This window comes from Nipponia nippon, unplaced genomic scaffold, assembly GCF_047370975.1.
Source record: "Nipponia nippon isolate SJK-2023a ecotype South Korea unplaced genomic scaffold, ASM4737097v1 scaffold_1, whole genome shotgun sequence".
NCBI lineage: Eukaryota > Metazoa > Chordata > Aves > Pelecaniformes > Threskiornithidae > Nipponia > Nipponia nippon.
The window spans coordinates 164,080,888-164,221,464 of NW_028262290.1; the positions used below are offsets into that span (position 1 = coordinate 164,080,888).

At 46.6% G+C, this 140,577-nt stretch overlaps 5 protein-coding genes and 1 long non-coding RNA gene across 28 annotated transcripts in view; 3 read left to right on the top strand and 3 right to left on the bottom strand.

The window, feature by feature from the left end:
• Nucleotides 1–16,272: 16,272 nt before the first annotated feature.
• NKTR (natural killer cell triggering receptor) lies at nt 16,273–60,669 on the top strand. 9 transcript variants are annotated; one of them, XM_087731518.1, is made up of 17 exons: nt 16,273–16,347; nt 16,727–16,821; nt 25,872–25,946; nt 32,149–32,256; nt 33,311–33,355; nt 35,107–35,194; nt 44,340–44,369; nt 45,261–45,406; nt 46,696–46,918; nt 47,520–47,675; nt 48,888–48,975; nt 51,877–52,022; nt 53,058–55,994; nt 56,241–56,336; nt 56,669–56,728; nt 57,312–57,407; nt 59,072–60,669. In XM_087731518.1, exons 2-17 carry the CDS (start codon nt 16,764–16,766, stop codon nt 59,148–59,150), a joined length of 4,431 nt encoding a protein of 1,476 aa, XP_087587644.1. In that variant the 5' UTR covers nt 16,273–16,347; nt 16,727–16,763; the 3' UTR covers nt 59,151–60,669. The 9 variants fall into 9 exon arrangements, with proteins under 9 accessions (XP_087587644.1, XP_087587652.1, XP_087587620.1 ...); XM_087731526.1 differs by having other exon boundaries at nt 47,523–47,675; XM_087731494.1 differs by having other exon boundaries at nt 16,274–16,347; nt 57,309–57,407.
• A 2,112-nt stretch (nt 60,670–62,781) lies between these two features.
• On the top strand, nt 62,782–66,714 carry LOC148057694 (uncharacterized). The gene is made up of 3 exons (XR_015706502.1): nt 62,782–62,874; nt 63,808–64,091; nt 66,315–66,714. It is a non-coding gene; the product is annotated as an uncharacterized LOC148057694 (long non-coding RNA).
• An 8,581-nt stretch (nt 66,715–75,295) lies between these two features.
• Nucleotides 75,296–97,132, top strand: ZBTB47 (zinc finger and BTB domain containing 47). 4 transcript variants are annotated; one of them, XM_087731582.1, is made up of 7 exons: nt 75,296–75,408; nt 75,722–75,788; nt 85,911–87,281; nt 90,647–90,794; nt 91,397–91,512; nt 91,936–92,080; nt 92,233–97,132. In XM_087731582.1, exons 1-7 carry the CDS (start codon nt 75,296–75,298, stop codon nt 92,598–92,600), a joined length of 2,328 nt encoding a protein of 775 aa, XP_087587708.1. In that variant the 3' UTR covers nt 92,601–97,132. The 4 variants fall into 4 exon arrangements, with proteins under 4 accessions (XP_087587708.1, XP_087587683.1, XP_087587700.1 ...); XM_087731557.1 differs by lacking the exon at nt 75,722–75,788 and having other exon boundaries at nt 75,376–75,408; XM_087731574.1 differs by lacking the exon at nt 75,296–75,408 and having other exon boundaries at nt 75,653–75,788.
• Nucleotides 97,133–99,192: 2,060 nt separating this feature from the next.
• On the bottom strand, nt 99,193–111,755 carry KLHL40 (kelch like family member 40). The gene is made up of 7 exons (XM_087731595.1): nt 111,329–111,755; nt 109,059–110,947; nt 105,164–105,324; nt 103,097–103,204; nt 101,917–102,102; nt 101,209–101,355; nt 99,193–100,434 (listed from the first exon to the last, which is right to left on the bottom strand). The coding sequence occupies exons 2-7, from the start codon at nt 110,202–110,204 to the stop codon at nt 100,323–100,325; spliced, it is 1,860 nt and encodes a 619-aa protein (XP_087587721.1). The 5' UTR covers nt 110,205–110,947; nt 111,329–111,755; the 3' UTR covers nt 99,193–100,322.
• Nucleotides 111,756–115,243: 3,488 nt separating this feature from the next.
• HHATL (hedgehog acyltransferase like) lies at nt 115,244–131,308 on the bottom strand. Of its 3 annotated transcripts, none has more exons than XM_087765919.1 (12): nt 131,190–131,308; nt 129,368–129,514; nt 128,754–128,821; nt 128,268–128,381; nt 127,885–128,079; nt 126,820–127,029; nt 122,693–122,864; nt 120,873–121,017; nt 120,453–120,488; nt 119,492–119,693; nt 117,898–118,039; nt 115,244–116,626 (listed from the first exon to the last, which is right to left on the bottom strand). In XM_087765919.1, exons 2-12 carry the CDS (start codon nt 129,471–129,473, stop codon nt 116,505–116,507), a joined length of 1,512 nt encoding a protein of 503 aa, XP_087622045.1. In that variant the 5' UTR covers nt 129,474–129,514; nt 131,190–131,308; the 3' UTR covers nt 115,244–116,504. The 3 variants fall into 3 exon arrangements, with proteins under 3 accessions (XP_087622045.1, XP_087622125.1, XP_087622184.1); XM_087765999.1 differs by lacking the exon at nt 131,190–131,308 and adding an exon at nt 129,975–130,111; XM_087766058.1 differs by lacking the exon at nt 131,190–131,308 and having other exon boundaries at nt 128,754–128,817; nt 129,368–129,492.
• A 3,407-nt stretch (nt 131,309–134,715) lies between these two features.
• The window catches only part of CCDC13 (coiled-coil domain containing 13), a 36,518-nt gene continuing 30,656 nt past the window's right edge, over nt 134,716–140,577 (bottom strand). For 5 of the 10 annotated variants that reach the window (XM_087731653.1, XM_087731661.1, XM_087731608.1 and 2 more), the window contains 2 exons: nt 138,620–138,734; nt 134,716–138,089 (listed from right to left, as the gene is read on the bottom strand). In XM_087731653.1, the coding sequence (XP_087587779.1) occupies nt 137,930–138,089; nt 138,620–138,734 (275 nt within the window). In that variant the 3' untranslated portion in view covers nt 134,716–137,929. The remainder of the gene's footprint in view (nt 138,090–138,619; nt 138,735–140,577) is intronic. The other 5 variants (XR_015698767.1, XR_015698763.1, XR_015698762.1 and 2 more) reach the window with 5 other exon arrangements.

Sequence of the window (140,577 nt, forward strand, 5' to 3'; positions counted from 1 at the left end):
TGAGGTGGGGCTCCAGCCTTAGCCACAGCCATGTAGGTTGTGATACCCCCAAAAAATGACCCAGAGCAGTGACCAGTTTCAGGGTCCTTTAGTACAGGGTCATGGCATTCAGTATAGAGCATGACCCAATCCAGGGCCCTCTCTGAGATCTGGGACATTATTTTCATTGAACAACTAAAATCTGCTGAATAGGTGGCCAAGATTAGTTGCATCTGACCAGTAAACCCCATAGCCTTGCCCAGTCCCCATTGAGTGGTTCAGGGGTTGAGGGATAGCGGTCACTGTGTCTGCAGAGGTGTCAGAGAAGCCTGCGAGGCCAAGACCTACCTCTGTAGGCTGGCCAAAGTCCTCTGCAGGGTTTGGAGGTCAGCCAGGAGCTGTGGAGAGGCAGCTGGAGTGGGGCTGCCCCACAGCAGAAGGGAAGCCAAGGGCCGAGGGTCCCAACCTGAGCTTGGTCCCACAGCACCCAAGCAAAGAGAGCAGAGCAGGTCCAGTGAGAGTGACCAAGTCCAGCCAAGAGTCCAGCAGATGCCGGACAAGTCCATAGCACTGAGGGAGGTCTGGGAAGCCAAGTCGGCAGGTCAGGATCAGCAAGTAAAAGGCAGGGCATGGACAAACCTCAAGCATCACTCAGGCAAGGGCGCGAGCTTAAATGCAGCTCCTGAGATAGGGGAAGGAGAGCCCTCCCCGTGTTTCAGCAGCTCCTCACGTACACTCGTGTCACAGCAGGGTGACCCAAGGCTATGGCTGAACCATGATCAGAGCTTCTTCCAGCACAGGCAGCTTCTTGAGGGGAAGGGAGGAGGTTGTAGAGCTTAGTGGTGCATGCAAGACCCTGATGGAAGCCTCCTCTTGTTCTTTACATCCTCTCGTCATGCTATATTAACATTTAAGACCAGACATTTAGGCTAGGAGTCTCTCAAGCTGACCGGGAGTTAGTGGAGGCTGCGAGGGAGCTGGTTGCAGCTTTGTGTTCCTTAACGCAGAGCCTCCCTCTCTCTGTTCCCTCTCCCCCTTCATTGTAAGCGACAGCATCTTCAGACTTTAAAAGATGACATCTGCTTAATATTGGAGAGGTTTGCTGTTTCTTGGGAACTAACAGGACACTCAGCTCCGGATAAATGTTATGACAGTTCTTCCTCCAAAGAGCCCTCATTGCTCCTCCTCCTCAGGCAATGCTGTGGCATCTAAAGAGCATTGACAGGAGGTAGTTTAAAAGCTCAGGCATTTTTTTCAGTTCACAAATAAGCTAATTGACTATATCCATACCTGTAAATAAAGGTCAGGGCTCATCCTCTGACCTAAGATGAAATGCCATGTCAGGACTCCTGTTGATATAGCTGAACTCTGCTCCTCTTCTTCCTCAGGACAGGGTGGCTTCTTCCTTCTGCTGGCCAGGAAGAGCTGCTGGCCCATGACCTTCTCAGACCATGTCTGGGTCAGTCAGCAGAAGCCAACGCCATACCAAGAGCAGTGCCAACAACTGAACGGTATAGACACCCATGGACAAGTGTTCACCCCAGTGTCTGTCCCTCCTTACTTTACTGGTTTGTGTATGTCCGTCTAGTCCATTGGGTAAGTACGTGCATAATTCTTTGCAGGATTTGATCCAAAAAAATGGTTAATTTTCTCCTCTGATTCCCAACTCAAAAAGGGGGAGTTTTAATCTACCCACCATCCATAGGTTACTGACTTCTAGTTCCCCATTAAATGACAAGTTATCAGACTCTATGGAGAAATAATTGGGGAAACAATCCAATCACAATTGAGGTCAGACTGGATAATTTCCTCATCCCTTTTAGCTCTCGGTATCTGAGGAACTGGGTGCTGATACTTCTGCCTTTTTCCACGCTTTTTTGCCTGACATGTCACTCGATCGGTTTGGCTGTGCTGGAGGTCCAGCTTTTCCTTCTGCACCAGTATGTAGTAATGCATTACTTCAAAGAGGGAGGCAATGACCTTGGTTTGCAGGCGTCTCGCTGTCCCCTGTGGCACTGTCAGATAGCAGATAAAGAGACTCCTGCTTGATGAGCGCTTTTGCCTACGATCTCCGAGCCAGGAAGAATATTTCAATTTCACAGCCTGTGTTTCGTTTGTTAACCCTTTCCCACCTGCTTTCAGGGTATTTTTCTTCTTCCCAGTCTCCAAGAAGATTCAAACTGGAGGTTATATTTGCCTAATTAGCAGTAGGCAAATAGGCAGTTTTGTAATGTTCAAAGAACCCTTTTCGCCTGCGGATCTCTGGGATTAGCCCTTTAGAGAAACAACATCATCCACCACATAAACACACCCTGCTTGTAGCACAGTCATGCTGAACGCACAGGAATGGTGAACGGTAAATTAAAAAAAAAAAAAAAACAACATATCAAAAGTGGCCAGTTATAATTACAGGGGGAATTTAAGTCTGACAGCATCAGCTAGGAACATCAGAGCTAACATCCCTTCTTATATGCCACTGTTTAATGAATCCTAGGGACAGGTTTAACACGGGAGGAGGGACTGTGGCACCTACGCCGATACTACCTGGTGTAGCGCACCCTGCACAGCCAGCGAGAGCGCAGCAGTGGTGTTACTGCACGCCCCACCTCTGCTTCACGCCCGCGTGTCTGCATTCAGTCCCGAGGGACGCAAGCTTTGAGATGTCATCCTGACAAATAGCACATGTCACCAGACACGTAGCGGTGAGGGCACGCTGGGGCATTCGGTGCAGACCCGGAGCGTGGCTTCACGGCAGTTGAGGCTGGATTGCAACACGCCTAGGCGAAATCTGTATCTTCTAACACAGCTTTAGTTTACCCTGGGAACAGAGTAACGTTGCCTTCGGTACAGACCACAGAAACCCACCAGGGACTCTGGGTGTATTCTCTGGTATCGCACTGAAATGCTGTGCCACCAAACCACCTTTACTCTCGTACCCTGCTTAGCTAGATTAAACCTGTCCCAAGCACGCCTACAGCTTTCGGGCACACATCCATTTGCAGGCACCTACAGGCCTTCACTGATGAGACAGAGAAAACAGCAGCTTCTGAGTGTCCCTGGAGCACTTGCCTATAAGAAGCATCTGCGTACTTTACCATGAGGGATAATACAATGCATTTAGCGAGCTACACGGCATCCGTGTACATCCCCAGGCAGAGTTGATGGGGGCGGCAGGGATGAGAGGTGAAGAGACTGCCTTCCCTCCAGCAGCATCCCTTTCCAGCCCAGCCCTCATCCCAGCCTGCATCCACACAGTCCAATCCATTGCAGTCCATAAAACCTAAATCCCAGGAGGTCGTTATCAGAAAGATCCGTTCTGTCAAACAGTCATTTGATTTTTCCTCTCCTTTCCAGTTACATGAGAGGTGGTCTGAAAATCAGACAGTTCTTCATCTGGTATTTAGAGAGAGGAAAAGAGCTTATGTAGCTTATTTTGAGCACTCTGATCATCATCAATTTTACCATGACCTGTGAAATATGAGGTTTTAAGGTTCGAAATTCTGGAATAATGGGAAACCTGGGGAAATCCCAGCTTGCTTTCTAAAACAAAGGTAATTTCTAGATCTCACAATGGGAGAGCAGAGCAAAAATACGAATCTTTAAAAGCATAAACAAAAGGCACCCCAACCTTCTTTACTTTAAAAATCTTATAGACTTTAATTCGATTTCAGGATTATTTGGGGCTAGACTCAGGAGATGAGCATCTGGCACAGATGTACACTGGGAGTGGTGCATCAGGAGAAGGTGAGTGATCTGCTACCCAGTTAATGCCTCTGCACATGGGGAAAAGGAGCAGCTTTGCATCAAGCGTACGGAGTGACTCGTCAATAAAGACGTGCGAAAGAATGCATGAGAAATGTGCCCTGAAGAATGAGATGACATGGGTTCAACCACTCACAAATAGATTTTTGTGGAAAAAAATCACTTGAGTACAGAAACTATACTGGTCTCTTGATTTCCTGCAAAAATACCTTTATTCCACGTCGATATTTCACTGTATCTTTTCTGCCAAAACTTGCTTCTGCAACCCAACATCTGAATATGAACGGAGAGTGAAACGTTCACATCTCGCTTCCACATCAGTTAAGACCTCTGTGTGATCTGGCCAAGAGGGCTGCGTCCTGAGCGATACCCAGATACCCACACATCACTCGCACGCTGCAGAATAAATACTGGCCAAACAGGAGGATATTTTGTGGGTGTTAAGCAGGGAAGAATGTAGAAAACAACGATGCACTTGCATTTATACAAATGCCAGAAGTCAGGGAGCCAGGCTCAGAAGTGGTTTCAATTCTGTTTTCTCAGTCTTCCTCCAAAAAGCCCACATTTCACTGCCCTCAGCAAATGATGCCTGTGCTCATAAATATTCTTTGTCCTAGAAACCTGCCTTCTGGGGTAAAGCTGATCCAACCGTGGAACTACAGCACTCCTGCTATGACTAATCCAAAGCAACTAACTTGTCTCAGTTTTAGAATATCGGATATCAACGGTGCTTGTAACAGCCTATAAAACTGCAAATGAGAGGCCAAGGCAGTGGGAAAATTATTTGGAAAGTCCAGTCAAATAGGGAGAGAACAAAACAAAAGAAAATCAGCGGCCTAAGGAACAGAGAACGAGCTGTGTCGACTGAACACGTCGTTTGCTGTAAATAATGCGGTGCGTGCACACTGACTTTTGCAAACACTGCAATTTCTGTCTGGCTGCCCTAAATCTTTGCATTTATCTTGGGAGATTTTCGCTGCTGTGTATGATTTTTCACCGCTCTCCCTCTGAGCCGTTTGCTCCCCAGCAGTGTTGCTTATGTGCTCGTTATTTTTATGGGTTGCCCCTTCATTTCCCTGTAAGCGGGACAACAAAACCTGGTGTAGAGAGAAGGTGTGAGTGAGTCCACGCGATGGGTCGGTGACAGTTCAGTCAAGCCAAGCATCAGAAGGTGTCTTCTGGCAGCGATCCTACAGTTGTTTGAGACAAGTCAACAGCCGAGGTTGTCTTTAGCGAAGGAAAATGATGGATGTAGTGCTCTGGCAGAGGGGAAAATAGGAAGAAAATGAAGGCAGAGACACAGTTTTGTTTCAAGAAATGAATTGTTTTCACCTGAGAAATAGGGGACGCAGTTCATTCCCGTTTGTAGTGCCAGGAGAATTTGACTCAGCCGCATCTTGTCAACGCCAGAAGGGCACGCAGGAGAAAACGTGGCCGTGTCTGCGAGGTGTGATTAAATCCCCTCCGATGAAGTTTTCCGATGATTTTCCTTGGCTCATATGTTTTAACCAGACCCGAGTGTATTCAATGCTTGGGTCAGAAATTATATTCAAAAGCTTTTTCACTGTGTGGGCCTTGATTTGGCCAGCTCTGCGGATCTTGGCCGGTAGCACTCAAGCTCAACTTTACAGAATGTGGAAGAAACGTTTTCTAGTGCAGCCAAAATCTAAAAGCCCAGGAATATAGGTTTATAGCTGTTTCTAGATTAGCTTATAACATCTAGATTTATAGACTTTTTTGTGGCTTTCCATTACAAATTGAACATTAATTAGATAATTTCGAGTTAGAGGGGGTTTTTTTGCTTGTAAATTCTTCTGTTTTTTTTTCTTTTCTACTCCATCCTTGATGCAGTTAAATGTTTCTCCTCCTAGAATGTACATACTTTCAGGAATTCAGTGCAACCCCTGGCACAGGAATACATTGAACCATTTTTAGGATATACAAGTAAGATGCTAAAGGTACAGGTGATTAGGAAATTAAGCTTTGTAGTCTTAAAGCTGCTGAATCCACCTGCCGAATCTATGCAGCCAGTGTTTTTATTGATCTTGACTTATGTTTATAGACACTGTGTGATTATATCGCTCCTTCATTTACCCAGATACATTAATGCTTCCACATCTGACTATCTAGTCGGACGCTAACTGGCAGCAACGGCTGCACGGCTGGGTTTTCTCTCATTCTGGTCCCTAATTCACCATTAATACTTCATTATTATTGTGACAGTAAAAAGCTTAGTTATTCATTATTACTCTCGCAAAGGCCAGGCAGTTACCCCAGATAAATACTTGACAGATTTGAGCACCAGGACTAAAACTAATCGGGTGTAGCAGAATGTAGCACAACTGATTTCCCAGCTGACCTATAATCCTCCGTCAGAACAGCAACGTTTATTTTTGTTTGACTGACAGACGCGCACAAGCCGATCAGGATACCTTTGCCAAGCTGCAGGTACAGAATACCTCACCTAGATGACACCTCTGTGGTTTGGGTTCATCCTAACCTACCTGATGGCCCTATAGGTGAAATTTTGTAAAATTCCTGAGCCTCTAGCAACTTGCTGCTGCCAAAAGTGGTGCTCCTGCTCTCTCCTCCTTCACTCCCAGCTCGTTCGATCAGCAAAAAAATATCTGTTTGGAAGGGGTCTTATGTTTGTGGGTTGGTTTCTTCTTTTTCTTCTTTTTTTTTGGGTTAGGGCAGTTTTCTGCTGGTTTAAGTTGTTTATTCAGGATCAGATAAATACCATACGTAGAGCAGAAGTGGTGGGAGGTTGGGACTGTGAAAGGCAGAGAGTCAATAGATGGGCACACTTAGAGTCATAGAATCGTTCAGGTTGGAAAAGACCTCTAAGATCATCGAGTCCAACTGTTAACCCAGCGCTGCCAAGTCCACCACTAAACCATGTCCCTAAGCACCACGTCTACCCAGCTTTTAAATCCCTCCATGGGTGGGGACTCAGCCACCTCCCTGGGCAGCCTGGTCCAGTGCCTGAAACTTGTTTAAGGAAACCTTACTATGAGATGAGAGTTCAGGGCATAAAGTTAAAAGGATGGATACTTAAATGGACCAGAACAAAGGGTATAGGGCAAACGCTATTTACTCCCGTAAAACCTAGGCTGAGCGATGGAGAGGTTAGTGCTCGGGGAGATTTCTGCCTGTGCTTTCACTGCAGCTGGAGCCATGGAGTGGGATGGGGTTGGCAGCCTTGCCCGTACTCCCATCACGCAAACTTGGCATCAGGATTAATAGCCTTCTCCTCTTTTCCCCCCCTGCCAGCAAATCCACTCTGGTTATGCCAAGAGAAGTCTTGATTTACGTGTAGAAACTTGACGGCTCCGTTTTGGAAATCTCTGTGTGGTTTCATATGTGGCCAGTCCTAATTTCTCGCACTGGGAGGGAAGCGGTGTTGTGCACGGTGAGGGGAGCAGGACTGGAGGCTAAGCTGCTCCCTGACTTGAAGCATTCTCCTATTTCTCCTGGTCTTCATTGCAGAACTGCTCTTGCTCCTGTATTTTAAACTGATCGAACTGAAAGATGCCGCAGTTACCGTCTTTATATTGCAGAAGTTCAATGTTAAAAGTGCAATTACAGTATATTTTAAATCCCAAGCAATTACCATTTGTTTATAGCAACAATTGCAGTCCATTAAATGAATATGCCAGCACAATTGATGGTATATCTGCAATTATTAGCATGCCGCTAAGCTAGAACAACCCTATGGCATTCTAGCCTGCATTTCAAGTGGGAGTGAGAGTAAACAGCAAGCCATTTTATTTATATTTTGGGAGCTAGAATTTAGAGTCTAAAGTAAATGCCAAACCATTTTATTTATATGTTTACACTCAGGTTTTACTTTAAGCTCCTGCCTTATCATAAGACAAACTCTTCCTATGCGGAGGCATGAACACGATTCTCACTAGATCACGCTGGCAGTTTTAGGTATCTCTGTCCACCAAGACCTTTTAGTATCAAATTAAGTGAGGCCAAAGCTCTGAACTCCCAGCAGAAATATTTTGTGGTTGTTGCAGAAAAGAGAAATTGTCATTCCCAAACAGATCGATGTAGTGTCCTGTCTCTGACAGTGGTCAGTGTTGAGTCTTCAGAAGACAATATAAATCCTCCCCTTCCACCTTTCTCTGTCTGTAAGTGCACACAATGCACTTAATTGTTCAATCCAGAAAAATAATATCTTCCTGGCCTTAGCTGATCATAATCGCATATAGCTTTATTTATATCAACATTAACATTTATCTTGATGGTTATTACTAATGCTGTTACCAGGAGGCACTGCATATTTTATTAATATTCTTCTCTAAACTCGCTGTGTCGGTCGAGGACTTCTGGCAATCCTTCATTCCCCAGCAAGTTCCTCCTATAGAAACCTCCCACTTCTTTGCAGGAACTCCCTGCACGAATCCATCCTTCTCCCTCATCCCAACGCTTCTGCCCACATCCACAAGCCAGAATTTCCTTGTGTCCTCTTTTGTTACCAGATTTTCCCTTCTTCTCCCGGTTTCAGGGGCAGGGAACTGTTCCCTTTTGCCTGCTCTGATCTACTGACAGTTACCCGCCCCGCTGCAGCCATGGCTCTGCCAACCACTCAGCTTTTTTCCTTACTGGCACTGTCCTTGCTGTTGTCATCCCTCTGCTTTGGAGCCTCAGCTGCAGATTCACAGATTTAACGCCAGAACAAAGCGCTATATCAATTAGTCTGACCTCCTAGATTGCAGGGACCACTACATTTCTTTCACCCAGTTAACTTTGTGTCGTGACTTGAATTCTTTATTTTTAAAGCCCTGCCAGCTGTCTGGATTTAGATGTACCTGAGATGGCTTTGTGCGGAGTCAGCTTGGCTGCAATATGATTTACTGGTTCGGGAACGGCAGTGCATACAAATGGAGCTGTACTTGTTCTGGGGCCAATTTGGGTCTAGGAGCGATGCCGTTGCCTTGAAACGTGCTGAGCCTGGGCTAGTAAACCCCTGCCAGAGCTCAGCTGGTTTTGCCTGGAATCAGCTCAAGCATCTCTAAGCCACACGTCACGCTCCTGGGAACGGTAACATGGTGTCCCACCAGCGCTACGCGAAGTCCTCTCTGGCTCAGCACAGCAAATTGTCTCCGATGAATCTCTGCTGGTGGCAGACTGGTCCACAGAGCTGCTTTGATGGCTCTGCTCCGTGATCCCCAACACGGGCACTGCCCTCAGCCTCCTCCGGCTGCATACATTTAGATCGCAGCTGAACTAACAAACCCTGCTGCAATCCACAGTGCTGGCAGCCATGGTGCAGGAACGTCCAAACTGCCTGAGCTAAAACTAACAAGCTCTGAAGTACCTGAGCTGACTCAGTTTCAAGCATTTCAAGCATATTGTGCTGCATAACAGAGTGTTCTCAGATGGTGCTGGGTGAGAATGTTGAGCTGGGGTTTATACATCTTTAATGCAAAGGTAAAAAGGTAAACTAAACTTTAGAGAAAAAAAAAAGAAAAAAAAATGAGGGGAAAGGGATCATTGTGCCTTTTCCCCCTCAAAAAGCTATTAATTAAATATTAGTTTGAATCAGCGTGGTCCTGGGGATATTACATTTCATACCAAGCGTCTTACAGGGTTGGTTAGCTGCCTTCAGCAGTATGTATGATTTTTTTCCTTTTTTTCCCCACTTATTCAGTACTGTTTATTTCTAGTCCCTACCTCAGTGTCACTTCTGAATAAGGGCAGGCTTTTAGGCAAAATTGCCTTATTTCTTTTACTGACATAAGACCGATACAGGCTGTCAAAGTACCTACCAAAAGACCTTTGTTGTCATCCATTCCAAGAGCTCATAATTTAATACAAGACAAGAGACAACAGGCACAGAGAAACAGATGGGAGATTGCAAGAACACGGTAACACAAACAGTCTAATTTTATTGTGAGGGTAAAAACTCACTTGTGTTGCTGTTATGTAGCGTGGCCCAGGCATTCGTTTCCACGCAAGACACCACATGCAAAAACAGACATCATCTCATTGACCTCCGCATTTTCCTGGGGCACCAAGTTTCACCGGTTAATCATATGCTGTATAAAAGAATCTTTTATTTTGACCTAATTTAAGTATTATTGACTGGGTAAATCAAGTCTGAGATGAAGGAGGCTTCACCCTTTGGATAAAGAATAGTTTTGATTACTAGCAAGACTTCATTTTCTTTCAGTAGCCCTGAGTTATAACTCCCTGAAGTAAATGGAAAAAAAATTAATTGCATTGGGGTTTGGATCAGGCCAAATGTGATCTTGAGACCTACACAATACACCAACCCACACGTCAGGCATCTGGGATTTATTGGTTAAGGAAATATAAAATCATCCACCTCTTTCTCTACAAGCAGTGAAAGAAGAGTGCAATGGCGATATTTCTGTAAAATTATTTGGGGAGAACTCAGACACTAATGAAGGGGAGCAAATAAGAGTTAGGTAGATGGGAAGATTGCGGAGGTAGGAATCAGTCTGGAGCAGCTGGGAGGATTATACAGAAGCCTACGTTAAATGATGTTCCACCTTCTGAACTCACTCATATTCAGGTTTCTTGACGGCATTTGCTTTTGAGCGTTTTCTGGATGAGATGTTGGCGCTGTTGAGATCTGTGCCGTATCAGCCAGAGAGACTGAAGCTGGTTGTTTATCCAGGGGGAGCACAGGCAGCCAGAGGAGGAGACCTCAAGTCTCCCAAACCTGACCTGCCTCTCAGCAGCTGGCTGGCTTTATTTCTAGTCTCGGGGCAAGCTGCTGGTAAGAATCTGGATACATCGTGTTCATTTAAAGTCCCGTATACTAGTTCACATGAAATAGGGGTGTTGGGGCCTAAAGAAGCTATACGTACAGGAATATACCCTGCCCCATTAAGCAATTTCCTACATAATGGATTAATGGTTTGCTCATGTTTCTGTCACGCTGGGGCAGTCATTAACAGATTCCGTTTACTGCCTGGATAGCAGATGGCTCCACCTGCTCATGCCAGGGATGGAAACACCCCTAAAGCTTTAGGGCAGGACGGGGGAAAGCTCAGTAATCCTTTAGGAAGCGTGTTAACGGCTCAGGTATTAATTGGGTTATGGTTCACAGGAAATCCCTGGGAAAAGGGAAGCCTGAATGCCGAGAACCGCAGGGAGCGTGCGGATGTGTGAAGTTAAAATGCCCCCACAGCCGGTCCGAGGATACGTGTGTCCCCACGTCAATGCTCCCTTTCAGCAAAAGCAAGGCCTGTGACAAAAGTTTTGCCTGAGACATGAATTTCAGCTATGGGACTGCTGCGTAAGCGTCCGAAGAGCTTGTCAGGGAGCAAAAGAGAGGGAAATTTATTGGAGCTGGCTCAGCATATGAATGGCTATAATCTGGTTTTATTTTACTTCTGTGCCCCTATGCCTATGAAGTTATTAATGACACTGCTAGTATGTTAATAATAGTAAATATAATCTTTCTTTACTTTTACCTAATGTTCATGTCCGGTGAAAGAGTGATTTCAAAAGATCCGGCTTTCCATTTCTGGGGGCAGGCTTGCTGGGCCGCTCAGGCGCTGGGGCAGCCGCAGGGTAACAGGTTGCTTCTCCAGTTACCTTCACAGGCTCTTTGTGTAGCTGTTAAATGGGAAAGCTACTGTCGAAGGCAGGCACTCGTGACAATCTACCTGCCTGAGCCCCCAAATCTCCTGCTGCACTTGGGACACCTCCTCTCTGTGTCCTTTAGTGCCCGGTTTACTCAGTCCTGTCAAAACAGGGACCATGAACTGCTTCCAAGGCTCCACCAAAGCCCAGAGTTTTAACGTTTTTGGTAATGTGGACAGGAGCTGCTTGCCAGCCATGCACAGACCTTCAATATCTTGGCATTCAACGTCTGGAAAAATGTCAGATGTTACTGCCACGGTGTGGATTTTGATCAGCAGCGTAGAACTGATAGATTTTACTGTTTATGACTTATCCCCAGGCTATTTCCTTCCCCTTAACATGCTAAACTCCGCGTGCAAATGCTGACATGAGTATTTTTTAATTAAGCGCCTTCTCACTGCTTAAGTTTGCTTAACAGATAGCTGCCTGTCAGCTTTTCACTTTTAACTTCTTGTTTGCTCAGCAGTTAGGCTTTTCATAATTAAAGCCCTTTTTCAGTTATTCTGGTCTGCAATATTTATTCTTCAGAAAAAATACCGAAGAAACGGTTTTGCGTTGACTGAACGATTGAAGGAAACACTTCAGGTGCTCGTCTGTTCTTCAGTAACACGAGTTTTAAAATTTAACGAGAATTTTCTGGCTCTTTTATCCACCATCTCTCGATGTTCAAAACTTCAGTGACCCTGGCGAACAGCTCTGAGTCACTTCTCCTCCTGGTGTCAACGCTTCGCATCCGTTTGCAGCAGATGAGGATTTGCGCGGAGCAGCTCCAGAGCGAGATCTCGAATAAGCAGCCGTGAATTTGTCTCGCTGAAGTATTTTGAGCGCCGCCTCCCCTACCAAAACGCCCCAGATAATGAAAAGCTACGTTAAAAATTCCTTCTCCTCCTTGTCTAACTAATGGGCGTGCAAATCACAAATTAGGTAAGAAAATTTTCAGCACACGAGGGGCAGACCAGGGGTTTTCAGACGCTAGGCCCTGGGTAGTGTTGTCTTTGTTTAAATAAAATGTAACTGCAACAGCAACATCTAAAATAGCATGAGAGAGAACTGAGCAACAACTTGTTGCTCATAAAAAAGCTTGGTTTTGCTTTCAGACTTGGGTTCTATATATGGACTTTGCAAAAAGATCAGGAAAAGCCTCTACAAATACCTGAACTAAAAGCTGGTTAGTTCGAGCTTTCGTGGCCACACGTAGACTAGTAATTATTAGGGCAATCAAAGACAATTTTGGAAAATAAAGACTGTGTCCTAATGTAAGCAGCTTTACCCTGATGTGCACGCAGGATGCGTAACTGTGCAGCAGAGGCTTTTGCACCCTCCTGCTTTGCAAACGCCTGTAGCCAAGCAGGCTCTGTCTCAGGAGAGAAGGCAACTTTTAGCCAAGATTTGTCAACATGAATTCTTGGGCATAAAATGTAGCACTAAGAAACCTCTGAAGTTGGTTTTAGGTAGAATAAAGTTGGGTCCGCTGCTCTTCGTGCACACAGAAGTTGTGTATAGGATTGGAACATAGCTGGGAAAATTTTAGCCTATAAAAGGGGGCGTTTCACAGATTTATGGCTTATCAAAAACTAGTAGTATACAGCAGCAATTATTCATTACTATACTGCTTTGCCACGCAGACCTTAATCCCCCTCAAACAGCCTCCGTCCATAGTCCCTGAAATCAATGGGGACTGTGTCGCTGGTCTCAACGGGCGCAGGGTGTTACCAGAATAGCATCTGCAGCAGTTCCCAGACAGCAACACTAGGAAAAAAATCTTCATTTGCAACTCAGTGTTTCATGTTCGATATCTTCATTGATGATCTGGATGAGGGGATCAAGCGCACCCTCAGTAAGTTTGCAGGTGACACCCATCTGGGTGGGAGTGTCGATCTGCTGGAGGGTAGGAAGGCCCTGCAGAGGGACCTGGACAGGCTGGAGCGATGGGCTGGGGCCAACTGCGTGAGATTCAACAAGGCTCAGTGCCGGGTCCTGCACTTGGGGCACAACAACCCCAAGCAACGCTACAGGCGTGGGGAGGAGTAGCCGGAGAGCTGCCTGGCGGAAAAGGACCTGGGGGTGTTGGTTGACAGCCGCTGAACATGAGCCAGCAGTGTGCCCAGGTGGCCAAGAGGGCCAATGGCATCCTGGCTTGTATCAGGAATAGTGTGGCCAGCAGGACCAGGGAGGTGATGGTGCCCCTGTACTGGGCACTGGTGAGGCCGCCCCTCAAGTGCTGTGTTCAGTTTTGGGCCCCTCACTACCAGAAGGACATCGAGGTGCTGGAGCGTGGCCAGAGAAGGGCAACGAAGCTGGTGAAGGGTCTGGAGCACAAGGCTGGTGAGGAGCGGCTGAGGGAGCTGGGGTTGTTCAGTCTGGAGAAAAGGAGGCTGAGGGGAGACCTCATCGCTCTCTACAACTGCCTGAAAGGAGGCTGTAGCGAGGTGGGGGTCGGTCTCTTCTCCCAAGTAACAACAAAAGGATGAGAGGGAACGGCCTCAAGCTGCGCCAGGGAAGGTTTAGGTTGGATATTAGGAAAAACTTCTTCACCAAAAGGGCAGTCAGGCACTGGCACAGGCTGCCCAGGGCAGCGGTTGAGTCTCCATCCCTGGAGGTATTTAAAAGAAGGGTAGACGTGGTGCTTGAGGACATGGTTTAGTGGTGGCCTTGGCAGTGATAGGTTAACGGTTGGACTCGATGACCTTAAGGGTCTTTTCCAACCTTGACGACTCTATGATTCTATGTTTCAAAAGGCTGGCCTCAGATGTGCTTTGGAAACTTTTTTTTTTTGGGCCATGTCTTTCTTCCACCAAGCTGCATATTTATCAGTTCTAGGCCTAGAGATGATCTTAAGAGCTTATCTCCCAGGGGATCAGAACTTCTTTCTAATTTGCTTCTTTGTTAAAATAATCAGGGCTTGAAATTAATTTTTTTTTTTTCTATTGCTGACAGTCTTTGCTACTTGCATGAAGAGCAAGTAGCACATTTCCATGTCTTTTTTGAGTCTTTTGCTTATTTCTTTGCTCATCTGCCTTTAGCAAGTTCATGTTCTGAAAACAGAAAAGCAAGAGACTGCAGGTAAAAGGGGATTAATAGTTTATTGCAGCTCGGGAGGAAAAAAAAAACCCAAACATAAAAACCCAAACATATGATATTTATTGTTTGGGAAGATTAAGGAAATCAAGGAGACGTGTTTTCAAATTTTAATTTTGGAAAGGAATTCCTTCAGACTTACTGTAACTCACTTAATTTCTCATAGCTTTGTTGCTCGGTGAGGCAAATAATACCCTTCTACTTTATAAGAGCATTTCTCGGCTAAATAATTCAGGGCCAGACTGTGCTACATTTTTTTCATGTTGTGTGACAGCTCACCATGCAAATATCCCCAAAGGACCAGCAAACCTATGTGACAGCTCCAAAGACAGGCTTCCTTAGGGACAATCATGTTATTAGACATAATAAAGAATGACAGAATCTGGTTGTTAAAACTGCACGAGATGCTCAAATACTATAGTGACAGCAGCCATTAAAGCTGTAGATAAATTACACCTAAACCAATCCTACTTTGCTGCGTTCCTAACTTCTAAAATATCCTTTGATTTCAGTATTGCTACTCTGTATTCTCAGCACTTTTTTTTTTAATCTAAGACCTCTGAATTTCTCCTCAGACGAGGACATAACCACGGATACTGCTGCCAGGTAAAATTACCGCAGGGAGTTCTGGTTTGTACAACTTTTGGAAAGCATTCGGAAACGGTTTGCTTCTCGGGTGGTGAGGACTGAAGAAGAGTGTCCTCACTGCTTAGAAAGCGACAAAACTTCTTTCTGGAAGTAATAAAAGACTTTTTTTTTTTTTTTACACCAAGTGGTGAGGCTGTGGTTTAGCTGGAGACTGTGTGAGGGCTGTAGGGACAGCAGGGTGTACGCCATGCCGGAGGTGCTGCCTTCCCAGGAAACCCGTCTCTGTAAGGATGAGAACAAAGTTGCTGTTACAGGAGAAATTACATACATTAAATGCATATGAGGGGCTACACAAAAAGCTGCTTTAAGCTGCTGGGCATCCTCAGTGTGAAGGAACTTGGCCTGAAGGATGTAGCAGGCTGGGGATTTATAGACCGAATGCTCCTTTCTGAACAGTTTGACACTTCAGTGATTGCTAAAGTTACCATTTCCACACTCTGGGATGGTCCAACATCCCAAACTCAGAAAAAATTACCGATGGCCTGCTGCAATAATTAAAATGTCTTTGGTTTAAATTTTCTTGGGCTCCTGGATAAGTTTACGCAGGGCTGAGGCTCAGGAAGGGACAGGATCATCCCATGCCGACCGCTGGAGCGGCCTTGTTGAAGGGGAACCGGAGTCCTACCACAGCCCTGACGAATGCATCGCGGCGAACATTTTCCCATACAAAATCTTCCGAGTTGGGTTTTTTTGGGTTTTATTTTTTTGTGCTCGCAGAAATATTTTCCCTTCAGAGGGAGACATCTCTGCAAAACCGCTCAGGCTTCTCAAAATAAAGGGGCGAAGCGCTGGAGGAGTCGCTCAGCTCCACGGCCCGGCACCGGCGTGACGGCTCGGGGCCAGGGCGCGGAAGGGGGATGCCCCCCTGCGGGGGCTCACGATGGGATTTATTCTCTAAAGCAGCTTCTTCCTCCCCGTCCCCCTCCCCCGACCACGGCAAGGGGACGGGGGAAGCTTCGTCCCGCCGCGCTGAGGAGCCCTGAGGCGAGGGACGCGCTCCCGCCCTTCCTCGTCCCCTCAGGGCGCCGCGCCGGCGGCGGGAGAGCGTGGCGGGGGCGGGGGCGGGGAGGGGCGGGGCGCGGCGCGGCGGGGGAGGCGGGGCCACGCCGCGCCGTGCCGTGCCGGGGCGGGGCGGGCGGCGGGGCCATCGGGTCCGTCGGTTAATGGCGATCGGGGCCGGCGGCTCCGGCGTGGGCGGCGGGGGCTGAGGGAGGGGGGCGCGGCGAGGGAACAAAGCGCCGGAGCTGCCAGGTAAGGCCGCGGCCGCCCCCTTGCCCGGGGGAGGGCAGGGCGGGCAGCGCTGATGGGGCTCCCCCCCTTCCTCCCCCCCCCGCCTTCTCCTCCTCCCCACATTGAGAGGAACAAATTCTCCTCAGGGTGAACTCCCCGCGCCGGCCTCCTCCCGCCGCCCGCCCTCCCGCCGCCGCGGCCCCGCCGGGGCGGAGAGGGAAGGGGAGGGGAGGGGAGGGGAAGGGAAGGTGTCGCCTGGAGTTTCTGGCAGCGCCGGTGTCATTTTACCCCTCGGTGAGGAGGGAGGGAGGGGAGCCGGGGGTGAGGAGCCCGGCGAGGGGCGGGACCGGGACCGGGCGGTGCACGGCCGCTGCCCAGGGCGCCTCTTCTTTGTGTCCAGGTGGCGAGGACGGGGGGCGGCGGGGCTGTCCGCGGCCATGGGGGTGCAGGACCGGCCCCAGTGCTTCTTCGAGATAGAAATCAACCGGGAACCAGGTAAGGCTTGCGTCTCTGACACCGCCATCCGGCTCAAGTGTTGTGTTTGGGTCTTGTATTTTTATTTTTTTTTTTTACCGCATTTTTGCCTTAATAATTGACTCAAGCCTTTAGCGATGGGTTTGGCCATCGGTGTGTTATTTCTGAGTTAGTTTTTAGTAACTTCTGATGTTAACTGGGGCGCTGGATGCTTTTTATTCTCCTTTGAAATTGATTTTTTGTTTGCGTACACAGGTTCGGTAAGGCTAACGCTATTCTGAAGATAAAAAGCTTTGTGTATTAGAAGTGCTCTCTGGTTATGTATTATACATTTGCAGTTGTATAAACTATAGAAAATTGGGGCAAGTTGTGAGGAAACTGGAGAGGTACTCCTAGAAGTATCTTTAATCATACAGTAATTAAAATTGAAAGGGGACCTGAGGAGATCATCTGATCTAAACCTTTCTTCCTCCTGCTCAAACTGAGTCTTCTGAATGTAAATGAAGAATTGACCAGATGGCCTGTTTAAAAATAATAATAAAAATATCCCTCTCTTAACTCACACTTTCCCTATGGGAAGTGTAATCACCCGTAAGTGGTAGACTGTGAGTTTTAATCCTGGAATAGCTACTTGATTCCCTCTTCTGTTTCCCCCTCTCTGTAAAAATGGTCGTACAGATTTACTTACCCATCTTTTTGAACATGAATTAATCGATGCATGTTGGTTGTCTCGCATACGCCCAGTGCTTTATGGTGCTACTATTTGTCTCTCAGAAAAATGAATAAATGTGATGGCTTCATTATGCTTTCACTTTCATTTTCTGCTTCAATGTTTCCCTGAAAGCCTTTGAAATAAGAGTTTATATCTCTGCATCTTCAAATTTCAGTTGCATTCAAATGTAACTGTAACCCATTTCGCTTGCTTTTTATTTTCACCAGAACTTGAAAAGAAAGATTCAATTCTAACTTCAGTGACCTGATAGGGCATATCTACAAATCTGTTGCTTTTGTAACTCCTATTTGACTTATTAACAGTGCCTTTTCCAAATACTTTTTTCAAAGAGGAAAAATGTTAATGTAAATGGAGCTTTAATGTTTACTTTTGCTTTAAATTCAGATTTACTATGGAATGAGACTACTAAAAATCTTTTATGTTGGGTAGGTTTCCAGTTTAGGAATGGTAGTTTGACGAGATTGCTTTATAGCAGAGACAATTTATTCTTCATCTCACTTGCTTTTAATCTTTGTTAGGGTTTTTTGTTTTCACTCTTCATCTGAAAAATCTCTCCCTGCGCTGTTTTCTTCTCTTCTTTCTTCATGCGCACGCTCCTGCTCCCATTTCATAATACCTTTTGTTGCCTGCCTCGTCCCCTCCTCAGCCTTGTGCTGTGCATCACGAGTGAAAGTGGATTACCTTGTTTTCCCTCATATCTACTTGGGTTTCATGACTGATAGCGGTGTCGGAGAGGAATTGCAGCGTTAGTGTTCTTGGTGGTGCAGAGCTTTCGTTACCCGGAGTAGACGCAAGGGCTTTGGCTCTGTTCGTGGCTGTCTGTATTTATTTTCTCTTTAAAGTAACAGGAATCTCACAGCTGTATATAAAATTCAGAGCCCTGCTGTTTTTATTTCACCAGACTAATGACTTGTATTTTTGCAGGAAAGCGTGGCAATTTGTAAAATGTTGGTATCGGGACTTGCGTGTAATCTGGTTATACTACTTTATGCTGGTGTCTGTTTATTAATTCACTATGCAACTATGTCGTGGGATTTAAGGTTATATTTCAAAAGCTTAAACATTGCTCTTTTAGCTGTAAGATGACCTTCAAAAGCTGAATCGAGTGTGAGTGATAAAGCAGTGCTTCCAGATGACACGAAGCACTAACTCTGAGAGTTAGTACTCTCCTGCTGATACGAGTGAGGTATTAATTTTAACTTTTAAACTGCCAGCAGATTTCCAAATTAACATCTTGCTTATTTTGACTTTAATACAATAAGCCGATCTGCTTGTTCATTTTTATTAGATGCAGGGAGAAAGAACTGGGGAAAAGAACAATCCTGCATTTTGTTGCTAGCCAAGAAATAAGACATCGTCCTTGCCCTGTCTACGTTGAAAAGCTGAACTAACGTCTCCACAAAATGCAGGGAATAAGAGGACATGCCTCTCACAGTACTGCAGACATCTCTTTGCCTGCAGAATACAAAACTGTGTCGTTTTTAACAGCATAGGTTGCGTGGAGTCCAAAAACGTTCCCCTACGCAGCTGCCAAACTCTTAGCTTTCCCCTTACAGACTTTGTTTACACAATGTTTGTCGAGATACCTGTAGCAATTAAAAATAAGAGAGCAGTGCACAGGCGAGATGAGGAGGAGCAGCAGCAAAAGGTGGTGTGTGTGTGTGTGTATATGTGAGAGGGGAAGGCGCTGCAGAGTTTGAATTAGTTTTACTCTTTAACTAGATCCCTTAGAAAATACAGGAGTGAATACTGTAACTTTGGTTGTGCTTTCAGAAGCTTTATTACAGCTTTTGTGTCCATATTTTAATTTTAGCTACAGAATCTTGGGAAAAAAACTTGATGCCTGCTTGTATGTGCCTCTTGCAATGGAGCAAACTTTGTAGGCTTTGTGTCTGTTTTTTAAGTCTAAATTTAGGCTGCTTTTAATGAGTTGCCTGTTAAGCATTTTTTTATGAATGCACATTGTGGCTCATAATTTTTAAAGAGCAAACGGAGAATAAATCAGGAATAAGCATTTATTTTGGTACTAGCACAGACTGCACCTCTCCCTTCTTTTGGGTCCCCCCCTACCAATGGATTTGGACGTGTACAGCACACACATAGGAGTAAACTACTTGCAGTATTCCAAGAACTTTGGGGTGGCAGCAGATGCCTATTTAAATAATTCTGTCTTTAATCTCTGATGCAAAATCTGTGTGGAGCTTCAGTCTTTCAGGTGCTGTGATAATTAGAACAGATGTCCGACTAGGATGTCACATACTTGGTCTGCTGCTGTAGCAGTTCATGTGGCCATCCAAGACTTTTTTTCACACATCTCCTGTCCCCGCTCCCCAGACTGGCTTTATCCATCATAAAGTATGTTATATTTACTCATTTTTGCTTTATTTCATTCTTATTCACAGAAGAATTTTTCTTCTTCTCATCTTTTTTTTTTTTTTTAACTTTTTTTCTCCTGTCTTCTGTTATCGTTTAACCCCTTGCTCGCTTTTCCATTCTACTTCAGTTTCTTTCCTTCCTGGGGTATGTCCCTTCCCTTATCAGTCAGTCTGTTCTTTCATTACTTCTCTCCTTCTAGTCACTTTTGCCTAAAGTTTGGTATATTTGGGCATTTCGGCTGCTATGAATTTATGGAAATAAGCTCCACTGCAAAAGTCACTGTAGTACTGTGCCTGCATTAGTAGAACCAGGGATGCCTTATGGGGTTTTTGTTACCCTTCCTGAAGACAGAAACTGTTCCCAACTGGCTTTCCATTAACTTTTAGCCCTTTGAAGGCAAAAAGTTGTAGATAGAAAATAGGTCAGCACTTTGTCCACGAACCGACCGCAATCCAGTTGAGTGCGGTAGGACAGGAGCCAAGAGGGCGTGCTATATGGGGAACCCGTATCGGAGGGTGTGTAAGGGAGATAAGATATGGGTAGATTCAGGGGCAACTGGTTTAATAAAAATTGTAATCTGCTCATTATATAGAATTCTTCTTGTCTGTGCAGAATGAAATACCCTGGAGATTTACCTTGAGGTCTAGAACAAATTGGATTAGTAAATGGAAGGCCAAACTGATCAGCCTCTCCTGATAGGAGAAGACAAAGTGTAGTCTCTCACTTGCACTTCTGCGTGAAACTGAAGACAGTAAATTTTTGTTGGGTGCCGTAGTGAAATATGTTTGCTTTTGTGGAGACCGCAGAAGACTGGAACGGAGGGAGCTTCAGGGAGTGTTTGTGGAGGGCTGGGCTTAGCAGAGAGCTGGGAAAAGAAGTTTACGGAGGCTTTTCTTGCAAAGACTGTAAGGGCGGGTAAGGAAGCGTTAACAGAGTGTTGATGCGTCAAGACTATGGATCCCTGCTCAGGGGAACTGCGACATGCGTTGTTTTAACTGATGTTTTAAATAAAATCTGTTCTTTTTCCACAGTAAGCTTTTATTTTTCTGAAAACTGTAGCCACATTTCTACTTTAAAGCAGTCTTCTTAAATTTATATGACTTAGTGTTCAGAAATTTAGGGATAAATAAATTAATAAAATTAAAATACAGTCATTTTAGTGAACTGTTATTTAAACTGGTACACAAATCTGTCTAAGCCTTTGGGCCTCTGGCAGACTTCCTAGTCTCGGTCTGGAAGGGATGTGCATCACTGGCTTAATACCTGCTTTCTCCTTCAGCGGGATATTCCTGTTGATACACTGGGAAGAGTGCTGCAGTGGCTTCTTACTTGGTTTGCTCTAAGAAACTGGGAAAAGACCAAACCAATATATTTAAATTTAATTTTTAATAACTAGGTTTATTTTGGGAGTGTCTATCTGAAATTGACACCTTCCTGGCCTAAACGTAACATAATTTAGCAAAACAGTTTGTATTACGTGGAAAATAGATTCAAGCAATACGCGTTTGGCTCTCGAGGTTGTTTCTAAAAAGTTAAGCAGCTAAATTGGAGGAAATCAGTGGATAAACATTTGAAAACAATTATCATTTTAATAAATTTTCTTAGCAGGAGCCCTTGTTACAATATAGCATGGATATTCCTACGCTGAATTTTTAGCACTTAATTTGAATCAAGTAGTAGTTCTCTCTCAGCTGAAAAATTGATCAGGGGTTCAAAAACAAAAGAAAAAGTTTTCATCTTTCAATTTGAAAATAGAGTTCTGAAATAGAATTATTTCTGGTCATTGTGCCTTCTGGTTTCTGTAATTGGTGTAGCTCATTAGCTACAGATAGCACTTTATGTAATCAAACTTCAAAATATCTTAGACTTTATGTATGCATCACTTACTGTATGTAATTACCAGTAACTTAAATACTGCTTTCATCGCTTACTCTAATTTCTATCAAAAAAATCTTTAAAGAATAAGTTAAAAACCTGCTAACAAATAAGAATGCTTTATCAAAATATTGTTTCATGAATAATAGGCAAATGTTAAGTTATGGTTGGATAAATTACTGTGGTGTTGACTAGCATAAAAAGTACAGTAATGTACTGTAAAATCTACACTGTGGTGCAGACGAGCATGGCGTCAGAGCTATGACCTGGAAAGAGTCAGCCTTCTATTGAGAACACCACTAAAATTAAAATTATAGAAATGTCCTGCCTGCTGATTTTTAGTAGTTTGTATAACTTCCTTGTGGTACTAGAAGATTTGCGTCTCAAGTTAGGTGAGAGTTTCATCGTTAGAAATAAAATCCCAGCGTTTTTTCGCTTCTGTTTAGAAGCGAGGTATCCCTGCAGGCTCGTTTCTTGGCTGAAGCTGACTGAGCAGTCTGGGTAGGTTTGTGAGCAGGCTTCACCTACTTGAATAACTCTTCTTAGCAATTTTTGTTTTAATTTACTAGTCAAGTCTTATGGTTAGTCACAGGAAGCTCCTTCCCTAATCAGATAACTTAACCTTTGTATCAGGGAAATGAAGCTGAAGAAAGTATTGGAAATTTTCTCTGTACAGTGACAGCGGATCATTTCGGAGAAGAGGTGTCTGAGGAAAATAGTAGCATCTCAAATGCTTTTTTTTTTTTCTGTGTCATGTCAGTATATACCTCAGCTCCAAGTTTAAAATGAGACGTTTCCTTTTTTTTGAGGGAAGAAGTAAGATTCATATATTCTAAGCATACTTTTTATACAGATTTATTTTTTTTTTATGAACAGCTCTTATTTCGTACGTATTTGTCTGATCAAGGTGTGAAAATGTTTGATCTTTCTCTGGCACATTTAATTGACTGTTTATCAGTGGAAAATATAACCTTTGAGTGATAATGGTATTCATGCAGTTTAGGTAAAATACAGATAGTAACCCACCAGATGGATACACAGTATGTGGTTTGTGTTGTATAAGCACACGGCAACATTTTGTATAGCTGGATGTAATCGGGTAAGCAGTACTTTATGGAGAAGAGATGTCCTTATCTTTTAAGCTGGATCTACAGTCTTTTGGTGTTGGGTATGTGCATTACAAACAGTTTGTAGGAGTTGAAAGGCATGAGAAGCTAGCAGACATTATTAGTGACAAAGCACTAGTGAAAGATACTGCTGAAATCGTGCTACCTTAGTTATGAATGTCTTTTTCCGTGTTCTGCCTTGACATCTTCCAGAGCTTCAGGTGACGTTCTTCTACCAGAAAACAGAAGCGCTGGTGTCTGCTGCTTAAGGTGCTGAATACGGTGGGTTTTGTGTGTGGGACAGGCACTTGCGACCAGAAGGCTTCTGCAGTTTATGCCTGAGGGCAAAAGTCCCTTCTGGGGCCCATAGGCAGTAACACCTAGTAGTTATTTGGCAGCTGTGACCTTGGTAAATCAGCAACTGGTCTGTATTTCCCTACTCTTAGTACAACAGAGATAGTGACAATTTCTTTCTCTGAAAGGCATCGTGTGTTATTTCACATAGCAAAGGCGAGAGGAAATCTGTACCTGGCTTTCCAAAGCACTTAGTCACTTCCAGCGCTTTTGCAAGCAGAGGAATGGGACTTGGGCTCTCCTGAATTGCTGTGCTTATAGAAAATTGATCACTCTTTTACAATAGTGTCTTCTCTATTGTGTTCTCTGTATGAGTCTTCAATCCACATAGCTTATAATGGTTTCTTCGCTTCCAAATAGCTGTGTTTTCATAGTGGTAGTTACAGCTACTGCTGTTTAATGTGGGGTCTTCGAATATTTGCTCTTTCTTCATTCTTTGGAGACTGTCCCTGCCCCTTTTGTTCAGGTTTTCCTGCTGCAATGATGCATGCTCAGAGAACATTCTTACTGCAGTTAATGAAATGCAGACATTTCAACATCTGAAGGCATCTTGAATTTTTATCCAAGAGTACAAAATACAGGTGGTCTCTGTTGTTTGTTTTGTTCTGCTTTTTTTTTATTTCTCCCCTCTTTGAACCAGCTGTTCGCCTTGCTGGCAATTCTGTATGTTTGGACAAAGCTCTAAAATTGAACACGATTTCTTAGGAGCCTCTCAGACTTTTTCTTGGTGACAAAGTATTGAATAAAATACATTTGAACTTCAATTATTATTCTTTTTCTTTAAGGAAAGGGAATGAGAAGTAATTCCTGGAGTAGTTACTTTTTAAAATTATCTCTGAAGTCTTACCAGTGTGCACCACTAGAGGGTAGTGCTCATTGACAGATTACTACTGTTCTTGTAGTGCTGGCCAGCAGTGTGGCTTTTATGGCTTATTTCACAACCTATGGAGATAACTTTTTCTTTGCTAATTATGTTTTGTTTTCTTTAAAGTTTTCATATATTTGGGAGTTGGGTTTTTTGTTTCTTTTTGTTTTTTTTTTTTCCTTTAATAATATATGCCACAGTATCTTGGAAAAATAAAATAGATGATGTGAATCAATTCTAAAATAGTTTTTCATAGAATCGTTTAGGTTGGAAAAGACCTTTCAGATCATCGAGTCCAACCGTCAGTGCAGTGCTGCCAAGGCCACCACTAAACCATGTCCCTGAGCACCACATCTCCCCGGCTTTTAAATACCTCCAGGGATGGGGACTCAACCGCTTCCCTGGGCAGCCTGTGCCAGTGCCTGACTGCCCTTTTGGTGAAGAAATTCTTCCTAATATCCAACTGGCACAACTTCAGGCTGTTTCCTCTTGTCCTATTGCCCACCTGGCTACCCCCACCTGGCTACAACCTCCTTTAAGGTGTTGTAGAGAGCGATGAGGTCTCCCCTCAGCCTCCTTTTCTCCAGACTAAACACCCCCAGCTCCCTCAGCCGCTCCTCATAAGCCTTGTGCTCCAGACCCTTCACCAACTTCGTTGCCCTCCTCTGGCCATGCTCCAGCACCTCCATGTCCTTCTTGTAGTGAGGGGCCCAAAACTGAACACAGCACTTGAGGGGCGGCCTCACCAGTGCCCAGTACAGGGGCACCATCACCTCCCTGGTCCTGCTGGCCACTATTCCTGATACAAGCCAGGGTGCCATAGGCCTTCTTGGCCACCTGGGCACACTGCTGGCTCATGTTCAGCGGCTGTTGACCAACACCCCCAGGTCCTTTTCCGCTGGGCAGCTCTCCGGCTACTCCTCCCCACGCCTGTAGCGTTGCCTGGGGTTGTTGTGCCCCAAGTGCAGGACCCGGCACTGAGCCTTGTTGAATCTCACACAGTTGGCCCTGGCCCATCGCTCCAGCCTGTCCAGGTCCCTCTGCAGGGCCTTCCTACCCTCCAGCAGATCGACACTCCCACCCAGATGGGTGTCACCTGCAAACTTACTAAGGGTGCGCTTGATCCCCTCATCTGGATCATTGAGAACGATATTAAACAGAACTGGTTCATAGTATCTGGCAAGCGGAGTGTTAATCCTGAAATCGCTAGTGGTGTTTTGCCCACTTTTTTTTTTTTAAATAAAGAATTTTAGGCCAAGAGTGCCAATCCGTCTGTAATCCTTAACATGGTACGGGACTAAGTCAGTGGGACTTTTTAGGTAATGATCACAGGGAAAACTGTGGAAATGTAATTATTAACATATTTGTATAAACATAGTACTGGGCGGGGGGGGCAGGAAATTACTCCGGCTCTTTGAGGACTCATATTTATGGGAAATCTTTTCCAAACAGAAATGAATTGACAGGATTTTAGTAAATCAGTTTGGCTTTCCAAGTTCAAATCAAAATGGAATCATTAGGATTTTTAATAAATCAGATGTAATGATATTACTTAATCTTCAGGTTTTTTACGATTATGGTATTGTTCTTTCCTGCCACTTGTTTTAGTATGTGCATATTAGAGTTGTTTTATTCTGCTTGATAAATAACTTTTTCTCAGAAAATTATATTTTCAAAACGTGCTGATTTACTTTTGAGCAGAGTTTCTTATATCATCATAAAGAGTTATAAAACTCTTAATTTTTTTCTTTTTATCTCCTAGTTGGTCGAATTATGTTTCAGCTCTTCTCAGACATATGTCCGAAGACTTGCAAAAACTTCCTTTGCTTGTGCTCAGGTATGTAGCATGCCTATATTTAAGACTTTTAACGTTTCTTACAATTGTTATTTGTTTATGCATGCATAAACCGCAGCATAATAATAGCGCTGATCTTCATCTTCTGGTAAAACCAAAGCTGAGACTTGTTAGCGCTGAGGAGGATTTGAGTAATGCATAGCAGGAAATAGCGTGATATTGTGGAACTGTGACCAAGGTTAGAGTAGTGGAGATAATACATGATTACAGAACGCAAAACTGTGAATTTATGGAACAAAAACGTTTGGTTTTTTTTATTTTGTCCCTAAGATGGGGCTCCTGTAGGTAGAAGTGATTGACAAGGCTGAGACTATGGTGGAATTATTGATCACTCAAGTTACGCAAATGTGATAAAGGCAAGCAATTCTTTAGGATTTATGAGGGCTTTAGGATTTATCAGGAGAGACATTAAGTATTACTGTCACTGCACAGTATAATGGTGACATTTGACTTGGGACACTGCATAAAACTTGGAATATGTATAATTTTTTTCTTATATAAAATGTTGATTAGATATAATAAAATTTTGAGTGTATTTCAGGTTCACAGAAGTGCTACACGGGGATCAGAGGACAGGAGCGTCTTTTAAATCTGAGAAAACTCCTTTATTTTTAGCTAAATGAAGGACTGAAAGGGAATATGATGGTCCTTTAGAAATCCCAGGATTGTTTGGTGGGGGAGAGAAGAGGTCTGTGAAATCAAAGGGACAGCATTGGCAAAAGAATATCTGGGTGTAATGTAGTGCCCTCCAACCCATTTTTTTAAGCAGGACTTAACTTTTTTAAAATGGTTCCTAATGATAGGAAGAGTAAGGGTAGTAAAGGTTTGGTGGGTTTTTTGGTCTGCAGTGTTCCCCAGGGATTTTTCAGCTGCAAGTTGAACGTTAATCTTGCTTAGGTTATTATAGGAATTGGTGTGTGTTGTTTATGCGAGGAATGCATTCTGTGTCTTGGTGGTCTCCTGGTCTTGTATACCTGAATGCTCAGCAACTTGCAATATACCTTCAGTTAACTGCACCAGGGAAACCTCTGCCTTGTCTATGAAATAACTCTTTCCCAGATCATTAAAATGCTCCAGCAAAACTTTCCAGGCAGCATTTTAACATCTGGCCTTAGTGAACAGCTTTTAGCTAACTGGTTATGTGAAACCATTTGTTTATCCTTATGCGTTAACTTCTTAAAGTTCATCTTGTCAGAGCTCAAATCCCAGAATGTGGTGTGTTCTAGATAATCTCTGTGAAGATTAGGAAGAGCTTTATAATACTATGAACTTGTGGAAGTACAGTACACATCTTTTTTGAGGTCTGTGTCGTGATGTCCCCTCTTTTTATTCTACTTTCTGATATTTTTTTTTTATCACTTACGCTTATTAAGGAGATACCTAGGGATAGACTGAGAATGGGAAAGAATGGTATAACTATAATAGAAAAATGGGTACTCTTTTGAAGTTTATCTTAATCAGAATGGGTTACAAAAGATAAGAAATAAAATGGAGTAGCAGACTGAATAGCGTAATGTTGAAGCCTCATGTTCTGTAGCTCTGTAGGATTGTTTAAATCCTTACAGCAGCTTTGCTAGAAATAAGTGGAGATAAAGGAAGGAAAAGGTGTTGGAGATGATGAGGAATGAAACAAACAAGCAGAAGAAAGAACAACTTTAAAAAAAAAAAAAAGTCTGACTTCTTTGTATTGCATCCCTGTTTGAATTCAGTTCTACAGCTGGCTGTACAGGTTTCATTGATGTCTTCAGCTGGAACCTGTCTTTAATTGGAAGAACATTTGAAAGTAATCACAAAGTTAGGTCTACTCTTGATCAGACTCGCAGACTTAAATGCTACCTGAAACATTTGTTTCATTCTTGCAAATAGTGTTTGCTACTGCGTATTCGTAGGCTAGAATGATGATTTGACAGATATCTTTAAAAATTTGCTAATAAACACATGATAATTAAATTCTGCGTGGGAGAGAGAAGCATATAGAAGAACCTGAAGTAATTTAATTTCTTGTGGTGAATGTAATGTTTAAGAGAATTAAGTTATATTCATTTCCTTTCCTGGTAGAAGCCATCTCTTTTTCTGCCGTGGTAGTTCTCAAACTTGAACTCAGGATGGCTGAGTTTGGAGGCTAGGGTTTCATGGCTAACATTAATTCTTTTCCTGTTTGTGCTAATTACATCTGTCTTACTGTTCAGTTTGCCTGAGGTTTTTCCTGTCAACTCTTCCGTCTGCCTTTCTGCTTCTCCTTGACAAGTTCTTCCAGTGCAGTTGTTACTGCTAGTTTATCCGCACTACGCGTGCCGTTTTCCCTGCCCTCCTGCCTTGTGCTGTCAAAACCTCGATTGCCCCAGCATCTAAACCGAGTACTCCACACAAGGATCCAGTCTGCTGCATGGTACCACAGATGAGAACCGTGGCCAGGAGAGGCAGGCCGGACTGAGGGTCATCCATACTCTTCACAGTAGGATCCAGCAGTTCTCTGGTACATACTTTCCACCTGTCCCCGTGGACTGATGTAGCATTCCAGTTGGGCTACTGCTTCTGTGTTTGCCTAGATTGTGTTAGAGAACTTAAAGAGCCTGTCTTCAGAAGAGCAGTGGTTCTGTGATGGAGATGAAGGTGTACTGGTAAGATTGCATTGACCTCTGGCAACCAGAACTGAGATGTGAAGGGTTGCTTTAAATTTTGGGGGTTGAGAGCTGCTATACCATCTTCAGAGACCAAATAAGTCATTTGCTTCCAGAAGTTGGGCTCCCCTGACTCCTGCCACTTTTTGCAGCAAGATGCATTGTTAGAACTTCAGTCATCATAGAAGCGTGAGTTCCTACCAGGTATATCTTTTGTCCTTATCTTTTGGTCTTTGCAAGAAATCTGATCACTGGAGGTTTACTCAATACAGCATCACTTTCTGGCACTGACAACATCTCGTAGCCATATGCGAGGCCTATGCTCATCTAAAGAGGTCTATAGCTGTGTAATAGAGGATGCTACCCCATTCTGCACCGTATAGTCTATATAATGGAATAGCTTAGCAGCAGACTGTGAGTATTGTACACTTCTGTAGTACATAAATTCAGGATTCTGCATGCCAGGCCAATCCAGCATGTTCTTTTTCCTTAGACGTGTATGGGCACCCACCTGCATTGTAGCTGATAAAGGCATTGCAGCTGCGGGGTGCCATGTGTCTTCACTTAGGCTGCTACGGACCTCATGGCAACTTGGTTTGGGCTGTGCACTTCCATTGTGTCAGTGTGGAGTGGTTTCACTTGTCTCAAGGCAAGGTGATACGCCCTGAGAGAAAGACTGGAGACCAGTGTTTGAAATGCTGTGCCCATCATCGTGCCTGCTGCTCCCTCTGTAATCTCTGCGAGGCAAGCCAGGATGTTTTTGTCAGAGACAGATGGAGGAGGACAGGGTGATGCTGGCTGCCTTCCTGCAGCCTGACATTGTTGTCAAAAATAGACCTGGCTAATGTGAAAGAATGTTGTCTGCCTTGACAGCAAGAGGCTCCTTGCATTTAGATTAAAACATCTGGACTTGCAAACTGGCACTTGCAGGTCCTTCAGTCAGTCCACCTATTGAATAAACACAAGCCCATCTGCTCTTCAGCACCTTGTCAGGAGCTTCCCTTCTCATCATCTGAAACAGAGACCGCTACTGGGCACCTAATTCAAAATATCTCAGACTGGGTTGGCAGTGCAGGGGGTTAACAGGGCATGAGAGCAAAGTTTACCTGCCAAAGGGAGAAGGGCGCTTTGATAAAGGCCCTCGTGTTGTGCCCTTCTCAGCTAATGGGTTGTCCCTTGCAGTCACTATGTAAGTTCACCACCATCCCGTTTCCAAGGGATTTGCAGTACATGGAAAGAACTGCTTAGGCAGGAAGGGTGCAGGTAGATGGGGCTCCAAGACAACTTTTTTCTTTTTCGGACAAAATTCAGGCATATTTAGGGCAAAAAGAATACAGCTAGTATTTGGCCATAAACAAAAAAGAAGCCCGGCCCATGGGCTTTGTATTGGTTGTTGCAGAAAAGTGTCTGAGCTTAGGGAGGTGCTGCAGCTCTGACCAGTGGAGCAACTGGTCTCTGTCTTTTGCCTGTCTGGGAGTCCAAGGATTGGTTTTGAAAATCAGAGTGACACAGTACAGTTTTTGCAGGAATTTCGCTCTCCACCATTTGGCCAGCAGCTTAAGTGCATTGTCTAAAATGTCTGCAGCTTATGGGGAAGTAGTTGAGTTATATGATTTTTGCCCACAGTTGTGATATTCCCTTCCTTTCACGCACGATACAAGTATTGCTATTTATTACAAATAGGGACTACGCTGTCTGGGCAGTACCATAAAGCAGAGTAGAAAAAGGGACTACAACTTCTGGCCGTGGTCTAACGCTCCCCTCTCACCTTAATGTACCAGCTCAATCACGCAGTCAAGTGCAATGCAGGATCCCATTCTCGAAGGGGATTATCCATAGCCTGAGGGACGTGCTGAAACGTGACCGAAAACGTAGGCAGATACTCCTTGGTATTGATTGATCTGGGGTTTCCAATGCTGTAGCAGAGAGGGGTATGTTTGGAGGGAAAAAGGGTTTGTCCGTCCCTGTAATAAATAGCTTTGCTTGGATAACTTCTGTGGAAAATAAAAATGGGGTAGGAGGCAGCATGGGTTATGAGTATGAAGAGTCAGGGTAATGGAAAATAAGTTGTATTCTTGTGAGTGAAGGCATCTACAAGTATGACAAACAGCAATGCCATGAGTGGGTTTTGTGCCACAAACCGCTCTTTGCCCTCATCCCGGCAGCGATGGGCTGTTTGGAATGGCAAATTTGGGTTGATTGGGCCATCAGTTAATTTTGGGTGGAGGACCAACAGATTGCACAAGGGGAGCGTTGGCTCTGGGTAACAAGTACGCGTCTGAGGGCACTACACGGTGCAGAACATACCGGTTAAATATCCTCTGACCAAGTGTCAAATGCCTGTTCCATACCCAGGGGTGGGATGAAACTGAATGTTGGGTTATTTGTCCTGACTCATTACAGAATGTCTCCCGCACGTGCGGTTTACATGGGATTTTAGCTGTTGCACAGGGTATAATACACCTGTTACTCTTAATTGCCGTGTTCTGCCAGCTCCCCTCTTCTTGGAAGCTAAAGTCAGTGTGTCTTGTATGTTCCCTGACTGGACCAGTATAAATCCCTCGTGAACCCCCTACGCAGGACCTCTGCCCTGCCAGTCATAGTACCCTCATCCACATGCCCAGTACAGTTTTTCTTCTGAATTTTGGAAGAAATATTAATGAAGCTTGAGGTTCTGCGATGTCTTTCTCCAAAATCACCAGTAAGCTTGAACTACAGCTGCACTGGGAGTCCACTGGGTGCCACTTCTTAGGAAATCTCAGGCTCAGAAAGGATTAACAAGTACCGTGGCCTGGTTTGGCTTCTGCTGCTGTTTAAGAATGGCTCTGGTACCAGTTCAAGGTTTGGGGGATTTTCCCGCCCCCGTTATGATTCTCATTCAGTTCGTCCTGGAATGGTTCTTTTATACACAGTTTTGTTCCCCTCTTCTGTCAGTCTTTTCAGAAATGGGAATCTGTTTTGTGCAGGTTTCATACTGAGATGGTGAGGGTTGGTGCCGGGCAGATTGGCCTTAAGGGTTGGCCTGACACTGTGCATGGAGTGGTGAAGATGTGACACACGCTTGGAGTAGCTCAATCCCACTTTTCCAAGAGTAGATTGCATTGAAACTGAGTTGAAGCCTGTTCTGAGCTCGGATTTCTGTCCTGGGACTCAGCTGGCACATCCAGATGTATAAGTGGTTTGAGAAGGACTCCAGTGTAAGCTTAGCAGCTTACACAGCTAAGATAGCAGTGTAGCTATAACCACAGAAAATAGTTAACCCATCGTTATTATGAACTTTTCTTTTCTTATAAATTGTTCCGAGTGCATTGCTAATAAGTACACTCCTTCTGGGGAGGGGAGGAAATTTTTTTAAGAAGAAACCTAATTTTCACTTGGGAGTCCCCGTGTAAATGGGTCCCTTCCGCTATTAATGGGCGGTCAAAAGGCAACAGGTAGGACTGTGTTATCCTTTATAGTTGTGCTATTCTGATGGCTGTCTTATGTCCATTAGCACTGGGGAGGTAAAACCCTTGGAATTTGTTCAGTGACAATCTGTAGATTCTTTTTGTTGAACCTTGCAGGTGAAAAAGGAATTGGCAAAACAACTGGAAAGAAGCTGTGTTACAAAGGCACTACGTTCCATCGTGTGGTTAAAAACTTCATGATTCAGGGTGGGGACTTCAGCGAAGGTAAAATACACTTCTAAAACTGAAATGTTTTCAGTGGAACAGAAATGTTATAACTTATATGGTGATAATATAACTTCAGAAAATGCCATAGAAGCATTACAATGCCATAAAAATATTTCATTTGCTGTGAAGTATAGCATAGATCACCCATTTCTCTGTTAATCTTTGAAATTCTAAAATGTTTGAAGCGAAGTAATATTTATTTAGAAAATGTGTAAAGTTAAAGAAGTAAAAAAAACCCACCCTTGCTGGGGTTAACACCTATCTCATTAAAACAGAATTCAAACCCAAAATGTAGTCGCACTGCTTTTCGCTTTTGTGTCTGCGGTAGAGGCAGCACTAGTGATGCGCTATTGATACAGGGACCTAATTATTTGAATAAGTTTACTTTTTTTAATTATGTTTAGTAAATGAGCTTGTGTTTAACGGATAAGTCTCCAAAAGGAGACTTTCCAGGAGTTTCTTTGTTTCCTTCCCTGCAGTATGTGTACAACATAATGTTTTAGCCTGTTGTCCTTCCCTGAAATACCTGTCCTTACCAAAATGTATATCTTCTTTGCTGTGTCCTGAAATCTTGTGCCTGATAAAACGGGTGCAGCAAGGGAATGTCTTGTTTTGAGAGTCAAGTAGGAGTGCCTTTAAAACTGCTGGCTATTTTACCTCGCCCATTCTAGTGGTTTCTCAGCTGCTTTGAGCTGGGCAAGATTGTTGGGTGTACCTACTATTGTCTTTTTTGTTGGTTTTTTTTTTTTTCCCTCCTCACTTGCTGTTGTTTTGCTGCCTGCTGTTGCTTTAAGCAAATACCAGTGAGGATTGGCCTTTGGAGCCCTGCTTCGTACTTTCCAGTGTTCAGAGGCACTAAGGCAATCTTCATTCTCAAGGTTTTGAGCGTCAACAGGATAATGCACGGTTGTGACCTTTTAATTAAGGAGCTTGTGCTCAGATACGAGTAACTGGGCAGAGTATCCTGGTTCGTTACAAACCGGTGGAATGTAACATACAGCTTTTTTCGTAAATGAAACAGAAGGTTTAATTCATGTTTTTTAATGCATAGGTAATGGAAAAGGAGGTGAATCTATTTATGGTGGCTATTTTAAAGGTAAGAGGAAATATGTCTTTGCAGATTCTGTATTCAGTTCTGAGAGAAACAAGTCTTGATTCCCAAGCTACTTAATGAAAACAGGTCTACTTATAGATCACCTTTTGCATGAAACTAATGTTGCATGAGAATTATTTTTATATGCATGACTTTCAGATAATTTTTTTGGTAATATTTAACTTTAACTGACAATTAATTAAGGCTAACATTATTGGTTAAACATGACTTTCAGCATGGAGGTTAGGCAACTTTATTCATGAATAAACTCCTATCTTCCTGCCTAAAACTGTCAACATATTCTTTTGTTTATAGAGAATGTGGTCTTTTGCAAAATGAAAAGGTAAGAGACAAAAGCTCAGTAACACAAATTCAAACTCTGTTCCCTTGTACCCTCCCTAGTAAATATATAGACAACTGATACATCCGTTTGTAGATGGATATCTGTGTTGCTTGGAGAAATGAAGAGTTCTGTGTCTAACCTTTCTGAGGGTTAATGACTTATTCTGGGAAAGAATACTGGCATAATTTCCAGCTCTAAACAGTTATTTCTTCTTTTGTTAATGTCCCTTTCCTCCCCTTCCCTATTCAAGGTTTGTATGTTTAGTGTTCGTTTCGAAAAGTGTTTGTTTATATGCTACACAAGTTATTGTACTTGCAAAGAATTTGTAAATAAATGTACACTTACCTTTTTTTAAAATCTGTTGTTGGAAGGAAAATGGTGAGTTTATAAAGTATTCGTTTAAAGACATGAAATTCTTCCTTGCAAAAAAAACAGGTAGTTACTGTGGTATTCAAGTGTTAATAAAAGCACTATATATGTATTTATGTAGCAGCCCCTGGTTCTGTATGTTTTGCAAGTAGCTCTGAGTGGTGAAGCGCATGCCATTAAGTTTGCCTTGAACAGAGACATAGTTTGGTGTTGGAGTATTACAGCCTTTAGTCAAAAGAAAGTCTTGAATAGATCCATTTGCTAAAAAGTTACTAGGGTTTGTTTCTAAAGGTGGTGAGTGCTAAACATGCAGCGTTGTGTTTTGATAAGTCATCTTAAAAATAACGGCTTTATACGCTCAAATTACTATTTTTAGCTTTGAAAATGAACTTCAGAAGATCTGGTTTTATATTATGCTGTACAACCAGAAGTCCTCTTTAATTCACTGGAATATAAAATGCATATTTAGTTTAGTCATCTTTGATTTCATACTTAGGTTGCAGGAAGAATATGTTCTTTACTTTCTCATTGAGGTAACTAGGGTTTTTTTTCCTGTGTACATTTTGAGACTTCCAGTTTTGAATTGATAGGTGGCTATCTTTTAATGTGCTTTTTCTCTAGATCTTTCTACCTGAGGTGCACGCTGTGTAAATAACAGTATCATGTGTGTTAAGTCTTGTTTTAGGCTGTCAGTAAGTCTGCCAATCTTTTTCTTATTCAGAAAATGCTGGATTTAAATCCAAGTCTATGAGAATCTCATGTTTATTGAAGACAATAATAATGATTTTAATTTTTTTTCATTAGAAATGTTTGCACTATATCTGAAATGTTTTCTTTAAGAAAGAATGCTTTCTGTCTCATAACTGCTTCTATTGTAACTTTTGAGAGGCTTGTTTAAACTTGATTTTTGTTTTTCCCAACCTGTTCATGTTTCTTCAGCAGCAGCAGAATTTCTCCTTATAGCATCCATAAGTTACTAAGAAAATAAGACTTGTATTCCTTGTCAGGGAAAATCTGACAAACATATTTTTTCTTCAAACAGATGAAAACTTTATTCTCAAACATGACAGAGCGTTCCTTTTGTCAATGGCAAACCGAGGGAAACATACCAATGGTTCCCAATTTTTCATGTGAGTAGATGTAATACGACAGTTGAGCTTTTCTTAAACAGAGAAGCGCTGTTCATGAGAAAGATGGTATTGCTAAATTATCTATAACAATGTTATCCGCCTTATTTTAAATAGGGTTGAGTGGGTACCTGCAGTGTAAGCTATAATAGGGAACATCAGTTATCGCAGTTTGCTTGTGGCATTCATTTAGATTAGAAGCTGGTACTACATGGATGTTCCTTGTTCATTGCTTTTTACCCTAAAAATACGGCTTATGCAATAAGTTATTAGTGCCCAGAAAATAGATTCTTTGGCTTTGTGTGTGCACCAACCAAATCTTAACAGACTTATCTGCAAATTACAGTGTTGAGCATTGTATGCAAAAGGGAGTGAGATCTACAGGTGATTCGTATGATTTTGCATGTGCTCTTTAAATACAATGATTTATGATTTAGGTTGGGAGGGGTGTTTTGGGGTTGTTTTTTGGGGTTTTTTTTGGGGGGGGGGAGTGGGAGGGGGTTTGTTTTTTTTTTTTTTTTAAATTTTTTTATTTTATTTTGGAGTATTCGTTCCTGACATGCTTTTCTCCTATCTTGCTGCCTAGTTCTGTTTACTTATGCATATACCGACTACTTTGGTACCAACGCTGTGTAAAATTATGTGCTGATAATCAGATTTTTCCTTCATTACCTTAAAAAAAAAAATCCATTCTAGTATGTAGCCATGTTCTGTTAAATTGTAGAAAATGCATGACTCTCTACCATCAATAAATACTCAGGTCTGATATGTCAGAGTCTTCTGGTTAAAGTAGTTGTGTTCTAGGTTCAGTATTAGTATTTTTAAGCTTACTAATTTTTATGTGATTATTCCTTCTGTTAACTCCCTTTTAAAAATTACCTTCTGTTAATGTTTAACAGTTTGTATTTGGAAAGATCTGGATTATAACTTTGGGCTTGTGCTGAGAAGAACTTTTGAAAACACTAGTGTTGTTTCACAAAGTAAATTCTAGTGTAGTTACTTAACTAGAAGAACTTTTTTCTTTGCCATCTTTCTTGGGTGATAAGAATGAATGGCGCTTCACTGTCTTCAGTAAAGGAGGAATTGTCCTCAAGAATCTTTTTTTTTTTTTTTTTTTCCCTTCCTTTGCCTGAAAAAAGATCTTCAGTATGATATGGTGAAGTTCAGATAAGAGACATTTTTAGGTCTCTTCCTAAAGAATGCCCTAAAAATGGAAAATGAATAGGAACCTAAGAGGAAGTCTTTCACAGTTACCACTGTTCTGACTTTCCATAGAGATAAAAATCGTAAGTGTCAAAAGCTTGTTTTCTGTTACCTTCAAACCAAATTTAGATGTTGTGCTTCCTTACAGTAAATCTGAATGGGTATGTATACACATTAATATGGAAAACAATCTCTATATAAAAAGCCCCCATGGTTTATTAAGGTCTCTGCAAAACATTGGTTCACTATTTACTATTTGGTGACTTATCTTTTGGTTCTCTTGTCGTAATTTTCCATTTTTAAGCTTATCTGAACAATATACATGAAACTTAATGATGTCACATCAGTCAAGAAGCTATCATTTGAGGGCTCTAAAGTTTCTTTTCTCTCCTGCATTTGATTCAGAAGTCATCTTCTTTCCCTTATGCTTAGTAGACTCAGCTTACTTGTTCAATTAGATTTAACAGACATAAACACCTTGTCTCTCCCCACACACCAAAACAACCTGCGGTTGTGTTAGGTGCTAAAATATAATTTACATGGGACAATAAAATGAACAGTATTTCAGAGCACTTTCATCAAATACAGAAACATTTTGAAAGATGCAGATTTCTTCAAAAAAATCTGTTTTTTCCTAGAATCGCTGTAAAGAGAAAGCATTAATTTGGTGGGAATTCAGGCAGGGTAAGATACTTAAACATAATCGTCTCCATGTAAGCTAGAGTCACCTCAGCTGCCTGTAGGAATCTAAGGCCATTTGTAGTGTCCTAGGGTATCCTACCTGGCCTTCAGCTGCTGGGAGAGAAGGGCATGGATGTTCTGAAGGTCTGGTGTCTTACCCGCCTGCCCCATGCAGATTTCTTGGATATCCTGTACTGTCTTAAATGGCACCAGCTTGCCCTACATTCAGGCAAGTGAATCAAGCCCAGGAGTAAGCTCCCAGTATAGCCAATGAGGTTTAGGTGGGCTACTAAGTTTTTCAAGCATGGTCTAATGCTCTAGGCTTCTGTGACCCTCTTGACCAGGGCTTTTTTCATTTTATCACATGCAGACATGTAATGCTGGTTGAGAGACCCCTGGGAACTCCAAGACAGCGTGCAAATATGACGTAGCACCTGCAAGCCACCCTGCGCTCCTGGAGTAGCAGCTGGAAGCCAGGCAGGATACAGTAGGGCAGCTCAGGGTGCCTGTATGTTGGCAACTGAGCGTTCTCCGGAGGGCTGACCCGCAGCTGAGATGCCTAGCTCACCTGCGGATGCCTTTACTGTGTTCAAATTTATGCATTTAAGCTGAATCCCACCTCTGGCCTCTAGTGCTGCAGCTCATCCTGGGAATGAATATGTACAATTACAGAATCCGTACAGAAGCCCCTGAGGCCGCTGGTAAAGGCAGGCGTGTATGTACACAGTCAGTTCCAAAGTCAGGTTCATGTTTGATAACGCCATTTACGAATAGGCAAGGATGGATGGTGAAACACATAGTTCAACAACCTGCCTTTTTGTATAGGTTTTTTTTTTTTAATGGTGGAACTTGGTTTTTGCTTCATGGAGAGTTTGAATTTCAAGATTCAAAGTAGGAAACAACTACTAAAGACTTTAGGCAGTTTCTGACTTAACTTTAAAATGCAATATATTAAAGCAGTTAGTCTTGCTTGGTGACATTTGTCTGATTACTTCAGGGAATGTATTGTGTATCTATACAGCTTTTCTTTAATGAAATATATTTGTTTCCTTCAGTGATATACTTTAAGCTGAAATTCAAGCATGTTTCTTATACTGAAAAGAATGCTCAGTTATTCAGTAGTTTTTCATTAGGAAAAACGTTCTTCAAATGTGTAACCTGAAAATTGTGTGGAAGGGCAGTCTTCAGTGGCAGTCTTTAGATTTTTAATGGTTTGAACATGTTTAATTTTATTGATTAGATTTATAGAAAGGGAAATAGTTCATCTCCATCTGAACTTCTTTAGATCTGTTGTTTGCATTTTTTATGGTTCAGTGAGAACTCTGTATTTCTGTATCGTATACATGTGTAATGTAGCAAATAAGGAGTGCAAGTAAGCTATTTTCTTTCATATAAGTATCTGTTCAATTAGGGCTCAAATAATAGCAAGATTTCTGACTATAACATTTTTGCTTGCTCATCAGAAGTGCTTTCCCTGCTTACCACAGATAAGTGCCATTTGGAATAACTAGTCTTTGGAGAAAGTAATCAGGCAGCAAATATCTCTTTGACAGACTGCACTAACAAACTGGTCCCAACAAGACTCTATGCAATGCCTAAAAATTGTTACAAGTTGAGCTACAGTGGTCAGTTTTACTTGAAATAGATGCTCCAGACTAATCTTAATGTAAGCAAGTATCTGACCGATCCTAAAGTATCACAGCTTGCTTTGATTCATCAGGAATTTCTCTGGCATGAATGAGTTTGAAGCATTTATAAGGAACAATAGAGAACTGGGCTTGGAAAAGACAGTGTAAGTATTGTTAGGAAACGCCAGTGAGGCCAGTGTAAAAAGAATGAACGTAAATCAAAGCACTGGTAGAAACTGGCAAGATGCAAAAGTAGAACAAAGAGTCAGATGCGTGTGTGTGTGTAGGGGTGTGTGTGTGTATATCTATATACAAAAAATGTTAGAAGTGCTGTATTTAATGCTCGTTGACTAATTTTCCCCACTTATCTTTTTTTCTTAATTGAATAGGAGTAACAGTTGGGTTGGAAGGAGAATGTTTAGCTAAAAAGCAGGATTGTTTTTCACGCATATGTACTTTAAATAGGCCAAGTCTATTCAGACATGTCTAAGAAACATCTCCTAATCTGAAGAAATGCATCTTGTTGAAATCCAGCAGAAAGGATCCAGAGACTATCCCTTTATAATGTTTGGATTTGTGAAACATTGGAATTTGAATTTTCTATAACCAAAAGGATCTGTTGTAGCATTTTATTGCAGACTTGTGTTGAAGACAGTTGTAATGTACCCGTTTATAAATTAGCTGTTTGTATTTTCAGATAGGACCACTATTTAATTTGCTTCTTGTCCGTGATTAACTTCTTTTAGAACCATCAGTTACTTAGCAAGTGTTCTGAACACCCCGTGAGTCTGTTAATCTTTTAATCGTCCTGTTTCCATGTTGATACTCAGACATGGAATCCCTAGGGTGGGGCAGAGGTTGACAGGAATCACTCTAGAATCATCATCCTTTTTCTATATACGCCAATATCTGTTTTAAACTGCTGCTGAAAAGATGATGATTATTTTTATCAGTTATTGGGGGAGTGCATCTAGAACATTGCACAAATATAGTTCATATCTTTAGGTCCCTGATTTAGAGTCGGGGGGGGATAGTTGGCCTGTTGGTGGACGTTCCAGCCCAGCGGCTGCGTTACCTGTTGGGTGACGTTCTTCTTGAGCGATGCATTCTGCTTCTCAGTCGAGCTGATCTGATGAAGGTACCTGGGCTCTTCAGAGCCACTCCATCGTGCCTGTGGCCATACCCAACCTGCTAGTAAGGGAAGTTGCAATAAAAAATAAGTGCAACTCTTGTGAAAACGAGTATATAAAGTACTATAAAATTAATGAGATTCCTGATCCTATACATGCTTGCTTGGGCTTAACTTTGCTTCCGTTGTCATATAAAATCTGTCAAGCTACGCTTCCTAGAAAAATAGAAGTGACTGTGCAGAACGAAGCATAAAGAAAACAATAGGAGGCAAAAAAAAAGTAACCAACCTCTTTGTTGTCATGGGCAAGTTTTGTGTAATAATTCATTTATTGCCTTGTTATTTGGCCATGTAGTCTACTGAGGAATACATCCTTATTACAATTGAAAGAGGAGTCCTCGGTTGTATTCCTTATCAGTTCAAATGCTTGGAGTTCTTGCCTCTGTGTTCAAAAGCTATTTAAAACTTGAGGCTGTTTTGCTATTACTGCTAGATTTATATTATTTTTTTTTTCCATATTGAGGGTATCGTTGGTTTAATGTGTTTCTCAAGCTCTGCTTTCTTGCTCAAAACTAAATAGCTTTTTAAAAATGTTTTTAATGCGTGGTGCCATGCCTAGTTACTAAATTCAAAAAAACTAACCGCTTTGATCTGCTAAATGAAGGATAAAATAAATTGTGAGGACTTTTTTGTTTTGATTTTACAAATGATTTCTGAATGTTACCACCTTATTAAAAGTGCTTCCTTTCTAAGTCTTTTTGGTGTCCCAAAACAGGTATTCTTCTAACCAACAGTTTTTGGTGTGTGTTCTTTTTTTTTTTTTTTTTTTTTACTGTGAATGAAATACCTTTGAGCTAATTATAGAACAGTTGTCAGGAATGTAAAAATCTAAAACTTTCAAATGAAAGGGGCTGATGTTGCATTATCTTTGAGCGAAAGTGGTATGTGTGCACCTATCACGCAAGCAGGTCCCGTTGGCTTGATCAAAAGTTTATGTAAAAGCACAGCCTGTGTGAAAGCATTCACAGGATGCTTTTGTGTGTAGCAAGTAACAACTGGATCATTTCAATGCTCAGATATGCAGAGGCATAATTAAGAATTCATGGTTTATTTGGGGGGAAAAAATATGGACAAGCTCGACTGATAATGCAGTTTTAAAACATTGCTGCTGTTCAGAATTATGCCAGAGCAAACGTATGGTGTTAGTTGGTCCACGTTTTGTCTTTTTTGCATCTGCAATGTGTTTGTTTTTCTATAATTCTGAACATAAGCAATCTCATCGCAATGCACATATTTTACAGAAAGCACCTGTTTTTCTTAGGTTTAGAAAAGCTTCATAATACAATGAATATTATGAACAGCTAATTATGAAACGTATGACGTTGTAGACTTACTGACTTAACACATTTCATTTGTAAAGCAAAACATTTAAGCTATGGTGGGAAGTATATACTTAGGAGTGGATTCAGTAGAGCATTTGAACACCGATGTAACTGCAAGCATGTGAATAAAGCCCTTGAAATCAGTTATTCATCTGCTTAAAGTTGTGCATGTGTTCTAACACTTTTGCTGGATTGAGACTTAGAGGGGAGCGGGAGGATGCTCTTTTCTACCTGTTTATCTTTGTAACGGTGTATGCGAGCAGGTTATGTCTGTAGGTTTCTTTTTGTTTTTAAGGAGAACTTACTGTAGTTTTCAAAGTACCTTGTATTCTAAAGAAAATTTAGAGCCCTCTTTTAGGCATCCTTGTTCTGCATACAACTTGATTAATATTAATTTTAAACTTGTATTTGATAAAACATAGACTCAGTTTTGTCTGAAAATGTATTACAATTTATTTCTGCCATTTTTGTGTAAAATTTACAGAAACAGTGTTACATCGTGCGCTCCAAAGGTAATGTCTCATTCCTCTAAGGCTGTGTCCTTTCCTTTTCTTCTTTCTGTTTTTCTTTCTTGTTTTTCTGATCATATTGTTATGTGCATTGAATCCTTTGTTAGGACTGAGGTTCTTGCGGGGGTGGGCGATAAAAACATGTTTTTATCAAAAAGATGCTTTTCTCTTCAGCAGTATCTTAAACCAATTTAAAGTTGAGTGAAGAAAGGTATTTGTCCTTCTGTAAATAACTTGGATAATAGTATAATTATAAGGCAGATTATGAATGTTTTAAATTGTGAAAGTTCTGTGTAGAAATGTTTTAATAAAATATTATTTTGGGGGAGGAACTCATCATGACTCTGGGTTTCAATAGTGCAAAGGCAGTAAGTAGGTTTTCTCCTGATTAAGTTTCGAAACCAAAGCAAACGTTCAAGGATTGAAACGCAGAACATATGCAGAAAACTTTGAAGTGGTCTTTTAAAGTGCTCATTTACAGAATAAATGTCATGTTACAACCCTAACGTTGAGAGGAGAAACCTTTCAAAAGCACAGTGAGGGGTTGGGTTTCTGCTTCCCGTAGGAAGTCTGTTAAGTCGCCAAACTCCTTGGCATGCATCTGAAAAGTTTTCTTTTTGGATGATGCTTCTCCTTGTGTTTTCACTTCATGAACAAGTAAATGAGAGAAATCTTTTCCATTTTATCTATCAAATTGCCAGCGTAACGGAAGAAACCTCTACATGGGTTTTAGTGTACCCACTATCCCTTTCTTTGCTTATTGAGGACTAGGCTAAAGAAAGTACACGTTAGGTAATTTGCTCAATTGGTCTTCGAGTGCCGCTGCTGCATGGCAGGAGCACGTTACTACAGCATTCATATCAAGTGTGTTTGAACCTCTTGCTGTTTCTAGCTAATTCTAAGCACTAAGTCTTGTTTATTATTGATTTCGTTGAAGTAACCCACCTCTATTTTTTCACTCCTTTAAATCAGATTTATAATTAAGCCTGCTTAAAATGTTTACTTAACAGCAGGTTGTTAATGCAGTTAACTTTTGCATAAAGAACTTCAAAAGCTGTCAGAATTTTTCTGTTTGTAGCAATATGCTGTATTAGCAAGGGAAAAAACCAAAAAACACCCCCTACTATTGAGAAATTAAATGTCGTCTTGATAGCATTTCTTTCCCTGTGTTAAACCAAAGAAGTTTTCTGTATTACTTAGCATTACAGAAGTGAAAGGTCTGGTTGGCATTTGGAGCTTAAAAAAAAAAAATCAAGAGTGTAAACACTCCTCATTCACAGTTCCATCTTTTGGCATGCATGCCAGCACTGCAGTGTTTTGTCACCTAATAGCTCAAAACTCGAGTGAAGATATGTGCTTAAAAAGTAGTATTTTATTATAGCAGTGAAAAACTGACTTCATTGTACCATGTCCGTGTTATTGTAAATTTAGAAAAAGCATCTGTGAGTATTTATTTTGAGAGAGGGGAGTTCATTGGAAGAAGGCTAGAAAGGCAGAACAGTGCCTGGGGAGGAGAGAGGAAGAATGTTTTCAAATATTAAAATAACATTAAATGCAAATTATCTTGACTTCTATTTTTCTTTTTTTTTCTCCCCCAATATGTAAGCACATTCTGATGTTCTTTACTGAATTTGTCTGCATATCAAGGTTCCCTGTGCGACATTAAGCAGACTTACTTGTAGAAGTAATTGTCTTTCCTTTTTGGAAAAGGATGTAGAGAGATACTAGGTCATAGCATTATCATCAAAAAGGTGAATCTTAACATATAATTACATGTGCACAGCCTTGAATATGCCAATTTGAAGTCAACTCAGAAATTTGGCGTAACTCCAAATGCATTTTAGGATAGTGTACAAAATGTAATGCAATTGCATTGCTCCTTCAGGCTAGAAACAGCTCAACGTGGGAAGCTGAAAAACAGGGAGGCAATCTGCGTTTATCACCGAAGTAAACTGTAGGGTAGCATATAATGTCTGCTTGCATTGTGCTGCTGTGGCTTTTGGGAAGCCTGCGAGTTTAGGAGCTGAAGTGCTATAGTCTGGATGGTTAAAGATAGACATATTGCTTTGTATTCTGAGTCATGAGGCCAATCGAGTAAACGGAGAGTAAGAAAGTAGCAGAGGGTGGGGAAAAAGGCAAAGAATCTATCACATATGATAACTCATTCTTTTTTTTAACCAAACTGACTTTAAAGAGACCTTGTAATGTAAGAACCTAACAATTTCAGAAACATTTAAATTCCATTAGTTACCCGGTATTTATTGCCAAATTGTATCTTATCTGTGATTAAAAATGTTAGTGAGTTATATTTGAATGTGTATTTAAAGACACTTATTTGAAGATTGTTTATTGCATGCATAAAACGATACTTGGTACAACTTTCAAGTATGCACAGTTAGTGAAACTTCAAACACATTTCGTGTAAAAGTTTAAAAAGGCCTGTGTGTGTGATCTGTAAAGTTTTTTTAATTCCATGTATGTAACTGGATTTTTTCACTATTTTTTTTGTCTTACCCTCACCTCTTTTCTTTTTCTGTGCCATTCTCCTCTTTTACTTCATCTGAATCCCTGATTATTTTTTTTTACCATCTTACCATCTTGCTGTTTGTCAAACAGAACAACAAAACCTGCTCCTCATCTGGATGGGTAAGAATCCTTTATAGCTTCTCCAATGATGGCTAAAATTTGAAGGTTGCAAGTCTTCACATGTTATATTGAACGTAGACAACAATGGGGAAACAAATGCTTAATTCTGTGAAAGATTATACAGTAGAACAAGAAAGAAAACAAAAATTTCAGTTCTATAAAAATTTCAAGTCGCAACTTGTTTCCTAAAGCTGGTCAAAAACTTGAAAGTTCTTAAATCCTAGCATTCATTTCTTTAAAACTAGTTGCTGCCCTCAGTCCATAAATCAGTGAGTTGAAATGTCAAGTTTAATATATTTGGGTAGTACTCCTTTTTTTTTTTTTTTTGGTGGCATGTTTTTATCCCCAAAATATATTAGTTCCTGGAAGTATAGGTTATGGGGCAAATGGAAGACGGACAGAGAAATGTGCTAAGGTAGAACAAAACTGGGAATTCCTTAATTCTAATTGTCCCTGCAATGCCAGTGGGAACTTGTATGCTGAGTTTGTGTAGACCTATAAATGCTTCTTCTCTGGGTAAAACTGTGTTTTGTCATCTTCTTTTATGGACTCTTGATCTCTCTATTGCACGAAATTTCAAAAATAGAAGTATGGATTAGAAATCATGATCTGTTTACTCTGCCCATGTAGAAGAGAGTAGAATGACATCAAGTAATTCTCTCAAATAGAACTTGAGTGGACCTCTGTTTCATGTTGCATGAAATCTTAGCGTTGTTGTAAATGTAGAAGTAGTAAAAATCCTATTTTTAAGTTTAATACACTTTAAGAGCCAGATGATGCCAGTGAAGCTGAATGTTTCTATTTCAGAATGACTTTTTAAATCTGAAATTCATTGGAAAATAATTACAGCAATATATAAATGTTTGTACTTCCCAAATATTTTTTCTGCAGTGTACATGTTGTATTTGGACTGGTTATTTCTGGTTTTGAAGTAATAGAACAAATCGAAAATCTGAAAACTGATACTGCAAGTAGGCCCTATGCAGATGTACGAGTTATTGACTGTGGGGTGCTTGTTACAAAATCAGCAAAAGATGGTAAGCATATATATATATATATATATATATATATATGAAGTTAATTTAATGCTGACGTTGTTTTCAGAGAGTACAAAAATTATGCCAACATCTAGAAATCAATATGGTGAATCTCTAGAATCTTAATTCTTACAAGCCTTTAAGACTTAAAGCTTGGTGTAGGTGAGGAAGGCACAGCAAGGGAAAAGGTTTTCTGACCTAAACCTTTGTGCCTTGGAAAACATCTGCCTGCTTCCTATGCTCCTTAATTAATGTTTGAGGTTAATGTGACATACTCAAAAAGTAATTAGAGCTTATTTTTCTGAGTTGGAAAGATGGAGACTCAACCATATGCTTTCCTTGAAGTTGAATTTTGTGCAGTTTCCAAAGGTTCATTTTAAGATCGTGTAATGCTAATATATGCAGTGTATGCAGTCAACGTAATTTTCCTTTTCATGAGAATTCATAAGGAATGAATGATCTTAAATATACGTTTAGACAGTTGCTGTAAAGTAGTGGAGTGTTATAAGTTTGAGTTTCTGCTCCACTTTTGACTTTCCTTACAGATAATGTGGTTATTTATGTCCTTTAGAGAAAGTCAAGAGGATAGATAATGTGAAAGTATGAGGATGCAGAAAAAAGAAAATGACAAAGTTCTAGAAATAAGAAATATATAACTGAGCCTGAGACTAACAATTTCTTAAACTTTGTTTTGTAACCTGTGCATTGCTTTCTAAAGAAACTGATTTTTTTTTTTTCCTCTAGGTGTTCTTTGCTTATCTCTGTATTCTGTTCTAACCCAAAGGTGTGAATTCAGTGTTATAACCTAAAATACCTTTTCAGAGGGGAAAAGGGGGGGAACCCTCCTTCTTCCAATTATACTTATTTCTCAGCCTTTCTTTGTATTAGCTTGGCACAAGTTAATGTTCAACTTCAGTTACAAAGTTACTGTGTATGACTTAAGACTGTTTTGGTTTTGCATTGATAAGTCATCTTATATGGTGGAAGTTGTGCATGGAAGTTCTTACATAAGCAACTGAAGAAATTTTTTTACAACTGGCTTTGCTGGAAAAATATCTGTATCATTTTATTGATGTGGGTTTAGACTGGACACAATTATGACTTTTTATTATTGTACTTTAATGTAACTCACTGTGAAAAAAGTTCATAGTTTACACACACAGTTCCTTTGAAGCAGTATGTGTGTGTATTTATACATATATGAAATTGTATATCTTGTGCTGTATATATACACAATAAATCTACACGCACATAGACACAGTGTAAATTTAAAATATATCTGTTTTAAGCTTTGGAGAAGAAGAAGAAAGTATGTTCTGACTCAGAAGCTTCAGACTCCTCCTCCAGTGCATCAAGCTCTTCAGAAACCTCGTCTGAAAGTGAAGCTGAAAACGAAAGAAGCAGAAGAAGAAAGCGTAAAAGAAGAGCTAAAACCAAACAATCAAGAAAGCGAAGAAAGGAAGAGAGGAAGAAAGAGGATCCAAGGGGCAAGCGAATCTCAAACCAAAGACGGTGACTAATCTCTTAAATTTAAGAATTTCAGAGAAATCTGAAAAATTCTACTTTTTTTTTTTTCCTGAAGTACTTGAGCAATGAATATGAAGGTGCTTTTATTCTATAAGTTTGGATTTTGATAGTTGATTTTTATAAGCGAACAAAACCATACAAACAAACAAACAAAAAAAAGCTGAGCTTGTCGGGTAGCTTGTTCTATGAAACAGTTTAAGATCTTTGTAGATAGAAGCTAGAGCAACTTTGAAGTAAGCCTCAGCACGTTAAAGTATTTAGGACTCACTATGCCGTGTTATAGTGAGACATCAGACAAATAAGAGATCTTTGATTTATATTTTATTATATTTCAAAAATATTTAATGACAAACGGCAAATTAAAAGGAAGATTAGTCATTGTAATGTGAGAACTGAACCTTCTTTCCAGTAACAGTGCACCATCCTTCCTTTAGCATAAAAGGTGTTGTTCATGAAATATGTTTTGGTTGTTAAGCCATCTTAAGGCTCAGTGCATCATATGGGCTTGTCTTGGAATTTGCTGTGAGAAGTGGTGTTTATCAGTTGACAGTTAATTTTAATTTATCAACTTTATTTTTCCCCATAGCAGCCTTTCTGACAAGAGTGATATAACAGAAAAAGCAGTCGATGTTAGCACAAAGAGGGACAAACCTGTGGTACGTCCTGAAGAAATTCCCCCAGTGCCTGAAAACAGATTTTTGCTAAGAAGAGATGTGCCTGTTGTCAATGTAGAACCTGAACCGTAAGAATCATTGAGCTGTCTTATGTTGACTTGGTGGAAACTATGCATAAAATTTTCCTGCTAATGTTGTATTACTGGTACTGATAGATGATTGCTGTAGCGTCAGAATTTCTAAATGAGGTAATGTAATTGTCCTTTTTACAATTTTCTTTGTAATATTCGTGACAACCTCTGTCGTGGTTTGAATTAGTTTCATTGGTCCTTAAGGATCATGCATGTTACGGCCTTAAACTCAATTACAGCGATGCAGAAAAATGAGTGAATAGTTCCAAAAAAAATTTTGCAATATAAACCACAGCAAATATTTGATTGCAAGGGAAACTTGGGATTGGGAGAGGTGATTTTTCATCTTTCTTAGACTGAAGAAGAAACTTTGGTTCAAAATCAGTCAGTCAGAATGTCGTGACCTGTCTTATGACCCATTCTTTGGGAACAAGAGAAAATACTCTTTTTTTTTTTTTTTTTTTTTTGATACAAAGGAAGTCACGAGTTCACAAGTTGTTTTCCATTTGTGTTTTGCACCTCTACTAAATTGCAGTTAGGTTCTTTTTCTATCAAATTTCTTTGCTTTTGGACGCAGTGGAGCTAAAACGTTAAATTGCCAGATATCTCAAAAATCAGTTTGGGTATTTTTTTAATTTCAGTTAATGGTATAGTCTTCTGTAAGCCTTTTCTTGAAACATTATTCATGTTTCCAAAGCCTTAGTAACTGCTTCTTTTGGGAATATTACACAAACTGCAAAAAGCAGTGCTGAATTACCCCTTGTTGCTTAAGAAAGAAGCCAGGCTTTAGAACCTGTGCACGATTGTGAATTGCCATTCCCTATGCCAAGACGTTGTGTAACTGCTGAGATCCTGAAACTACTCTGTCCGTGTTGTCTTCGTGATTTGTTCACGAAACACAAGTTAATCTCTTTAGAAAAGCCACCTACCACTTTAACAGAGTACTTTTCAAGTTCATTGTTAGCATTTATTTACCCCTAGAGAGGTCAGATAGGCTACGTATGTGGTTGAAAACAAGTATATGTTGATTTGCGTTTCATTGCAGAACTGTGTGTGGTTTGCTTTGTTGCTTGGAGAATTCACTGAATCCTCAGTTATGCCATCTCTCAAAATAAATAGAACGAATATTTTGCATGATGAACTTAAAAATAGTTTAAGGTAATTTTGGGGGTTTTGCCATGTAAGCTCATATTTTATTAATTTATGTAGGAAGCTTCTTGATGCTACGCCAGTTCAGACTGACCAGAAACCATCAGTCTCTAAATCCGGACGAAAAATTAAAGGAAGAGGCACTATAGTATGTGACAATTTATTCTTCTTTTTTCTTTCCTCTCACCCAGAGTATCATCTCTGACCTTGAGCTTTGAATTTCCTTGAAGGCTTTGTGTGATACTTAACTATTGTTGACATGTTGTAGATTCTAGTTTAGAAGGTTGAAATATTGCTGTCAGGTAGTTCATTTTATAACGCTTTTTTTCCCATCCTGCTTGTAAATGTCTTTTTACGTAGAGATTGTTTGGGAAAACAAATGCTTACTCCTCAACTACAAGAAATTTTCAAACATAAGAATAAAATTATTTCTTTTTAAAGACTGGAATGAATTCAGCCAGATTCATCCCACGCGAGCCACAAAATGTAAAGTAATGAGAAGCGACAAGAGCTTTCGCACTTCTCGACTCATTGGATTTCCTTGCTGTTTCTGCTAAGCCTTAGGACTGTAACACGTAACAGTAGACAGAGCTGTTCTACTGTGTCCTAAGTGTGTACAGGCCTTTCCGATGTCTATTGCTTGTCTTCCCGAGTTCTGGTATTTGCATCAGCTTCTGATGATCGTGCATACATAGCTGAGAAACAACACTTTTGTTGGCCGCTTTGGCAGAATCACTTACATTGTTCTGCTGTTTGACATTTTAAGTCAACCTTTTGTTTCCTTTTTTTTCCAGCTACTTAATGTAGTTTGTCAAATTTCATCATATGTCCTGGCTGAGATCAAGTCCGTGTAATTTCACAGACGACACTGCATGGATGTGAAGTTAGTTTTTGCAGTGCTGGTAGTGAAGCATTTTTACAGTTGTACAGACTCGGTCCATTTTGGTTTTCTTTTCCCCAACTATTTACGCAGATTTCACTTCTGCTGCAAGTCTCTGGTATCCTGAAGGCTTTTGCATTAGTGCTACTGTACTCAAGAAAAATTTTTCTTGTTTTGTCTTTAATAACCCACAATGCAGGGTCCAAAAACCTGCACAGCTACACTGTTGTTTTTCAGTCAGAAGAGCGAGAAAGTAAGAAAAACTTCTGTAATTGTGCATTTGATTCTGGTGTATTTCAGATTGTAGCATACCATGACTGAGCATATTCTTCTCCTATAGAATGTTTTCCTGGATCGATTTAGCAGGCAGCGTTTGGGTAACCATAACCCAAACAAAGGCTTGGTCCTGCCAAATTTTTGTGCAAGTGGAAGTCCTCAAAAAAAAAGTTTCTATAGAAAGATCAGTAGCCGTATAGCTGAAGACACTTTTTGTTAGAATGGTCTTAATCAAGACTCCTCTAAGCACAATTTTCTTATGTGATAGCCGCTGAATTTGAGAAGTACTTTTCTACTGATGCAATTTTCCCCATGATGCAATTATTTTAAGCCACAAAATTAGCCACAAATCTAGCACAGAACAAGGTATTGTAGTGTTTGGGCCTCACCTGAGAACCAAAGCTTATTTGCCAGCCTTGACATTAAATGCGATAGCTGTCCTTGCTGCATCTGACAGCTTTCATTTGTATTTGACACTTGTGATATGCACTAAAGGAAGCCTTTTAAACAGAACGTTTTGACATATTTATGTAAATAAAGATGTCTGGAAAAATAGCTTAAAGCCGAGTGGAATTGGCTTTTGCCAGGGATTTGGGTGTCTGTGTCTCAGTTTTGTAATTTTGGCACCCTCTTGGCAAAATTAAGAATGAAAACCCATAATATCAGAAAATTTAGGGCTAGGAATTAGTTGGAGAAACACATTTTTCTGCCATCTCTATTAGTCTGATTAGCAGCAGTTGCTATCCAAGGTGAACTTGTTTGATGTTTTCAAGATACTTGTTTGTACTTTTGAATCCTCTTGGGTTCTGAGAGACTCCCGCGTATAATATGAGAGAATTAGGGAGGTCCGTGAAAACTTAGTAACCTATTACATGCCATTCATCTGTAAAAAGTTTTTTTTGTTTTGTTTTTTTAACTAATCATTGCTTCAGCTCAAAGGCTAGAAACCTCCAAATCTTCATGGCAGGTTATCTTCATTTTTTTTGTATAAACAGAATGTCTTAAAGACTTCTGCCTGTAATTAACTGAATAAACTAATACATGCATCTTTCTGGTTTTATTCTGGGGGGCAATATTTTTTTTTTTCACATATTGCTTGCTTTTATAAGTGGCTCAAAATAATTGAGTAAAATCCAGATGTTTTTCTTTATTGAGTTAAGGAGCGTCTAGTTTCCTCACAGAATTTACCTAAGTGTGTATCCAACTGGGTAATGGAAAATCATGAGTTAGTAATATTAGAGCTTTTTCTCTGCTGCACGAGTAGCTCTTACTGCCTTCTTAAATGCTGTGCCTAAGCATAATTTTATAAATATGAAGCTTCACTACACTTTTGTGAAAGATTATTTATTTAATTTTTTGCTTGGAAGGTGTCTTAAACTGGATTCCCATTTCTGAAGGGTTTGAACAGCAGTAACTTTTGAAATAGGGCTTGTCTCTACCCATACAAGCAGTTAAGTGTCTGCTAACTGAAGTGAAACATCTGTGCTTTAGTATCCTGAAAAAAAAGTTAGTTATCTGCAGTAACTGTGTTATTTTAAAAGGTATTACGTAAAGGGGATCCATGACCTCTTCCTCAGTTCTTCCTTTTATGTTTTGGAAAAATGGCTTTTCTGGCCCCTCTCAAGCTTTGAAAAATGCTCTCAGACTATGAAAAGATAGTTAGCTATGTAATCCTGTCTTACATGTGGCATGAATGCATACCAAAAGTGGGTATTTTTGTCAGGAAATCTAGAATTTGTGTTTTCCTCATGGACTTTGTATGGATGATGTTGTCTGGCTTGTCTTGTGAAGATGCATGCAAAATCTCTATGGGTGTCACGGTGTATTTTCTATGTTATCCGGTCTCTTTTAAGGAAAAATACATTATGCAGATATCTATCTTTGTTTTCGTAGCGATATCACACCCCACCTCGATCACGATCGTGTTCTGAATCCGATGATGACGAGAGCAGTGAGACACCTCCTCACTGGAAAGAGGAAATGCAGAGATTACGAACATACAGACCACCCAGTGGAGAAAAGTGGAGTAAAGGCGATAAGTAAGATCTTTTACTACAAATTTAAAATGTCTTGGTTTTTTACACAAGCTTTAATAAATTGTGCAGATGTACCATGTCATTCATGTTTGAATAAAAAATGTAGATACCTTTGTGGTTAACACATTCCATTTAAATTCCAAAAATTAGAAGTGGAAAACTTTCTTAAAGCCTTTCTACTTCTCTGATGTGACACCAGATGAACACATGCTGAAAAGTGTCAGAAGGTCAGAAGAGTGATTTCTGATGGTGCCATCTTGGATAGTTATTTAAGAAGTAACTAATGGACCTGTCCAGTTTCCTGTTGCTTTCCATAGAGCTAATCGTGTCAGATTTCCTTTAGCCTCAAACTTGGTTATATGGTTTCTTCAGATACCAAATAAGACAATCGAATCCGCCAAGCCTGTGTTGTTTTGGTTATATGTTATTTCTGCAGTTACAAACTCTGTGATGGAAGCCAGCTCTCCAGAATTTTTGATTGCTTGATACTGAATATGAGCCTGTGTCAAATTACAACAGCTAAACCCCAAAAGCAAAACTGAAGAATATTATGTATAATCATTCTTGAATACTTGCAAATGTTTATAAGTCTTTTTATACACTGAGTGCATTCAGTTTATTGATATATTGCAGTGTGCCAGCTAAAAGAATACTAAATAAGGTGAAGTTTTTAAATTGGTATTTAAAAGTCGTTTATGAATCCCGTAGTTGTAGTGGTGGCTGTAACTACGCAAAATCCTGTGTACTTAACATTAAACGTTAAATCGCTTTACAGATGTTCTACAATATGCAAAATTTGCTGATGTTGGCTAATTCATTTCTTAGAGAGAAGCAGCTCTCTTGATAGTGGTGTAATTCCATATCTTCAAATGAGTGTAACAAGCTCAGTCAAAACATAGTTGTCTGGTAGTAAAGGGAGGGTGATGTTAATTGTTTTTAAGCTTAATTAATTGCCTTGGAGGAGGGGAAAATACTTAGTTTATCAGAATTTTTTAAAGAATTTCTACTTAGTGTGGGGCTTATTTGTTTGTTTTTAAGGTTGAGTGATCCATGTACAAGCAGATGGGATGAAAGAAGTGCATCCCGGAGATCAAGATCTTGGTCACATAACGGTTATTCTGATCTAAGCACTGTGAGATATTCCAGCCATCACAAAAAGCACAGAAAAGAGAAAAAGAAGGTGAAACATAAAAAGAAATCTAAAAAGCAGAAGCATTTCAAGAAGCACAAGCAAACAAAAAAAAAGAAAACGTCAGCCTCATCAGATGTAGAATCCTCTCATTCCTTCCTCAGGAGGACAAAATCATCTTGTGATCGTGAGAGAAAATCTCGTTCTTCTTCATTGTCTTCTAGACATTCATCCAGAAGAGACTGGTCTAAATCTGATAAGGAAGACCAGAGTTCATCGACTTTATCAAGCAGAGGGACTCGATCATACTACAGGTCCAGATCTAGATCTAGGTCTAAATCAAGATCTTATTCCCGAAGAAGTTCTAGATCAAGATCAGCCTCTAAATCATCGCGTTCTCGAAGTAGGTCAAGGTCAAGTTCTAAACCTAGGCATCAAAAGACAGTTTCCAATTCTCCACAAAATATTTCAACACGATTAAATGAAAGTAAGTTGAACAAGACTGCTGAGCCTGTAAGAGCAGTTATTCTCCCGAGTGACAAAGTTGTCGTGCCACCAGTTGTCCCAGAAAACCTCCCTGTTATACCCTTAAGTGACAGCCCACCGCCTTCAAGGTGGAAACCTGGGCAGAAACCATGGAAGCCATCTTACGAGCGAATTCAGGAAATGAAAGCTAAAACAACCCATTTAATACCCACACAAACTAATTACAACTTAGTAGTTGTTAAAGAGGCTAACACTTCTTCCTCCTACCGTAAGCGCCAAAGGAGTTCCGACAGCGATCGAAGCGCGTATTCCAAATATCATAGTGACAGAAGCTCAGATAGTTGGCTAAGATCAAGAAGCAGGTCCTCTCGAAGTAGGTCGTACTCAAGATCTTATACGAGATCTAGAAGTCCATCTAGCTCTAGGACAAAGTCTCGTTCTTCTGGCAGATCACCGTCACTGAGTAAATACCGCAGTGACAGGTCAGGTTATAGTGAGTCGACATCTTATTATTCCCTTAGTGATGATGATAGACACAGAAACAAAAGAAAATCTGCATCAAATGATCAAAATGCTCGGTCTCTTAAACTGAGGCAAGAAACAAGCTCTGAAAGTACTCTCCCTTATAAGTGTACGAAAGACTACGATGAGTCTTCTCAAGGATTGAAAGAGAGTGACAGTTTGTCATCTTCAGACTTCTCTACTGACAGTGAGCGTTCTGCCAAAATGAAAGGAGTCCAAGAAAAAGAAGGCCGTTTTCAATTAGGAGATACTCAGACACAGGATAAAAATAGCTTAAGTTCTGAGAGAGGGGAGGAGAAATCCAAGTGTGAGCGGGATTCTGATCATGCTAAAAAGAAAGCAGCTAAGGAGAAATCTTCTGAGCAACCTAGAGGTGGTGCAAAAACTAAACGAAAATCCTATTCAGGTAGTAAATGGGACTCTGAATCAAATTCCGAAAGAGGGGAGTCAAGGCATAATAGGGGAGATTCGAGACCCTCCTCTGGTAAAGAAGAAGGAGAGGCCACATCAGGATCCGATACAGAGCTTAGCGTTACCAAAAGGATAAAAAAACAATCGAATTCTTCAGAAGGCTTTCTGGATTCTGATTGTGCGTGGAAGACAAGCAAACAGTTGTCGTCTTCTGAATCTGACAGTTCTTGTTCTAGCTCAACAAACGTTAGAGGAAAGTCAAAAAAACACAAGCGTGGTTTGAAAAAAACTCTTAAAAAATCACATTCCAAAAAAGCTAAAGAAAAATCAAAAGGGAAAAAGGAGAAGAAACACAAAGTTCAGAAAAGAAAAGAAATGTTTCATTGGCAGCCCCCCCTGGAGTTTGGTGAAGAAGATGATGATGAGATAAGTGAAAAGCCAGCTACGAAGGATGATAAAGAAAAGCAGCTTACCAGGGATATAAAGGATAAAAAACAAGTTTATGAAAAGGATGAAATAGTCAAAGATAAAATGGGAAATGATGAAAAGTCTTGTGCAGATGAAATCCTTTTAGGTAAAAACGCTACATGTGATGCCTCACCAGATCGCAGTAACCTTAATAAAGATAGCATTGACACAAACGCTTCAACCAGTATTTTAAACTCAGGAATAAATGTGACCTCTTGCAAGAATGAGATTAAACAGGCTGAAGAAAGTAACCAGAATGGATTGGAAGATGTTATTCAGACAGATGACAACATGGAGATTTGTACTCCAGATCGTAACTCGCCAGGGAAGGTTGATGTGGACGTTTTGTCTCCTGTCATTCTCACTGCTAAAGCTCAGGCTTTAAGTGCTAGTATAAACAAAGATTTACAGGTTGAGACCCCTGAACGAGATGCTGTCAAACTAGGAAACAATGTTATAGACTTTATTAATATTAAAGAAGAAAAAGAAACGGGAAGGCAAGAAAATAATGCTGTCCCTGTGTCTAGTGCTAAGGACTGTAGCTTAAAAAGTGAAATTACTGAAAATACACAAAGCAATATGATAGATAATAAATGGAAGCCTTTGCAAGGTGTTGGTAATTTACAACCAGCAACAATTAGTACTGCCACAGAAGTTAAGAACGTAGCTTCAGCACCAGAGCCTAAACCAGCAGGTTTAAGAATCGAAATAAAAGCTAAAAATAAAGTAAGGCCTGGATCTCTGTTTGATGAAGTTAGAAAAACAGCACGGCTAAATCGAAGGCCAAGGAACCAAGAAAGTTCCAGTGAGGAAGAATCTCCAAGTAGAGATGACAACAGCCCGTCCAGGAGTCTCAGTAGGTCACGAAGTAAATCTGACTCTAAATCCAGGCACAGAACAAGGTCCATATCTTACAGTCACTCAAGAAGTCGATCCCGAAGTTCTACGTATTCATATAGGTAAGAAGTTTGTGCTATTCCCACAGCCTACTGTGTTAACTTGACAGTTCTGATATTTTTAAGGTATGTTTTTCTTTTTCAACTCACGTTTTTCTTTTAAACAGCACTGTATCATTTAGCAAGTATGGAATAAATATTTAGCTTAAAAAGGTAAAGCTTTATAATGCTTCTGCCTCCTGTTTTCTGCTGCTCTTCTCTTCAGTTATATTCTATTTTGTGCTTTTCAAAGCTGTTCATTGATTGTAGGTCAAGAAGCTATACAAGAAGCCGAAGCAGAGGATGGTATAGTAGAGATCGGTCAAGAAGTCGAAGTAGTTCTTACCACAGTTACAAGAGTCGTAGGTAAGGTTCTCTAATTGGAGATAGTGGTGGGGTGTATTACAGAACCAGTAAATGAGGCACGGCAGCCTGATGCTTCAGTCTCTGAGCGAGTTGGAAATGTGCTTAGCTGTGTGTACTGCAGTCTGAAGTAGCTACTTGAAATGTGCGGGTTAGAATAGTCAGATTTCAAAATTTCCTGTTACTGAACAATAATTTTGCTTAAAGTTTTGTAGCATGGATAACGAATTCTGAGCAAAACATGTTCCTCTCCTCCCGCTCCCCATCTCCCCCAATTCTCTTCAGCACTTCCTTCTGATTAACTTAAAATGCCTCTGTGGTTTTGTTTTTGTCAGTCGAACCTATAGTAGAAGTAGATCCAGAAGTAGTTCTTATGGTCATCACAGTCGATCCAGGTATGGATTATAGTTTTATACAAACTCTGCAATAAATGTACTCATTATAAAAATATCTTAGTATAAGAATACCCCTCTGTCTGTTGTACTTAAAAATAGAATATCATGATGGCAACTTGAATTAAAGCAAAATCAACATCAGACACTTTTAAAAGCTGAAAATAAGCTAACCATCTTGGCATTAGTTATAGGTCATGATGAGATAAGTAATGGTGAACACGTTTCCTTTTACTGTTGAAATAAAATTGAGTTACAAACAGAATCAATTTGTTACTTATTTTCAGAACTATTAGCAGATGAAATTTTTACTGCATCTACAATTTGTAGAGAAAACACACAACTTTTTAAATGCTGTGTAAGTCTTTGCTGGATTAAGAAATTTGAGATTTTTACTGTTGTTTTGAAGATTCTTGTATTTAAACTTCTACAAAATGTAGAATTATTCTGTTTGGGACATCCTTCAAAAGTAATTTCTACGTAGCCGCTCATGTCTGTATAAAAATGTCTTTATGCATTTAAAATAGATAGCGTTTTAGACAAGAAATTGTAAATTTACAATTACTTTCTTTTCCCTTTAAAGTAGGTCATACACGTATGATAGTTACTATAGCAGGAGTCGAAGTAGAAGTAAAAGGAGCGACAGCTATCGAAGATCTAGAAGTTATGATAGGCGATCCAGGTATGTTTTTGCTGGCATGACTTTGACACCATATTTACGCAAAAGAGTTTGCTAAACACATACTTAAGGTGTTCAGAAAGTCTAATGTTTGGGTTTTTTTACCCCCCAAGCATAAAAAAATACACTGCTACGAAAAGTAATAATTAAAAACAATTAAAATTAGAGCACATGTGTGAGTGAGGAAATCGGAATTTCTGACATACTAAATTTGAGGATGGGGAAGAAACTAGGATGAGAAAGACTTGAGAAGGCTCCAGTTCGTTGTATGTATGCGTTCAAAATAAACACGTTTGGGGTTTTTTAATAATTTTAAATGTTTCTTAAAAACAACAATGAGCTGACTCTCAAGATTTCAATCAAGTGCCCTGTTATGGATTAAAAGCTACCTGGTATGCAAAGAATTCCACTGGATGGTAAATACTTTTTGATTAGACTGCAAAATTGGATTTGAAAAAAAAATGTGGAAGGGAAATTAAAAATTGCAGTGCTATCCAGAGTTAATTTTTTTAACTTCCTAGAACATATTTTGAAAGAACGTTTTACCTACATATCCAGTGTGCGGATGAGTTTAGGATAAATTTTATTCTACTCAGTCCAGGGGCATTGTATAGGTGTAAGTACATTTCACAAAGATCAGAAGTGGCACAGGAGAGAGAGAGAGAGAGAGATATCAGTGAATATCAGTGGTGATTTGTTTTGTACCTTTTAATATGTCTCTCATTAGTCAGCGGTAAATCAGGCAGATCTCTAAGACTACTGTAAATTTTCATCCTCTGCTGTCCTTCAAGCTCATTTTTTTCACAACTTTTGTACACACTCTTAATGGACTTTGCTCTCACCCATTTCCCCATCTAGTTCTGATAGTAAGACAGCTTTCATCTTGTGTTTGAGGGGAAATTAATGAGGTTAACGAAGAGTGTGGAAATAGACTTACAAAATCATTCTTTTAGGATATTGGGAAGCTTCAGAGAAACGATGTTGGATTAGGATATGCTCACCTTTCATTTAGAAAGCTTTCCTTACAGGCACAAGGCTAGAAAATCTCTAATGACAGTTTATTCTGTGTAATTTGAAGATGTCCTGTGGCTTGTCTGAAACCATCTGGGCTTTATCTTGATGCTTAGCCAGGTGCTGAGCTTGGAATTCTTCTGGATAAGCCAAAACATTTTAATCTACAACTTCCACTCTGCAGACCCTCACATACTCCTGTTATTGTTATGGGGCCTAATTCTTACGATCCTTCTTCAAACGCAAAACTGCAATATGTAAAGCGAGGATTTGTGAAATTAGCTTAGTTGAGAAACACTTGCAATATAAAATTATATTTGTTAGAATACACTTCTCGGTCAGCTATTAGCATTTACAAAAGCAGTTATTTTGGATGATTTCTTAGCTGTATCAGAGAAAGCAAGAAATTTTGTAGCTACAAACACAGTTTGACTTGAGTTACACGGGGTTTTCATCATGTCAAGTTAATGATTATTTTAATTCTGAGCGTCCCTTAATGAATACTTCAGTTATATGAAATACGATCCTGTAGAAGACTACTTGTATGTTTTCTTCTTGTCTCGTGCGTGTCTGTCTTGACAATTTTTTTACATGATGTATTTTGAGCTTCAAATTCAAAATTACAATTTTGAGGCATTTTAATCTTTTCTTTGTAGATCTTACGGCTCCGACAGTGAAAGCGATCGCAGTTACTCTAACAATCGAAGCCCCAGTGAAAGCAGCAGATATAGCTGAAAACGTTTCTTTGACGATGGAAACTGTCTTTAATAATCTTTTCAGTGTTATGTTAAAAAAAAAAAAAACTGTTTTGACAGTGTCACAAGTGAAGTTGAAGGGCGTTTACTGAGTTAGCTGAAACGTTACCATTTAACAGTGAACTCGCTTGACTGACCGTCTGCTTACGGAGAGAAGTGCGGAGCTCAACTCAACTGATTTTTTTTTTTTTTTTAATTTTTTCTTTTTTATGTCAAATGCTACTTTTACAAAATAAAAGAAGAAACCGGTTTTATTTCCTTGAATTGGATTTTCCAAGCCATGAATGACACTTTAGGGTGAATTTGCTGCCACCGCTTTTCTGGGTGCAGCAATCAGTACTGTCTTCGAGTATGTTTATAAACACCTTAGGGCTTTCTGCCCGTTACTATTAAGTATATGCTAGCAACTATAAAACTGTGAAGAAAACTTCTTACAAAGGCTGCCGTTTCTAGTTTATTAAAATGCTTTTTTTAATGCTGGAAGATGGGTTCCATGCTGTCTTGTGTGTTGATTATTGCGTTATATACAGAATATACACAACAGCTAGGTGATGAAAACAAAGACTGCCGCTCTGTCTTAATCCTTACTGTACTGTGATATTACAGAAGTCTGCCGAAAAGGGTGAGGTTGTACACAATGGGAATTGTCCAACTGACAAGCAGTGAGCAAGAGTGTGCTGAATGAATTTTGATCTTAATATCCCACTTGTCTAAACTTTTATGTTTAAAAGTGAATTTTGTGATAAACAGCAATGTTCTTAAGAGTCTAAGAAAAGTGTTTCTAAACGCTTTTTGAATTTCAGTTCATATTACAGCGCTTGGCATACTTCAACACGTTTTGAAGTTGAATGTTGTAAACTGTTGACTATATCATGAGTTTGTTAAAACCACTTTTTAAAAAACTTACGTGAGGACAATTTTTTGAGAAAACAAACCGTAATGGTTCCTTTATAAAACGTCTGTAGATGTATCGCATTTGCCGTAGGGAATATCGAATGTTGATATTGCAGATATTGAACTATATATTGTTAAAATGATATGACTACCAACATACCGCTATGCCTGATAAAAAGCATGGACAATACTTTCAAAGTAAAGTTTAATACCAAAAATGACATAATGTTACAGGTAAATGGTTTGCAAAAAAAACATAGATTGAAGCTGAAGAGCATTGAGTAATTTTTTGCAATATTCTGGTTGAGTTGATTTAAAATAATTTGTAAAGTTTTTCAGTGTTTAGAAAGTTGTGTACTAAGAAACAGTTTTTTAATGGCATAATGTAACCTGAAAAGCAGGGTCTGTAGTGAAAAAACAGACTAACGTAGCTTTGTTAGAGCTAATGAGTACCGTTGTATTATAATAGTTTTCATAACCGACTTTCTGTAATATCTTGAGATGCTTTCATTTTCTCAAATGTTTTCAAATATTGAAAATGATTTTTTTTAAATCTCATCAGGACCCAACAGCTTTGAAAATTAAAAGTGGTAATTTCTTGCTTAGACGTCGATTCGTACTGTCTCTTTGATTGAATTAAGCTATCAAAAATTAGCTTTTGGTACCCTTCTGAAACATGAAAAGAAAGTTCAAAGTGAAGTTGAAAGACTCTAATGATGGCCTCCGTTTCTGTCCATGAAGCTGAATAAGACAGTAGTACGCAAGTTCCTAAAACTGAACTTGTCCTACAGGTTTTTCACTTTCTAAAAGAACCCAAAATTCTGGACTTGAACCCTTCCGACTCTTGTAGTCGACGAGAAAGTGTGTGCACGTAATCCTTTCGAATCGATATTTTGTAAGCTTCTGATGCTTTTTAACATTAAGTACGTTTATTACTCAAGCCAACATACGTTTGCAGACACGTTTCTGACAGTAGCAGCCATTTCGGAGTCCTGAACAAACTCTCCTTGCTAACTCAAGATGATGTTTGTTGTGGTTTCTTAGTTTTAAGTACAAATGTAACTTGTTCTTTCCCTTACTAAGAAAATAGAACTAGTGGGCTAGCGGCGTAACAAAATATACAAATAGAAACATTGCCATCCAATACTTATTAGAGAAAAAAATTGCTTCGGAATCAGATTTTGTCATATTTCAGATCTGATTTGATTTTTTTTTTTTATTTTTAAGGCCAGGAAAAAGTTACAGAAATACATTCAATCAATTAATTGTAGCTGTCCAAAATTACTGCAGTGTCACTAATGACTGTTTCGTATCTCGAATTAAAGCTTTATACAGAAATTCCATCTGGTGGATGGTTGGGGAGGGGTGCGAGGGAAGCGGGGGGGTATTTTTACTTGGTGAAGTCTGTTAAATTGTGCTTCAGAGAGAAAATGTACCCCTGAGCTGCTTTTCTAATGTTGGTCTATGTTTTTGCAATTTTGTTATTCAAAAGTAGTTGCTGTTTGTAAAATAAACTTTTGTACATATCTGCAAATGCGGTTTTCTCTACATCTGGAAAAATCCGTTGCTGCTTGAGGAAAACAGGCAGGAAAATTAAAAATATACTTCAATTTCTGTATCCGCTTTTGTCCCTTGCAAGAGTACACGCAAGTTGCCTTTCCTTTTCCTGACCTACTTAGAGAATGATTCCTCAGCAAGACTCCGTACTGGGTTTACATAATAGTCATTGGAGGAACAAATATTTTGAAATGTCCAAGTGATTTGAGGTCTCGCCATTTCCTCAAGATACCGAAAAGGTTCCTCTCTTTTGTGCAGAGATACACGTAACGGATCTACGCGGCAAGCCCTAAATGTGCCGAGTTTAACTGCTTTGCTGAATGTTCTTTCCCAAATATACATTCCCACATCGTTTCCGTAGCATATTGGAAATGTGGTATTAGTTCAAGTCAGCAGATGTAATGGCTCAGCGGACTAATCCATTAGTCTTTTAGACCACCTGTTCCAGAAAAACTGGATTTCATTGGAAAATGCCGGCTTTGTCCTAATGGAAAGGCTAATTGCCTTGGGCCGAGGTAAAAAGGACAAGTGGAAGCGTTCCCTTCTTCGATTGAGTCGTCAGCGTGATCCGGTTAACCTGGCATTTCCCAAACTTCGGAGCGCTGCCCCTGAGGAGGAGGCGCAAGGAATCCCAGGCAGGAAAAGTAGGAGCTCCAGGTGGTACGAGCTATAGTGATGGAAGGTGTAAAAAATAGTAATTTAGGGTAGGGAAAGGGTGAATGGCTACACCAGAGACAAACAACAGCGTAAGAAATGTTAGACAACCCCCGAGTTGCTCTCTGGTGTAAAACAGTCTCGATCTTTCTTGCCAACCTTTCTTTTAAATGCATAACGTAGCTTTTTTGTGCTTAAAAAGCTCTGTTCCGGGCAGAAGTGAAACATCGGGACGCCGGGGCCGCTCTCGGGTGCTGCGGACCTGCTGCCGGCGAGGTCAAGCCCTCACCTTGGGCCGGCTCCGGCGGGAGCGCGGGGAGGAGGCTGGCGGCAGGGCGCTGCGCTGGAGCCCGCAGCGGTAAAAATAGACAGCTGGCTATGTATTACTCATTAGTGACATCTTTCTATTAAAATAAGTCTTAAATCCTGCCGCGTAGGAAAATTATTACTCAAGTATAAGCGGTTTCATAAGAAAAAGAGGGAGTTCTAAATAAGGTTCGGTCTGTACGTCTCTTTTGGCAATAGCTTCCCCGCTACGTAGCGCACAGAATATTGTTGGGGCGTAGCTCCGAGAGCGAGCGTTCTGTCTCCGGTTGCAGGTGAGCGACTTAACTTGTCTAGAATAAGACGATATGAAATGAACCATCTGGCTATCAAACAACCGGTTCTTACAACGCAACGGCATAAACGCACTTTTCCTACGGTGCCGACGCGCAGGGAGGTTTCCTTCCTACCGTATCGCTTTTAAACAAGGGCTATTTGCGTCCTTGCACTCGAGGGTAAGGAGCGTTTAAAGTGCTCTTTCAGAAGATCACCAAGTATCTGACAGCGTATTAAATTTCTGTTGATGGCTTTGTGTGGGTCGTGATGATCATGCTTACGGTTTGGAGCAGAACGCAGTATTTAGATGACCTTGAGCTGCACTCTGCAATCCATCTGGCGTAATTTCCAAACCGAACGCTGCCTGGGATTTAAATCATGAGAAGATAAAGCTTTGCATGCTCCACCCCTATAAATTATCCATATAAATTATTTTTTTTTAATGTGGTTGTGAAACAGTAATGATTTTCCACCTGGTTTTAAAATGCTTTAGCTGCTTAACTGTTGTAAGTTAAAACTGTTTAAAAATCATACGAACGATTAAAGTCTTGAGTTTAATAATGTCCGTGGAATCCCTCTGAAGTAGGATGGCATGCGTGAAATCAGGCAGTCTGTGGCAGTTTTGGTTTCTTTTTTAATGAAGGTAATGTTTCACAGCCACAGTGGATGCACAGAGAGGGGCTGGGCGTTAATTTGGTATGAATTGATATTGTATCTGTCCCTGAGAGGGCACGCTGCAGCCCAAGAAAACCCAAATCTCCTTACCCAAAGGATGGGCGAACGTGGAGAGCGCTGAGCTCAACGCAGCTCTGGTAGCTCCCAGCCTGGCGCTGTGTCCCAGTCCTGGCCTTAGGCTGCAGAATTCCTGAATTAATTCCTTAATTCAGGCACGAGGGAGCCGCCGTTCCTCTTGGGCTTTCTTTTTCTTCCAGCTCATCGTGCGCCCTGGCAGGGAGGAGAAGGAAGAGCTCTTCCCCTCTCCTGGTGCCTCACCCCCGTCCCATCGCTCGGGCAGCGTCTGCCGGGCTTCTCCCTGGTGCATCCTGGAAAATGAGCCGTGAAAACACGAGGAGGATTGGGAAGGTCCTCAGGAACGGGAGAGGGTAAGGGGCTGAGCGCTGCACTTCCAGGAGAAACGCCCGGCTCTTTCGGGAACGTACCAGTGCGATGAATCCATCGACAGAGGCTTTTGGGACTTCAAGTGCTGCTTGGAGAAGTATGTTTAAGGAATTCTCATTTCAGATTAAAGCGATGGACTGCCTGATGTGCCTTGCTGGCAGCAAACATGCTCAAGTTGAGGGGCAGCCTCAAATAGGGAGGGCTGTTGTCGCAGGTACTGCCCAGGCTGGGGCAGAGCCCGCTGCAGAGCCTTCCGAGCGTAAAAGACGTGAGGTCCTGCGATAAAAAGAGCCTCGCAGTGGTTATAACCAAGTGGCAGGTGCACAAAGAAAAGAAAAAGCAAGAGGGCAAATACGTGATCCTTTCTGGGTAAACTTAGCAGGCTTTTGCGACGGCTGGCTGTTCAATCGCGGCTGTATAAAGCAGTCGTGGATTTTTTTTTTCATCCCTTTATGCTTCGGAGGTCTGCGGCGTGACGGCTGCCACCTTTTAAAGAAATAACACGGGGGATGGGGAGTTCGTTTTTTCTACCGTGATGTGCGGTTCAGTAATTTCTTTCAGTGTCCTTAGCTCCTATTTTCAGAGAAATAGCGATTCCCTGATCACTTCATTGCACTCATTTTCAATGTCTTCCCCGTCGGGGCCAATCACCCCTTACTGTGTCCCATGGCCGGCGCTGCCCCGGGTCCTCGGCGTTGGCCGCTAACGTCACCCGTAGTCACTGGCACAAGGGAAAGAGCGGCGGCCGCTCTGCAAGCAGCATTGCTGTTTGGCACCAAGGGTTAGACGGGATTTTGAGGAACGTGCTGGGTATCTCCTGTTCCACTGCCTTTGCTAGGAGCTGCAACTCTGGCTGAATAGCAACAGCCTTCAGCCCATGCTCTGAAGCTCTCTTAACCTTGGACCTTACCTCTCCCTTCTTCAAAGGCTAAATCTCTTCCTTGTGGCATTTAAAGAAGTCAAAAAAACCAAGGGGGAGGAAGGATATCAAGTACTTGATGTTCTCAGCTGTGGAAAGATGGGGCTGGAGAGTAGAGCGTTGCCGAAGGCTTTGAGATGGACGCTGGTTTCTCCGTACCACCAAAGCCTTCTTGCGTCAGCTGGGGCAATTCCGCGCTCTCGCCGCGAAGACGCGATTCCCTACTGAGCTCGGCAGGATCGGTTATGAGAGAAATAAGAGCTGTCTAAGGGTAATTTGGTCAACAGTAGCAAATCCGGGAATATGAGCTAATAACGTATAAAACACAGGCTGCCCGGTTGTGCCTTTGCTAAGTGGTGTGATTTTTAGATTTCCTGAGTGTAGCAATGCGCAGTGTGATATACACCTTTTTTTCTTTTTCCATTAAACTGGGGGGGGGAAACAAATTAAAAAAAATAATTTTTTTATCGAAACAGCTCTATCTGCAAAAAAAAAAAAATCCATACTGATGGTGAAATCCAGCTTTAGTGATGGAGTTCCTCTAGGCATCCTCCGGGAAACACAATTGTCTTTCATTTCTATCAATAGCTTTGAAACAACACCTCTCACAAAAAGTTTGTGCCAGCAAATATAGCAAAAAGGGGCCTTTTCAGCACCGTTTCCTCCTCCCCAGAGGCAGGATCAACTCTATCTGTACAAAACGCAGTAGTTCTTATCCAGCCTATCTGTAAAAAATGGCCAGCGCTGAGGTTCAGCAGCTGAAGTGCCAAAATCAAAATTGCCTGAACTATCCACTCTATAAAATACATATATATATATATTTTTTCTGATGGCTAAACTAAAGCTCCTTTGCTGCCACTTAAGCCCATCACTACTTCTTGCAGTTAGAGGGGAAGAGAATGACCTTTTTCCTTCTGCTTCAACATTTAAGTAGAAAGAAAAAGGCCACCTTAAATATCGTCGTACTAGCTCTTGCCCAAATCTGGTCTTCTCTGGACTAAACAGGTCCAGGTCCTTTCGTTTTTTGGGGCGGTTTTGGGGGGTGTTGGGTTTTTTTGTGGGTTTTTTTTGCAACTTCTTAGATCTGACCATCTCCTGGACTCTGCCACCAGCCCATAACCTCCCCAAATCACCATACCCAAGCGGACGACGTACTCCAGCCGAGGCTTCACGGTGCCGTGCGGATCTAAAGCATCGCTCCACGTGTCCTGCAGGCAACCTTCGCGTGGCCCTGCCTGTGGTTTGCTGCTTTTGCAAAGGCACGAGGAGGGCTGCTCGGTCCCGGCCTCCCTGCTCACCCGCTCCCTGCCCGGGCTGGGCTCTGCAGATCAACTCTTCTTACACAAGCCGCAAGTTTTCCCTTTGTTTCTACTAAATTGCATCCTATTTTTTTTTTTCCAGGCTATTTCTCTAATGTGTCAAGATTGTTTTGAAGTTCCAGCCCATCCTCCAAAGTACTTGAAGTCCCTCCCGGCTTGGTATCATTTGCAGCTGTAAGAAGCAAATTTTCTATTCATGCAAGTAATTATTAAAAAAATATTTTGAGCAGTACCAGGCCTGGGACAGATCCCCAGGGACTCCCAGGCTGTGTATCTCTTTGGTTTCACGGCGGATGATAAATAACTCCTCCGAGCAACGTTCCCTCCTTCCAGCACTGCTTTCCTCCGGCTTCGTGTCATCTGTCCCTGCCACCTCCCCTCTTCCAGCCACGCCAGCGCAGCCACGCTGGGGCCGCGGGGATGTGAGCAGGGGCTGATGTCTTAATTTAATTTGAACTTCAGCTTGTCTGATTTGAGCTTCTGGATGTTGGGTCTTACAAAACGCTGGCTGAAGGTGCCCATTGCTTGTTTTCCATAGTTGCCCTCCGAGACGGTGTTTCTAACCCCTCTGTAACGTTAGCTTTGAAAAACGGAGTGAGTGTGCACGCTCTCTGAGCTTTTCATAGAACCACAGAATGGTTTGGGATGGAAGGGACCTTTAAAGGCCATGCAGTCCAACCCCCCTGCAATGGGCAGGGACATCTCCAACCAGATCAGGTTGCTCAGAGCCCCATCCAGCCTGGCCTTGAATGTTTCCAGGGATGGGGCATCTACCACCTCTCTGGGCAACCTGTGCCAGTGTTTCACCACCCTCATGGTAAAACATTTCTTCCTTGTATCTAGTCTGAATCTCCCCTCTTTTAGTTTAAAACCATTCCCCCTTGTCCTATCGCTATTGGCCCTGCTAAAAAGTCTGTCCCCATCTTTCTTGTAGGCCCCCTTTAAGTACTGAAAGGCCGCACTAAGGTCTCCCCACAGCCTTCTCTTCTCCGGGCTGAACAACCCCAGCTCTCTCAGCCTTTCCTCATGGCAGAGGTGTTCCACCCTCTGGTCATTTTTGTGGCCTCCTCTGGACCCTCTCCAACAGGGCCATGTCCTTCCCGTGCTGAGGACCCTACCTTTTCACCCTAAGACATCTTTTCCAGGCTTCCACTTCACCGCTGTGACCTCTGCTGAATATCTTTCTGCATCCTCCTTGAATCAAGGATACCAGCCTTTAATAGTTTCCTTCAGCACTGATATAACTCAGATTATTTCTATGTGATCCTCACCCTGGAAATGGTTTTGTTTGGGGGATTATTTCCCATGGCTTAGGCAGGGGAGGAAAATTCACTGTTTTTTCTGTGTATATGAGTATTTACTGAATAAGATGGTTTCTTGTCTTTCACGTTACCAATTTACACCCCTGTCGTGTTGGAAAGGTTCCCCGTGGATTCCAGGGACCTAAAAGCCAGAGGTGCTTTGAAATTAATGCAGTTCATATGTCTCTGCTTTGCCACTCCACCGAGTACCAGTCTTAAAAACTACTCCCGACTCAAGATTATCTAAGGAAAAAAGTAAGAATATGGGTTTTTCGAAGAAAAAAGGTAAAAATTAGAGTGAACGTGGAGACTGATGCAGAAGGAGCAGTTAATATCTAGCACCTACTTGGTCTCGACTCCCCCGTGTCCCACTGAGCTCTCAGAACCGAGGACCGAAGCCATCAGGCAGGACCGATGTGGTGGGTCTGGGAGGTGGGACTTCATTTTGACGTGCTGCATCCCACTCCTGAGCTGAAACTCCTCTTTGGGGCAAATTTCCCCTCCTCCCAGGAGAGTCTCTTGAATATAAATGCATCCCTGGGTATTTCCTGTAATTCTTGATAATTATTTCAATCAAGATACCAATTTATAACTTCCTGACTAATGAAATGCTGTTTCTTATCGCGTTATCCTTTGATATGTAAAGATGCCTTTGAACTGCAAGCCCCGTGCTGGGAAGACCCATGCAGCTTTCACACCTGGCTCGTCAACAAGCAAACCCATCGCTGGGCTGTGGATGTGACTTGTAGGTGACACCAAAGCATTTCTGAGCTGTCGCAGAAATTCCGTCTTTAAGTTTGCAGGATGCAATGCAGGGACCGCTTAATGTACGTTTTAGCTATGGATTGGATCAGGACTGAAGCTTATTGCTTGTTCTTGGTGAAGTCTAGAGGTGATAAACAGTAATCTTAGCACATCTCGCTGGAGTTGGGAGTATCTGGTCCGGTAAGCTGCCCCATTTTCCTGTAAGTTTATCTAGCCTACTAGTCTTTTCCAGCAGCAACAGGAGATAATATTTCAGGAGAACGTGCAAGGCAAAATATCTTCAGTTCATTCCCCTCTGCTCTCCCAGCATCAGCAATTATCCCATCATGGGTGCTGGTGGGTACCAGCCTGCCTGTTCCCTCTAGTATCTGTTGGCAGACCTATTGCCCGGGAATTTCTTCAACCCTTCTTTGAATCTATTCATGTATTTGGCTCTTGTGGCAACTGGCTGACTGAAGGAGGACTTTGTTATTTGTTTCAAATTGATTTCCTCCTCCTTTGAGTATTAGTTTCGATTTGCTGCACTTTGCTTGTAAGCTCCCAACAGCCTTCCCTTCTCCAGGTTGAAAGGTCCTGACCTTCTCGTCTTGCCTTGCAAAGCAGCTGCCCCATCCCACTAAGCATTTTAGATGTTCTTTTTGCTTCTCCAGCTCCATCGTACTCCTCTTGGAGATCAGGGCTACACAGTACTCAAAATCAGAGAATCATAGAATCTCAGAATCGTTAAGGTTGCAAAAGACCCTTAAGATCATCGAGTCCAACCATTAGCCCAGCACTGCCAAGGCCACCACTAAACCATGTCCCCAAGCACCACATCTCCCCGGCTTTTAAATACCCCCAGGAATGGGGACTCAGCCCCTGCCCTGGGCAGCCTGTGCCAGTGCCTGACAGCCCTTTCAGTGAAGAAGTTTTTCCTAATATCCAACCTAAACCTCCCCTGGTGCAGCTTGAGATGCACCAGGGTTTTCTGCAGCAGCAAAGTGATGCCCTGAGCGTTGGATGTGTTCAGGGAAGGCAGAGAAATAACAATTTCTCAGCTTTTTTTGGCTGCCACCTTGAACACGCCTTGGCCGCACGTTGAGCCAGCGATTCCAGAGAGCTGCTGGTGGCAATCCAAAATCTCAGCTCCAGCTGCCGGTTCCAACCTCAGCATCACACAAGCGTGGTTTAGACACCTTTACTCCAGACTTTATGTATTCCTATATCAAAGCCCATTTGAAACTTTCTTCGCTGCTTTTTCTCTTTTTGAGAGCCTTCTGGCTCTTGCTGGCCATCAGTGTGGCACTTGATGACCTTGGAAGAGCTCACCTGCAAACGCTGAGACGTGGGGCTGCTCTTACTCCTCCAGATGCTGATGACGATGTTGAAAAACCCCGGATTCAGTCTCTGGTGAACCACACTGTGAACTCTTTTCCATCCTGAAAAGTGACCATCAGAGCCCTCCTTTTGGCTTCTTTTAACTAGCTTTTGAGCAATAAAAGGACCTTCTCTCCAGGGGCAACTTAGTTTCTTTAATGGTCTTGTCAAGGGCTTTTTAAAAAAATAAATATAAAATCCTGTGGTTTTCCCACCCAGAACATAGAATCCACGTGCTTTTTCATTAAAAAGCTTAAATTCTATTGAATTTACTTTTGTCCAGTGCCTTGAACATAACAGGAGTTAAACTGTTCACGCAAGAAAGCAGTAGCCAATAATGGCTGGAGAAAGGCCTGGTGGGAGAATAAAAATATTTCTTTCCCCAAAATGCTAACACTGACAAGTCAAGTCGTTAATAGAGATTTTTTCTCCAATGCAACAGCAGCAAGGACAACTTGGCTTGGCTTGCTCGACACATCCAGTGCAGAGGCCTCGATCTTAAAACCTCTGGTTATGTAACGCTCAAAATAAGCCCTTTTCCCCCCAAATGAAGACCTGGCAATGCTCTGTTCCTCTGCTGTAACTCATCCCAGGGACAAGCAGGACCAGCTCAAAAAGCAGGGTCATGTCAACTGCACCACACTCCTCCCTTACAACACATTTAGGTGACCCACCTGGAAAAGATACCCCGAGGCACCGGTTCTGGTGCTGTGGTTTTGCAGCACCGATTCTACCGAGTCCCGCTGTTAATGAGCTGATGTCTGTCAACGCCGACACCGCGCAAGGGATGCGAAGATGCTAAAGCCACGCCGAGCCCGGCTGCGCAAAGAGACCCATCACAGCCTCGCCTCGCTCTGGGTTTTGGTACCCAATAAGTATTTTTTGATGTTCAGCAGCAGGGCAGATGTTTGGGCTGTGAATGATATGGGTTAAGGCTCCTCTTTGGTTCACATCCTTGGATTGAGGGCTGAGAATGCAGTGAGGAAAGAAAAAGATGAGAAACCCCCTGCTTTGAGCAAGACATTGAATGATGTGAGTTCTGGAGACCCCTTCCAGCATAAATACATGATCCTATGATTTCTTTTTTAGGGGTAAAATATGCTAAATATTTTGCAGGGAATCTGGAAGCGTGTGGGGGGGATCTCCACCTTCCTCCTCCAAGCAATTTTTCTTTAATACTTGGATCTTCTCATCACTATGCTAGAATTCAAGGGTTGTAAGTAAACTTCCTAATATTGGCATTACCGCGTACAAAATTAAACCTGATTATTACAAAATTGGTAGAAAACAGGACCTGGAATCCAATACAAACTCCTCTGGGAATTAAAACCTGGCTGCTGCTGGACCCAGCAGATACCTGTGGGTGGGCAAGTTACTAGGTGCATGAAAAATACAGAAAATACAAATACAGGAGCTTCACTGGACTTCCCGATGGGTCAGGGTCTTATTTCCAACGTGGATTCCCCTCCCTGCCCCCACCAACCAAAGAGAAAAAGCTATTCCCAGTGGAGTTGTGATCCTTCAAAAGGAAAACACCATCTGACTCGGGATAAGGTGTATTTTGCAGCTTTGGGAGGTGGTGGCTCCCTCTTGGGCAGCGAGATGCCGGGTCAGCCCAGGCTGTGATTTGCAGCGGCGGATGGATGAACTTGGCACACTCCGTCGTGTTTAAGAGTAGAGTAACGACGTCTTCCCCAACTTGGATCACAGCCCTTCCACCATGCAGGGGAGGATAAACACCGGCGCAGCCGCGCTCGCCTGCCGGCAGCTGCCTGCGGGACGGAGACCGTCCTTGGCGCGAAGGTCTGCCTGCACGGGGGCTTCACCCGTGTCCTCAGCTGACCTTTGTGAACCTGATCCCCACGCCGTGATGTGAGGGTGTCACCTGAAACCAGCCAGCCCTGCTTGAATCATCGCTTTTCTTTTTTAATTTATTGTATTTTCCCAGTTTGGAGGTAAAAGTGAGAAATCAAAGGCGGGGGGGGGAGGGGAATTAAAAAAAAAAAAAAAGACTTGGGGTCGACACGAAGCAGCAGTATTTCAGTCATCCTTTGAGAGCTTGTCTATACTCACGCTGTGGGTGTTCTCGTTGCAAACACTAAACGGGAGACGTTTTCCCTTAGTAGGGCAGGCTCCCGCGCCACGGCCCTCCTCGCCTGGCCATAAAAGGGCAGCGTTTTCTGCAGGACCCCCGGGCCCTCCGAAAGCCGACGGGCTTTTGGGAAGGGACCTGCCCTGTTGCATCACGACGCTGCTTGCTTTGGACCTTGCAACCCTCCTGTTAATGTTGCTTTGGCTCATTTTTTTCTTGTGCCTTTTGTTTTGTCTCTCCCCTCCTCCTCTCAGGAGGTTGGAGGGAGAGAGGCCAGAGAGCCTCCAGGAATGTTCTTGCTTTCCCTATTTTTTTTTTTCTTTCTCTCTCTCTTGGCCTGATTTGATCCTTTCTTTTCCATGATCTGTATGCCTGCTCAGAAAACCAGCTGCTGAGTAGAAACCAGTTGCCAAGCCCATGATACATCCCCAAAGGGCTCTCCATGTTCCTCGCCTCCATCCTATGTCCCATGGGTGAGGCCATGGCCACCTGGAGGGCTCTTCCACCTCCTGCTCCACCCAAGCACGCACATGCCCTGACGTGCTGGGGGCTCAGCGCCGGCTCACGAAGGGTGGACGCCAAGGAAGCTCATCTCGCCATCTCCTGGAGCTTCTGAAGCTCATCTCACCGTCCATGGGACTTCCAGCCTACAGAAGATGCTCAGCAGAGCACGTTTGTTGCACTTAAAGCGGTGAAGCCAGCCCAGGCAGGCAGAGCCAGCGAGAGGACATGGTACCACTTTGGAGACACCCTTCCAAGTCTGCTTGGTTCTTCATAGAATCATAGAATCATTTAGGTTGGAAAAGATCCTGAAGATCACCGTTAACCTAACACTGCCAAGTCCACCGTTAAACCATGTCCCTAAGCGCCACATCTATGTGTCTTAAATACCTCCAGGCTCTTGCGTGGGTCCTCACAAACTCAAATCTGTCTGAGCTATTACAGGGTATCAGCTTTCTTCTTGTCCCTTGTCCTTGCTGATGCTTCTCTCGGGGAAGACTGAAGCTGTGGAAATGCAAATTGCAATATCAGGGATCAGTTATACCAAGGGAATATGAAACTCTCCTGCTTTCCCTAGATGTTTTCCAGTCCCTGTATTGTTGTGGCTGGTCCTTCATTTTAAGACCCCTTATGACCTTGTGGAGTTACTGGCTTGCTATCTCATGACCCAGCAAGAGAAAGGATGAGGGAAAGCTACAGGAGATGGCCCTTTCGTGGGCACCACACTGCTGGAAGGAGGCGGGGAGGAGACCTAACACTTCTCCTGTGTCACCAGGGCCTCCCTCCATGTGCTCTTCATTTACCAGTTTCTCCAGAGCTTCCCTTTTGCTGGAGAACCCGTTCCCTAACAGCAACTGAACCAAACCCTGGACCCCCAGATCCTTCTATGGTGAGCTGGACCCCCATTACTCTATCATTGGTCATTCTCCCCAGTGATATGTCTATGGAAGATATGGCAGAGCCATCTCCCAGGAAGACTTCAGACCTTCCAAATCTTTGCATGAAGGCACCGAGAGCCTGGAGTTACCCCCTTTCAGAAATGCTGGCAGTTGAAGAAAAAAAGCTCCCACGAGAGATCAGATGTCCATGTGCCCCATTAACCTTAACCTGCGCGGAAGCACCCTACGTCTCACCCTGCTTGGCCCTCGTGCGGTGGGATGAGGAGCAGAAGAAGAGGTGGGCTACGTGGGTTAGGACAGCACACAAGACCAACTTGCCTTTCCTACACAGCACAGTCACCAAACCGGGTTGGGTGGGATTTGCTGGGAGCTTCGGGAAGTTGTTTCGGCAAATTCCACGTGAGCCCCTGGGCGGTTATGGCCAACGAAACCACACGTGTTTCATCTCTTCAGAACATCGCTGTATGCACCATCGTCAAATAAAGTGTTTCACCGAAATGTGTCATTAGTTGTGCCCCTTCCAGGACATTTCTCCTTGCGTTGGTGGCAATGGCCAGCAGCTTCTGCCACACCAGGAAGGAAAAAGTGTGGATGGCAAAGGCCAGGTCTCCATGGGAGGGGTGGGCTCGGCATCCCTCAAAAGGCAAGGACCTCATGGTGAGCCCACCAGAGTGGCATCAGGGCTTTGACCATCTCTGCCTGTCCCTGCGGACCTGCGTGCTTCAGAGCTGCGAGGGCTCCAAGCTCTGGAGCTCCCTGGTCCCCTCTGCCACATCCATGATGGTGCCGCAGGGATTTGGGCTCCGGAGCAGAGCTTAAATCCCCGGCTCCCACCTCCAGCCTCATCTCACCCTCACCCCGGCACTGGCTGTGTGTCAGCCGGGTGTTTTCCAGGAGCTTATGTAGCTTTTGGAAAAGTATCCAGGGTAGAAGACTTGCTGACGGGCCAAACACTCATCTCACGAAAAGCTTCCTGATAGGGGAGAGGTGCTGGTGGCATCAGCCAGGATTTTTCCTATAGAGCGGAGCAGGGTTGAGAGCAAGAAAGGGAATTAAAAAAAAAATAAAATATTAAATAAACCCAGCGCAGGCAGGACGTGGCTACGGCGACATTATGCAAAAAGCCGTACACATCTGGAAGAAGTTACTGCGCACGGCAACCAAAGCAGAGTCTAAACAAGTGCAAGACGTTACCACATTTATGTCTGCAAAAGGGAGTGGTTAGGAAAAGGAGAAGAGCCTGGAAGGTGGGATGAAGACGGAGCAGCCCGGGGGCTCCGGGGACGCCCCCAGCCCCGCTGTCGCGTGGCCGATGCCCTTCGGAGCCTTTGTGTTTCTCTGCTTTTAGGGTGGTAGAAGGGAATTCATTTGCCCTTGACATTTTGGATGGCGTCTGCACAAATGGTGGGAGCAGAAGTGGGTCCCGGAGGTGGTCACCATCCCGATGAGCCTCGGTTGGGTGCCTCGTGAGTCTTCTCCTGCCCTGGTGGAGCCCAGTGCCGATGGGCAGAGCTTGTCCTGGTGTGGGAGGCGTGGGAGCGTTGTGGGACCCTGCCTGGTGCCTCCCTGGACATGCTGGGGCTGCTCCAGCTTTCCCCCCTCGGTCCCCAGCATGAGGGTTGTGGGGTGACCCGGCTCCCAGCCGAGGCGGGGGGCGTTGGGATGCTAAAACCCACCCCCCTGCTCAGCCTCGGGGAGACCCAAGCAGCGCTGGGGGCAATATAACGAAGCCCTGCTTTATTTTTTGGGGGGCTGGCTCTGCTCTGCACATCAGGTCCCAGGGCCTGAGGGGTTTTGCAGACCCCCACTCCTAAAACCAAATGTGCCTCTGCCTGTAGAGGTAGAGGGATTCCCCTTTCCTCCCCACAAAAAAAAATCCCTTTTAAAATAAAACATTGGGGGTTTATGCCCCAAAAAAGCCTAACTTTTTTGGGGGGGGACGATGACGACACGCTCTGTGTGCCTCAGTTTCCCCCAGTGGGGTACCGAGGGTGCTCCCGGGGGGATGCCGTACCGCAAACGCGGCTGCAACCCGGCGATGGGGTGGTGATGGGGGGGAGGGGCAAGGGGGGGTGGGGGGGCCCACGCGTGGGCGGTGTGGCGGCTGCGGGAGCCTGTCCCTTTAAAGGGGCAGCCGCGGCCCCATCTGATGCGGCGGCTCCAATCAGCGGCCCTCGGGCTCTTGGCAGCCGGAGCCGCCGCCGCCGCTCCGCATTCCTCCGTCTTCCTAAAAGGGGCTAACATGGCGATGGGCAGGATGAGGTGAAGAAGAGAAGGAGGAGAGAGAGGAAAAGGAAAAAAAAAAAGAAAAGGGGGGAAAAAAAAAGGGGGGAGAAATAGGGGGGAAAAAAAAGGGGGAGGAAAAAAGGAAAAAAGGAAAAGAGGGACGGGGGATGCAAACAGGGCTGGCAGCGGCGGCGCGGTAATTTCCTGCCTCCCCCCCCCCCCCCCCAAAAAGCAAAAAAAAAAAAAAAGCAAAAAAGCCAGCCAAAAAAAAAAAAAAAAAGGAAAAAAAAAAAAAAAGCAACCAACCCAGCAAACCACCCAACCCAACATTTCTTTTTTTTTCATGGAGAGCAAAAACCCCAGGCAAGCGGAGGAGGACCGGGACTCCTTTGCGCGGAGACCTTTGCATCAAAATGGTAGAGCTTTGCAACCCCCCCTTTTCCCTTTTCTCTTCTTTTTTTTTTTTTTTTTTTTTTTTTTTTTTGTTATTTTCCCCTTCCCTCCCCCTTCCCTCCCCCGCTTCCTCGCCCTCCCGGGGCTTTGCTGACTTTGCAACGGCCTCCGAAACTTGCCCAAATCCTTGCAAGGGCGGTGGAGGTGGAGGTGGAAGGAGGTGGCGGGGGGGGGGGGTTTGCATGGGCGAGCCGGCGGCGGGCTGCATCCTGGCGGGGGGGGGGGCACGCGTGGAGGGGCCGCCGTGGGGAGCTGGGGGGGACAGACACCGCCCCCCCCCCCCCCCCCCCCGTGCAATGGCTGTTTGCATTGCCAGCCGCTTTGGGGGGGGGGGGGGTGCGTGGTTCCCCCCCGTGTTGTGGAAGAGGGGGGGAAAGGTTTCGCGTTTGGTCAAAATTGCCCTGAAAATGCTCCCCCCCCCCCCGCACAGGCCCTTTTTTTGCGTGGGGTGTGGGGGGGCGGGGGGGGGGTGGGCTCGCCCTCGCCCCTGCGGTGGCCTGGGGGGGTGGTGCGGGGGGGGTTAGGGGTGCCCGGGGGGGGTTGCAGAGGGGTCTGACCCCCCTGAGGGGGAGCCGTGCGGCCCAGCACCCCCAGGGTCGCGGGGGGCCGCTCCCCCAGCCCCCCCCGCCCCCCTCAGGGCTCCTGCTTGGGGGTGGTGGAGAAAATTTGGGGAGGGGGGGAAACTTTTCGAGCCGCCGGGGTGCCCAGGCCGGAGGATTTGCTGGCGTTGCGGGAGCGCAGGAGCAGCCTGCCGCTTCCTCGGCCCTTTTTTGTTCCCCGGATGACTCCTTCATTTTGCTAATTCCTCATCTTTTCCCCCCTCCCAGGCTCGCTCCTGCCCTACCACAGGGCCCCCCCCTTTTCCCAGGGGGATCTGGGGGATGCTGGGCTCACCCCGATACCCCAAGGAGCGAGGCCGCGAGCGTGGCACAGGGAGGGTGCAGCACCTCACCCCGCTTCGGGTTTGCAGAGGGATTTTCCATGCGCGCTCTTAAAAAATAATAGTAATAACAGCCGTTGCACCGGGAGCCTTGCAGCCGGGGCTCTCGCCTGCGGTAGTGACCTATTTTAGCGGTCGGTGGACTTTTGGAGGGGTTAGTTTGACTTGCAGAGGGCAGGCCTGAGCCGGGAAGATGCACGGGCAATCCCTTGGGATGCGCCGTGCCCGAGGACTGTGGTTCCCGGTACCCTGGTGCCTTCCTCATCCCTAAAAGTCTGGGGTTGTGATTGCCCCAGCGATGGTTCCGTGCCCGGAGTAACACCCTGGGAGGCGTTCGAGCGGCTTTTCGGAAAGGGGAAGAAAGTACAAGCTTTGGAAAAAATCAAAAAGCAACGCTGCCCCTGCACGCGGGATGATGGCCGGGATGCTGGGCTGGGGCTCAGCACCCCCCGGCCCCGATATCGGGGGTAACCGGAGCCGGGTTTGGGTTCGTGCCGGCCGGCCACGCTCGGCCTGCGAAATTCCTCCTGGCGTTAAATTGGCAGCTGAAACCGCCCCTGCATCCCCTCCGGAGGGAGATGCTGGTGGAGACCTCCCCGAGTGGGACCGGGAGAGGCACCGGGGTGGTTTTCGCGAGCGTTTCGTGCCCCGAGGTGAGGATGGAGATGCCCGGAGCCCACCCGAGTGGGCAGCGCAGCGAGGAAGAAGGGGAAAAGTTGGGAATTAAACCTTTCCTCCACACCCAGCCTCAGCAAGAACCAGAGGAAAATTTGCTTTACGGAGCAAAAATCCTCCTTGGAAAGATATTAAGGGATTTATTTTTTTTTTTTTTTATTTTTTTTTATGGATCTGGGGTGAAACCTTGCTGGGTGCAAACGTTTCAGCTCTGACCACGGAGTTTCCCCGAGGATGCCGGCTGGGCTAAACACCGCACCAGGGGCTTTGCTGGAGCGGCCAGAGGGTCCCCTTCGCTGCCCGGCTTGGTGTCACGGCGGAGCTTTGTTCTCCCCGTGAGGAATTAACGGCGCGTTAGGTTATTACCAGGCAAACGCCGGAGTCGGGTGAGATAAACGGCCTTGTATTTCTGTCTCACGTCTGGAGGAGAGGCATGTCAGCCCCTTCATAAAAATAACCCGCTGCTGCCTTTGGAGATGTCTTCTTTGTAAAAGGGAGGGAGAAGCGGGAGGTTGCCTGCGAGTCGATTAAATGTTGGTTGTTTTTAAGATGCAGATTTTTCTGTTTAAGGAAAAATAGGGAGAAACCTTTTGCGGATGAACTGAATGTGTCAACACATCAGAGGGTCTTTGAAGGTCTCGGAGGAATGGCTGATTTCCCCATCTTCCCTCCTTGCTCCGGCTGGAGGAGAAAACTAAGGGTTCTCCCGCGCTGCTGCGTTTAAGCCTTTTTAGATGGGGACGTGGCAACAGCCGTGACAAAGTGCTCTCCGGGAAGAGCAAGAGCTGAAGTTTTTATTTTGCTGCCACATTTGCGTGGCCCTGAAAAAGGGGATCCCCAGGTCCCCTGCGTGGTTTGTATCCTAGATGTCCCCTGAGATCCCGTGGCATCTGTGGTCCCTGAAAGGCTGGAGGAGCTGATGGCGGTGGGGAGGACGAGCTCAGGGCCAGGCTCTGCGCCACCTGCCCCTAATTTTTCCTCTCTTATTTCTAAACGAAATGCATTGCGTTGCTGGAGCGGTATTTGCAGGGCAGGGCTGGCCCCGTTGCGTTTCCCACGTGGGGACACCTGAGGGCTTGTCCCCGTGTCCTTCAGGGCTGCTGTCCCCTCTTCTGCCCACCTCAGTGCTTCGGCTGCCTCTCCTGACGGTGAAACCTGGGATGACTTTGGATATGGGGAAAGACTGGCCGTGGCGGTGCAGATATGGTGGGTAGAGGACTTAATTACAATAAATTGTCTTTTTTAATTATTATTTTTATGATTATATCTTTTGCACGGAGCCAGGACGCCCTGTCTGAGTTAAAGCCCTGCTCCCCGAGCTGCTGAATTTGCTGGACAGCCGTGACAAAAATAAGCCATTTTAATGCATGTTCATAAAAGTGTTAGAAGTGTTGGGCAGGAAGGCTGGCTGGACCAGAGGAGCACGGCTGGTGCTTCCCAAAAAGCCCCGGTCAAGGTTGGGTTTAGGATGGAGCTGGAGCTGGGGACCATCCCTGGGGTCAGTGCCAGGGTTTGGAGAGGATGCTCTGGGATGGAAAGCCCTGCCCAGGATGCTGGGAGAGGCTCAGCCTTGGACCTCTCTGGCAATTTTGTGGTCTGGAGTTGGGTTAGAAAGTGCCGTGGTTTTAGGGCCTGATGGGAGCTGGGTTTGGGGCAAACCTTGAAGGTTTCATATCCCATCTTGCTGTTGACCTACCTGGAAGGTCACGGTGGCTTCCCTGGGGATGGACATGGCGGTGCCAGGCAGGAGGATGCTGTCACCTGGTGCCAGCCTAATTCAGCAGCCCGTGGGAGGAGGCTTCGTGCATCCATCCGCCTCGCTTTCCAGGGAGCTCAGCCCCTTCCCGGCCATTGCGTGGCAGCACGTGGGTGTGGGGCCAGCTCGGGGACACGATGGCGTCAGGCTGTGCACAAGCTGTGCGGTGCCTGCCCCGTTGCACCCATCCACGCTCCCTGCACTGAATTTGGGGTCCCTGGGAGTCCTATGAGCCACGGGGGGCTTGGTGCACCGTCTGCCCCGCTGCATCCATCCTTTCCCTTGGTGGCACTGGGGACATCCATAGAGTCTTGAGGAGGGCACGATGCTCGCCGCCTCCCTGGCCTCGCGCGGCTCGCGCCGGGCTGGGCAGCGGTCCGGAGCTGGCCCCTGGTGCAGCCGCTTGGCCGACGGCCCGGCTGGGGAGGTCAGCGTTGGGTTTTGTCCTTGTTTCCTCCCTCAATCTTTCCTCCGCTTGTTTTTCTCGGGCAGGGGAGGGAGGGGGACAGTGGCTTTGCATGTGTGTGTGTGTCCCAGGCTCTTCCACCCCGGCAGTGACTCCGTGGGGGGTCCCGCATCCCCTGGACAGGAGAGCAGCATCCCATCTCGCTGCCTGCGCCCATGCCAGGGCGGCAGCTGGGGACATCTCCATCAGCCGGGTGTCACTAGCTGTGCCAGGCGCTGGCGGGGACCCCACGGCTCCGGCTGCGTTTGGCGTTTGCCAGGAGGATGCCAGCTCTGCCAAAATCCAGCTGCAGTCCCTCGGGGTTTAACCCCAGACCTTGCTACGGGCTTAGCGCAGATCTTGAATTACCCGCAGAGCTTTTGCACCACGTGTTGGGTCTGGCTGCACCCAAAGAAACCCCTTTTGGCCCTGACCGAGGGGACGAGGACAGACGGACGGGTGCATCCAGCCTGGCTTCAGTGCCTCTGCTCTCCCACTGGAGCAGAGGGACTGGGGCTTGTCCTGGGCTGAAAATAATGCGGCGTTGGGCTGAAGCCTCGGTATTTTTGCAGCAGGGATGCTGTGTTGCGCAGGGGATGGTGCTCACCTTGGCGCGTGTTGGGATGGACACTGAGGTTACTGAGCCGATCTCAGGGCTTGGCGAAGCCCTCCGCCATCGCCCTTGGTGGAACAGAGGGATGGTGTCCCCAGTGCCATCACGGTGGTGGTGGCATCCCCTGGGAGCAGCTTTGCAGCATTGCCTCACTGGACCGGTTTGGGGATGGGGGGGTGATGGCGGGGTTGGCCTGTCCGTCCATCCGTGGAAAGCATCATTGTAGCTTTGCAGCTGTGCGTGTGAAAGAAAAGGAGAAACACCCAGAGCGGCTGGCAGGGTTTAAAAAATTTAAAAAATAGAAATTAGAAAGCAACCGGCCATTAACCCTCTGTGGGCTGTGCTGCTGGGAAGCCAGCACCTGCTCCCAATGGGGCGAAGCCTTGTGTTGCTCATCCCACCTCGTCCCCCCTCTCTTCCCGAGCCATGGGTGGCTGTGGCGCTTGCAAGAAAAGCCCGAATGAACCTTTTTGCCGTTTGCAGAGGCGGCTCCCCAGCTGCCAGGGGACAGGGGTGGGGGAAGGATTTGTCCCCATTCCATTGCGCTGAGGATGGTCCCACTGGGCCTGGCGCTGCTGCCGGCTTCCCAGGCTGCTCCCTGGAAAAGCATCTTTGAGCTGAAGCCTGTAAATGCTGGATGCTATTAAAAAATAAAATAAAAAAAAAAACAACCAAAGGGGAGGAAAAAAAAAAGCCTGCGAAGCATCTGACTGTCCTCCAGCTGGGCTGCCGCTCTTCTTCACTTGTTTTTCAGGGTGCCTGACACCCCAGGGTGGGATGGGTTCTGGGAGCATCGCTGAGCCCCTTCCCCTTGCTTTCCTCTCCCTGGAGCCTGTATATGGCTCTATTTTTGGCAGCCTCAAGCCTTTTAGAGGGCACATAGGGGAAATGACCATTTTAGATGGTGTCACCACCATCCTAAAGGATGTGGCCATCCCCGGCCTCCGCAGCTGGGATGGGACCATCCCTGGCGAGCGCCTGGTCCAGCCCTGGCAGCATCCCGGCGGTGGGCGCTTGCGGCCGTGCCGGCCGGCGCCTTGCCAGGCGGGGCTGCGGCCGAGCTATTGTTTTCCCTTCCTGCTTGTTTTTCCGGACAACCCTCCCCTAATTAAATAAAAACACCCGTCGGAGAAGCGAACGAACCCCGTGTCCCGTGCCGTGGGAGGGCGAAGCACTCGCGGGAGAGGTCCCTGGGGAGGGGGGTGATGAGCAAGCAAAGCGGTGAAGGTAGGCGATAGGCGAGGGAAGGGTGTGTTGGGATGTGTTTTACCCCACTGCCAGGTTTCCATGCATGGCCATGGTCCAAAACTGGGTAGTTTTGGCGATGTATGGGATGTGTACGGTCCAGGCAGCTCTGCTGGTTCTGGGGTGGTTTCATCCCGGTGCATCCCAGTTTCAGGAGTCATGGGAAGATGTGGGCATCACATCATCCTTAAAAAAAACGCCCATGTGTCCTCAAAACTATGGAGAAAAGGCTGAAGGTCTCATCCAAGGGTCTTGAAAGCAGAGGGCAAATTATAGGGGATTAAGGATTAAAACCCAAAGCGTGGATCTTTTTGGAATTTCTAACGATACGCCTGTGTATCATTTCAATTAATCTGTAAAAATAGGGTTTTAATGCTGTTTCTTTCTTTAGCAAAAGTCAAGCTGTGGCATGAAATAGTTTCAACCAAGTTCTTTCTCCCTGAAATGCAGCGGTGTTCAAACTGAGAATAGGATGCGGGCTTTTTTCTAGAGGAGCAAGTGCAAACGTTGTATTCAGCTGCTTATTAAAGCACTTTTCCTTAATGCAATTTAATACTGAAGGTCAACGGTAGATGTTTCAGTGGTTGCGAATGATACTGAAAAGCAGATTGCTGTTTTTCATGGGAGTTTTGGGGTTGAAAAATTTTAAGGAAATCCCCAAATTTTGTGCTGAATGAAAACTGGTTTGCAGGCAGCTGATCTAACCGCTCTGCCTGGCGAGAAGTGGGGACTTAAATTTGCTTTTTATGCAGCAAAACCCTGTCTGTGTGCTATTAGGGGAGAGAGGTACTCGTGGTCCTCGGTGCTCTGGTGATGAGGGCGATAGATGTGGCTATAAATAAAGAGAGGCCGGTGAATGTCAGAGATGGTCTTCTGGGGGGGCTGCAAATATGAGTATTTAAATATATCCGGGGTGACCTGAACTACCGGTCCCTCAGGGGGGTTTGTTGCTGCAGGAGCATTTAGGGATCCGGCTCTTAATACCTGCTAAGATAAATAGCATTTTATCTTAGCACAGGGATTTAAATCCAGCAGCAGCCACCTTTGCAGGGAGGTGATCGGGTGTTGGTGTGGCTGTTTAGGGAAACTGAGGCACGCGGGGGGATGCGGGTGGAAGGGGAGAGGGGCCATTCTCAGACTCCATCTCCTGTAGTGGGGTTTTTGGTGGCTGCCTCGGTCCAGTGAGCATCCGCATCTGCTCCAGCCGCCGTTCCTATGTCACTTGTATGTCTTCCTCACATCCCCCGCCGTCAGGGCTCGGCTGACCCGCATCCCTCCGTCCTCCTCACCCCGAGCATCCTCCCGGTCCTCCGGCCACCCTCCTGCCCCGCCGGCCGTTTCGGGACAGGGCTTTGGCAGCGCCGCTTGAAAATGTTCTTAAAATAGAGCCGGAGGGCAGCGTCAGGGCGGGGAGGGCTGTCTGGAGGCGCTGCCGTCCCCTCGGGGTGGGGACTTTGTGGCCATGCTGCTTTCGAATAATTTTTACGGGTTTTTTCTTGGTGCTGACCATGCCAGGGCCCTGCTTGGAGGTTAGGAGTGCATGGAGGGGGTTGGCGGTTTTGGGGTTCGCTCCGGTTTGATGCACCCAGCAAGCACCCCAAATCCAGGCTGGGGATGGGGATGGGATGGGTGACCTGCTCCTGTGGTGCCACGTTGGGCTGCTCGTGGGACCAAACTGACCCAGAGGGCCAAGGTGGTGATGGTGGAAAAGAGCAAAACTGTGATTTTTTTTTTTTAAAGAAGTATTTTTAAAAATATTTAAAAAAAAATGTATTTTTCAAATTTTTTTTAATATATATATATTTAAAATTTTTGTGGTTTTCTGGGGGGGAAGGGTAATGGATTTAACCCTCCCATTAATCCGGATTAATTGGGCTTCTCTGCTCCGATGGGGTTGCAGGGACGCGAGCTGCCGGAGGGGTATTTTGGGGCAAGTTGGGGTCTTTCTTGGGATCTCACCCTGGTGGGCGCCTCTCGGCTTGGCTGGGGCTCCGGCTCCGGGCGAGCTTACGAAAAGCATCTGATAGCAATAAAGAGCAAAAACCTCCCGCTGACAAGCCTGGGCTGAAGTCACCGACGGGACGCGGCCAAGACACGCATTGTCCTCGCTGCTGCTGGGACTGATTAGAGCCGCCTGGCAAGCCCCGGCGCTGGGTGAGGGGTCAGCCCCTTTTGCCAAAAAACCTCGATCCGGAGAAAAAAAAAAACCAGCTTTTGTTTTCCAGGCTGGGCTGTGCAGAGGCGATGCCACCCAGCAGACCCAATTCCCCCTGTTTTGCACCCATTTCTCCACGGCTGTGGCAGTGCCAAGCTTGGAGCATCCTATACGGGGAGCGAGGTGAGGTGGATCCCAGGAGGAAAAACCTGAATTTAATTTTTTTTTCATAGCGAAAGCAAAGCAGGAGAGTCCCTGGCAAAGAGCAAACCGCTCCGCTGAAAGCTTGCTGTCTCCTCGGCGTTCGATATTTATAATATCATTATTTATTTTCTATGCGCTCGGGGGGGCTGAGCCATCCGAGTTCGTCTCATCGAAATGTCCTTGGCAGTCGTGAGGCTTAGAAAACGGGGGGGTGAGTGGATGTTCCAGCTGGGATGCAGCGTTTTATAACCTACAGATATAAAGAGAGTTTATGTACTTATGTATTTATATATTTTTTTATATATAAAGAGTTTAAATATATATAAATGAATATATAAAATATTAAAAAAATATTTTAAAAAAGTAAATATATATCAAACCCCCTCTTTTACTACCTCTTTGCCCAGTCCAGGCTGCAGAGCCAAGAGTTTGGAGAAGAGCTGTTTTTCCCCTGTTTTCCCCGGGTGCGAGCGTTTGCTGGGGCTCTCTGGGGCCATCGGGATGAAGCTGGTGACCCCATTGGTTGGGTGGATTGGTTGCGGAGCAGAAATTCAGTGAAAATGAAAAATTTTGGCAGGGAGGGGGAAGGGGTTTTTTTGTCTGTTGAGAAAACAGGGAAGAAAGCGCCCTTTTTTATTATTTAAACATTTTTGTCTGTGTGTGCTTTTGCCTTTGGCTCACTAAAAAAAAAAAAGACAAACAAAACATGTCTTGCTGGAATTCATGTGTTGATCAAGAGCTGCCATTTGTCCCAGAAAAGATGGGAGCTGAGAAACTCTTTCTGGAGCGGGAGGTGCAGGAGAAACCCAGCAGGTTGAAGCCTCCATCTCCGCTGCTGTTCTGCACCACGTCCTTGGTCACATCCCGCAACGGGGGGGAAAGAGGGCGTTACCGTGGCCGGATCCGTCTCCATCCATGAATTGGATGTTCAGCACAGAAAGCCAAAGGGAGGCAGGGGGAAAGCGGATATCCCACCTGCTTTTAATGCAGGGCATGGGATTTAGGGTGTGGGATATCCCTTGCATTTGGGATGCAGCTGGCAAACCCATCCTGGGGCTCATGAGAGGTGACGAACGTCCAAGGATGGTCTGCACCACGCAAAATACATGTGAGCTAAATTAAATATCCAGCAAATGCAGCCTGGGGAGTGCTGGCAGTTGCAGTATTTCTTAGCCTGGGGATGCTGCTCCCTGATTTGAATTTTTCCAGGTAGTGCCTTTCCCCAGGCGATTTAAAATGGGCATTAAAAAAGCGCATAAATCATCCTGGTGAATCCAGCTAGTGAGTTAGCTGCTAACGTGAGTCAGAGCACGCGGCGTAATTCGGCAAATATTAGGGGATATTGCGTTTTATGTAATTATCTTGTAGAAGCAGGGAGGTTTAAAATCCTAATTTCCTTCTATTTAGGGGGTTAAATCTCAGCTGGTGCCTAAAATTGGCTTCCTGTGTGGGGCAAATGTCCCCCAGGGTCTCCATCTGGTTCAGGAGGTCAAGGCATCCCCTCTCCTGCACGACATCTTCTCCACACGAGCATGGACAGCTGAGCCAGGCTTTGGACCTCCTTGGTGGTGGGATGGCCATGGTACCTCCTGCCCAGGCTGAAGGGATGTGACTGGGTGCTCGTGTGGCCTTGGCCTGTCCTTTCATTGGGCTTTCTCCTCCTTGGTTGAATCTCCTGGACTCACGGTGGTGGCGGAGCTTCTTGGTTGGTGTTTCCAAGCTGGGCCTGGTGGTGAAGCTTTTTGGTGTTTTGAAGCTGAGTCTAGTGGTGGAGCTTTTCGGTTGGCATCTCCAAGCTGGGGCTGGTGGTGGAGCTTCTTGGTTGGCATCTCCACGCTGGGTTGGGTGGTGGAGCTTCTTGGTTGGCATCTCCAAGCTGGGGCTGGTGGTGGAGCTTCTTGGTTGGCATCTCCAAGCTGGGGCTGGCAGTGGAGCTTCTCAGTTGGCTTCTCTGACTTGGAATGCATGGACAGGGACGGGTGGCATGGCCGGGCGGGTGTTTTCCTGTGGAAAGAGCCCTCCTGAGTGGTTTTATTTCCTTCCTCCCCACAGCTGATAGTCGAAAAAACGACTGACTACCCTTCGGCTGAGTACTCCCTGGTGGAGGATGTAGCCCTCCACTTCACGTGTTTGATGGACAGACTGAACGAGCAGCGCCTCTTTCAGCCGGACCTGTGCGACGTGGACATCGTGCTGGTGCAGCACAAGAGCATCTTCCCGGCGCACAAGGGGGTCCTGGCGGCCTATAGCCAATTCTTCCACTCCCTCTTCACCCAAAACAAGCAGCTGCAGCGCGTCGAGCTCTCGCTGGAGGCCCTCACCTCTCAGGGCCTCCAGCAGATCCTCAACTTCATCTACACCTCCAAGCTCCTCGTCAACTCCTGTAATGTGCAGGACGTGCTGAACGCGGCCGCCGTGCTGCAGATGAACAACATCGCCTCCTCCTGCCAGGACCTTCTTGACACCCGTTCGCTCAGCCTGGCTGCCGACATGGCCCTGCCTGCTGAGGGCTGCGCCGGACCCCCACCCTACTACTGCGAGATCAAGCAGGAGGTGGATGCCCCTCATCCCAAGATCTATGCCCGGGAGGGCAATGACCCCTACTCAGTGCGGGTGGAGGATGGAGCAGGTGGTGGGACGCTTCCCCCTGGTCCAGCCAAGCAGTACTACAAGGAGGAGAAGGATGGTGGTCCAGGCGCCGTCTGTAAGATGGAAGGTGAAGAGTCCGAGGAGGACCTGGACAGCCAGGGCTCGTACAACCGGGAGCAGATCATCGTGGAGGTGAACCTCAACAACCAGACCCTCAATGTCTCCAAGGGCATGGAGGGGAAGGCGGCTGCCAGCGAGGCGGCTGTGATGGGGCGGCCTGACGGTGATGGGCACGAAACGGAGGAGGATGGGGAGGAGGAGAATGAGGAAGGGGAGGAGGAGGAAGAAGAGGAGGAGGACGCAGAGGTGGGCGAGGAGGAGGAGGAAGAACACAGCGAGGAGGAAGACCTGGAGGAGACAACGGAAGAAGAGGACGATGACGATGATGATGAAGATGCATCAGAGGTGAAAAGGGAAAAAGGTGGGCAGCCTCGCAGAGGCAGCCGGGCATCCAAAGCCACCAAACCTGCCATGGCAACCAGGTCCCAAGAGATGGCCAAGGTGGAAGAGGAGGAGGAGGAGGAAGAGGAAGGCCAACGCGGAAGGAAGAGGAAAAAGGAGCAGGATGGTTTGGGCCAAAAGGTGAAGCTGGAGGAGAAGCAGCACTACCCGTGCAAGAAGTGCCCCCGGGTCTTCAACAACCGCTGGTACCTGGAGAAGCACATGAACGTCACGCACAGCCGCATGCAGATCTGCGACAAGTGCGGCAAACGCTTCCTGCTCGAGAGCGAGCTGCTCCTGCACCACCAGACCGACTGCGAGAAGAACATCCAGGTGAGCCAGCCCCAGGGACATCCCACCAGGGGATGGACATCCCACCAGGGATGGACATTCCACCATGAGGGGAACAGCCCACCAAGGGGTGGGGCATCCCACTGGGGATGGACATCCCACCAAGGTGGGGATGTCCCACCAAAGGAGGAGCATCCCACCATGATGAGACATCCCAATGGGGGAGGACATCCCACCCACCAGGGAGGACATCCCACCCAGCTACACTATGGGATGGGCTTAGGCTCAAATGATATTTTTGACGTTGTGGGTGGCACATGGCAGGCGGGAGGGAACCTTGCTTCACCCGTGACTCGTATTCAGGCTCAGGAGGGTCCCACAGAGGCATGGGACTGGAGGATTTTTGCCGGGGGACTGTGGCTTCCCCTTGGCCAGCTGGGTGGAAACATGGAGTAATTTTTGAGGAGTAATTTTTCTTTGAGTTTATTCAGTTAATCTGGATAAAACATTGTGAGCCCCTGACAGAGACACACTCCAGCTGTTGCCGCCCAGGCTGAAACCAGTTTAGCTTAATTCAAAGATTTGCTGACATGAGTTAAAATGATTTTAATCTGTGTTTTGTGCTCTTTAGCTTGCATATTAGCAAATTTCCGAACGCATTTGACATCCACGTGTGGCTCAGGCTCCATGTATCCTTTGCCTAACGCTAACGAGATCCTCATCTGTGTTTGCAAATCGACTCCAGTAAATCAGTGCAGTTTTGGGGGGATAGGTAGGCATCCCATCGGAGCAGCAGACATGTGCGTTCCTGCAGACCCCTCCAACCCATCTCCGAATCCCCAACGAGCTGTTTTGCATGACACTGCCACTAATAATTAAAAACCCAACAACTTCTAGAGAGCTTCACCCATCATCCTTCCCACCACGACCGGATTTTAAATGATCTTGCAGCTCTCCTAGATGAAGGTAACGCAACTCAAGCACTCTGGAGCCCTTTGCTGATGGCTCCCCAAATAAAATGAGCGATGAAGCAGATCTCGGCGTTAGGGCGTGTGGGGAATGCGGAGGCAGGAGCGGTCTCAGCTCAAGTGGGTGAAGGAGCCGCTGCCCGCGCTGGCTCTTTGGTGCATCTTCCTGAAAAATTCACAGCCCTGAGGTTGATTTTTTTTTTGGATGCTTTTTCCCAGAATGGATGAGTGTAGCTCCGATACCTGCGTGGTGGTGGCTGTTTTGGAGCCTATCGTAAAGCCTGTGCAATTAAAAATGGGTTTTCCCAGAATATTTCTTCAGGCTCATCTGCTTTCCTGATGGATAACATGTGGCTGTCACCTCATTGCTTTTTGTTTTTTTTCCCCCCCTTTTTATTCCTTTTCCAGGTCATTTCTGAATAGGATGAGCCGCAACTGCCCGTGCGGTGACCTCCCTCCGCGGAAAACGTGGATCATTACCTCTCACGTAGTTGAGTGTTTTTAATTTTACAAATAGCCAAATTCACTCCATTTGCTCTGATAATATGGAATAATTTTATCAATATACTATGGAATTATAGCTGGATGGAAAAGCAATTTTTTTTTTTTTTACTCTGTATCTATAATGGACAGTCTTTATTACTTGTTTTTTAACCTGATCCATGGAGGGTCCATCACTCTTAGCCCATTCAGGTCTGCTGCTTTCTTTTGCTGCTTTGTCCCCAGATTTCATCCATGATGCTTTAGGTGTTAGGCTTCATCTCCCTCCCTGTGATCGTTTTCCATCACCGTCCATGGCCCTGTGCCCTCCATAGCAGGCTTCCTGCTTCCGCCATCTGAAAAACAATTCATCCTTTGCTTTATCAGGTTGTTTCTCAAACTTTTCTTTTGGCCAGCTTCAGTATGGTTTTCCTCTTAACCTGCAAGAATTTATCTTCTCTTTTTTTTTTCCCTTGTTTGGTCGTTACTTCCACATTTTTGAGTGATGATTTTTTGCAGTAACTGAGGACACAGGGCTGAGCCCTCCAGGGTGCTTGGTCCCAGCCCGGGAGCTTTCCTACATCTGCTGCTTTCCCTCTACCTTTAATTTTAAAATTCCCCTGCAGCCTCTTTTCATTTTAAGTGGAGAAAATGGATATTGATGTGGCTTTGATAACAGGCTCTGGTCCTGAATTTGTCTGGAAATGTCTCTTAAAGCAGAAGTAAAACTGTCCTGATCCATGGAAGTATTTACTTAGGAACAGTGAAACTCAGAGAACTACTCATGTTGATATTCAAGCATGGCAAGATGAAGATGACGGGTGTTGGGAATGCCTCTCTGACCCTAATTTTGCCTCCCAGCCACCTAGATATAAATATATATAGCAAGATACTGTGACTACATGGCATAATGGAATATTTTCCACGGTATCACAGCCTCATTCAGTGCAAAATCTGTTTGAAGCCCATCAACAAGCATCTGTTCCTCTGGGTAGGAGAAGGTGGAGGCTGTGCTGTCTGCACTGCTTCAAGCCCTGCTGGGAAATCCCCCCTGGGCTTACTGGTACCACTCAGCTGTGCTGTTGCTAGATGCCTCCAAGGCATGAATTATTTTCTCAATTCACCTGCGAGGAGAAGGGATGATCTTATCCCTGTTGGCCAAGAGGAAGATGAGTCATGGGGAGATGAAGGGGAAGGAGTGTCCCTTGGCTCCTGGCAGGGTCCTTGGCTGGCTGCTGCCAGCTGTACCCATGCTCCCGCAATGGTTTCCCGTGCGGACCTCGCTCTCCTGTCTTTCCCTGAGCACTGAACTGATCTCATGCTGAAGTTGGAGCTTTTCCTGGGAACTCTCCAAGAAACATTGAACTGGGAGCTGAAACAAATCTCTACCATAACTTCTCAGGGGAGCCTTTGCAGATCATGTTGTTCTGCTTGTGCTGATGGACTGGTTTGGGGTCTGTTTTGGTCCATTGGGATATGTTTGGAAAACTCATTTATTGGTAAAGTAGCCATAATATCTGCTGAAGACTTGAAGTTGCACTGCCCTGGCTTGGGCTTCTCCTTGTTCCTATATTCTTTACAGCCTTCTAATGCACAGAGGGTTGGGTTATTTTTTTTATGTAATGGCTTCATTGTGTGCAGAATGAAATTCTCAGTTGGGAATAGGGCCTTGGTGTTTATGCAAGTCCTAATACATTCGTTGATGGAGATGCCACGTCTTTCCCTGGAAAGTCATTGTCCCTTCCTCATCCGATGGACAGAAATTTGAGTTTTGGAGGTTTTGAAGTGACAAGGTCTGTAGCAGACTTGCTGGTCGTTATGATTTTTGATATCTTAGCTGTAGGTTTCATAGTGGCGTTCCCTTTCAATGGGTGAAGCTGATAGCCTGGTAAAATGAAAATGCTGGGGGTGCCTGGGCACGTTTCCCCGCTTCCCTACCCATCCCCTCTTTCCTTGCAGTGTGTGACGTGTGGGAAGGGGTTCAAGAAGCTCTGGTCCCTCCACGAGCACAACAAGATCGTCCATGGCTATGCAGAGAAGAAGTTCTCCTGCGAGATCTGCGAGAAGAAGTTCTACACCATGGCCCATGTGCGCAAACACATGGTTGGTGAGTGTGGGAGGCGCCGGTGCCACGGGGAGGTCTCATTAGGGGTGCTCATCCATCGTTTTGGCAATGAAGGGTGGTTTTTTTGTCACTGTTATGTTGGGAGTTTAGGGCAGGGCTTACTGTTGGGTGAGCTTTCTCACATCAATGCAGGGACCTTGAAATCTGGCCCAGTATTTAATGCTGAGCGTATGTCTGCTCAGTGCTGGGTTTGGAGCAATCAGGCACAGCGCTGGGGAGGCTCATTTATTTTATTTAACCAGAAAAAAAGACCTCAGAAGTGATCAAAGAAGAGTTTGAAGTGTAACCATCCTTCTCTTGTAAAAGAGGACCAGACTGTGCTAGTGCTGAATTTTGAAAAGCAAATTGCAGATGGCAATGGCAGTCAAGTCCCTGGGGCTTGCAGGCACCAAAGAGATCAAAAAAAAGGGGCGTTTTGGCAGGCAATTAGAGGAATACCTGATACGTTGCTGCCGCGCACCTTCCTGAGATGGCTTTGGGTTTGCTGGGGTTGGGCGCTGGCGCTGGGAGCGGCAGCTGGGACTTGGGGAGATGGATGCTCGGGGTGCGGGGAGGGCGCCTGACCCTGCTCCTCTCCGCTTCAGCTCACACCAAGGACATGCCATTCACCTGCGAGACCTGTGGGAAGTCCTTCAAGCGCAGCATGTCCCTCAAGGTCCATTCGCTCCAGCACTCTGGGGAAAAGCCTTTTAAATGCGAGGTAAGGTTCTGTGTGTCGTCCCCCTGCTGCGTCCTCTCAAATGGGCACAAACCCACTGATCTGGGGAAAGATCTTCCACTTCTCGGGGCTTCGCCTGTGCTTTCTGCCAGTGCAGCTGTAGGGATGCTCCCCCCTCTCCCAAACCTTCCATCCCCTCCTGGTTTGAGGGTCCCACCAACCCTATGATGAAACTGGTGACCAACGCCAGGATCTCTCTGTCCAGCGCCTGGACCTTGCATCCCACCCCAAGCCCATCCAGCCTGCAAACCTGGCTGAGTATGTCCCAAAAAGGCTATTTATTTGGGTTCTTTTATGGGGCGGGAAAATGATTTCTGCGTGGCTCCGACATGCTGGTGATTTGGTGGGGATGTGGGGGGTGTTTTGGGTGCTTATCAACAGCTTATCCCCCTCTCGCCCCTGTAGAACTGCAACGAGCGCTTCCAGTACAAGTACCAGCTGCGCTCCCACATGAGCATCCACATCGGCCACAAGCAGTTCATGTGCCAGTGGTGCGGCAAGGACTTCAACATGAAGCAGTACTTCGATGAGCACATGAAGACGCACACAGGTGAGAGCTCCTCGCCTTGCCCCCAGCCTCTGCGGGTGGGCACCCTGGGGGGAAGAGCAATGGGATGGGGGTACTGTCTTTGGGTGGATGGCAGATGGGGTTTTGGGGATGGTCCAGCTATCGGCTTCTCATCCATCTTCCCCCGTCCTTAGGTGAGAAGCCCTACATCTGTGAGATCTGCGGGAAGAGCTTCACCAGCCGCCCCAACATGAAGCGGCATCGCCGGACCCATACGGGCGAGAAGCCGTACCCTTGTGACGTCTGCGGCCAACGCTTCCGCTTCTCCAACATGCTCAAAGCCCACAAGGAGAAATGTTTCCGCGTCAGCAACCCCTTGGCTTCGGACACGGCTGCCCCCCAACCTGCTGCCAGCCCGGCTCCGCTGGCCCCCGGCCCCAGCATCTCCCCTCTGCCCCTGCCGCTGCTTCATCCCCTTCCACAGACCCTCCCTCCTCCTCCTCACCTACCGCCACCCCCTCCCCTGTTTCCCGCAGGGAGGATAAATTCGAACAACAACTAGGTGCCCCCCACCCCGGCCATGCGCCCGCATGGACTGCTCTGCCCTTCGGGAACGCCTCCCCCCGGGGAGCCAAGGCTTCGCTTGCTCTCTACCCCCCTTCCTCCTCCTTTTGGGGTTGTTTTGGGGTTTTTTTAGCTTTTTCTCACCCGTCATTCTCCGTGGAGAAGGGGGAGCAGGAGGAGGCCCCCCCCCGCAAGGAGTGTGGATGTTGGGGGTGGGGGGGAACCGCCATCCGTCCATAAGGGTGTAGGTAAAAGGCGTTGCTCTCTGTTTCATCTTCCCGCTCATCGGCTTCATCTTCGTGCTTGGAGGAGCAGGATGCCGTGCCGTCCGAGGTTGAGCTCGCCGGTGTCGTGTGCCCGCTCGCTAGCCAAATGAATGCCTGCCGGCACTTTGATATTTATAATAAGCCGGAATCTAGCTAGTGGTGCTTGAATCCCTGTACTGTAAAGCTGGTCTTTCAATTCAGGCTCTTTTCCCAAGAGGTTAAGAGGTGGGCACCTCAGAGGAGGCCCTGCCAGTCCCGTCTGCCGGCCCTGGTGGCCTGCAGCGAGCGAGCAGATGTCCCCGTTGGAAAGCCGTCAGCCCGCTCTCGTTAGCAGCCCTCGCCGTGGCTTCCTTCCCTGCGACAGGTTTTCCTCCTCGATAGGTGAAAGCACAAACACTGGCGCTGCATCTCGGGACATTGGCAGCTCGCTGCTGGTTCATTTTTGGGGTGCCCTAAGGGAGCTGGGCGCTGGTGTGCCCTTTCTGCGAATCCCAGCAGCAGCCGGGCTCCTGGGGATGCTCTGGAGTCGGCAAAGTGTCCCTGGGAGAGCTCAGACGGCCTCGGGACTGGTGGGAGGGTGGCTCCGTGGCAGCCCGGGACGGAGGAGCAGGACGCCACCGTTTTTCGGCAGAATCAGCCCAGAATAGTGCCTTAACAATTTGAACAAACCCCTGACCGATGGGTGAGCTCCAGGTTGGGTCCCATTGCAAGGTTTAGAGCTAAAGCAAGACCGCGTTCAGCCTGATGACGATGTCCCATCCTCCAGTTTGTTGCCTGCGTCGCTCTCCCAAGCTTTACCTGTCCCCATGGGGTTGGCAGCCATTGACCTGCCCTGGCTTGGGGGGACCAGAGGGGACCAGTGAGGGCTGTGATTGGTTTGGTGATGCCCCACGGCGTTGGTTAGCGCTTCTCTGACCATGTTGTGCTTGTTGAAGTTGAGCTGGTTTTCGGCTTCACTTGTTTAGGCTGGCTTCATGCCGGCAGAGGAGGAGGAGGAGAAGAGGAAGGCTTTGCTGTTACATTTTTGTTGGATGCTGGGGTCCAACCTGGGTTTCTCGCTGTTGTGCTCTGCCCTGGGGTGTTGTGCGTTGGCCTGACCGTGGCTGTGTGGTCTCCCTGCCCAGGGAAGTGTCCTCTTTGGGGTCAGGGAGAGCTGGGAGTGCTGCAAGGGCTGCAGAGCATCCAGCACAGGCAGAGAGGTGCTGGCCAAGAGGTGGGGTGCATTGCAGTTGATGCCTTGCTCCCAAGGCCAGCACTGTGGATGCGTGCGGATGTGGGTCAGGTCACAGAGGAGGTGGTGAGCAGGGCTGTCGGTAGGCAAGAAGGAAGAGAGGACGTTGAGCAGGCTGCAGGAGCCCTTTCCCATCTGCACCTCGGTCTGGGCGATAGCGGGATACTGGGGACAGTGAGCCATATCTGGCTCTGCAAGAAGTCTTGGTGCTTCATCTCCTGGACCAAATCAGCAAAGCACTTGGGCAGCGTTGAGGCTGTCCCTGCAGAGCCAGGAGGATTCAGCCATGTGCTCGGGAGCTTTGCTGACTGGGGACGTGCAGGAGTGTTAGCCTGATAGGGACGGGACAGGGGAGCACCCGCTGTTCTCCTGAGTGATGGTTTAGGTGACCGATGTCCCCTCCTACTGAGTGGTGTTCCCCATGCCTGATGTCTCTTGGAAAGCTGGCTGCTCTTGTGGGTGTTAGCATGTTGTAGCAACAAATTGCTTTTCATCCTCACGTTGGCTGGGATCCTGTGGACTGCATTGCAGTCAGTACCAGTGATCTCACCCTCATCTCCATCTGCTTTGAGCAAAGGGAGGATGCTATGGCAGAGCTGCCTCGCCGTATTAACCTTCTCAGATATAGGTACCAAAGGCTTCTCCGCTCTCCTTCCTCCATGACCCTGGGGCTTATTGTGATGGTGCAAAGCCTTCTCAAACACAGGCCTGTGAGGGATGTGGGCACTCAGCTCTTGGGGCCATTGGCTTTCTAAAGGGACCATGACCCAAACTGGAAGATGATTGCTTTAGAGGAGCCTTCAGTAATACCCTTGGAGGTGGTGGAGGGCCTCAGTAGAGTAGAGCCCATCCCCTCGGGCTCCCTTGCATTTCTTTCCCCTCACACGTCCTTGACATGGGATGGGAGTACTGCACCCCGAGGAGGACTCACCTTGCCTGTAGGATCTGCTGTGATGGAGCCTGTCAGCCTGCCTGGCTGGTAGACTTCTCCCCGCAGGCAAACCCCCATGCCAACATGTGCTCCCTTGTACCTGGAGGTGGCTTTGCCTGTCCCTGCCCCAGTTCATCCTCTCCTGGTGAGGACCTGTCCTGCTTGGACATCACTGCCAGATGAGAGCTCCTCGTTGAGGCTAGAAGCCCAGCGGAAAGCCCAGCAACTGATCCCAGCCCAGTCCAATCCCCTTCGAGAGCCTGCCCGGAGAGCCACTTGGAGACGTCGAGATGTGACCATGCACACAGCACTTTGGAGAACCAGATCCCTGCTGCTCCCTCCCCTCTCCAAGGCCTGGGCAGTTCCCAGGAGTCCTACATGGCCTCCAAGCCCTTTTGTCTACACCCTTACTCGGCCCCGATGTCTCTTCATGTCTGGTTTTCGTTAACGTACTAAGAGCTCAAACGAGTCGCTCCCGCAGTGTCTCGTCCCGCATCCATCCCAGTCGGCCCCGTTGGCACCCATTGGGTTAGACGAGGTGGGAGATGGGGGAGTTGGGTTTGTTGTTTTCAAGCTTTTTATATTTTATTTTAATTTTTTTTTAAATATTTTTTGTTTAACTCTTGCACCTTAATCTCTCACATCCCTTCTTCAGCAGACCGCAAGGGTGGAGAGGGGCTTGTTTTCCATTACACAGTTCATGAATATGCCGCAACGCAACGTTCAGCTGACAACTCTGCCCACACACCAACCCCAGACCTCTCCGGGTTTGAATTTTTTTTTCCCCTTTCATTTGAACTCTGGGGAGGGAGGGAGGGAGTCGTGTGGGGAGGGTCATTTTTGGTTTATATATCCCAGGAGCCTGGTAGCACAGACCAGTTAGCCTCATAATGTCCATGAGGCATGGCTGGCCCTTCGGACCACAGCCATAACCCCAGCGTGGTGGGAAGGTGATGGATGGATGGACGGCCGGCGGGTGGGAACGGCTGTGACAGTGCAATAGAGATGAGCATCCGCTGCTAGACAATTCCACTGATTAAACTCTTGGTTTGCCCGAAGTTGAGAGGGAAGGACGGACAGACAGACGCCCTTTGTTCACACGGACGGAGAGAGCTTCCCCACATGCAGCCCTGCCTAGTGACACGTAACCACGTCGGGAGAAGGGTCGAACATGCAAAGGAAGAAAATAATAATTAAAAAAAAGGAAAAAATAGGAATAAGAACAACCTCAGTAGCATGGAACTTGAAGGAAATGAATGAAACCCCAAGCACTTGCCTCAAAACTAGTTTCTCATGCCTGATGTTCGGCTCTGTATTATTTTATGGCATTCAGTATCGGTTGCCCAAACATGCCAAGTTAAGAGTGTATCGGTGGCTCTACTAGTGTGAACAAACTAAACGAAGCACTTTATTCTGTATAGATAAGGGAAGGCGGGAGGGGAGGGGAAGCTTGGATGCTTTTCGGAAGCGTCTTAAGTAACGTTCTAGGAAATGTATTATTATTATTACTTTTTTTTTTATGACCATGTGTAATCAATATATGTTTATCTTTAACTCCAAGTACAGCAGATACTCTCTTTGGGATGGTGTGATGAGGGGGATGCTGAGACGGTCGGGTTAGTGCATCCGCATGGGGCCAGCTGGGGCCAGTCATTGCCTACCGCAGGAACGGGCGAGTCTTGCTTTGTTGACGGCCCCGTTGGCCAGTGTCCAGGAGGTCCCAAGAGGTGCATCAAAGCTGCCTTCCAGGGCACAGCTCACAGTCAGCCTTGGCACCAAGAGCCCAACATGCATCCCCATCCCGAGCCACCTTCTGCCTGGGGGTGCTGGGGCTGCTCTCTGGGCCACCCACGAGCAAGACAAGTCATGGTAGGCTGTTTTGGGTTGTCCCTAGAGGCCGGGTCTTTGGCCATGCTTTGAAACCTTCTTTTGGCTTTTCACCAAGGCACGTCAGGGGTCGCTGAGCTCTGAAAGCGGTGAGAGGTCAGAATTGGGCCTTTCCACTGCGTTCTCCCAGTCTTGGAAGTGTTAATGACTGTTACCAAAGAGGTTGCAAGTGGAAGGACTGAATCAATAAACGATTTGTCTTTTATAAAAGAAAACCTAAAGCTCCACCACTTTCTTTGTTACCGTAGTTTTGCTGTTTCTTTCTTTTTTTTTTTTTTAAAAGTCTCTTTTCAGGCAATTGTGTGAGAAGCCAGAGCCCAGCAGGATGGGCTTCCCATGGCGTGTTCACTGCTACCATTGCTTCACACATATAGCCTTTGCGTTGGGTTTGGTGGGAGGTGTGCACATGTGTGTGAGACAACTGGACTGCTGTGGGGCCAACAAAAAATAGCTTTTCAGGGAAGGGTGATGAGTGGATGGAAGAAGGGGCTTGGTGAGGGCTGAGCTCCTGGGTTCTACTGGCTCCATGAGATTTGTGTGAGCTGTGAGCTATGAGCTGGGGCTCCCTGAGCTCCTCTGTAAGCAGTGGAGAAACCAAGGAGCCCATCCAAAAGCACCAAGTGCCTTTATTGATGTAAAATGGAGCAGTGGGAACCTCGCCAGCTAACGTCAGCACTGATCTTGGGAAGCTAATGGAAGAAGAGATTATTTTCCCCCACCCTTGGGATGTACATACTCCTTTGCTGCTGGCATTGGCCGGAGAAGATACCCGCAGGGGACCTGTGCCGCTGGAACTGTGTGCACCTGAGCTGAGAAAACGCCGGGCAGTGAGGAGTGATGCCTTTCTGAGTATCCATGTTGGCATTTCTTATCTGTGATTGCCTTTGGACTGAAGCAGCCTCTTGGCAAGGTGGTGGTGAACATCTCCGGGCCAGACTTTCACTTGGTGTTGTGCAACTTTGCTGCCTTCCTTGGGCCAATGCTGATTTGCACACATTGAGATTTGGCCGTCGTTGCTCAAGTGATGGGATATTTCAAGCTCTTCTGGGTCCTTTTGTACAACAGCCATTTTTTTCTTTTATGGTTTCTTGCCCTGTGGCAGCAATGGCATCTCCCACAGCTTTATAATTGATGTGAACCAGACAGGAACACTAAGGTCCTATGAACTGTATTCCTGATGGACAGTTGTGAGGTGAGCGACCAAGGATGGGGACCAGTTTTAATCACCACCTCTCAAGCTGTTATCAAGGAACCAAATCATAACAACAACTCATCGAGGCTCAGCAACGTTCCTGTTGGCTTCAAAGGGCCCAGATTTTCCCCAGGGGAGCCAAGCAACGTGGCAGCGGGTATATGGGGATGAACCCTCTCTTCGGACCAAGTGCCAACAGCTTTGCTTTCTGTGTCTGGCACGAAGAGCTGAACCAAAGGCGTAGGTTTCCCATCCCAGGCAGGAGGTGGTATCCTGCCACCACAATAAGTGACTTTTAAAAAATTACTATTCGATGCATGGATTATTATTTTTTTCTTCTTCATGTTTTTTTTCTTTTCTGCCACAAGCTATTCAACATTTGGCAGATTCATCTTCAATTACCTTGGGAGTCGTCCACAGGAGTTTCCGCAGAATTGGTAGAAGGTGATTTTTTTTTTTTTTTGCAGTGCATTTTTCACACATTTGATGATTGTTTCAAAGGTTTTGTTGCCTCTTTTTTTAAGCTATTTTGTGCCAGCCAGTCACCTTGGATTTATTTTTCTTGTGAAAATGTTTCATTACTGTTCTGATGTGATTGTCCTCTAAGGAGATTATCCTGTAACTTTTTAAATCCTTAAAATGAAACCAGGACAAGACTCCGGTTCCTTAGCCATGCCAAATTGTCTTTCCTTCCAAACATGCTTTAGTTTCTCCACGACTGCATTTTGAGCTAGACGAATCAGCCAGATATGATTTTTAATACCATAATTTTCATGCCACTTTGAGGGTAGTATTTTGCAAGGTTTGTATCTGTTCTTTTTCGTTATTGATTATCATCCCTGTTCATGGTGTCATGAGATCATGTAGGTATCCAGCTTCCTTCTGGTCCTAGGTTTCAGCTAAAGTTTCAGCTTCCAAATGGGGGAAAATAAGAAGAATAAAAGCTGTGGCTGTGCAAGGGCTCTCCATGGAGCTGGTTTGCTGCATGTGGTTATCGCAGCTTTTGCTTGGTCCTTGTGTTTGGTTGCTGTGGCCATTCAGTTACAGCTCTATCAACATGCAAACACGGGATTTCTTTTGAAATAGCTTAATAATTTATTTTTAAATAAACCACTGGTCAGATGGGGTGGGCATCAGGAGATTTTTGCTCTAGCAGATCTTTGTCCTGCTGCTAGTACAGTCGTGTTTCTATCAAAACATCATTATGGATAACTTTAAAAAAAATACGCATTTTTCCTCAGTAGGAAGCTCTCTTTGAGCCAAACGCATCTGAGATCTCCACGTACTTAGCAAACTAGAATACTCTTTAAAAAAAAGGTCAGAACATTAAAAATAAGAGAAACAGCATAAATATAAAACCTTTCCCTGAAAAACAGCACTTGTCCAACCATTGGTGAGGACATTGTGACCTGTGATTGAAGATGAGGAGCCCAAAACGCTGGAGGTGAGTGCACGTGGCCCCTCCCGCTTGTCTGTTCCCCCTTTCCTAACCTACTGACTCTTCCCCTCCTGCAGACCTTAGCTCCTGGCCTCTCTTCAGTCCAAAGTCAAGGTGGAGGCAAAGAACTAAGACTATTGTCTTTTCATTGCAACTTCCAAAGCATTTCTGCTGCCCACAGTCACATGCTCTTTTCTTTTAACTATCTCATCCCAACAGCCCTCATCAAATTCCCCTCAGGACTCTCCTGTACCACTTGACTTTGACCCTTCCTTCTCCTCTCCAAGGTGGGCTCTAGCACCATGCTCACAGCTGCCTTAGGTGGGGAAATACTTTATAGACCCCCTTCCCCGGGGAACGTCAGCTTAGTCCCTTGGGTCCCACTTTCTGCCTCCACTCTCTTGGTTGGGGAGGTTCAACAGCAGTTGAGAAGACGGGGGAAAATATGGAGAAAGAAGCGGAACAAGAGTATGATCTTTTTGTCCTGTCTACTGAGACTGGAACAACTCATTGCTCCATGCTTCTCAGCCTACCCCAGATCCTTGCGGGCTCCAGATCCCTTCTCTAGTTATCTTGTGAGCATCTTCAAATTCCCATAGGGCTTCAAGATAATTTGCCTCCTTTTCCATTTGACTAAATAAAAGGGTACCAATCACAGATGCAATGTCTTACACAGTATCCAGATGCCACACGTCTGCACTGATAAGCATGGCCTCACCTCCCCCCATCCCTCCTTGCCCCTGACCCCCATGGAAAAAAAATAAATCATGCCTCGCTACATCTTCGTTAGGCGCAAAACATTGAGGCGCACGGGAAGGAAAGTGGCACCGGAGGCGTACTGGATCTCCCGGAGGACCCCTTCCCACTTCTTCTGCTCTTCATCATATCTGGGGACAGACAGACAGTTATGGTGAGGAAAGTGTCTCCTCTCCCTCGCTTCAGCTGCTTTTCATAGTGGTGGGAGCCCTGGTGCATGGTGTGATGTCCCACGGATATTATTTGGCCACAAGATACCTGTGGGAGCTGCATGGGGACTTTCAGCTCTGGTGTGCTCTGGTTTGCAGCGCCAGGCTAGGAGACATGGATATCAGCATGTAGCCTTGCAGGGGAGGGTGTATTTTTCCATTGGGAAATGGGTTGATGGCACCAAGACTGAACGTCCATGGTGAAGGCCAGCAGGTGCCTGCTGAGGGTGCTCTAGAGCCACAGATGTGAAGGACAGGAGCAGCTAATGCAATATTAGCAGCCATCAGAAAGTGCTTTCTGCCCACGTCTCTGCTCGCACGTAAGACCGATTTCCAGCCAAAGCACTGGCTTTTCCCAAGGAGAGCATGCATTGCACAAACACTGACTGCTTCACGCCAAAGGGGAGGTCTGGAACCAGCTCCAGGAAAAATGTCAATGCAGCAACAAAGCTAAAGGAGCAGATTTTCCCTGGTATGTCGCTATATGAGGCTGGGAGGGGTCACTGAATCACCTAACGTGCCCTCCAGCACAGCACAGGGCAAACCTCACCCAGAGACCCTGCAGCCTTGTGCTGGGGTAACAACATCCATCTCACACTGAAGGCATCAAGAAAGACAGAAACTGTCTGTTCCCTCAGTGGCTCTCACTAACATCCCTCCCATGCTCCCTTGGACAGCCCCGGGGAAGACCGTCACCTCCAAACGTCGTTCAGCTCTGTTGGCACCAGCTCTCCCGACTCCGTCTCCACCGTGGCAAACCCTCCGAGCAGGTAGAGCACTCCAGCCAAGCTCACCAGGCTGACCGAGCTGCGCTCCTGAGGGAACTCAGTGAAAGTGTCCCACCTGCCACGTCGAGAGAGGGGACATGTTAGGGCACCCTGCCTACCTTTGCACCGAGGCTGGCCTTGAACCAGGAATCAACAACTGAATTAACTAGTAACAGATTAACTTGGGTAGGTCTACATGGGATGGGATCATACATTGACTGTTGTTAGAGATATCTGTTCCCATCTTCATAGTTCAACTTCATTTTGCATTGAGTAGATGAGTGGTGAAGGACACCTGGCATGAACCAGCAGGTCCCAGTGGTGGGACTGCAGCTGCAAGGCCCACCTGAAGTCAGAGAGTCTATTGTGTTGGGTGAAGCTGCCAAGAAGCAGCTACAGCCCTGCAGGGAACCCAAGGGCTGTACCAGTTGGTGAAACTGCTTTGAAGGTGAGCCTGAGATGATCCACAGCCCAACTGCAGTGGCATTGGTGATGCCCAGCTGTCCGAGGAATACAGACTGGGAGGAACTGGTACTGAGAGTTGCAAACAAACTCCAGAATAGTTGGAAGTTGCTTAATGTACACCTGCAACTACCCCTTGTGTAACTACACCCTGAAGGCATGCTCAGGTACGTACTTGTTGGTGGCAATGTCATAGACTTCCACGGAGTTGGTCAAGCCAGAGTCGGTCACACCAGCTGCCACGTAGATTTTGTCTTTGTGCACGGTGGCTCCAAACAGGGACCGGGCAGTTTTCATGGGAGCCAGATCCTTCCACTCAAACTTGGCTGGGTTGTAGACACACATCTTCTTCAGGCACTTCCTAGAGAAAGGGGAGAGAGAGAGAAGGAGCCTCGATCGCCTGCCGAGGGGCAGCTTTGCACTGCAGGAGTTGGGGGATGTCTGCTGGGAAGAACGTGGGGTCTCTAGAAAGGATTTTCCTCTTCCACATCAGCATGAGTGCCTTTGCTTGGATGTGCACCCAAGGATGCCCATGCCTGAAGACATCATGAAGTGTATAAGACATCCCCTCCTGGTGTGCTTGCTTTAGATAGGAGTCCTAAAAGCGCGACATTGTGTTCACATAGCTGGATAGGGGCCCGTGTAGCTAACTGCCTCTCAGGGCCTTGCACACAGCCATCAGACAGTGTTTCAGTGCTGCTGCTCCAACCTGAATATCATCAGTAACGCCCCCGTTCCCTGGGATGGCAATGTAAGGTGCATGAATGTACGCACACTCAGACTTTTCAGACTGTAATCCTTTCAGAGCAGGACCCATCTTTGCTGGATTATGGCATGTTTGCTCTGCAAACAGTCACACTTCTGGCTTGCAAAGAAATCGCTGCAATACTCCCCAAGAGAGGCTTTTTCTGCTGAGCCCATCTGCTGCAGGAGGGCAGGATGGGGGTCAGTTTTGATGAAGTTTTTCGCCCCTGTTGCAAATACTCATCTGGATTTGACTACTAGGACCATGCCGCTCCACAAGTCCAAGACAGGAGACCCTCAGTGTGAAGGGGCTTCTTGCTCTTCAGTGCCTCTCTGAATCTGTGTGATATTTATTTATTGTGAGTAAAGGGGATGATATGTTCCCTCTCCTGCAAGGACAGTGCCATCTCCCTGATGTCCCTGTGGGACTCCTAATGGTTTGGGAAGGGCTGCAGTCACAGAGGTGAGCTGCGAGGGAAGGATCCACATCTCACATCCCATCCAACCCTCCCTAACCCATAGCATCCAGGTTGGGGAGGTACCAACTCATGCTCTTCACTCCCACTACTTTGGGGGATGACTCCCTCCATTTCTCTTGCTTTTTGACTTACTTGTCACTTCCTTTGCCACCAATGACGTAGACAAGGTCCTTGTGCGATACCACTGCATGGCCGTAGACTGCATAGGGAAGGCAATCAGCTTCACCCCACTTGAAGGACCTGGATCAGGGAAAGATGGGAAATGAAAGGATTTGTAGCTTGCTGTGCGAGGCCCAGAGTACATGGCACTTTCAAGATGTAGAGGTGAGCATAGATCCTGACCAGACCTAGAGGTGAGCCCAGATCCTGACAAACAGAAAACACAATCTCAAAAATATGAGGTTTCCAATGAGATAGTGCTCAACCATAGAATCAGAGAAGCACAGAATGGTTTGTGTTGGAAGGGACCTTAAAGATCATCTGGTTCCAACCCCTCTGCCACGCTCAAAAGCCCCATCCAACCTGGCCTTGAACACTTCCAGGGATGGGGCATCCACAACTTCTCTGGTTCCAGTGCCTCACCACCCTCATAGTAAAGAACTTCTTTATATCTGATCTAAATCTATCCTCTTTCAGTTTGTAGCCATTACCCCTTGTCCTATCACTATGCTCCCATGTAAAATGTCCATCTCCAGCTTTCTGGAGTAAATTTTCACCAGTAAATTTTGTGATCCTAAAAAAGAAGGGAGAACAAAATATGCAGGATGTTTATGCTAATGCTCATTCTTATCTGCGGCATCCTCTACTTTTGGGCTTTGTGCATATGCAGCCCCTCTTCTCTCAGGACCTCACCTCATTTACCAGCATTACCAGCTAGACACAGGCAAGACAGAGATTTCTGCATTATGTAAAAAATTAAAACCAATGCGACTTAGGGGTGCAAGATCATGAGGACAAGTTTCTTTTTTGGCCATCACCTTCCACTTTTTGAGGTGAAATGGTTGGCCAACACTCAGAAAGGACCCACGGTGGATATGTCCACATTTTGTAGTACAGGGCTGTGTTGAAGGCTCTGAGCTATCTCCAGGGCAGCTGAGCAGAACATGTAGATATAAGGCTTTGGAAACCCCAAACTGATACCCAAATAGGGATGACCAATTTCTCAAGAGATTTCTGTTCATGTCCATGTAGTTTAGACCCGTCCCCAGTTTTCATACATGTAGGTTGTAGCCCCCAAGACCTGCACTTTATTTCACCTGAAGGAACTGAGATGCTTGGGCTCTGAGTACTTTCTGATTGTCCAGCCACTCTGGGGAAATATTTGATCCCATAGACAGCAGTTCGCCCTCTCCAGGTTTGTTGCAGTTGAAGTTTTGACCTAAATGACACTAGAAATACAGGTAGTGCTGATCACATCTCTACCAGCTTCAAATCGGTATTCAAAACACCCCCTGAGCACTTAGCGGGGGCAGAAATGTCCTTTCCCAGAGTCTGCACGGGCAGATAAATGCCCCATTCTGTGGGAATTAAACTGGTTTCAAATCTCTGCCTATAAAACAGACTTGGAAGCACACACATCTAAATGCAGACCAAGCAAAGGCTTGTTAACGCCTCCTGTTCTGCCTCTTTGGGGCCGAGAGGAGCAGTCTTTGGATGTTTCTGCCTCCTGCGAGCAGAATGGGACAGTGCCTTTTAATAAAGCACATGACATAACATGGGTCAGAGCCCATTGTTCAAAAATATTTGTATATTAAGCCTGATATCTCTCAGAGTGGGCTATTCAGTGCCATAGCTGAATACTTTCAAAATAAACTTTCCTGTCCAAAGCCACTCCTGGTGGGACCATGGTGAAGGTCGCCGAACCTCCAAACCAATGGGCAAGAGAAGAAGGAAAAACTCCCCTTGTTCCTCTGTACAGATCCCATGTGAGCATCTGCTAAGTTTGGTCCCTGATAACATAATATCCCCATTACGGCTTCCATCTCCTGCAGGTTCAATTACAATAAACGAAGCAGCTGGAGAGAGACAGCTCAGAGCCCCAGCGTACATCTTGAGACAGTCCCAGTGGTCCCAGCATCTAGAGTTTGACCCCTGTCTCCAAAACCTTTCAGTCCCTGGAGGGCTGGAGTCATTTTGCACAGCAGCTGCTGCTTCTCCTGTCAACCACCTCCCGCCCAGCACTCGCACGTGAACACTTACAGCCGGTCATAGCACAGGACTGAATCCAAGGTCTTTTCTCCTTCTTTCAGTTCTTTCCCTCCGACCACAAAAATGGAGTTTTCCGCCTCTCCCAGGCCAAACAGGCAGCGAGGGGAGGGCAGGGGGGGCATCCCCAGCCAGTCTGCGTCCAGATGGTCGTACTGAAAGGAAACACATGGTCATTAGTGTGTGCTCACCCGGCCCATTTGCTTAGCAAAGATCAGGGCCCAGCGGCTGAGGGCAAAGTCCATTCCCACATGCAGCTTGGTCTCCCCAGTAGGCACTTTCTGCAATGTCAGTCTCTGCCTGTGCCTTACCGTCTGATGCAGGATGGGGGAATCTTAGTGCAAATCCAAGTCATATATCATATGACATATGTTTTATGACAAGGTGTAAGAGCAGAGATGCACTAGCGGGAACATGTTCTGCTCTGTGCACCAAAGCCTTGACTTGGAACAAGCTTGGTCGTCTTTGGATGAGAGAGTCCCATGCTGGACCTATAACAGATAGTTCCTGGGACTGGAGGAGCTGAAGCACTTCAATCTTAGAAATTCTGCCTGAATTTCTTCAGCTGTAGCACACGCCACAGCATTTCATACTGATATTTTCCATTTCTGCCAGGTAACAGCGCGGTGTTGGCAATGTTGTCTACACAGCTCACTCCCCTGAGCCCCTTCTTCTCCCACCAATTCTTCTCCTTTCTGGCAAATGATCAGTTACCATGTCCCTCCTCTGCTTCTCAAGATACTGATGTTGTCCCGTATCACCTCAGTGTGTGTGAGAGGTCATGAGATGAAACGTGTGTGTGTCAACCTGCACAAAGGCTATTTACACAGTACCTGTCTACCCAATACGGTACAACGCAACTGAGATGGTGCTGCAAAGCTCAGAGCTCTTGGTCACCAAAGTGTGCCAGATCCATCTGATAGATGGGGAAACTGATCCATACAGCGCTGCTATCAGATGGCCAAATCCCTGCAGATGCTTGGACATCTGTAGATCAAGGCATTGCTTCATCTCCCACCAGAAAAAAAGATGTGAGAGCTTATGAGGCTGGGGGCTCTCTGGGCACCATGGCTTGATGGGAACTGTAAACTGGGGCGAAAATTTTTAACGTAGCTTGGTAGCAGAGGAGGGATTTCATGGGTTAAGTCTGGAGTGACGTCTTGCAGCCAGTTTGGTGGGACTCTGCAAGATGAAGCTGTGATACATCATTGCCTGAAGCACTGTTTGCTATGGGCTCCGGCCAAAGAGCTTCAGCTTGCTGGGTTGCCTCCAAAGACTCGGCCTCAGCTGGGTGCCTGTGGTTATTGTCTCTTTGTAAGCTGTAGTCCACATATGTGTTATTTATAGTGCAAGCCCGAGCAGCTCAGTCACCAGGATAGTTCCTGCTTCTTGATGGATTCAGCATTGTTTTCAAGTCATAAATCTTAAAAGTGACAAATAAAGGATAGCCTTTTCCATCTGAAATGTCAATGGAATGATTTTGTTCCTGTCAATTTTTCAGCATTTTTATATTTTGGTGCCTGTTCTTAAGTCTAAACTATCCCTGACCTAACTCTCCTGGCTTCAGCAGGAGGCATGTGAAATCAGGGAGGCCAAAAACAGGGTCAGAAGGTGTAAGATGCTGCTGCACTGACACAGTGATTCAAGGGTCCATCATATTGCTGCCTGTCTACATCTGTGTGAAGTTTCAACCGAAAAAAGGCTCAAAAGACTCTCTTATTCATACAGAAACCACAAGCTTTGTAATGGCACTGATGGCAATAAATTACATCTTTGCAAACTGATGGCACCTTCCAGCCCTGGGACTTGTCTGCGCCTCCTATGCCACAGCAAGCTGTGAAGGGACCACCATCCCCTTCTTGTGGGGAAGGAGCTAAAAATGGCCACACGATGCCCAAGACATTTGCTACTGAGTCAGTGGCAAATTGGGAGCTGAATATAGTAATCCTGCTGTTTGCAGCTCAGAATCACAGAATAATTTAGGTTGAAGGGACCTCCTAAGGTCTTTCATCCAGCCCCCATGCTCAAGCAGGTGCAGCTTTGGAGTTACAGCAGGTTGCCAGGGCTTTGTGCAGTCAAACATTAAATGTGTCCAAGGATGGGGGTTTTGTGACCTCGCTGGACCCCTGCTCCAGTACTCTACCACCTCCATTGGGAAAGTTTTCCTCACAGCTGGCTGAAATTTCCTTTACTGCAACTCCTGGCCATTGCTTCTTGTCCCATCTTTGTGCAAATCCAAGACGAGTCTGGATACCTCTTCTGTGTCCCCTCCTATTAGGGAGCTGCAGACACCAATGAGATCTTCCCTTCCTCTCCTCCAGGCTGGTCAGACCCAGCACAGCCTCTCCTTGTACCTCCCATTCTTCAGTCTTGACCATCTTGGTGGCCTCTGCTAGACTCATTCCAGTACCTCAATGTTTCCCTTGTCCTGGGGAGCACCAGACTGGACACAGCATCCAGATGTGGTCTCACAAGTGTACGACCAAAGGGGAAAAAAAAAAAAAAAAATCACTTCCCTTGACCTGCTTGCTGCAGTCGTGCTGAAACAGCCCAGGACATGGTGGACCTTCACTGCCACTCAAGGAATTACCTTGCCTGGCCAGCAACCAGACTGGTGGAGCATTGACCTTTAGATGTTGGTTTTGGCTGAATACAAAGCAACCTGTCTACCTGCTTTGTGCAGGTAAGTGATGGAGCTGGCCACAGCCACTGTTGTCATCTGTTGTCCAGTGGCAATGGCTGTATCTCAAACAGCATTTCCCCCAGCACTCCCACTGCCTTCCCCCTCCATCCTGCTTTCTAGGGCTGCGGTTTCTTCCTGCTGACTTCTCATTTCACAGGCTTTACATGGGCTACATAGGCTCCAAAGCTTGACCCCTTCCAGGTGAGGACAAGCATGGTCCCTGGCCACATGGTGCAGGTGCACAGACCTACCCATGTAATGAGGCAATGGAGGGATCAAGGCCGTATATCTCGGCTTGAGCACTACCCTTACTTTATTCTTTCTGCCTGGACTTGTTATTGTTTCCTCCCAGAAGATATGTGAGCCATGGGAAAAGAACAAAAGGTTTTCTGGGTATGAGGGGAAGGACAGAGGATTTGCTGGATTCCTACAGGGTCAGCAGGAAGGGTAGGCGCCTTGCGTTAGCTGTCTACAGGGAAGGTGCTCTTGGGTTACAGCCCAGGCCGGGGCTCAGATTGCCTGTGCACAGCTCGATCTGATTACAGCTTTGGTTACTGCTGAGTTAGAACAGCCACTTTTCTTGTGGAGGATCCCAAAAGATGTCGCACCATAGTTTCCCCCACACATGACAGAAATGGCCAGAGACTCTGAGCTGGACCCAGCAAACATCCAGGGGCAAGATCAGCACTGGAAATGGGGCTCATATTGGTAGGTAGGGACATACCCTCTGTCCTTGGAGTGTTTGCTCTGTGGCTGTAGCTGCTGTTGTTCCCTTCGCTGGCACCTGGCAGAGTCACCCTTGGGTTTTGCTGGCGATTCATAACCAGGGAATATGAAAGATGCAAAACTGAACCCAGACCTGATGCCACTAGCCTCCCAGTTAGTGTGCCCTATGGCAGCCAGGGCTGGACCCAATACACTGTTCAATGTGGTCCCCAATTCATGATTTGGATCAGGAAGGGTTATTCCTATTACCTACCCCTTCAAGCCTACTTCCTCAATGACTAGAACCCCCCGTCAGTGGGATCTGCCTTAAAAATGTAAGGGGAAGAATCTCTAGTAAGATGACTCAGATATTTCATCTTCATTTACAACTTTCTTTTTAACATCACATGACAATGCATATTACTGGCACCACATGGAAATTAAAAAGACTGCTGATGCTCCGAAGTGGTCAAAGAAACAAAAGAAAGATAAAGCTGGTACCTGTAGGAAGTAGGAACTCATGGGATCCTCTTTGCTGTCCTCGTTGTAGTACAGTCCTCCGACAATGAAGATCTGATTCTCTTTGGTCACCAGACTGATGTGGTTCTTTGGGATTTGAGTAGATAGGGAAGCAAAATAGCACTCGTTGGCAGTGGGATCATAAGCCACTGCTCCACTGTCGCTCACCATGAATATAAGGTCCTGGAGGAACATCCCAAAGCGCATTGTGTCATTTAAGATCCCTGGGAGAGCATCCTCCTCTGTATCTTTCTCCTCATCTACTGCTCCATTGACAACGTTGTCTTTTGCTGGCTTTTCACTGCTTTTCTTCACTTTCTTCTTCTTCACCACAGTGAATTTGCCTTTCTGGGCATCCTTCACCATCTGCAGTTTCTTGAGCAGCTCCGGGCTGGACTTCACCATGGCGTGCTTCTCCACGTGGTCCTTGATGTAGTCGTTGGGCATGAGGCGGAAGCGGATGCTTTCAAAGATGACAGGCAAGGCCTTCTGCCGGCTTTCACGGTCCTTGGTCCCCACCCACTTCATCACTACTTCGAAGACAGTCTCTTCTTTCTCAATGTTGAGGGAGTCACTGGAGATGATTGCAATAAGCTCATCGGGTGAAAGCTGGTAGAACTCCTCATCCCGAGAGACCAGCGCAAAGCGATCGCAAATGAAATCCCGAGCTGCCACGGCCAGCCGGGCACAATCCAGCATCAAGCCCAGCCTGAAGATAGCCAAGCAGTTGCTGAGGCAGAGCCGCTTCTGCAAGAAGGACACACAGACGGTGAAGATGGAGGGGATCTGGAACATGTTGGCCACAGAGAAGATGTCCTGCACATTCTGCTCTGTGATCTCCAGCTCGGAGGTGTAGATATAATGGAGGATCTTGCCCATGACATCTGGATCAACATCTTCCAAACTGACCTCCCTCTTCTTGCTCTCTTCCATGTCTGAGAGGAACATCACTCGAAAATATGGGCTGCAAGCTGCCAGCACCAGCCGATGGCAGGGAAACTCCTTCCCCTTGACTTTTAAGACACAGTCCAGAAACTTATTGTGGTCCAACATGTCTTTGAGTCCATCCTGGAGGAGAGTTTGCTGGTAGAGACGCAGTTCTTCCACTTGATCAAAAGGCGCACCCATGGTGAAGAGTCACTGCTCCTTTTTTTTTTTCCCCAATCCTTCTTTTATATATATATTTATGAATATATCTATACCTGAGCCCCTGGTAAAGAAACTTACTTTACTTAAAGCAGGGCTCGCGGGTCTCCCTTCCTTCCAGACCGTGAGCACACTGGGAATGTGAAACGCTTGCTACTATCGCAGCTGTCTGTGTACTTCAGTTTCCAGCGTAGGGCTTTATATATAGCCACAGCGTCACAAAGCTTAAGGAATCCATACTGGAGTATGTGTAAGCCGATCACCCTTTAATATGACACATTGGACAAGGAGGAAGGGAGGGGGACGGGGGAACAGCTGTACTTCCAGCCTCGATGCTTCAGGAAGGGTCTGTCAGCCCATGAGTCACCGCGGGGGGAGCAGGAGCTTTTGCTGCCGTCCCATGATGGGAGACGCGTGCGACCCGTCGGCTCAGCCGTTGTGCTTGGGTAACAGCCTCCAGATGAATCAAAGATCCAAATCTGCCTTCTGGGTCATGAATGGGAGGGCTGGGACCTTCTCCTGACACCGGTAAACCGACTGCTCCGAAACTGCTAAACCTTTTGCTGTGCTAAAAATAGACCATGAAGTCAAAGCTGGAAAGATGCAATAAGGGAGCGTCTTATGTGGGCTTTGTGGCATCCCCGACTCCAGCCAGCTCGCTCCCAGGGCTGCTTTTCTGCACAGGTTTGTCCTTTATTCTCCTCTGGAGTCCGTTTTACAGAGGTCTGGAAGGGGGTGGAAAATGAAGATAGAGCTATTTATTTACACCCCTGTATGGGTTATGAGACCTATGATGGAAGTTATTTAAAAACTCTCACTAAAGGAGGAGGCTCGAGGAGCTTGGGAGAAGGATGGCTCTGCTTTGTCTGCAATATGTGGGTGGGCTCCACTGGCACAGTCTCTGAACACCTCGTCATTAATAAATCCATCTTCTCCACATCTTCGTGACAGAGAGAGAGGGTCTGAGGTAGAACAGAAGTAAAGAGAGTGCAACAGTGGGCTTCAACTCACAGATTAGGCCATCTCTTCTTGTGAGTTGAGGGTCTCCTGCTAAGGTCTGCTGAGATTCAACACCCCCATGTTGAAGCTGCAGCAGGACAACTTGCCTGGCCTTGAGCTGATGCTCCAGAAAGGCTGAGGTCTCCAGCAGGTCTTGTGTCCTGGTTGCATGCCCATGGATATCTAGGAAGCCCCGTGGCGCCTCAAATGACTGGTCCAGGTCCAGCTCTTCCCATGTTGCTCAGGAAGAAGCAAATTAGTTTTGACAGACATGGATGAGCAAAATAGCTATAATTATTTATACCTATGGTAAAACTTATACATGAATCTGTTTTATTTTATCTGCATTACTATGGACCCTCTGGACTGGCTGACACTCAGTGACGGCACGAATTTAATTAATGATTTAATTAAGTCTATGCAAAGATATTAGCCACTCTTCTTGGTGTATTTAAAACCGCATAACCCCTTATCCTGGCATGGATGTATTTATAAAAAGTGCTTTGTGCCATGATGGTTATCAACATAAGCGGGAAAAGGGAGGAGAGCTATACTGGTATGAAGCCCTTTCGTACTGGTGAGGTTCCAGCAGCATCTGGGAGGTACCAATATAGCAGGGAAATAATCACAAGCTGTTTTCAGAGCTCACATCATAAGCTTTCCTGCTGTGCTGCTCATCTGTGACAGGATCAGACGATGAGCACTGACCTGCGAACTGGGTCGAACTTCAGAAATGTTCCTCTGCTCCCAGACATCTGGGGCTGGACAACTCCATCCTCCCCTCTCCCTTCCCTCTGCATTACCTCTGCACTTTTCCAAGCTTAATCCTGCGTTGTCGTGCTACTGGCTGGGATTTTTCCTCTTCTGCCTTTAATCTCCCTTGAGCCCCAGCTTGTTTTCGTTTTTGCTGTGCTGCTCGGCGTGTGCTGCCATCCGAGGTTTGCTTCCACACTCCCCCCGTCATGAGGTGCTGCTGCTAAAATGCAGCTACAGCCCATCCCTTCCCAGAGGAGCTCCTGACTAATCGGTGGGTCTGTGGCTTCTCCCAGGTTTGTGGTCCATTCAGGGAAAGAGCACCGTGCTGGTCCCAAACCTGCTCTGGGGTCTTCATCAGCTTCCGTGGCTTTGCACAGCAGCTGGACCAGCTCCAAGGCTTGGGGAAGCAGCCCTGGTTTTTCCAGAACACCATCTCCTCAGTACACTGTGTCATTTAGGCTCCCTACAGGCATGGGGAGAGCCAGGTATCTCTGGGAGCTGGTTCACTGCACCTGAGTTAGACACTTGCCTGAGATGAGAGGACTCCGGTGATGTCCATCTGTCCCCATTCACTATAGAGAGAGTTTAAACCATGAATTCAGACTAGACACCCTTAACTGTTCCCAGTGCCTCCTAACACCAGCAGTGCTGGGATGCTGTCCAAATGACGGGTGGTGGCAATGCTCACACATGTGATCCCTGCTTTATGTTTCCACCATTTTTTGCTATCAGTTCAATACAACAGCGTCCATCCCAAGCCCTGTCATCAAAACAGATGTGGATCGCATATATGGCCCAGGCTGGACATACAGGCTGTGTCCTATGTGTTAACCCTGACCTCAAATGGTCTGTAAACCTCCCTGGCTCCTGAGCATGGCTGCATTCAGCTCAGATTAGGCTGATTCCGCCCCAAACAAGTTTCTGCCACAGTCTGGTGGGACAGAGGGTTGATCTGGTGGACCCAAACCCTCTGAGCAGTTCTGTGCCGTGGGGAGGCTCACACAGTGCTAATGGGGAGACCCAGGGGTGCTCTCAGAGCCACCATGCACCTCTCCTGAACCCTCCTGGGGCTGGCTGTGGAAGGCCAGCAGTGCTTTATGCAGCTCAGATCCACAAGCTTCAGATCCTCTCACCCTCTGAGTATTCGGTGTTCAGATTATTTTCCTTCTTACGTTTTACGTTACGTGTTTCCAGTCTGGATCTCAAGCACAGTATTTCTTTCTCACTTGTGTGTCTTCCCTCATTCCTGGTTTTCATTTTTCACACTGGTTGGTTGTTGCCATTTTACATCTGTTTATGCACAGGGAAGTCAATAGGATTTTTTGGGGACTTGGTCTGAGCTTTGCTGGACTAGAGAGCCAAGGCCACATCTGCTTGCTACAGGAGACTTTTCTCTGATGATAGTAGTGGAATTTGAGGCGGTCATCAATTCTGAGCCCTCTGCAACCATTATCTCTTGTGGAGGCTTTGATCATAGTAGACTTGTCCCATCCGCCTTCCATTTGCTGGGTCCAACGTGCCACCACTAAGGTAAGCTGGTCTCCAAACAAGTACCAGCCAAGCCCAGAGGGATTTAACATTTAAAAGCAGATGAGATGGCACACGTGGATGTGTTAAGTCTGAGCAGTGATCATAGTTACCATTCGGTTATCTCCGTGAACGCATGAATGGGTGACTTGACTCTCCCCAGGGTACTCCCCCGAGCGTGCTGACTGCTGTATAATAGACAACGCAGCCCTGAATGAGGTGGGCTGTTCTGAGATAGCCCTCAGCTAACTGACCCCAGATCTAACCGGACTACAGCTAGTGATTTCCAATGACCAATCCAGTTATTAAGCTTGTCTCTAAGTGGGCAATAGTCCCCCCACGACATGGGAGTGGGTGAGGATACATGGAAAGCATCCTAACGGGATGCAGTGTAGCAGGATCAGTCCCTCCCATACAAAATTTTAGAACAAGAAAGGTGAATGCAGGAATTACAGCCATGTCAGGCTGAACAAGAAAGTGTCCAGTGTAGGGCTATTAATTTGGATTTGTAGTTGCAATAATTGTTTTTCTTGGCTTCTCAGGCAAGTTTTACTAACAAACAGCCAGGCAATAACCAGATCAGACGAGATGATACTCTTCTCCAGGAGAGAGATGAGCAGTTGATAAATCCCGCTCCATGGAGGCATACACTGAGGGACATGGTTTAGTGGTGGGCTTGGCAGTGCTGGGTTAACGGTTGGACTTGATCTTAAAGGTCTTTTCCAACCTAAACCATTCTATGATTCTAGGAGGGTCTCTTGCACAGCACTGAACCGTGAGACGTGGTTGAGGTAGCACCACTTGGGTGCTCCTGGCCCACCAGAGCCCCTGGGCTTCTAACACCAGTAATAAATGAGGGGATAACTTCAGGCACAGAGGGGCAAAGCCCAAGTTCTCCCATGAACTGTCTGTCTAACAAATTGCTCACTCAGTTGCTGTCTAAGATTAGCTCCTTCTGGCAGCTCCAACAGATGCGGCTGCTGGGTAAATTTAGATCCTTAGTGAATGGGTTATTTTCTCTCCCGGCATATCCAAGTCAGGAGGGCAGTGCAGAGTCACTGGGCTTTGCCATGTGAGTCACCCACTTCGACACCGGGAGGTGGATGACCGTTTGTCCTCCCAGGCAGCCAGGGACCTGAGCTGAGCCACCTGCAGAGACAGAGCCCTTGGTCTCAGCAGCTCGAGGTGGCTTCAGCTGTGCAAGGACACCCGTATGGAGGAGAAGAGCTGAATTTTACACTGGAAGGAAGCACATCATGCCATAGCTGTTTTGGTGGTGAAGAGTAAATCTGAAATAACGGAGATGCCATGAAACATCTACCAAAGGTCTAGCAGCAGATCTCTGTTAAAAAGGGATGTGGCTGATAGTTGAAGGGGTTTTGGGGTTGTGACTAGAGGTGCCACCAAGGCACGACACCTGCCACTACTTCCAACATTCTGGGTCGGGCTCCCAGAAATAAAAACTACACGGATGAAAGTTTGATGGCAGTAGGCTCGTGGTATTTCACCAGTACGAAAGTGGAGTCAAAATAAAGGTGAATATGAATCAAGCTGCAGCCAAACCTCCAATCTGGTGATGCCACTAAGGTAGGTTTCTGTCAAACTCAACAACGTCTTACCTTGTGTCACAATTAGGGGTGGGAGATGAGGACTTGCAAACAGATCCTTGTGTCTCTCAGCTCTGATGGCAGCGCGTTGCCCAGGGTGTCACCTGCGTTACAGCAGCGTAACAGGCGCCACAGATTTCCAACATTTATTTACTACATAAATAAATGACATTTATCAGGGACTTCACAAATTACTTTGGCAGAGCTGAAAGCTGGCTAGGAACCGATCCACAGGGAAGCCAGAACACACCAGCACCAAGCATCTCAACCCACATTACAAAGTGGTCCAGATTCTGCCCTCACCAAACATCAGCAGAACTCAGACATAAGGCCACTGAAAGTTACTCTAAAGTGTAAGAGAGACAGAACTGTTTTTCAATTATTAACCCACCTTTTCCCCAAGGCACCGTGTTTCACATATGTACGTTTATTCAATGCACTCACTATGCAGTGTCCCAAAGTCTACTTCTCCAAGGAGTCTATCATGGGCTTCCCCTCCACCACCAAGTCCCAAATCACGACCCTTCATTCAGACTCTTTCTCCTTTGGTTGTACATATGTGTGCGTGCTCATTCAGCCATGCAGTCATGGGCTTAGGCTGTGTGCACTGAATTAAGTTGAGTGAAGGGATGGATGGCAGGAGATGAGCAAGAGTTGGCTACAGCATCTTCTGTTCCTCAGCCATGGGCAGGAATGTGAGCTTAAACCTTTGTCCATGGCATGTAAAAAAATGCAAGTGGGATTCGGTTTGAGTCCCAGGACATGTATCACAGCAGGATGGTCATGGTGGCCACATCGGTCTGAGACGCAGCAGTGGAGGGCCCTTTGGGTCTGAGTTGGGCCCTGGGGACCAAGCACTTGTGAGCCACGTGTTGTGTTTCTTCGGCATGCCCGCTCCCCAGGCGACCTGTACACAACACGCGATGGCTGTGAAGCAGGTATGGCTCCTGCACTCTCATTAACTATGCCTGATGCTGGCACTAAATCATTTTTTTCAAGACATTTAGCGCTGAAGGGACCTGTTTTGCAGAGATCGTAACAGCTATCACTCTGCACCGCTGACAGTGGGCAAGGGGTGAAACGTCAAGGCCTGCACAATGTCAGAGGGTCAGAAAAATGATGGGGATGGCTCTTGCTGGCATTAAAGAAATGTCCTGGGAGCCTACCTCAGCAGTCTGCCACACATGGGGAGCCTGAGAAATGCCCACTGTGTCTTACAGAAAATCTTTCCTGCAGCAAGAGGGTGACTTGCGCCTTCCAGGTGACTTCTGCGTGGGTGAGCTACAGCAGTCCGATTGTCAGGAGTGCTTGGAGAGCCCCTGCCAGTGGCTGGCCTGGCAGCAGCGGCTGGAGGGGAGACGAGGCTTTGGGACAAGCCTGCCAATGCCTCCCTCTACTCCACCTTTGCTTTATCACACTTCTCCTCCTCGATGGCCAGGATGTGCTCACGCTCTTTGATCAGCTGCACACCACAGTATGTGATGAACCAGATGGACAAGGTGCTGACAGGGAAACCTAGAAGATGGAGGGAGACATGGTCATCTTGGTGTAGCTGCTTGCCTAACAGGGCCAGCTCTTCTCCAGCACTGCTGCCTCTCAGATGGGTCTGGGAGGTCCCACAAGTTCATAATGGCCAATGACATTTTCCATTTTGGATCCAGCCCTCAGCTCCACCGAGAGAAGAGAGAAATTCCCAGGATCAGATTTTTAGATGAAGCGGTGCCTGAGCCCACCAAGGCATCATGGACTGCAGTTGATGTGGGAACATGCTGGAGTGGCTTTGAGCACTCCCTTACCTCCAAAATATCTTCTATCCCCCAAGTTCAGACTTGGTGGTTGACCTTCTGCCCATTCAACCTGCCCGTGCCCATTGTTGTTCAGCACTGTGACCTTCTGGAAGCTTTGTGCCCCGCTGATGCTGAGGATCAGCCCCAGCCTTGTCCTGTACCTAGTGGGGACACAGTGTGCACCCAGGAAACACATGTTTTTGTCACCTAGGTAAGTGACTGAGAGCCAGGAGCTCTCCCTCCACATAAAAAGGGTCTGACGGCATTTGTAACCACGAGTCTGGTATCCACAGCAGAGGGGAGACACAGGCTTTGTACTTGCTAAAATAGGACCTCTGAAATGAATAATGCAGCCAGCAAAAGCCAGCCAGCTCAGCGGGCAGGCACTTCTGGCACACTGAGCCCAGAGCGTCACGTTATCCATTTCCTACGCCAGCCCCGTCCCAGAGAGGGCTGGAGGACATGGGCTCCTGGTGGCTATTTATACCCTGGGCTGCTCAAGAAGACTTCAAAATAGTGCCACCATCCACTGATTGAAATGTACAGATAAGACTGTTCATTAGGAGCCTAGGATGAGGATTTGTACCTGTCACCTTCAGGTTGACGCCGGAGTAACGGCTAAAGCAAAAGGAGATGAGGAAGGACAAGTAAATCCCTTTCTCCAGCTAGGGGACCATTTCACAGCCCACCTTGGTGGGGCGAATATGACCTTTGTGTTGCTGAAAGGAGTCTAAATCACAGCATCAGGCTGTGCTAGGAGCTGTACAAGCACACCTGGAAGGCAGCTCATACCCCAGAGAGCTCACACGAGAAGGATGGGAGCTAAGAAACAGCTTCCTGCACCTTTTGAACAATAATTACGAACATTGGGAGCAGCCACCTAACAAGCCAATGGCCAGGCCACCAAGAGGACTCGGAAGTCCCAGTCCTCAGCTGCTCTACAAGCGTCCCCCCATCAAGACAAGGGTGCCTCGATGGGGAAGGCTGGTAGCATCTTACCCGTTAGGAGGAGTCTCTTGGTGACCAGCAGTGCAAACTCCAGGCTGTTGAGGGCTAGGATGTTGTAGAGGATGATGGCCCAGAAATTTGCCGCCCCAAAAACTGCCCTAATCCGTCGAGACATGGCTGCTGACATTTTGGCCTGTGGAGGGGAGAGGAGCAGAGAGTGAGGAAAAATGGGGCTGTAAAGAAAGGGGATGCACTGGTCCAACTCCAGCCAAACTCCAGCTGGGATCGCAGAGGGGTAGGCAAAAATTAGAGCAGCCTTTAGTGTCTCTGGGATGAAGGAACATAAGGGCAAGGTAAAACTTCTGCTCTGCTGCTAGACTCACATGCATTTGGGACTCTGGACTGGTGTTTCAAGGTCCCATGGGTAGGGGCAAGATGTTATACACGGTTTCGTGCTAATTGTAATGGCTGAGTATTGCTTTCTTCATCTGTTGCCTTGGGTAAGTCATTCCTCAAGGCAGATGAATGCTGTTGTATACCAGGATTATTATTAGCCCTATGTGCAAATCACTCCCAGCCCCTGGCAGAAATTGTTTCTTAGGAATTAAAGAAAAAAAAAAAAAAGAAGAGCTGAAAACTAGTGACAGCAGCAGAATGAAATTGCCACTGGCACATAATCCTCAGGAGCAGCTGCTGTGTGTGGAGTGGGGAAGTGGTTTATAGCAATCTTCAAAGAGCACGATGAATCCCCAGGCCACTTAGGGCTGAGAATTGCGGTGCCGCAGGGAAGGAGATTGCACTGCCTGCGAGTGCTATGATCTGATTAGAAGTTCAACAAGGAGAGCAAATGGAAGGACTGCTCTCCAAAGTTTTTATTCAAAAAGGGTCTTTACTAGACCGGTTTAGGACCTCCAGACTTTAGGTCAGGCAAAAGCAAATAAGGAACATAATTGTCTGCAGGATGGAGTTTCCTAAGTTTTTCTTCCAACATGTGTCCGAGGCACCTTGGTCCCAAACAGAGACAGGGCACTAAGCTTTGGAGTGGTTGGAAAAGAATTCATTCTAGTACCTAAACATTTTCTTTTATCAGAAATCAGATCAAACCAATCAGAATGCCAAGATGTTTTGCAGAACAAGGAGAACAAATGATTTCCATATGGAAATGTATAAACATTTCCCTATGGCCAGACCTCAGATTTTGTGTCCATCTGTGGTGCTTTGATGCCTCATTGGGGCTGCATACCTGGTTCTCTTGGACCTCCGTTTTCCCTGTGAAAGCTCCACACCCAACCTAAATTTCCCATGAAGCATCATAGCGTTGGGTGGGAATTTGCTCTGGGTGGGTGACACAGTGCATAAAATGAAGGGATACAGAGCACCAGGACTGTGCTTCCCTTGCACAGCTGAGTAGCTGATCACAAGGATGCTAAAGACCACAGGAGAGAGCTTCAGGTCTCCAGGCAGGAGGCTTGGACATGGAGCTGCACGGCATCATCAGGCATGTTGCTCTTCAGTCTCAGCTGAAAATGGATCTGGCTTCTATAAACAAGTTTGAGCCCCTTACAGTCACGGATATTTTCCAGCAGCAGAGTTTGGTCCCAGACCCATTGATCTTCCCCCATCCACCTGCAGCCCAACTCCTCACCTCCAGTTTGGCAAAAGGCTCCTGCTGGAAGAACTTCTGCACCCAGAGCTCAAAGTTGAGGCCAAAGCAGTTGAAGACAGACCAGATGTAAACGATCTCACAGGGCCCCAGCCACAGGGTGGTGACGGCAAAGGTGGCGATGGTGGCCATGAGCTCCTTCATGATGTTGTCATGGTTCTCTCCAATGTGGTCATACACATACCTAATGGCCAAGGAAAGTGATCAGTGCTCTTCACAGTCAAGGACAACCCTCTGGAGTCCCTTCTCCCACACCCACCCACCACAAGCTCCGCACAAGCAGGTCAATCTAGAGCACCCCAGTGAGAAAGGAAGGATGTTTTGGCTGACACATTCTAGCAATAAACTGATTTTTGCTACAGTCCAGCTGCTTGTGGCTTGTGTTCCTCACAAACCTATAGCTCCTTAAGGACAAAATACTGCCCTTTCCCCCGCTTGCAGGTAAAGGGTTGATAAAACATGGCGATCTGCAGAGCTGCAGGCTCTCAGGATTTCATCACAGAGCAGCCACCACCTTCAGTACAGGTTTGCTGGTGTGTACTTAAGGCTGAAGAGAGCTGAAGGGCTGAGGGAGATGTAGAAGGCGGTCAGGCCACCCTTGTTACCCAGGATATAGGAGATCTGGGCTCAATTCCCCTTTCCTCCTGATGGAATATGAACCTGACTCTTCCTCCCTCGAGAGAACACTAAACCCACCAGACTTAAAGGGATTTTTGGGACAGGACTCTCTTATTCGCAACTTTAGAAAGGGCTGTTGCGCTTTGTGGTGATTAATTCAATGGTCTGAGGGATAAACAGACCAAATACGACTCCATGCCATAGTAGGAATCACCCAGAAGAGAGGACACCTCAGCTTTGGGATGAACAGCATTTAATGCTTCATTGTTCTGTGATGAAAGAGAAGACCCTGAACCAGACCAGAGATGGTTGATTAGACACTTACTTGCAGAGCCAGTCATTAATCCCTCTGTCAAAATGCCTAAAATGCAGATGATAAAAAGCATGTTAAAACACGCAGTGTAATGACACCCTTCCACGCAGCAGTCAGAGAAGGCACCCAGTCCCCTGGCAAGATACATCTTGAACCTTGTTCACAGCAGTTCTCCATGCTCCTTCCTTGAACAAGTCCCACTATCAATGTGGTTGTAACCTCTCTCCTTATCTACTGCTTCCTCCCCAAGAATATTTCCCTGAGTTATGGCCAGGTTTAGACTATAGCTCCAGTATAGACTGTTCAATGTAGGTAGTCTCCAACTTATAGGCCAGCTGCTCAGAAGCACAGCCCAGACCTCCTCACCCCCGTGCACATTTAATTCACATCAAACATGCCATCTGTCTTCATCGATGCACGTGGGGTACTCACGTTTCCGCGAAGACGTAGAGCATGGTGATGCATTTCGGGGGCTGGGGTGGGTCCAAGTGGTCTAGTCTGGCGATGGTGTTGATGACCCCAAACATGACAGCAGCTTTCACCCAGTCGTACACCAAATTGGAGTAGGCCAAGCCAGCTGGAGCAAAAATGAGAGTCAAACACATGAAGAGGGATGTATCGCCTTCAGGACATCATGTCCCATGAGAGCATGCAGTCTATTGCAACAAACATCAAGAGGACACTCTAATGCTGTCTTGGGCCAGCAAAGCTTTTAAAGCTAAGTAGCTTTTTAAGAAGCTTGAACCAAAGGACAATATCTTCTTGGGGTATTTGGGAGCAAACTGTTTATTGGTCTTGGTAGTCCAAGAAACTCATACAGATCTCATTTCTTCAAGCACAAGATCTTTTCTCCCCTCTAAGGCTTGTTAACCTATGACAAACATCACCATTCTTGACCCTGACCTCTGAGGTTTTATTGTGACCTTCATTGAAATGCACCCTGTCCCAGCTCCTTGTGGCCATCGATGCTATGGCAGAGCCAGGGCCAGAACCTCTGTCCTGGAGAGGTGTCTGACACTGGAAACAGCCCTTGCAGGAAAAAACACCAAAGATTTCAAATTCCTGTGCAAACAGAAGTTAAAATGCCCCCATCTTGGTGGGATTCAGCTCACAGATTAAGGGCCACACAGATTAAGGGCCTCGATGTGAGCCATGCCTGAGCTCCCACTGTGGACAAGGCAGATCTGGTCGATACAGTCAGCAGAGCCTGCAGAGGAGCTCAGCTCCCTCTGGAGTAACACACATGCTTGGTCAGTCCACCCAGGTCTCTTAGGACACCCTAAAGCAATGCTAGTGCCATTCTACTTGCATTAGGATTTTCTCCTGGCCTCCAGCTCCCACTCTGGAGAGATGTGGGGCTTCTCCAGCCCCCGTTTGCCCTGTGCCAGCCCCATATGGATGTCAGATACCCTATGGCATCTCAAATGCTGCCATCAGATGTGTATTTGGCCAGCTGAAATCCTCCATCCAGCTGCCAGCTGAATGCCAGCACTGCTACCACTCCTCATCCCAGGAGTTTGGTTTCTGGAGGTCCCTAGTCCAGCCCTGCTCAGAGCACAGCCAATGTCGAATGGAGATCAGGTTGCTCTGAACCTTGTCCATTTAAGCATTGAATATCTCTGTTTTTGAAGAATCTATATCCCCTCTGGGCCCCTGTTTCAATGTTTGACCAGTCTAAGAAAAAATAATTCCTTACATGCAATCCGACTTTGCCTTGCTGCACCTTGTTTGCTGTGTCCTGCTTCTTCCCTGACAGCCTCCAAGAAGAGTCCACCTTCTCTACCACCCTCCTTTAGGTAGTTGAAGACAGCAGCTACAACTCCCCTGAACTGCTCTCTGTACAAGCTATGCCCTGTGGCCATTTCAATAGCTCACGAACACCCATAATGGGTGGCCACCTGTGAAGGCACCCAAGATACCAATGTGCCTCCTGCAACAGCACGGGGTTGGTTTTTGGAGGTTCTGAGCTCCCTTCTGGTCCAGACAAAGGCAATAGCAATGGCTTGGTATTCAGCCTCTTAAACCCCGAGCCAAACAATTTACTCCAGGACCCTATGAGGGTGTCAAACCAATGCCATCTGACAGACCCCAGTTCTGTGCATTGTCAGTGGGAAGAAGGGGGGGCTTTACCCAAACCTGTCCAACATAGGCATTGACGAGGCCTCTCAATGGAGATGGCTGGAGATCTGGATCACTCACCACTGCCTTGAAGCTGAGTACAGGCGTGAGCGTGTCGAAGCATGGACACTCACCCAAGGACCAGTCCGAGAGGCGGTTCATGAACTTCAGGTCAGAAGGGAGAGTGAGGATGTAGAAGAAGTGAAAGAAGATATCCACAGCGATGATGGCCCCCACATGGAGGAGGGCATGGACCCGGATGTTCCTCATCTCGTCATCTTTGCGTCTCAGCTCTCGGGTGCTCACCTGCCGGGATGGCAAACCAGGAAAGGGCTGAGCTGAGCGACAGGATGGGCAGCATGTTCCTCCATCTGGAGACATGTTCAAGGTCCAAATTCAATGTTGTCCTTTAGACACCATGTCACACCATGGACTACATGGCTGAAATCTCCACTGATTCAGGAAGACCCAAGGGACTGGCTCACATGAACACATCCACAGGGAGCTGGACATGTCCCACCCACAGCATCCCTCCAACACCCCTGCCTCAGTGCTGAGCACGGCAGCAACGTGCCTCCTGGATCACCCTCTTAGGAAAGGCTGTTCCCATCACTGGGGTTTCCAGCAGAGCAGGCACGTAGTGTGACACAGCAGTGACAGGTCTGGCTGTACCTACGGGACCCTCGGTGGGGTGACAACCATACCAACCAGGGACCTAGGTTTTATGCTCTCTCTGCAGGGACATGCTCAGAAAGTCAACTCTGCTTAAGGGTGGCCCCTTGCACAGGTCGCTAAGGGGGAGTAAATGCCCGTACCCATCACGTTTACAGGATGCAACAACCTGTAGGGAAGGACATCTGCATGCCCAGGAGAGGGTGGCTGGAATCCCACCTGACAGCTCTGCCAGGGCCAGATGCATATTTTTAGCCAGGGTCATTTGGGAGGAGAAGGAGGATGACTGATGGTCTCTGGAGCTTCTGCTGCAGACACCTGCTATATATGAGGGGAAGAGCCGCTTGAGGGGCTATCCCAAATTGGTTGGGACCTGACTGATGGGGATTTCACCTCTGCTGTGTCTTGTACAAACAGGGGCCGGGCTTTGCCTCCAGGAGCTGTCGTGTCTCTGGCCATTGTAATATCAAAATCATCAGAGCAAGCTTTCAGGATTACACTGGGCAGACTGATGTCCTCACTTCCCCGCATCACTGTAAAAATTGCTGCTGTATTCAAAATCCTCTTATGTTTATTACTTTCCCTTTATTCCTTGCAAGAGGTGGGAGCTCTCCCAACGTAATCCGCAGGCTGCCACCCCAGCCCTGTTGTCAAATCCAGATGATTCCTGAGAATTAAAGCTTTTGCTAGATTTTTTCATGTCTGTTATATGCCAAGTGCTTTAAGGATACAAAGAGGCTGCTGGACCCTGAGCTGGAGGAGAAGCCGAGGGAGGACAGGCTCTGGCAGGGAGATGTGTGGGAGGACACAAATTTCATAGAATTATAGAATCATTTAGGTTGGAAGAGACCTTTAAGATCATCAAGTCCAACCACAATCTAACACTGCCAAGCCCACCACTAAACCATGTCCCTGAGTGCCACATCTACCCGTCTTTTAAATACCTCCAGGGACTCAACTGGGCAGCCTGGTCCAATGCTTGACAACCCTTTCAGTGAAGAAATTCTTCCTAATATCCAATCTAAACGTCCCTTGCCGCAACTTGAGGCCGTTTCCTCTCATCCTCATGCCTGCATGTGGTAGCAGCACCATCCCCTAGGGATCGGGGCTGTGCCCCCCACACTTCCAGCCCTACAGAAGTGAATTTGTTCCCTTGATCCTAGTAAGGAAGATGCTTTTCAGCTCAAATGGGGCTGGCCAAGCCCTGGTACAGATGAGTTCCCATCACACATGGGGTGGAAGGGCTCCGCCTGGACGTAGCACCAGTAGGAGGCAAAGAGATTAATCCATTCCCTAACTGGGCCATATACCCCACCGTGGGGAAGGGACTCCATCTGCCTGCCCCCATATTTGCTGTTGGGCAATTAGGAATTCACCTCTGCAATTAGCTGCAGCTCCAGCAGTGCAGGGGGGCATCTAGCCAGGAGATGGCAGTGGTGGCCAGGCCAAGACAGGACCCCTGGCTGGGGCATGGGAAAGGGGTTGGGGACTGACTTACTCCCTGTGCCTTTGGTGTAAGAGTTTTAAGCAACAGGCTGGGGGGAGGGTTGCCCATTAAGTGGCTATAAACATCATGGTTTGCAGCTGAGCAAAAGGAACAGGACCCTTCAGATCAAGCCTTGTAGGGGCTGTGGGAGTTCAGGTCTTGGAGACACCAGCGGTTTAATGCCCTGATTTATAGATACCTGGCTGCAGTGTTAGACGAAGCCAGGGCTGCCCATCTCATCAGAAAGACTGATGGAAACTGAGGAAGGAAGAGGAACATGGGGTGAGGAGGGCACCCCAGGGCAGTGCACCCCCTCCGGAGAGGCTTGGACAGTGGAGCTGCTGGAGCCATGCTTGCCTGGACTTCAGCCCGACAGATTTGACACAACTGGAAAGATGAAGCCTTAGGATGCAACATTTCTTCCAGCAGCCGGGGGAGAAGAGTCCGGCTGGGGCTTAGCCACCCCTGGTGTGTATCTGCTGAGAATGGGCTGCTGGTGGACTCAATGCACCATGAGCATCCCTCATGGGGGACACCAGAGCTGACCTTATGATTTTCACAGTCAAATGCTATAAAAGTCCTTTTAAATAGATGCTGCAAGACCCAAGGGATCTCAATCCTGCACTCATCCTTTCAGCATGCAGTATGAGGTTGTTAATGCCTCAGGTGAACGAACTAGCAAGGAGTAGGACTTGGATCAGGGCTCATCCTGCTCATTGGAGGAAACAAGACCTGTGCAGACCCTTTCTTAGGCAACCACTACCAGTCCAACATTGGAGAGAAGGTGCTGGGCTGGGTGGGTCTTTGGTCTCCTCCTCACCAGGGAGGCTCTGGCTGCTCTCCCCTGCCCTCGGCTGTTTTTTTCTTCTGAATCCACAAACGTTTTTCCAAAATGCTCCTGCATCCAGACGTCAACGGGGGTCCAAAAATTCAATGTAGCTGTTCTTCTTTAAAAGGAAACAAAGGGGTGGTGGCAATCCTTCCCAGCACCATTGCTGACCAAGCAAGGAATCCCTCCCTTAGCAAGCAGTACCAGTTTACCTTGATGACCAAGGTTGATCATTGGTGTAAAAGGACGTTGGGATGGGAGGAGTGAGGAGGGAGAGAGCACTGCCGTTTTCCTTGATCTTTGGATGTGAAACAGCCGCAGAGGTCAGCTGGTCCCAGCCAAGGCTTCTGCTGATGTTTTCCAGTGTGGAGCGTGCTCTTCAAAAAGTCCCCTTGGTTGTGTGTGATACAGGCAAAGACTTGAGGCACCAGGGTACTTCATGGGGAGCAGAGGAAGCCCCTGGTTACTGAAACACAGCCTTCCACCAAATCTTATGTATTTCATAGAATCATAGAATGGGTTGGGTTGGAAGGGACTTTTTAAAGATCATCTTCCACTAGACCAGGCTGCTCAAAGTCCCATCCAACCTGGCCTTGGACACTTTCAGGGATGGGGCATCCACAACTTCTCCAGGCAACCTCTTCCAGTGCCTCATGACCCTCATAGCAAAGATTTCTAGAGAAATAATTTCATCTTAAGAAACACAGACCATCTCCAGAAATTCATGCTCCTTGAGCAAACCAGCTGGATGGAAACATGAGACTTCCCTTGCTCTCACAGCCACCAGCATGCAGAGGTCCCATGGATGGGCACCCCATGTCTGGCTCTCACTGCGGCCTCCCAGCACTGCGCAGTGGGACAGTGTGGAGCTGCTGGGGTGACAGTGCAGGGAAACTGAGGCACTGAGCAGTGCAGGTGTCCAGTGAGCAAGGACATGAGCTGAACCCTCCCCTCCTCATCCCAGCATAGTATTTTCACCACAGCAATGTCTTCCCTCCTGTGCCGATCAGTGGAGATGATCCCAAAAGGCAAAGGTTAAAAACCCAAATATCCAAGGGGGAAGGTTAAAAACCCATCAGTTTATGGCCCTCCCCCCAAAAATCACAGCATCGTTGTGCAGCCCAAACTATAGCCACAGACTCTATGTGACCACAAGAAGCTCTACAACTATTTGCACCTCCACAGTGGCAAACAGTGGGTTTTTGTAGGCACTAAACCCAAGCAAATAAACGCAAGGAGAGGTCCTCCTCCAGCCCGGCCTCAGGAGCACTCACCTGGGCATGGAACTGGTCAAATGTCATGACAGGCCCGAAGAAGAAGAAGGGGATGTAGAAGTTGTACTTGAGGAGGTCGAAGATGGAATAGATGCCCTCTTTCCTCTCAGAGCTCTCGAGTGCGAAGCTCATGCAGCGCATGATGGTGAAGCCGCTTCCTCCATAGAAAAGGACATCTTGAAGATCAAAAGCTCCCGTTACAAACCCGCTCTGGATGAGAAACAAAGAGTTACCGCCAGGAATGTGGTGTCACTTCTGTCCTCCCTCACTTTGTGGAGGACGTCACTGCCAGGGCAGTAGGCAAAGCCTTTAATTATGCTCCAAAACCAATTGTTCTTGGAGCTAATGAGCCTTGCTGTTGGAAGGAGAACTGGTGCTGGATTTCCTAGCTGGCTCCTGCATCCCAGGGGAGCTGGGAAGTGGTAGATCCTCTTGGCCGTGTCTTCACCAAGCAGCTGTGGGCCACGCAGGCTTTGGGCTGGGGTGGGAATGTCACCCTGTCGCAGGGACATAACCCTCCCCAGGAGGTGAAGGAAAGCCAGCACAAGCCTGATGGAGAGGGGGGAATGCATTTCAGGAGGTCAGCAGCAGGCAAGGACAGGCAGCACTGTCCTTCAGAGGAACTGAATAGCTTTACAGGGTCCTGCCTGGGCTTCTCCACTCCCACCAGTGAGAGAAAGTTTTAACTGGGCAGAGACCTAAGAGATAGACATAGGCGTCGCTGAACCCATCCCAGCACTGTGTTACAGGTGGGGAAACTGAGGCACGGGGTAAGACCATGTCTTGCCTGGCTGTTGCCTGAGCAGCAAGAAGGACTCAGGTATCCTGAGCTCTGGCTCAGTATGAAGCCACCAAAACAAGACACAGCCCCTGTGGCATTATTCCCAAGCTCAGTGGCACAACAGTCCCTCCCCTCCCTCTCAAACCCTGTGGGAGCTCTGACATAGCAGGAGAAGTACCCAGGGTTTGGGGGTGCCCCAGGAGCCCTCCCTGGGGATAAACCCAAGGGGAGGGACACAAGTGGGCTGGAAATGAGGCAGATGGGTGGTCCGAGACAGCACCTACCTGCCAGGAGCTGAATGGCTCCATCTTGAAGGAGGCGAGACAGCAAAGCCCGGCCACATAGCAGAGCCACTTCTGCTTGGCCAGCGCAACGGAGTAGAGGACAAGGCAGTGGGAGAGGATGATCATCAGGTAGACGAGCCCCATGCTGCTCAGTACGGCCAGGACCCCGTACAGCATGTACACCACGGCCCGGTGCTGCGAGAAGAGAGTGGCCCCAACCCATGGTCAGCTTGGTGAAAGCCCCAACCCTGCTCCCCGCATCCTAGAACATCCCCCCCATCCTAGAACATCCTCCCCATCCTAGAACATCCTCCCAAGCCCCCTCCACAGATCCCAGATCACCCTGGTGCTTTCCAATCCATCCCACCACATCCCTGGCTTACCTGTGGCACCGTCATGGAGCAGATCTTGCCGAAGAGGACATGTCCCGAGAGGGTGAAGATGATGACGTTCCTGAACGAGGTGAACCACATCACCCACTCGAAATCAGCCACGTCCTGCGGGAGCAGCACCGGGCGCCTTACTGCCCTCAGCCCTCACACCCCACCCCGACACCCGTCTGGAGGGGAAAGCACACAACTTTCAAAGCCTTTTCTTCCCATTTTCCACCCAAGGGCTCCCGAGCACTTTAGCTTTGGTCATAAAACCCCAGGAGGGATGTGCAGAGGTCGCTCGTCTCGGTGCACACAAAGCAGAGCGCCCACGGCGCTGCAGGGCTAATATTTTCCTGACTAGTTCTTTAGGGAGAAAAATAGGAGTCACGTGGACTTAAGTGTGTCAGCAGCAGAAAAACCACCTCTGCTCCTCCAGCGGTCAGCACCGACCATGTCAGCAGTAGCTAGAAAAGACTGAGTCCTTCCACCGCTTACCATCTTCCTGCCGAAGTAGTGCCAGCCCGGCTTTATGCCGTCCCGAAAGGCCTTTCTGTTCATGCTGTCTGCAAAAGAACCGGAGTTACGGGGAGAGAAACAGCTCTGGGAAACGGGGCCCAGGTTTCGGCAAGGCAGGGAGCCTTCCTCACCGCGATGATGAGCCGTCAGGGCTCACACACCCCGTCCCCAAAGAGCCTAATTCCCACGGACAGCCATAAGAATCAGGAACCTCAACTATTTCGGCATGACTTTCCAGCAAAGCGTTTGTGCAGTGCCACATCCCAGGAACCCCCGGCTGATCCCATGCAATTTTCAGGCAAAAAATTTGGGAACTGGACCTGTGTAGGCAGGGTGGTGGCCTGTTTTGGGCACTGGCTGGAGAGCTGTGATGTGCCACAGCCTCTTGCTCTGAGCCATGGAAACGGGGACAAGGGGGTAACCAGGAAAAAGGCAAAAATCCTTTTTGATCCCTGCAAAGGATTCCCAAACTGTTCTCCGCAAAAATTAAAGCCAGGGATCTGCTGCTGGTATCGACAGCTGTAAAAGCAGCCGCCTCCCATCCACCCTCCCTCCCAGGGCCCCCTCGGAGGGCTGCGATGGGGAGCCGTTACCTCTGGATGCTTCGAAGATCCCGCTGCCGCTGTACACCACGGCGCACGTCACGGCGAGAGCGTAAAACCCCAGTTCGTAGCTGGGGAGCATCGTTTTAACCCCCATGGCGGCAGGTTACCGCCCCAGCCGGCACCGGGGATCCAGACCTGGGAAAGGGAAGAGGGAAGAAAACCACGGGTGAGAGCTCACCTGCCCTCCTGCCCCTCAAACACCCTAAACTGCTGCTGGTCCTCAGCAGCTCTGCTTTGTGGGCTTGCTTGAAGGCTGGTAGCTGGAGAGAAGACGACAGTAACACCTAGGGCTGAACCCTGAGAGAACTCAGCTGCGAGGGGAGAGGTTGCTGCTGAGCCCTGCTGCAAAACCCACCCAGGAGCCAGGGTTTGGGGGCAGCTCAGCTGGTCCTGATCAAGGGCTCTTCCCGGCGAGTTGAGTCCATCCCAACACTCAGAGATGCTCGGGAGCACCAGCTGCCCAGGACGGGGTTCTCCAGCAGGTCTCTGATGTGCCCCCTAATTCCTAACTGGATCTTTGGGGGGATCCAGGATAGAGCATGGAGACACCCATGCTGGAGAAGATGTTATTCCCCTGCCCTGGGCTGCTGCTCACCTTCTGCTGGGGTGCAAAGCCCAACCTTGAGCTCTTGGGGGGCTCCTACAGCCCCGCGGTCCCAAACTGCTCCCACTCACGATCCTTAGGACCCCGTCGGAACGGCTGAGCATCGGCAGGGCACGGGGGATGCCGACGTTCAGCCCCGCAACTAGCCCTGGGCTAATTACTGCTGCCAGGGCTAATTAACCCCGCCGCGACCCTGCCTCTCCAGCCCCCCCCAACCCGGGCTCTGCAGCCTCCCGCCTCCGCGTCGGGCAGCTGCTGAAATCGCGATTCAGGGCTGGAGCCGGCGGGGTGCGGATTCTCCCCCGGCACCGCCACTGCCACCCACCCGCGACCACCCCCCGCGGGGGGGGACCCCGAGCGGCGGGACGCGGCCCCTGCACGGCGCCGGGAGCTTTGAAGGGAATGAAGGAGCGAAACTCTGCTTTCAGGCAGCGGTGAAAGGCGACGCGCTCCCCCCCTGCTTTCACATCTGCATCGCAAAGCTTTTGCCGCGGGTGCTGATTTAATTTCTATTTTGTATTAATTTTTGGTTTGTTTTTTTTTTTTTGCTATTGAATTTTTTGAGAGGTTGCGGGGGGGTCGTTGGCAGCGATGCGGGGTGACCCCATCTTCCCCAGCGCTGGAGAAAACGCTTTTCCCCGCGGGAAGGGCCCTCTCCCGGGCTGGGCACGGCCCCGGGGGGTGCGGGGGGCCCCCGCGGCCGCTCCCCCGCTGCGGGGCCGCTGCGGGGCCGCTGCGGGCGGGCTGCCACCCCCTGCGGTCCCCCTGCGGCGGCAGGGCACTCGCGGAGATGCCTTTCAACAGCTTCTTTTTTTCTTCTTTCCACGCTTTTCAAGGCTTTTTTTTGGGGGGGGGGGCACCCCGCAAATGAGGCTGTTAACGGCCCCCGGTTGCCGCTGGGGACCCTGCGGTTGATGGGGGACCCCTCGGATAATTTTAGCTCTGATCGCTGCCGGGCTGCTGAGTCAGATGAATGGGGGGCCCCCCCAGCACAGCCCCCCCCCCCCCCTCAAATCCGAGCCTCCGCGGGGCAGCAGCATCATCCGCATCCCCTCCGCTCCCCTCCGCCGCCCCCGGGACCCCCGGGACCCCCGGCCGGGCGGGGGGAGCAGGCAGAGGTGACAAAAAGCCCTGGCGCTGGGGGAACATCGTGTCACCACCCCCGGCATGGCCCCCCCAAGCCTCCCATCGCTCCCCGCTACTGACCTTGAGCCCCGGGGCCGCGGGTGGAGGCGGGCGAGGCGCGGGGATCCAGCGTCCGCGACGGGGGGGACGGCAGGAGGGGGGAAAATGGGGGGGGTAAAAAGCGATGGAGGGTTTGGGGGGCCGTTGGCCTGCCCTACAGCATCTCTCAGCCCGGCTTTTGGAGGGGTGGCCGGGTGTATTTTTGGGCTGCCGTCCCCCACCTTGCCCCTGGGGGAAGTTTGGTCGGGAGTGGAGTGGAGCAGGCGGGAGGTATTTTTATTTTAGAGCAGCACTGCAGAGGGGGGCTGGTTCAGGAGCTGTCTGTCACGGCAGCTGCTGGAGAGGACCCGTGCTGGCTGCCAAAGCTCACCCCGGGCCAGGGAGCACGGGCCACGGGTGGCCACGGGAGCCCCGGGGCACGGCAGCCCCCAGGCAGGGACCGGTTGCCCTCCCAGGGGTGTTTCGGTGCCCCGCTTCGAGCCCTGCAAGGGAGGGGGTAGCCCCCATCCCTTTGTGCAGGAGGGGAGGCAGCTAGCATTGCATGGGGAAACTGAGGCACGGAGCCAAAAGGTGCAATTCCTCCCCGGCTTGGGCAGTGTTTAAATCAGCAGAGGGCTGGGGGGTTGCAATGTCTCTGCAAACCATCTTCGGGGTCTCCTTCTCAGCTTTCGGCACCTGCAACCCAACAGGGGATAGGAAGGGGCTGGGCTGGGTTGTGGTCTCCGTTGTTACGGGGTACGCAAACCAAAGTCAGCCGAGAACAAGTCACTACGGTGCCAGGCCCGTCTCCGTGTCCTGCACCGAGCTCTTTCTACCAAACCCCGATGAGATTTGGGGAGAGCTCACGATGAGATTTGATGCCGACCTCTCCGAGCATCTCCTGGGCTGCCTGTAGCATCAGGGGAGAGAAACAAGGCAGACGACCCTGGATGTTATAAACAGCTCCGCGGGTTGTCTGTTTTGGGGTGAGACGAGTCCTGTTCTGGGCTTAAGAGGGAGGATCTCCAGGACGGGCACCCCTCAGGCCAGCCCAGCTTTGCCGTTGCACTGGCCACGGACAAAAAGGCTTTTTAGCAGCATTTTTTAATATGGTGTGCACGGAGAGAGGCTCTCCATAGAGAGCCTGGGCGATGGCTGTGTGGCCAACACTTTAAGTGCCTAACGAGCCACGTTAATTTGCAGCAGCCGGGGCCCAGATTGGGCTGCCTGCCCCTCGGATGCCCTGGAGCCCCCGTCCTGCTGCCACAGCTCCGTCCCTCTTCAGACCTTGGCATAATTGACTGGGTGCTTAGAAGCGAAGTAATTAACAGATCGGTGCAGATAAGCACAGCGATGCAATTCATCACGCTCCCTGCGCCTGTGGAGGGCCGGGGTTTATGGCCAGCCACGGCCATACATCAAGGAGCCTCGGCAGGAGGGAAAATCGTGTCCGTCCCCCCCCGCCAGCGGGTGCAGACGGACGTGGCTCGCTGCGGTGGCAGGGCGGTATGGGAAGGCAGGTCCCCGTCACCCTCCCTGGCTCCCAAACCCACTCACCCCCCATCCCACCCCACGCAGAAACCAAAACCAGCCCCAAAACGCTTCTCTCCGAGCGTCCACTGCGTCGGAGGCACGAGGGGCCCCAGTGAGCGGCCACGGGGCTGGAGGCGATGGGGATCTCGCTGTCGGGGATGCGAGGGATGCCAGGGGCTCCCAGAGGGCCACGGGCCCATCTCCCTGGGCATTGGCATCTGGAGAGTTTTGGGCCGATGGTAGGTTTTTCTTTTTTTTTTTTTCATCCTGAGTCATTTGTGAGCTTGCTGGATTGAAAGTGCAACACAGGTGGAGGGCTGGGTAGCGGTTTTTCACAAGGCTCTGGGAACTGTGGTGATAAAAATCATTTAGCTTTAATTTATAGCTATTATTAAAATAAAAAAAAAACCCGCTCTTGATTTCTAATATAATAAGATTTATTTTTAATGTGTGCAGCGTGCCTTTCTCAGCACAGGGGACGGCCCGGTGTTTTATTGCCCCAGTGCTGCTGCTTTATGAGGACGGGCTGTTTATGGCTTCGAGCTGATTTTTACGGTAGCTTTACCAAACATCTGGCAGCTTGCTGGAAGTTGTGGCACATGAGCGGAGGCCAGGCCCCTCTTTAGTGCCCGAGAAGGTGAGCGGGAAGGTGGTGGGGTTCACCAAAAGGCTCTCGGCTCCGTCCCAGCGAGGCACGGGCACAACCTGGAGAGGTTTGATGGGGACACCAAAGGAGCCTCCTCCTGGCTGCTTGCTCCTGCCTTCCGCTGCTGTCTCCCCGCCGCGGGAGCAGCTCTTTATGGGGTGAACGGGAAGGAGAGAGGGTTATAATAACCCACACGGCTTGTTTTATACCGCCTTAGGTTGCCCCATGGGGTTCCCATGCAAACGTGTTGCTGGGCACATGCCAGCCCCACCAAGACCTCAGCAGGCACCTCCCTGCTGGCAGGATGGCTCAGGAGAGGGGATGCGTACCCCATCCATCCGTTGATCCACCCAAGGTCACCCCCAGGACCCCCTCTCAGCACTCCCAGAATGGCTCTGCCTGTCCCCCATGGCACCCACCAACCCCATCGAAGGTCCCAGGACCCCCCATGGCACCCACCAACCCCATCGAAGGTCCCAGGACCTCCTGTTGCCCTGGGGAAGGACTCTGCAGAAGGGTCCCACCACCTGGCAGGGACAACCCAGCCCTTCAGCTCCTCTCCTTGCCATCCCCTCTCGTTCCTGAGAAAATGCCCCCATTAGGTCAGTGAGACGCTGGGATGGCCCCCTCCTCTCGCTGCGCCCCGCAGAGAGCTCTCCTTGCTGCCAGACGAGCTGCTCTGAAGGCCAGGACCTCACCCCCTGCCTGCAGACGGGTTTCGGAGCTGTAAGCGGAGACGCGTGGGGATTGAGGTGGCATTTGTTGAGCGAGGCCGCCCTGTCCCACGGGAGCAGCCGGCTCGGAGCTGGGCTCGGAGGGGAGAGGATGAGGGGAGAAACCCAATACCGCTCTTGGCTCGGTCGTGGCTTAATTTAGAGCACGGGGGCTCTGCTGGAGTTTTTTTCCATTTAAAGCCGAACCTCATGCCTTTTGTCACGCACGGGGCGAGGGCCCTGCGGCTTGCAGGGCAGTAGCAGCTGCTGGCTGCGGCTGCCGGAGGGGTTGGCAAAGCAGTTTCCAACTCAGTTCCCCTTTGCCACCAGCTTCTTTCCCATTTCACCCACGCGAAGGATTGAAATCTGTCTCCTCCTCGCACCTCTGTCCTGCTTTGGAGCCTCGGGGAGGGCACGAGCCGCCCGCAGCTCCAGTCTACGGCTCTAAATTGGAGCTGTTACAGTGGGATCGGCTTTGACCTGCTGGCTGATCCTCTGCCCCTGGGCTGAGCAGAGCGCAGGGCAGGGAGAGCTCGCCTCTGTCAATACGGTCTATATTTAACCACGCTAATGCAACTTAATTCATGTTACGGCCAGTTTGGAAAGCTGTACTCTTGCGATGCCTGCTCTTCACAGGTAGATGCCTCGCAACAGGCCGAAAGGAAAACGATGACAATTCATCAAAGGTCATTTATTCCCAGCGGTTCAGTTGTACTTTTAAAATCGGATGCATCCGTCAGGCGCTTTACGGCTGCTTCGTGGAAGTGCTCTGCCCAGCACTGGGGTAGGAGACAACCTTTGGCTCAGCCCAAGCGTTCGGAGGACTCATATTCTTAGCATACATTGGCTAAAAGCTGGCCAAATCCTAACAAGGGGTGTCCATAGCCTCAAATATTTGCAGCAAAATTAACCATACACTGTTCTTCACAGCTTAACTGTAGCCACCAGCCTGTGCCAGCAATGCTGAGCCGTGTCACCACCAGCTCGTCACCACCGTTAGCTACAATAAGAGACTGAAAAAACTCAGAGCTTATCAAAAAGCAGCCTGTGAGATGACTTTCCACTGGATGAAGGCTGTCCCAGCGAGGCAACGCTGCGTACTCACACCGCTTTTATCTAGCGAAGAAAGGCGTAACGATGACTGGCTGCAGACTGAAGCCGGAGAAATTCAAATGAGAATTGAAGCATGGGGTTTTAACGGGCTGGTAATTATCCAGGACAAACTTCCAAGGAAAGCAGGGGGTTGTGGAGGTTTCAGATCAAGCCCAGTGACATCCCTGAAAGAAAGGTTGTCGCTCAAACAGCACATCAAAAATATTGTCAGTGTTTTTATTCTCTGAGTGACGGGTTGGGGGACACGGGGCTGCTGCAGCCTTCTGAACCAGGGCTGCTGCTTCCGAGATCTGTCAGGGCTTCTTACATTCAGCAACAAAAGGGCATACACTGCAAGAAAATCCGTCTCATACCTTAAAAACTGGGAAGCCGTTGCTGCAAGAGTCAGCACGGGGAGAACTGGAAGGCAGGTCACTCTGTGGAAGTGCAGAGGGAATTTATTTCAAAACTAAGGTGAAAACTGAGCAGACCTGGACAGTTTGCCCTGCGTTCAGGACCCCCCCCTCCCAAATCTGTGACAGGAGACAGATTGCACGTTTCCATGAGAAACAGTTACTTACAGGTACGGGCTCTCTAAATAAACTATTTTATAGTGGTTTAGTTCCTTCTTAAGGCGCTGGTGGTGCTGTGTGTGCGTTTGTGCAGAGAAAAAAAAAAAGAGAAAATGCTTCTGTGCAACCTCAAACAAGCATATGTTTAAAGAAATGAGTGTTGCAGCACTTGAGAAGAGGTTTGCACCATGTGCTAGCGAGCCATATGTGTTCTGTAACATATAGCACTCTCCAGTTTTTTATCTGCATTTCATGGGTTGATTCATAGCCACCACAGGAAGAATTTTGCTGGAGCGTGGTATGATCTTCGCTGCTTCATCACGGGACAGGAGACAAATGCTGACCATGGATTAGAAAGGACGGCAGCTTGCCTCTGCTGCACTTATGTGAAAATATTATTGAATCACACTTCTGTGTAAGCGAAATCAGAATCTCCAGCTGCAAGCTACCAGCCTGAATTTGGCAGCCACCGCATAACAAAATCCCCACACCTCTGCCACAGCCCAGGCAGCTTTCAGAGGGATCTGCTCACTCCTGCAGGTCCTTACAGTATCTGTCAGAGCTGGGCTGATTTCTTCTCTTTGGTCTGCTCGCTCTGCCCCGTGCTACAGAACCATCGGGATGAACGGAAACAAGCCGCAGCTCGCTTGAGTGAGACTGTGTCTGTCTCTCGATCCAGGAGTTACGATTCCTCGAATTGTCAGGACGAGAGGATTGCGGGTTGCAAGATGCCTTTTCCTCTGATGCTACCAGCAGGGTGAGCAGGAGGAATTTGGCAATGAACCGTTTTGGTCCCACTTTTTGCGAGACAGACACCTGACAGCTTTCCTGAGCCACAGGCCAGCGCTGGGGGAGCGGAGCAGGGCTCTTAAGTACAGGGAGGGTTAACTTATCCTCAGCTCCCTGACCTCCTCCATCAGGGACTCTGTGACCTGTTTGAGGAGAGACATCTCTGAACCTAAGCAGCAAAAAGACAGGGATGACACCATGACACCACCCTCACCGCATCTGGAGTAACTCCCCCTCTGCTCTTTTTCACTCTGCCTTATCGCGGTGCAAGTGGCGTCAGGACGCAATCCCTGTTCTGGGGAAGGGAGCAGCGGCTTGCCTCTCCGCAAATCCACTTTGCACTGGTGATGGCTGGGGTTAAAGTCTGACAAACTTCACCCTCACAAAAAGAGGCTGACAAAGGAAAGCAGAAAAAGAAGAGCTTTCAAGACTTTCAACCGGGAAACAAAGCAGCACTATACAAAAATGACTAGCTCTCCATTTGCTTGTAATCCCCAAGGCTAGCTCGCTGCTGGCAGGCTGCATGTTAATGCCTTATTAGCTTGCGCTTGGTGTTCTCACCATGCTGCAAGAGGAAAGGACAGAGACGCAAGGGTTTTCAGCATCTCCAAAAGTCCCTCCACCACTGCAGCGAGGACCTGCCTGTGTTTTGGTAGCATTTCTCCCTCGCGAGAACAAGACCTGCCTGATGGATGAATGCAGAGACCCAGAAATAGGGAATTCATAACCTGGATGGCAAGTTTTGTATGGAGTGAGCTGAGTTTAAGGTAGGTCTGACTGATTGCAGAGGTAATCTGCAGTCTACCTTTTCAGTGGAAACTCCACGGACTTTCAGAAAACTCTGCTGCCAATATGTTCAAGCAAAGAAACAGGTTGGAATGGTGAGTGGAGCCCCCCCCCCCGAAGTTCACTTGCAGATATTCACAGGCCAGGCCAATTCACTCCTTCAGCACTTACGTACTACAGAAAGCCTGAGACAGACAGGTATCAGCGTGCTGATAAAAACTGAACTCGGTTTGTTCCTGGCACGGCTTTGGAAGGGGGCCGGCATAACTTTTGTATAGCAAATTCCTTCGTGAGCTGATAAAGGCAGCAGCATATTGAATATTGAGCCCTCTCGAGGAAAATGCTGTTGAAACTAGGGAGGTTTTGCCCAAAATCACACTGCAGAATTGCAGCTTCCTAAACTGCACCAACTTAGGGCATGTGCAGTCTGAGAGCCAGCTGCTTGCTAACTCTTACAGACAGAATTTGCTGACGTGCAAAACCTTGACTCTTTTTGTATTTCATCTCCATTTCTCATCCTCTTCCTGCAAATGCTAAAGAAATGACATGATCTGAGGCTGCAAAACGACACTGCCACTGCATTTCAATTCATGGGCACGATGCCTGGGCTCTCTCCCTGCTTTGCAGCCCAAAGGACTCTGAATATCTTGCTTAACTCTTCTCTTGTTTCTGCTGCCGAATGGCCTGTAAAAAGATATCCTTCACTTGGTCCATTGTGTCTTGATACAGTTTGAAGTCTTCCTCTTTCTTTCTCACAGTAGTCTCCAAAGCGGCCTTCAGAGCTTCGTTCTCATCCAGCTGGATCACAAGCCTATGAGGAAACAAAAGGAAAACTTTCATGTGAGCTGGGGAGCTTCAAAGCAAATTAAAACAGTGCTTCAGCTCTGGGGAAGAAAACACTGAAACACATGCTCTCTGGTAATTTTATGACAGGCGTGAGAAAGAGCAGACTTAACACTTATTCCTTTTCTCTCTGAGATAGAAAAGAGTATTAGATGACCAAGATCTATTTTGTTAAAGATTATGATTTTATTTTCACTAATAAGCTTGCAATCAATGCGTACGGAAAGAAAAAGAAAAAAAAAGGTGTCTTCCTTGCACACGATTTGTGTTGCTTAACATTTGCATTAGCTTAACATTTCTGGGTGTCTGCATAATTTTTAGGAAATTTGTGTAAGAATGACATAGACAAGCTCAAACCAGAGGATCTGTGGTTTCTACAGAGTTCGCTAGGTTTCATCTTCTGAGGAGCGGGTGCAGGTAATATCACTGCTAAGAGGGCAGCACTGAATTTTAGCTATTGCGAGTAACACAGCATGGAGGAAGGGAAATCATCCATACCTGGTGCTCAGCTCCTCTATCTGCGATTCTAGAGGCAACTTGGAAAGCTGGGCTGCAGAGAGCTCCTTCCTATCACTCACATTCAAGGTGAGTCTTGAGTGACTCGCAGACTGGCCTGTAGATTTAATCACAAAGTGGAGTTTTAGTAAAACAAGCAACCGTGTTCACTTGGTAGCACACTGAGTAAATCTCAGGAGATGGTGAATAAATACTAAGGAATCTGTTAAGTTCTAGGTATATCCATGAAGATGCTGTAAATATATAGGACAGACTTTCATTTTGATCTCCTTTCAGCAAAATGAAAACATGATGAGTTTGCATTTCAGGGCTAATGAAGTAACCTGTGTGCCTACCTATTTAGAGGAGAAAAAAATTCATCCAAAATATTTCAGTGACCAAAACAATAGGTGATGGAAGAAGTTGAAAAGGATTATTTTCATGTTTATCTTGTCATTGTGTTTCACCTAAGATTATGACTACTGTTGCTTCCTGAATGCCTGTGATAAAGTTTGCGTGTGGCACACACTGAAACAGCTTTTGTAAAGCACTTTGATCCTCAGCATAAACACAACACAGGTTAAATGCAGTAAAGCACTTAAATGTGTACTTCAAACTAAGGTTCTAAATCAGGAATGCTTTCCTAAATAAAGGCCTACCCAAAACACGCAGCATTGCTCCTGTCATTTCAAAGGGCCACAAAAACTTTTTTCAGGGTTATGGAGAAAATATAATTCAAATTTACTACTGGGATTGGAAAAGCAAAAAAACTGTGACCGACCAGTGAATCCCTACAATGGAAGAATGCTCAGAAAAGATGGGCAAGGATGATGTGCTCAGGAAGCTCAGAAAGGGATGTAGGAGGTGACCACAGCTATCGCAGAGGATGCTGAACTTATCCCAACACCCAGGGGACTGGCGGGTGGTCTTTGCTGTAGATAAACGGCTGACTCAGTTGAGTAAATGTAAATGGCCTTTTCTAAAATAATCAATAGAAAGTACTACCTACCTTGAGCCGACTAGACCAACTGGAGGGAAGTGTATATGTGGTTCAGCCCAAGACAGAGTATAAAAATCAACCAACCAGCAAAATCAACTTTGAAGAAAACAGGTTTGACCTGGCTTTAACCCGTGTATTCCTTTCGGGCAACTGGGGACACCCAGCATGGTGACAGTGAACATCTAGGCTGGTAATCATAGAATCGTATTTGTGTTGTGATTCAACTGTACATTGCAATTGCTGTATTGTGCTTGTGCTGTGATTTCACTACATTGCTGTATCACTTTTCCAAATTAAAATCCCACATAACGTCAAGTATCTTCAAATAAGTCAATTTGGTATTAAAAGACTGCTATTAAAAGAACACACGTGTGTGGAATATCTAAAAGAACCTGGTCAGAGAGTATTGGACTCTGACAAAAACATATGAGAAGAAAAGGCTATGTTGTATAACCAAGGAATGCTTTTGAGGTTGTGTTTTACAGGACTGAGGAAAACCTGCTGTTACTTACCTATTCTCCTCTGGGATTATTCTTTGCTAATTAGAAATTTGAATAAGACAGAAAAAAACCCGAAAAGCATGAATAATTTTAAAACATAACTGAGTTGTTTCTAGCTACTCAGCATCATTATCTACTTCCCTTGAACTGAAGAGACTAGAAACATTAGATTAGCAATTAGATCAGCTCTCTCCAATTTTGCACTTTCAGAAAGAAAAGAAAATATTATGTTAATTAGCGGGTTCCCTAGTCTCTATGTTCAAGCTTTTCATTCCTTCTTATTTCCTCAACTATCTGGCATGAAAGCATTTAGATAACCTACATGCTCTGCTGAAGAAGTATATTACAGACTTGTAGGCTCGTTTCTTGTACAAACTCCAGAGAGTTGGCACATCATAAGGGGCTCAGCTCCCTTCAAAGAAGGGTGGTGAAATAGATTGTTACCTACAAATCTTATGGAC

Coding starts and splice junctions, on each gene's coding strand:
- NKTR (XM_087731494.1), top strand. CDS start 16,764: ATGGGGGTGCAGGACCGGCCCCAGTGCTTCTTCGAGATAGAAATCAAC. Junction 46,919..47,519: donor CGAATCTCAAACCAAAGACG/GTGACTAATCTC, acceptor TTTTCCCCATAG/CAGCCTTTCTGACAAGAGTG. Junction 57,408..59,071: donor AGTTATGATAGGCGATCCAG/GTATGTTTTTGC, acceptor TTTTCTTTGTAG/ATCTTACGGCTCCGACAGTG.
- ZBTB47 (XM_087731582.1), top strand. CDS start 75,296: ATGCGGCGGCTCCAATCAGCGGCCCTCGGGCTCTTGGCAGCCGGAGCC. Junction 87,282..90,646: donor ACTGCGAGAAGAACATCCAG/GTGAGCCAGCCC, acceptor CTTTCCTTGCAG/TGTGTGACGTGTGGGAAGGG. Junction 91,513..91,935: donor AAAAGCCTTTTAAATGCGAG/GTAAGGTTCTGT, acceptor TCGCCCCTGTAG/AACTGCAACGAGCGCTTCCA.
- KLHL40 (XM_087731595.1), bottom strand. CDS start 110,204: ATGGGTGCGCCTTTTGATCAAGTGGAAGAACTGCGTCTCTACCAGCAA. Junction 102,103..103,096: donor GGTGGCAAAGGAAGTGACAA/GTAAGTCAAAAA, acceptor CCCTTTCTCTAG/GAAGTGCCTGAAGAAGATGT. Junction 100,435..101,208: donor GAGCTGAACGACGTTTGGAG/GTGACGGTCTTC, acceptor GTCTGTCCCCAG/ATATGATGAAGAGCAGAAGA.
- HHATL (XM_087765919.1), bottom strand. CDS start 129,473: ATGGGGGTTAAAACGATGCTCCCCAGCTACGAACTGGGGTTTTACGCT. Junction 120,489..120,872: donor CTCTACGTCTTCGCGGAAAC/GTGAGTACCCCA, acceptor TCTGCATTTTAG/GCATTTTGACAGAGGGATTA. Junction 119,694..120,452: donor ATTAATGACTGGCTCTGCAA/GTAAGTGTCTAA, acceptor CTTGGCCATTAG/GTATGTGTATGACCACATTG.